At 28.0% G+C, this 119,765-nt stretch overlaps 2 protein-coding genes across 8 annotated transcripts in view; one reads left to right on the forward strand and one right to left on the reverse strand.

Moving 5' to 3' along the window:
- Nucleotides 1-616, reverse strand: part of LOC135925385 (ester hydrolase C11orf54 homolog) — a 14,497-nt gene extending 13,881 nt beyond the window's left edge. For all 3 annotated transcript variants that reach the window (XM_065460675.1, XM_065460674.1, XM_065460676.1), the window contains exons 1-4: nt 479-616; nt 343-441; nt 126-301; nt 1-82 (exon numbers count right to left, since the gene is read on the reverse strand). The exon at nt 1-82 is cut by the window's left edge and continues 2 nt beyond it. In XM_065460675.1, coding sequence (XP_065316747.1) covers nt 1-82; nt 126-301; nt 343-441; nt 479-533 — 412 coding nt within the window. In that variant the 5' untranslated portion in view covers nt 534-616. The remainder of the gene's footprint in view (nt 83-125; nt 302-342; nt 442-478) is intronic.
- Nucleotides 617-31,353: 30,737 nt separating this feature from the next.
- LOC135924818 (syntaxin-binding protein 5-like) lies at nt 31,354-117,945 on the forward strand. Of its 5 annotated transcripts, none has more exons than XM_065459939.1 (31): nt 31,354-31,505; nt 48,385-48,482; nt 49,241-49,322; nt 57,884-57,984; nt 58,331-58,465; nt 60,115-60,178; nt 68,941-69,024; nt 69,114-69,240; nt 69,358-69,430; nt 70,382-70,524; nt 71,508-71,577; nt 72,471-72,618; nt 72,914-72,981; nt 73,648-73,688; nt 80,625-80,956; nt 90,668-90,778; nt 91,509-91,705; nt 92,267-92,355; nt 95,488-95,609; nt 100,613-100,646; nt 103,238-103,837; nt 104,015-104,098; nt 104,494-104,718; nt 104,835-104,990; nt 106,426-106,611; nt 107,011-107,119; nt 107,338-107,370; nt 107,558-107,653; nt 115,816-115,943; nt 116,527-116,630; nt 116,734-117,945. In XM_065459939.1, exons 1-31 carry the CDS (start codon nt 31,386-31,388, stop codon nt 116,869-116,871), a joined length of 4,098 nt encoding a protein of 1,365 aa, XP_065316011.1. In that variant the 5' UTR covers nt 31,354-31,385; the 3' UTR covers nt 116,872-117,945. The 5 variants fall into 5 exon arrangements, with proteins under 5 accessions (XP_065316011.1, XP_065316012.1, XP_065316007.1 ...); XM_065459940.1 differs by having other exon boundaries at nt 95,488-95,603; XM_065459935.1 differs by lacking the exon at nt 100,613-100,646 and adding an exon at nt 98,093-98,534 and having other exon boundaries at nt 116,734-117,944.
- Nucleotides 117,946-119,765: the final 1,820 nt, after the last annotated feature.

Genomic DNA, 119,765 nt, shown 5'->3' on the forward strand with positions numbered 1-119,765 from the left:
CTACATCCTTAAGATTTTTTGCTGTATATGATAAATTTTTTTCTATAACATTATTTTTGCCAAATTTTAAGTTGGTTATGAGCTAAAGGATAGATATATTAACCATATATTCACATTTATTGTACTTCACCATTAGTCCCCATTTCTTGAAAAGGTCCAGCACCTGCCCCTATATAAAATGCTTCTGACATATCAATAAGGGTGGATATTACTCTTAAATCATATGTTTTATCTAAATGTGGAGTAGGTGTTAAATAATGCTGCCCTCCTACATCCAACAATTTAGGATAACCACATATACCTAAAAAATTAAATTCCCTTATTAGTTCTAAATTATCATACCTTGACAGGCAAGATGAAAAGGAGGTTTAGTTAGATCAGGAACATTATTAACACTTACATCACAGGTTTGAAAATATGCACCCATATTCTTTTTAATGACTAATAAAAAAAGTTATTAAGTTATAAAAATAAATACCATCCGCTATGTCCATCATATTAATATTGGGCACCATTTCTTGTTTAACTTTCATATTTATATGTTATTGATTGATAAAACCACAAAAAGTGCCAAACCAAAAAAAGGTCGGTCAAAACATATGATTTTTTATTAAGCGTTCACTAGGAAAAGTTATTTTTGATGTGAAATAATTTTCTGCGCTTTTTTAAATTTTAGTACCTTTTACCTGAAAAAATTCAAATTATTATTTTTGAATTGATTATTTAAATTTTGAATGGGTTCGGTTTTTCCGGTACGAGTGATGAATATGGATATTATCTTCAAGGATGGATATAAACTGATAAGTGATTGTATTTGTACTTTGAATTTAATTTAATCATATATTTATTTCTTATTTTAGGTTTTAAATTATATTTCTAGAGTACCTTCCCCGTCCCTTTTTTAAAAATAAATAGGGCCGTAGGTTTTGGGTGTGGGCTGTTCTCTTGGACCTCCCTATCTGTTCCAGCCCACAGACGTTTAAATAATAGTTTATGAACTATTATGCGTACAAGTACGTGCGGCTTGCCCACAAACGTGTGAAGGGCTCCTCATATTTTACTTTATACCTAACTTAAATCTTCCAATTAGATGAAAATGAGGAAAACCTAGCGTAGCTCTGTTGTACTTACAACGTTAAGAGGGCGTATGCGCTTTATTCCGTATTCCGTATTTTTGATATAAAACCATAAATATTGTATCTATTCCAATGTTATATATATCATTGATCTATTCTATAAATTATTTAATATTTAAATCATTCATCATTGTCTTAAATAGAGATAATAAAATATTATTCCATTCCATGATATATTAACAATATGTGATATGAACTTAAAATATAAAGATGCCTTACTGCAGATACAGGTATAGCCAAGTTATTTGAGAGTAATAGAGGGGGGGGGGGGGGGAGATGGCAAAAGAAAGCAAAAGTTCATAGAAACTTTCGTAATCCCTATAAAAAAATTTTAAAATATTTTAGGATATAGATTTGCTTTTTTTTCTACAAATTTTTGATAGATTTTCCTTTTTTTTAATTGAAAAAAATAAAAACTAGCAAGGCCACTGGATACTAGGATTTTCCTAGAGCAACTTTTGTATGACTTAACCCTCTTAAATTTAATTATATTATCTATTTCTTAGGTCTTTTATCAGGTTATATTTTTTTAAATGATGGTATAATTCACTTCCCTTTTTAAAAAAGAATTCAATCGTAGTCATTAATTTCTAAATGTAATAATTTTCATTAAAAATGTTAATTTATAATAACATATCATATTTATTTTTGGGTAAGAAGAGAGCAGGGATAGTTAAAAGAAAGGAATTGTTTTTATTAGCCTAAAACGGGTTTTGCTAAAATTTGAAAATTTCCTAAGTAGTGGGTTTTCTCATGCTTTTTTACTAATATACTTATGATTGTAGTAAATATGTGGCATACAATTTTGATTCTAATATAATCCGGTCGTGTATTAAGAGGGCTATGAACCCTCCTAAAAAAGGGGTTCAGATTTGGGTTCTGGTTCAGTTTTTATTTTCAGTATAAAGACATTTTTTGGTGAAAATTATTTTGCTTGGAATCCTTTTTTTAATTATTAGAGTAGTGTTGTTAAAAAGCCTGATTCGGGTCGATTTTTAAAAACGGCCTGATTAAGATTATAACAAAAATAATATTATGCAAATCTGAAGATTTAACCAATAGATGGTATCTATTTACCAAATCTTGAGGTTTATATTATTTTGGTTAAAATCTTAAGCCGTTAATAAAAATTGACCCATGTAAAAATTTTAAAATTTTATTAGCATATTTTGTAACCTTTCTTTTATAATAGATAATAATATACATTTTAGAAATATTTATTTCTGTTTATTATTGAATTATTAAATTAAAGGTAATACCAAAGAAAAGAACATAATTGTAAGGCAAAATAGCTTTTAATTGCACTTTGCAATGCACTGTCAAAGTTAGGCATAAAAAATCAATATTTTATTTTAACATCTCGATTTTGGAAGATATTATGATAATTTCAATGGATAATTTACTTATATTCTTTATGGTGATAAATTTTTTTTATGGTAATGCCCAAATATAGTAAAATAAGGTTTATAAAAACTAATGTTTCTCTTATTTTTACTAAATTTTATAAGTCTTTTTATTCTTGAACATGAACCCTGAACGCGAGCCTAGTTCAAAGATATTTCACTGAACCCAATCACAAAAATAAAAAAATATTTTAAAAAAATATAGAACGTTGAACCCTAAATTTTAAAAAAGCATCCTGGTTTGGTTTAGGTTCAGTAAAATATTTGAGGTTCAGAGGGTTATGTTCTGTTTCAGGATTCGCTGGTTCGCAGCCCTGATTTAGAGTGTGCTGTAACTGTGGGGTAAACACTTTTATGGTTTTGGTCACTATATTTTATATTTAAATAGTAGGAACACTTAAGTATATTTTAGAGAAATAATAAAATAGCAAATTAGAAAATAAAAATTATTTATCAAAATATAGTTTACATTTTTTTTGAATTAGCAAAATTTTGTTAATTTAATTTTTTAGATTAAATATTATACTCTAACATTAACCTAAAATAAAAGATGTATCAATCGGGAGAGACACATCAAAAAGAATATAATCTTTTTTTGCTTGTAATCAGTGGCATAGCTACGGGGGTGGTTTTCGGGTTTGGACCCCTCCCAGAGCAAATTTTTTTTTTAGATTATACGTTCAAAAGACTTAAAAGTGATTTTATATCAATTTTATTACTATTGAAATTATTCTGGATAGTATTATTATAAAGTCTGAGAATAATCTACTAAATTATAATAACATATTATTGATGCATTTAAAAAATATATTTATTATATATTATCGAAGATATGGTTATGATTTGTAAGATAAACCCGGCCGAAGGCCCGTTAAAGGGGTCTGGGGGTGAAGCCCCCCCCCAGCTTTTATATGTATGGACCCCCTCTAAGGAAAATTCCTAGCTACGCCACTGCTTGTAATAAATGTTTTATAAATTCACATTAAATGTTATTAATATATTTATTAATAACAAATTGTGTCTTTATTGTTCTATGAGTATTGTGAACTACTTGACTTAGCATTTCGGTAAAAAATTCACCATTTTTAAAATGTTCTATAGAATAATGTTGAATATATTTTCAGATTCAAATCGGTTAAATAAAAAATGTCAGATAAGTGAGAAATTTTATATGCTACATTTATATGCCAATAACGCTATTTTATCTGGATAAATATTTGTGAATTTAGTTTTCCCTCTGCCATTTAGACTATATTAAAGTTTAAATAAATTTTTTTAAATCAGCAATCTATTAATAGTAATTAGCACAAAAAATTAAATTTTTTGTAAAATAATTTCTAACAACTAACGTCTTTTAACAAAAAGCTAATTCTTATATGATATCAATTGAATTATTATGACAATGTAAATAATAGATGATCAATTATATCATTATGAAATCATATTTGCAATAAAGCTTTCGCATTATGATGACATATAATAGACTCATTTGAGAATAGAGGGTCAAAATTGTATTTACTTGATAATGGGATTAGTAGTAAAAACAATTACAATTTTAAAAAGATATCATTAGTAAAAAGATAATTAGATTTTAACAATAATGGTATTAGTTTTAATTCTAAACCAGACATAACTTACTCTTGCAAGATACACTCTGAATAGATTATATAACTCCATGTAAAGATATTTATTAGTAAATGGACTTTACCTTTCTTTCTTTCCGTATTTCTATATTTATTATTTCTTCCCTTTCTTTCTATATTTCTTTCTTTCTTTGTAACTGTCAGAATTTTAAGTTACAGTGTAAATATCAGCTAGATATAAATAGACTTCTAAAACGTTATTATGGGCAGATATTTAGCAATAAATGCAAATAAAAATGAATTTTAATAATAATGATAATAGTTTTGACTCAAAATTTGATAAAACTTCATTCTTATGAGATTATACCACCCCTTATGCAGGGATTTAAATATTTTTATTTTATTAGAGAATTCAACAATTAATAGGTCACTGTCAACATCAGAAAATATATCACGATCTAACTAAAAAAATTTAACTTTTCAGTGCAAAATCTAAACTCTGAAAAATATGATTTCTGTCAGTATTGCCCCCTCATAACATCATTTAATATAAAAATTAATATTTTTAAAAAAATATTTACCACCAACTGTTAATTTTAATAGATATTTTTAAAGTATCAAGAAAATAATAAATATATATATGCAATTTGTAATTCTGGAAGTTCTAATTAAAATAATAATTATATTGAAACCCCACAAATAAATAGTTAATTTGATATACCAATAACACATTTTGTATTAGCTTACCAGTCGGAACTGCATATACCAAATATAACTGTCCATTATCTAATAAACTAATAAAAGTCACGAAATGGGGGCTGCTGCCATCTCATCAGAACCAGAAAATTATGTATCCTCAATCTGGGCTACCATCTCATTCTTAGCCACCCTCGAACCCTTGATTCTCTTTATATTGCCCTTAATACAAATAAGCAACCTGTAGCTATTCCCAACCTATTAGCTGATGTGCATACTATAATAAATGGGATAATTATACATATCAAGGATAATTCATAACTATTTATTTATTTATGATCAATCATAGATATAAAAATAGAATTATAATATAAAGCGGATATACAAATATGATAGAAGTTTCTACATTCTAATGATGTTAGGCAGTTAAACATTACCACCCAATATTATGTATATATATATATAATCATTATAAAACATATATAACGAATATACTAATTCATAATATATAACTATATATGTATAATTTTCACATTACTGCATTTCCCTTTCATTAATTGAAAGGAAACTTTTATCCCTTAGATGCATCAACAACTTAAAGTTTCTCCTAAAAATCTTTATCTTTGGTCTCTATTTACCTTTACCATGTGGTGTTCTCTTTTCTAACACCAACTCTTCTCCCCCCAATCAAAATTTTGTTCTCTCAAAAGAGTATCAATATCAGCTGCCTTTGTACAAATGATCTCACCAAGAGTATAAATATCGTTTTCCTTGTTGATTGATCTCCCACCGGAGCATCAATATCGACAGATTCCCCCCCCCTCCAAAGTACCCATATCTATTCCATTGTTTTCTTGATCTCCCACCGGTGTATCTAATATATCTCCCACCGGAGTAACGTTATAGAGTCTATTGTATGCTTGTTCTCCCACTGGAGTATCGTTAAAGAGGCCATTGTATGCTTGACTCCCACAGGAGTATCTATCTCGATGTATCTCCCACCGGACTATCATTATCGAGTTCATTGTAAATTGGTCGACATTGTGCTTGAACGGCCCATGAGGCCACCGATATCCTAGAGCTAGCCAAGAGATCAATCCTTATGGCCCACGAGGGCACTTTTACCCGAGCTGGCCAAGAGATCGCTATTATCCTTGGGTGGCTCATGAGATAATCTATATCCCTATATCGCACGAGAAAACATCATTAGTCTTTTATCCAAATACAACAACAACTAGCTCAATTAAACCCCATTCGTTTTTGCATAAGTCACGTGATTTGAGAGCCCAACATCCTTATATTATTATGTCTAATTTAGGCAGGTTTCTTTATCAATATACATTTTGCAAATATCTATATTACCATAGTTCAATAATTATAATCATGAACCCAATCTCCATATAATTGTCACTTTATTATTAATAACCATGTTTTCCCATATTCAGTAAAATTTTGAAAATATCAATTTGTTTCAAGGTCACGTTTTTAAACAATTTCCAAAAATCATCATATTTCCATAAGTAATATATTATACCATATTCTTATAAACAATTTTTCTCTGTCAGCAATTATAATAATTCATCACTTTGTTCATGTTAAATCAGATATAATTGTTCTATTTCATAATTATCTCAATATTATAATATCAGTTTTCATAGTTATAAATCATTCATATATTATTAATATTATTTTACTCCTGTCGCTATCTTACTACTTTGCTCACTTATATTCTCGATTCTTTATAATAAGGTGGACACAATTGAAATCTATGAAATTTTTATTTATCAATTTTTCAGCAAGTCAAAAATGTTATTTATAAGAAAAATAAAACAAATTTTATCCGATAATTTAATAAATCCCCGAATTATTTATATCAACTAAAAAATTAGATATTTTCACAATCTTAATAATCATATTATTTATTATTATTTAATTCGACTAATCAACAATTTGATGGTTGTCTTATAATTAAAAATATGTACGGCTGCCTTATAATTAAAAATAGGTTTAAAAACAACATAAGACTGAGGCATGCCACCCCTTTATGGGCAAGAGGCATTCACCGAATATATTATACATAATATATATTACGTATTTAAACGATAGAGTCGAATGTTATACACTATATATTACAATATATTTTAAATAATTAAACCGAGGGGGGTTTTTATAGTTCATATTTTTTGTATTTATAGTGGGCAGTATTTATATTATTGGAGTAATTGCTACAGTATCTTCCTTCGGCGTCAATGAAATAATTGTTGCGCTATCATAAATGGAGTAGGATGGAGAGGTCGAGGATTCGTATGTTGTTCGCAAACTCTCTGGCTAAACGGTTATGCGAAATTTGAATATTCTTTGGCATGGCCAATGAATTATCAATTTGGTTATTCATTCACTCCTTGAAGGGACGGTCACATTGCCCCCTCATATATCCCCCGGACTGACATTGTAACTTTTTTTTCACTATCGACTGTTTATTTCTGGAATTGTTGAATTCCCATGCCAATATTCTTTGGGATCACGGTCAATGGTATATAATATTTATTAAAATTTACAAACTGAGATGGGGTTTGATGGTAGAATGATATAAAGAACCGAATTTAATTAAAGTTTATTATACAAAAAATACATTATAAAAATAACGAATTTAATTTATTTAAATTTCTGCTTACAAAAAAAAATTATACAAGCACATACTTATTAATATTATTATTTATTTTATTTTATTTTTTTCATGGTGTTAATCCTTGTGTAAAAAAAACTTTACTTACCAACTATTTATTTTTTTTCCTAAATAATATTATAACTGATATTTACATGGAAGGCAATGGATCAAAATGGATTAAATCTATTTGAAATCTTTTTATTTAACTTATCTTTATCTCTCTGAAAACATTATATCTTTTTACAACTATATGTATATTATTATTTTAATAATATTTACATATTTACAATTTGTTTTAAGGTTACTTTAAGAAAAGTTATTTAAACGTTTTTACATATATAAAAAGAAAAGTACGATAAGTTTTTAAAGGTCATACAAATATATTTCACAAAAAGAAAAAGAAAGATTTAGTACGAAAAGGTCGTATGAATAATTTTAACATTCGAAATATATTTAACAATAACTTCATGTAATTGTAATGGTGCATGTGTAAAAAAATGGGAGGAAAAAAACTTTTTTTCTTCCGACGTCATTCAGTGAACCTGCCATTATTATTTTAAACCAATTATTATTACCCTTTTTCATTTTCACCATAATTCAAAATGTTAACTATCGAAACTAACATCTTTATTAATTACCCTCAGGATTATATCATAAATCAATTAATTTCCTCATTTTTTTTTGTACTACACAGTACATCTTTATTACTCAACAATAATGTAAACTACACATTTTTCTCCTAATCGAACATGATCGTTATGCCTAATAATGGTATTCAAACTTAGATTAGCTAGTACCTTGCCCTTAGCCACTTAATTTATTTTATTATCAAATAAACGTGGCCAAACCATTTAGCCCACAATAAATTTGACCCTTTGATCTAACTGGATTGATTATATAATTATTTTTTTTAATCTTAACAAATCCAGAAACCTTGGTTCTTCGACCAAGAAACAACTCCGAAGGAGTGATACATTCATAGTTATGAGAATTAAGATAATATATTGAGACATATAAGCCTCACTTCTTTTCTAGTTTTTCTGAGCCAATTTTTTACAAGCGCCACCATCCTCTAAGCTTGTCCATTCAAGCTGGATATGGTGGAGCAAAAATGTGTTAGTGTTTGGTCTGTGACTCGGCACAAAATTGTTTAAAATCATCCCTCATAAAGGCTGGCCCTTCATCGGAAACAATAATATCCGATAAACCGAACCTAGCCCATAATTTCCTTATTTTTTAATAACAATTTTTGTTGTATAACTATGTACTTCTTCATATTCTATCCACTTTTAATACGTATCAACTACTAAAAAGTATGATTTTTTATTCAAATCAAAGAGTTCGACGTGGATACGGTCCCACGGTTCTTTCGATTTGTGCCAATTCTGCCTACCTCTTTACGGGGCATAGCACGCTAATTAAAGAGAATACATCTCCTTGTAATTTTTTCAATATCATTACCCATCCCAGGCCTCTATACATATTCACGAGTCTAAGATTTTATTATATCCCGACCCTGATGTCCGGCATGTAATAAATTTACAATTTTATTAAGCAATTTAAAATGAATTATGGCCCTATGTCCCCTCATTATACAATCATCCACAACTGATAATTTTTTTTCAATTTTTTTATAAACTTTACAATTATTTCTCTATGGTTTTTTTCCCGTCAAGAATAATTTAGACTCATTTCTTTATTTTTTAAAGTATTGAACTTAAGATCCACCCAATTATTAGGGCCACCTCTTAACATATATGAAAGAGGACAAACCAATGAATTCTCTTTCTCCATTACTTTATTTTTATTTAACTCGAGATCTTCTTCACTCGATCCCAACCTGGATAAAATATCAGGCAAACAATTTTCTTTGCCTCGGCGATATCTCAATTCCACATTAAAACCTCTCACTAATAACAACCAGCGTTGTAATCGTGGAGACAACATCAATTCTTGATTATCCTTTTTGAACAAATGAATTAATGGTTTATGATAGGTATAAATTACAAACTTTTACCGATTAAATATTCACGGCATTTGGTATAACTAAAAATGACCGCTAATGCTTCTTGTTCAATAACGGAATATCGTGTTTCCACTTCTCGGAACTCGAAAAAAATATAAATGGTGTTTCCAAACCATCAATTAAATGTAGTAATGCATCTTCAACACTAGATGCATCAATGGCTAATATTATCTCTATATCGTTGTTAAACATACCAAAATCGACTCTTCCACAATTTTCCGCTTTAACATTTTAAATGCGATTTGTTGTTTATTGGCCCATTCAAAATGAACTCCCTTATGTAATAATTTATATAAAGGTATTGCAATCCTTGCAAAATCATCCAAAATCTATGATAATAATTTACCTTACCCAAAAACGACTGCACTTTTGCTTTATTTGCTGGTAGCTTCATATTAGACATATTTCTCAAATTTCAGAGATTTTACCTCCATCCTATTAATTTGATGTCCCAAATAGATAACTTCTGTTACCCCAAAAACACTTTTTTCACTTCTGGCCCTCAGATCTTTGTCACGAATTATTTTGAAAACTTCTTCCAAGCATTGATTATGTTGCGTCGATGTTACACCCGTTATCAACACATCATCCATATAATAGAAAACTCTTTCTAGGCTCTGAAAAGCGGATGCCATTGTACGCTGAAAAATTGGCGCTGACATACTTAACCAAAAGTTAACCTACAAAAGACAAATAATTCTTTAGGAGTCGTTATCATAAACAATTTATGAATTTCCTCCTTTAAAAGTAACTGTAAATATGCAGAAGATAAATCAACTTTAAAAATATTTTGCACCCTTTAAATTGACCAAAATTTTCTCAATTCTAGGCAATGGATATATTACTTCCACAACCCCTGGATTAAAAGTAACACGGAAATCGGCACATAGCTTCAACTTTCCATTAGATTTTTTAACTGGAACCAATGGTGTGGCCCATTCACTATATTCAATTCGACTAATAATTCCATCATTTACCCATTCGTCTAATCCGTCTTCTATTTCTTTTTTCCATTTAAAAAGAACTCGACATCCTAACGTTTCCTCAAAAATTATACAATATTTTTTAACTAAAATCTGTAAAGCATTAGTAACTTTATTTAACTCATTAATTTCAAAATTTACCATTTGATCTTTATCAATTTCCATATTTATTTTGGAGCTACTTGGCTCTATCTTTACTTTTTCCGGATATGATTAACGACAGGACTCTTTCCTTCGTTTAATAAATTAGACATTTCTCTTTCTCTAATTTTATTTCCGATGCTATCCGCAATTAATTTTTATTCAGAATAGCAACTAATTTGCTATCCATGTTAAGAAAAGCTCATATTACGAGGTCCGTTTTAGTAATCCAATCCCACCCCATAATTGTTTCTACATTTTTTTCTACCACTCATAAATCCAAACTTATGGTAGTATCGTTGAAAACAGTATCCCATTTGGTTTTACCCAAAATTTTAATTTCGGAGTCATCAAATTGTTTAACACACATACTTTCTACTTAAATAATGCTATGCGGCCTATATTTGTAAAAATTTCCTCTAGGCATTATAGAAATGCTAGCATATCAAACAATATGTCAAAGTGCACATGATCTACCCTCAATTTTAACCGAGGACAAGAACATTCTTCATTCAATCTTTCAATCATTAAAATTTTATAGGTTTTAATCGGCTGATTTATGTTTATTCTATCTGAAATATTAATTTCATTAGAATCTGAATTCATGCATAAATTCAACTCGGAATTTAGAGGCTTTTTAAAATCATTAATATATTTTTTAACAATACCCATAGGATATTTTTCCCATTTAAAATTATTATAACCCCTTTCAATCGGATTATAATGATATTTAATATTTTTCATTTTATCTCCATGATAATAAAAATTTCTATCATAATCACTCCTCTTATGAGAGTTATATTTGGGTTTACAAATATCATACACTGAACAACGGTTCCCTTTATTTATTATACCGTCAGGATTTTTTACATTCTATTTATTGAAAAATTTATTATTATAATTCACCAGTTTCTCGACCTTTATATGATTTTACCCGCAACCATATAGTCAGTTTACCTTATTTGACATTTCTGCACAATACATGGCCACATGTCCAAATTTCTTACATTTTAAACAAAAGCGTTAATCATCATTATCTGATTCTAACACTTCAAATTTATTCGTGGTAATACCTGAAATTTTCCTTACATTGGTATTCCCCAATAACGCCTTTCATAAAGGAAAACCAACACAAAAATTTTGTTCTCTTACGATGCATGTTTCAGCTTTATTCCCCCTATAACCACACAGGCTGCATATAATATTATTTAAAGTATTTCTTTTATAATTAAAATTTGTACCTAATTTTTTATCCCTTGGAAAACCATTTGTTTCATTAAGACCATTCTTGCCACATATTTGACAATTACATTAATTATTATTCATATTAATCAATTTACATACATCCTGGTATATAACCTTGATTATATCTTTCAATTCTTTTAAATCTTTTAGGATACCCACTGATCTAGCCAAACATTCTGGTTGGTCATCAATAATTACGCTAAATTTTTTAACCACTTTTAGTTCATCATTCTTGATTTCATTTTAAATTACTTTCCAATTCCATTATTTTGTTCAAGTAATTATCCGATGCAACGGAATCTTTATTCAATTCATTGGATACCTTTTTCAATACATCGGTATTACCATTTTCCACCTGTTCCTTCAGTTTCTAGAACACTATATTTAATTCAAGATTAATATTGTCCATATTACTAGCAGATACAGTTTCAGATTATTTTCTACATTTCTTTATCAAATGTTTACTAATTACGAAGGATACATAGAAAATGAAAAACAAAAAAGCTATAATTAAATTGTTGATTATATTAAATTTCTTATTAAGAACTTTATAATACAAAACTTTATGGAGTGAAACCTTGCTAAACATATCAGCCCTATTATTATAATTAAAATTAAAAACCATCCCATATTTCTTAAATTGCCTTACAAATTTTTTTAGTAGCACTGAGTTATGTTTAATTTTTATTGTAAATACATATATAAATTTTTTTTTTACCTTTGGGCTTTGGTAAACCAAAATGACCTGGGCTAAGAATCCTAGTCAATCCGGTACCAATATATTGCACCTTGATATCTTGCAACTTTGCTCACTAATATTTTCGATTAAGCTTTATAATAAAGGACACAATTCAAATCTATTAAACTTTTATTTATCAATTTTTCAGTAGTCAAAAATAATGCTTTTGCAAGGATGCTAACCCGGCAAAATTTTTGCTCGAGTTCGGTTTGGGTTCGGTTTAAGGTAAAATAAAAATAGGTGGGTTCGGTTCAGGGAAATATTTTTGAACCCGGGTTTGGTTCAGGGTTCAGCTTGGGTTTAAGAATTTTTGAATTGATAAAAATTCTATATTTAAATCATAATTAAAAAACTAGACATAAATTTGGTATAAAAAATAAATTTTTTATTTTATTTATAGGTAAAATATAGTTAAAAATACAAAACACAGTCATGTATCAATTTTAAAATTTAATGACATATTTCTTTAAATTAACAATTCCAATATAATAATTTTTACTTTGACTTGTTCACTTTTATTTACCTCTAATTAATAATCATTGAGATAAGTTGAAAATTAAAAATAAATGGCGCAAATGAATTTAATTGTTTAAAATTTATAACACTCCAATAGGAATCTGAGAATAAATTTAAAAAATTTTAAGGCGTATAAGTTGTTTAAAATTTATTAACACTTCACTTAATTGGAAATTTGAAAATATTATAAAATCTCAAGTAAATTATTAATATTTGTATTTACAATTAATACAAATATCTTAATATATAATTTTAAACAATACAATGAACCCGGTTGAACCCGGGTTCAAATAAAATTCACAAGTTTCGGTTCGGGGTTTTGAAAATTTTATAAACGGGATTCAAGTTCGGTTTCATATTTTTGCCCCAAATACCCAGGTTTTCTTCTCCGGTTCGGTTCGAATTCCTAGTTTTTTATAAGAAAAATACAATAAATTTTATCCTATAATTTAATAAATCCCCGAAAAAATTGGTATATATCAAATTTATATTTTGTTTATATTTCATTTGGATAGGTACTACCAAATTTATTTATAATATATGTTGCACTATAAGAATTGCAATCGAATTAGAATTGGTATAAAAATCAATGTTGGTTTTTTATTCAATAAGTTAATAATGTTCTCTGTTTTTACAATTCATAAATAAATATGTATATGTTAAATTTAAAAAAATAAACTTATTTCAAATCAATTGAACATAACTAATGTCCAATTAACACATCACAATTGAACAAAATACCATATAAAAATAACGCCTTAAACAGCAATAACTAAACATTAAAATATATATTGACAATCACCAAATAACATAACATGCACCACTTCAAAAAAAAAAAATTTAATAAAAAAAAATCTCTAAAATCCAATACCATTTGAATCTATATAATATATGACAGTGATAACATAATTTATGATGGGGAAGTTAATTGAAATTAATGATAGAGGAGAAAGATCGCTTGGCATGAGAGAGAAAATAATTGTATCTTGGAGGGAAATAAATATAATGGGAAAGGGATTATAATTTGTTGTTTCCTTATTTGGAATCCAATCATTAAAATGGGGAGGGGAATCAATATAATGGAAAAGGGAATTATTGCAGTAATTTATAATAATTTGTTGTTTCCTTATTTGGAATACAATCAATACATTATAATGGGGAGGGAGGGGAATAAATGTATCTTTATAATATTTTTGTGTCCTTAATTTTGGAATACAATCAATGAATGCATAATAATGGGGAAGGGACTAAGGAATTTGTTGTTTCCTTGTTTGGAATATAAACATTATAATGTGGAGGGGAATAAATATAATGGAAAGGGAATCATTGCAATAATTTATAATTTGGATGTATCTTTATAATATTGTTGTTTCTTTATTTTAGAATACAATCAATCAGTACATTATAATGGGGAAAGGAGAGATTAAATAAAGTTAATAATAGTCCAATAAAAACTACGCATAATTTATAATATTTTTTAAATATTCTTTAGAAAAACAAAATGTTAAACGACAATTCATTGTTAAATAATTAATATATAATTACCAAATTTATCAAAGATCTATAATCTGATTAATGTGGGCAATATCTGTCTTTATTTCCCACAAGACATTGCTGATTCTACCAATGTACCCACTTGCCACTCTAGATTTGAGCCCACTGTCACAAACACTGAGTTACCTAAAGTTAATTCTCTACAATTTATTCTTTTAATATCCGGGGTAGTCACTACCTTAAGTTATTACCTATCAAATTTGTATTTTGTTTATTTTTCATTTGGATAGGCGCTACCATTTATTTATTATATATATTTGATAAATCGTGATTTTTGGAAAGCATCTGTTGCCTAGAGCGTCCCTTACTAATCCTATGGTCATGGGTTCGATGATCATATTTTTTTTCTTAATCTAACTTGGTGATTCCGTCCTTGGGGGGATGATATAAATGAAGCCGAACTTGACCACGTGATTCCGTTATAATATATGTTAAATAATAAGGGTCTTATTATATTTAAATAATTTGGTTGGTATTTAGAAAATTGCCATACGTTGACTTGGTAGTATCCATCATTAACCGAAAAAATTACACCATCGAAAAAATTATATATTCTCACATAACATAATAATCATATTATTTATTATTATTATTTAATTCCGATTGACGGTTGCTTATAATCAAAAATATGTATCTCAGAAACTACATAAGACTGGGATAAATATAATTTCCAAATTAAGTTCATTATCAACCATAATATTATCATATTTCCAATTAGCCATAATTTATTTCATAAAAAATTCAGTAGATTCATATTGTTCAAAGAATTATTACATTTACAAAATAGTTTATACTTACATTTAGATCCATAACTACGCTAATATAAAATGCGATAATTTAACATATCACATAGGATAATTCATAACTCATTCATTTATTTATACAACCATGATCATTCATAGATTTAACGATAAAACCATAATATAAATCGGATATACAAACATAATAGAAGTTTCTACATCTTAATAATAACGAACTATGGTGGTGGAATGAAGAGGTACAAACCACTATACAGGACAAAAAAGCCCTTTATAAAATATAATACAAATTCAAAAACCCAGATGACAAGACAAGATACAAAAAATCTAAGAGAATAGCTACAAAGGCGGTGGCTAGAGTCAAATCTATGGCATACGATTACATGTATGAAGAACTACATACCAAAGAAGGGCAAAATAAAATATACAGATTAGCCAAACAGCGAGAAAAGAATTCTAGGGATATAAACGGAGCTCCGAAAGTAATCAAGAATAAAGATGGGAAATTGATAATAAAGGAAAAAGAAATAATGAATAGATGGAAAGAATATTTTCAGGAGCTTCTCAACTATATTCCCCATATGCTACATTTAGATGAACACTCCCCATGTCAAAACCTTATACCACCAATAATAGAACAAGAGATAATCATATGTCAAGCATATGAAAAAAACAAAGCTAGGGGTCCAGATGATATTCCAATAGAAAGCCTTAAAGCACTGGGAGATGATGGAATACATTTCCTCAGAAATGTATACAATAAAATACTTGGAAATGAAGAGGTTCCTCAAAAATGGAGGCAGAGCTATCTAGTTCTTATCTTCAAAAATAAAGGGGACCCATACAATTGTCAAAATTACAGGGGCATAAAACTAATGTCACACATATATATTTACTATAAAACATATCTAATTAAAGAATATAGTAATTCATAATGTTTAACTATATGTATAATTTTCACATTACTACACATAGTAGCCCAACAGTCTGTACCTCCACTGGCGCATATAGTTAAACGTTTGGACCAACCGACTCTACACCACATCTAGAAATATTTTAACAAAGCAAGAACCATTCGTCATATCCCAAATACTTAAGAGGGAGGCAAGACTTTAGATTGCCTTACACCTATCCCAAAATTTGATTTTATTGCTAAATATTCATCAGTAAACCTCAGGCTAAACTTCCTATCATTTTCTCTTAGGACCTTGCAAATCCACGATCCTGCTAACAAAAAATCACTTACACAGTAAATTAAGGATGTCACTATCTATCCCTTAATCACATTTCCACATCCTTTAAGAGCGATGACATGGATAAAAGTAGAATCATAAAAATAACAACAATTTTGCAGATATAGCAGATCCATTTTATAAAATAGTTAACAAAGATAAATGAACAAGGGAAAATATATATCAGAATTTGACGAATTGAAAATGTTAATAAGCTCACCTAATATTTTATAACCCACATTGGTATAGACGCCGATGCTTTGAGAAAATGGTTAGAAGCCGTTTTATTTCAAATCGCAGGTGATGGTAAGGACATTGCTTTTGTATCAAAAGCCTCACTTAGATCGGAAGTAAACTATATAAACATTGTAAAGCTCTTGCGTTTATACGATGAAAAATATTTAAGAATATCTTATAGGAACTAAATTTACAATTATAACAGATTACAAACCACCGCTTGTTTACATATTTACTAAGTGACTTAAAGACAATACAACTATATCAATGAGATCACAAAAATGGAATTTAGCTATGGGAGTACATGATTTTACGATAAATCACAGAGCAGGAAAACATAACATTGTACCTGTTTACTTATTAAGATTACCACAGATAAATACAGAGCACATGATACAAAACTTGGAATTTGAAACCATTGCTAACAAGTTATGGGACATACCAATAAATTTTGAAATGATAATGAAAGAAACTGCTAATGATAAAGAAATGTGGAGATTATAAATAATATTAAAAATGGGGAACCGTTAGAAAACAAAATTAGAAAAGCATGGAGAGAGAATTAAGTTTGATAAAAGATTGTTTTTTTCAAAAAAGCAAAATTATAATTCCATTCAAAGTGAGAACAGGAATGTTACATAAATTACATAGGGGATATTTAGGTGCTGAAAAAAATAATCTGTTAGCCAGATATTACATATGGTGGTCAGGTATTATTACAGACATTGATCAAGGAATAGGAATATTAAATAAATAGACATATGATCCACATAATATAGAAAATCCATGGGTAACTTTAACAAGACCCTTCGAGCGAATATACTTAAATTATCCACAACATTCACAGACTAATTATTAACAATTAATATTCTTATATCAAATTATATATTATTAAAAATGTTAGAACCACCATAACTTCAAAATCTTCAAAGAGTTAATGAAAATCATAAGTTTATTTGGCATACCAGAGAAAATAGTAACTTTTGTAAAGATCATGGCATAAAACATGTACGTCTGCGTATCTTCAATAGTCTGTAGTAAGAATGGTAAGAACTTTTAAAATGATTATGAAAAGAAATATGGAAAATAACAATATAGATTTAGATTTAGCATTATAATTTTTTTTATTTAATTATCGTTACACACCAAATGCTACCAAGTATTGTTCCGAGTAAATTGATGTTTTTGAAAACAAAATGGGATTTAATTAAGCCATTGTAGAACAAAGAGATTAAATTAAATAGAAAAATCGAAGGTGATAAAATATGGTATAAGACTTTAAAAGAAAATATGTGGAACAAAGGTTATTGTAAAAAGAAAGCAATTAAATAGTAATGAAAATAACTTAATAAGGTTTAGAACAGCTTAAAAAAAAGATCATTGCGTGACAATACAAATAGTGAAAATATTGAAACTAACACAAAAATGTTTGAATACCCAAATTACAAACCGATTACAATTTTTTTTCAGAGGGGGAGGAGATGATCAAAATCTAACTATTCAAGATCAAGTTTAAAATCAAACTACTCATGTTTAAGAAAACTTAGACCTATAGAAATAAAAATTTACCTTAACATTTTGAAAATTTATTATGGAATATAAAAGATGACTGATTATATTATCGTAAATACAAGAAAATCAAGGGACTAAAAATATAAAAAGCTATGATTGAATCGACGGAAATATTCAACGAATATCATAAAATTAAATAGTAGAATTGATATAAAGTAAAAGTAATAAAAAAAATAAACAATCATTATTTGTATTTATTACATTATTTAATCTGACGAGAACGAAAACTACAAAATGAATTACATGCTAGACAAAGGTGACTATGATGGCAAACAATTTGAGATTGATGATTGTTGTGATTGCATTATTTTGATTTGAACTTATTTAAAATAAAATCTTGTGTATATAAATTTGAATATTTACGGAAAATAGTTTTTTTTATATATAAAATTGAATAAGAGTTCATGTAAAATTTGAATAGGTAGATTGTAAATAATACCAATATTATATTATAGAAAGAAAAGATATTTGGTTTATATAAATTTCTGAATAATGATTTAAAGTTGATTTTAATCAGAAGAAATTTATTATGTTATAATCGGATGATGTTAATTTTATATAATAGACACAATTTATATAATTTAAGGGACTTTTTTAATTTTTTTTACTTTCACTTAAATTTTCGCATATAATTTTTAGTAATTTATACTTTTACTTTTTTATTTTTTAATTTTTTTGGTTATGTTTTCCCTTTATATTAATTTATATAATTAATTTTTGGTATTAATATTTAATAAAGGATTCAAAACTATAATTTTAGTATATATTTTTATTTCTATTATATATTTAGGTTCCTAATCCCCCAATCTAAAAACTACCATCTGTGACAATGATAATCTTACGACAACATAAACTTTCAATATGGTGGAATGTTATGTATTCAAATGAATTTTATTTTATATAACTTAACTTATCCGGTACCTTAACATATATGTATTCAAATCGTTTTCATTTTTGTTTTATATAACTTAACTTATCTAGTTTATTTTTACTTTCCGTATATTTTATATTTTTAATAATCAAATTATATATTATTATATTATTTTCATTTCTGTATATAAAGTAAAGTAAATAAATAGAGATTTTTAGTTTTTCCCGATAACAAAATTATTTTATGATGTTCTCAGTTAGTTTGTAAAATATTTATATTAGTTCTACTTTAAACATGAGCTTAATTTTTTAAAAACCCAAGACTAAGGAAATGGTTTTTGGATTAATCTAGATTCAACGCTTTTTAGCGTAATAAATAATCACAGAAAAAGAGTAATTATTCAACTATTAGAATTAATTTTTACTCACTATATCATGGTAATAAAAAATGAAAATGTTAATTATTTTAGTATGATGTATCTATAAAATGCATATCTAAAATAATCCCGTTTTTAAATAGAATCTTTAAATTTATTCCAGTTTTAAGAAAATCATATATATATTAATCCCAAGGAAAATAAAGTGGTCATTATAAAATATCTTTTGATCAATTCAATAATATCACCTATATATTTAAAAAATAATGAAATTGAATATACATCGCGCAAACATTTTAAGATTAGGGGTGCTTGGATCCGAAATCACACCCCGTAGTTATAGCACTGCAGGTATAATTATATTATTTGAAACATACACAATTATCAAGTTATATATTCTGGACATCGCTCAATACATTCCTTATAGGTCCTAAATCTGTTCCTATTTCCTGTACATCCCCCATGATTAAATATTTGGCATTTTCTATTATTTGAGTTGTAATACCAATCCGTGCGACATTGCCAATAACAACGACAACCATTTACTGGCAAATCACAAATACCTTGATTTCGATTTTTAAAAGAATAAATATTTTATGTAAAATCAATATTTCAAAACTCCTATCTGAGATCTGCAAAGCCTGGCCATGGTTGTCCAAATGCGCGGCTACAATATAACGGGACGGGCAATTCTACACGTAAAAAATTAACGAGGGGGGGGGGTTTGATTTATACATAAAAAATTGGGCTAGACCTCACAAATTACTGATTTTGAATATGATTAATATTATTTGAAATAAGAATAAATAACAACAATTAGCTTATTTCCTTACATTTTATTTTAAGAACTGCATAACTAAATTAAAAATCTTATAAAGAAAATTATTCCTTATTTTTAGAAATTATAGCTGGTCCGAAATTTCAATGGGCTAGCCTGGGGCACTAAAATTTTGAAATATTATATTAATTACAAATCAATATATTGATTTTTATTACTATTTGAAAATAAATTAAAATATGCTCATTTATTAGTGTTTTAAGAAGTGTCACAAATTCTATAAATAAATAGTAAATTTACAAAATGTAAAAAGTTATTTATGATATGATCCCATTCCAATTACACATAACGCAAATATCAAAATAAAATAGATTAATAAAACGGTTTTATAAAAATAGATAGCCATAGAATAGAGATATAAAAGCCATAATTGACATTGTGATAAAAATAAATATAGATTAGAAAGATGTTAAAGTTGGTGAAAAATTCTTACAAAAAAAATAGACCGTACGTTTCGTAAAATTTTAAAGGGCCACGTATGATTTTCGTCAAATTTTAAATACCTAGTGCTGACTTTCAATAAAATTAAATGGGTCGGGCCCAGAAATTAATTTTAAAAAAATTATCGGGCTCGGATAAATATTTAAATAACGGACCGGGACCAGGTCGAATAGTTAGTGCAAAAGATCTTAACGGGTCAAAAGGGACCTGGTTTTTTAAAGGTTCAGAAAATATTTATAGAGCTATGTATATTTATATTGGAATTCTGCTTAAAAAGTAATTATTACTAAACCTATAAAAACCTTTATTTAAATTGAACCTGAACTTAAAAAGGTTCGACCTACGAAATGCATAGATGTTCCAAGTCCGCCCCTAGTTGTTGATTTCTCAAAGTCAGATTGGACAAGGTCTATTTAAACTTTATTTAATAACAACACTTACAGTTTTTTTAAATATATTAATGAGGTAATAGTTATACACCTTTTAAAAATTTATTAGTGTAGTATATTTAATTAATCCTATTAACTAAATCTTAGGACTGAACTGGGTGGATCTATTTTTTTAGAATCTGGCAGAATTTCTTTAAAAATTTTCAATTCAAACCTTAAAAATTTTCTAGGTCGGCCTGCAAAAATAGGCTAATGGCCAGATATGGATTTGTTATAAGAAGAATTATGAAGGTTAGATTTGTAAGTAGTTAATTAATACTAATTATTAGTGTTAACGGCTCGTTTTGAGCCTATTTTTAAAAACGGCTAACTCATTATTTCATCCAGAATAATATTACCCAAGCCTGAATATTTTGCTTGTAGAAGGAACAGAGGTTTGGGTATCTATTAGCAAAATTTCGAGGCTTAGGCATATTTTTCTGGCTAAAAAATTGAGTTAGCCATTTTTAAAAATCGGCTCTAAACGAGCCGTTTAGCAACACTATTAATTATAAAAGAAAAGAAAACACCAGTTAAAATATGAACATCTGTAAATCAAGAACTGATAAATAAGATTTATTTTAATAATGTAACAATACCCATATGACAACTTACCAGTTACCTATATATAAATAGATTTCAAATGAAAAAAAAAGGAAAGCTTTTTTGTAATTAATGTGATATGTTAAAAAGATAAATATAAAGAAAATAAAAGAAAAGAAGTAAAAAGGATATATTTAAAATGTGAATAAATTTACTTTGTTGTTTAACTATATTTTTAAAATCCACAATATCACCCTTTATCCATATAGCAGCTAATAAAATAACCATCTGTAAAGCTAGAATTCATAGATTTAAAGAGTTTAAAGATAATATTGCGTAAGTTCTTTTACTTAAAATTGCTAAAAAAATCTTGCAGAGATATTTCATATAGATGCTTAATTTTTAAAGAATATTTTATTCGAAATATTAAAAGTTTATTAGTAAATCTCAATTAATAAAATTTCCTGGCAGAATGCTAGATTCTAAGAAAATGATTTTTATAAATTTAGTACGAATCGTGGCGCCAATATTTATGTCAAAGTTGTTATAAAAGGATGATCAATATTTGAAATTGCCTTTTCATCAATTTTACCGTCCTATATACATGAGTATCGCCCTGATACTTTCGTGTAAATAATTATCGTGATGTCGACCAAGCGACGCTTAATTCCTCACCAAACGATAATATAGCTGTAGTTTAACACTATAATTTTTTTTTAAAAAACTGAATTAAATTAGCAAATATATTATAATTTATAATTTTGAAATTGCGAATTTTTATTCATAAAAAACAATTTTAAAAATTACAATTCGCGACATGGAAAATTTATGTTCATGCCCAATCACCGGCAAAAATTTTGGGAAGGCCACTATGTCCAGTCACCACTAATAATTTGATTTATTCACACTCACACCTTGACCCATCGTGTCATGCGTAATTTCAGGGCCCGCGCCCCCTCTATCTTCATTCTCCTCCATAAAGTCAATTTTATTTATTTTTTTTACAAATATTTTAAAGTTTGGGGGAGAAAATAATTATCGGTAACGCAGTGTTCACTTGCCTTGAATGTAAAAATTATAACACTTTATGATATACTATTTCAATTTAAATAAAATTTGGATATTGGTATATTTCAGCTAAAAAATGTATTATAATACATTTGAAATCGTACCAAATAATAACCTAAGCAGAAAAATAATTTTGATAATTAATAGGTTTTTAAATTTAAATATATATTATTAATAAATATATCAGACAAATTTTAAAATTTGTAACTTGAATGTATTTGAATGAAAATAATATTTTATGTCATATGTGATGGTAGGCGCAATCTTCCTTTAACGCTATATGAAAAGATGATCGACGCTTGGATTATCTCATCCCATCTAATTGGGCATAGCTGATAGTTTTGCATAATCAATATGATTTATATCTCCCATAATCTTTCCCTTTATAGGCCTGAAAGCCATATTATAGTTTGGTGTAAAATGGTTTAAGGTTTTTTTCAGCCCCCTTTCAATGAGGAAAGGTTGAGCTCCATAGCCAAATAAGTTTTAATAAATTTTTAAAAATGTAAATTTTGTATTCCCTTTCTAAGATCAATTGTTATATGGTAAGCAGAAAATAATTCCCCGGAAAAAAAACCGGAAAAAAAATCCCCGAAAACCCCGGAAATATATTCCCCAGGAAAATAATTCCCCGGAAAATAATTCCCCGGAAAAAAATCCCCTAGAAAATAATTTCCCAGAAAAAAAATCCCAGGAAAAATATTCCCTGGAAGATAATTCCCCGGAAAAAAAATCCTTGGAAAATAATTACCCGGAAAAATATTTTCCTGGAAAAAAATTCCCCGGAAAATATTTCCCCGGAAATAAATTCCCCATTTTTTAGATTTTAAATTAAATATGGTTTGAATCCCGGACAAAAATAACATAATGGAAATTTTTTATGTTTAATACTATTGATTTTAAAAATTGTATCTGATTATAAATTTTCAAAAAAAGTATTGATCCTAATCACTGATTACAAAAGCTTATTTAATTCAAAGACTATCTCAAGTAATTCAACGCTACCAAAAAATACTATTTATTCTAAATCATATTTGTTTATTTTTATATATATAATAATTTTTAATATATTTAATTCATCAAAAAAAAACACAGGAGGGACTATAATCTTAAAATAGAAACCTTTTTTATTTGAAAGTTTCCTCCGGAAATGTTATTACATAATCCCAGTTAGTTCCTTGATATTATTATTATTTATAATGTTGAAAGGAAAGTTATGCTCAAGAATAAATAAATTTATATATTTGGGTGGTATATTCTTTGTAATTTTGAAACAAACGATTTTCATTTAGTTTTTTTATTAATTTTTATAAAATTTTCTTTTACTATTTTAAACATTTTTGATAATTTTAATAAATTTTTTATGCTTATTCTTCCGTTAAATAAGCATGCTAAAAATTTTCATGAGGGCTATTCCTACAATTATCATAAAACTACGAAAAATTTTAAAAGATACAAATGTACATTATATAATGCTGAAAAATGCCCAGTTATTTTGAAATATTACAATGAAAATGACTATACATTGGAAAATACGCCTCATATTCATTCTATAAATCCACATGAATATCAAATTGAAAATGCTATAAGCACGATGAAAAGAAAAGCCTCTGAAACAAATCAAAATACTTGCCAAATATACGCAAAAGAAATGTCTAAATTGTCTCCCGAATTCAGAAAAAGACTTCCGAATGAAGATAGTATCAAGAGAACACTTAGAAATCACAAAATAAAAAGGTTTCCTCCTATTTCACATTGGAAGAATTAAGCATTTCAGGTTAAATCATATTTATGTCTATAAATAACTTTTTAATTGAAAATATCTTTTAATATTAGAGGATTGGGCTACAACCGGATCTCCCACGAATGAGAGATTTCTTTTGTATGATAATGGCGAAGATATTAATGAACGAATAATTATATTTGCCACCGATTATATGCCTAAAATGTTAGCCGAAACGAAAACTTCTGGAATTTTAAATTGGCTCCTCATTTATTTTTGCAGCTATATGTAATTAGAATACCCTTTAAAACATATTACAGCGGCATATTTTTTGTTACAAAGAAAAATGTATACAATGTATGAAGAAATTTTTAAGATTTTACTCGAAAAAGCCCAAGAACGGAATTTAGTCATAGATCCGATAACAATTTATATGGATTTTGAAAGGCCGCAATCAATGCCATCGAAAATACTCTAGGTTTCTTTTTACGATTAAATTACATCTATATACTATCGAGATATGTTAGGACCTTGATTTTAAAATGTATTTTGGACCGTGGACCTTTAAAGTATTTTTTAATTCTATTTTCCTTTTTCTGTTGTTTTTAGGAATATTTTAAACGGTTTTTTTATGAGTGTAAGATGAACGCACCCACCTCTAGTAATTAATGAAAATTGATAAAGACATAAATATTAAATAAAACCTATATAATAATTTTAATCTAAATTTTTTCAACTTTTAGGTAGAGATATCATCATTCAAGGATGTTTTTATCATCTAACTCAATCCACTCATAGGAAGATTCAAAAATTGGGGTTAGAATCATCATATCGGAATGATCCAACGTTATGTTTATTTGCAGCTATGATCGATGGATTAGCATTCTTACCTATACACGATGTCAAACGAGGTAAGGAGTATTTAAAAACCATTGTATCGGATGAAAACAAAGAATTATTGATTTATTTTGATAAAAATTATGTGAATGGAGAATTGAGATATGGGAGAAACTCTCAAAGGCAAGTAGAACCATTGTTCCCACCTGAAATATGGAATGTGTTCAACGTTACGATTGCTGGGGAAAATCGAACAAACAATGTATGTGAAGGATGGAAAAATCGATTTCAGCATATTTTAGGCCACAAAAAATCTAAGATGTGGGAACTAATCGAAAAAATGAGGATGGAAAAGCCGTCGACATGGGGAAAATTGGCCAATGGAGTATTGGGACATACACTTCCAAAAAAAATCGTCGTTATGCAACGAAACAAAATATTTTAAAAAAATTTTTGTATTGATTTTTTAGAAGAGAGAAGGGACTTGCCTAATTTTCTCTCTTCAATTGGAGAACATATACGTTCTAGAATTGTTTCATTTGAATAATATAATTTATTATTCCATATATCATTTAATAAAATTATAATTTCTGTAAATTTTAAAAAAAATTCATAAGCAAAATAATAATTGTTAGATTAAAAAAATATAATACTCACTGCTGATAATCACCTCTGGATGTACTTTGATTAAAATGGTCAGCATTTTTCATTACTTTTGGCAGTATTTAATTAAAATTGGGCAGTAAAAAATATAATTTTGCAAGTTTTATATTGATTTTTTATTCAGTCAGTTAAATTCTTAAAGTAGGTAAATACTTCAGTAATATAATTTTTATCAAATAGAGGGGATCAGATTGAATTGCAAATTTCCTATTTCGCCACAGAATTTATAATTATATTATTTAATAGCTTATCCTTATAAAAACAAAAAAGAGCGCTTATTAAGAGTTAGTAAATTGTGAAAAGCCTCTTATCTCCAACTGATATTTAAATTTTTAATATATTTCTAAAAAAAATGATTAAAATTTGTGTAAAAATAATTTTTTTTTAAAAGTAAAAATTTGATTTTCAATAAATAAAGTTAATGAAAATGTGTAAGGTGAACTAGATTTATTTAACTTTCGTTTTATTATTTAAAACCACAAATCCTCGAAGGAATTTGCTTTAAAAAACATCTCTATTTAATTAAATAGTGCAGAGCAGATCCGGGTCAAAAAATGATATGAATTTATGCCGGGCCAAAATAAAAAATCAGAGCTGGTCATTATCATTACTTAACTTATAATAATATTTAGCTTAATATTACAGAGACTAGGTAATTTTTGAATTTATAAATCCAGGCCAAAATAAAAAATCTGAGCTGGCCATAATATTTTGCATAATATCAGAGAGAATAGGTATCCAATTCGTTTATTTTATAAATATTGCTTTGTTTAATTTTCACTAAACCTGGGTTCGGGATAAGTCCATAACATTATACATTATATTTATTAGTATTAATTAATAATTTAAGTTTTTATCAGGTTTAATATTAATCACAAGTACTATTTTATTTTGAAAATTTTTATTTGGAAAAATTTTACAGGAATTTTTGACGATTTTCTCAAAAAATATTTTAGGATTTTTTTCCGGGGATATTTTTTCCTTGTTAATTTTATAAAAATAATTTAATATTTTATAGGATTTAAAAAATGTGGAATTTTTTTACGATGAAATTTTTTCCGGGGAATTATTTTCTATATGAATTTTTTTCCGAGGAATTATTTTCCGGGGAATTTTTTCCCATGTAATTTTTTTCCTGGGGATTTTTTTTCCGGGGAGTATTGTTCCGGGGAATTTTTTTCCCGGGGATTTTTTTTCCAGGGAATTTATTTTCCGGGGATTTTTTTCCTGGATTTTTTTCCGGGGAATTGTTTTCCTAGATTCATTGTTATATATATCTTATGGCGGCAGCTAGGCCTTTAAGATTCATGAAATACGATTTAATTATATTTTTATATTAAAATATTATTTTTTAATTTTGGATATCAATATATGATATAATTATATTATATATTTTTAGCACATAAAAACATAATGCATATTATTACTCTTATTTTTATTTTAATGGGCCTACACATCTTAAACCACTCTATATACAATATGCAACAACAACTACTCCATCCATAATCCACAAAACTTTTTCAATAACGAAGGATATATAGTTGACAAACTATTAGCATTACTAAATTGATTCAGAGGATGCAGAATTTCCTTTCTCTCAAAAGGGATCAAAAATTAATTTCGGTTTTATTATTTCACAGTCAAATAATATACAAATCAAAAATCTGATACCTCTGATATCATTTGTCCTGTATAAAATATTTCAAAAAGGCTTGACCATGGGTTTTCAATTACTGAACTGCGAGTAATTTATTTATAATAATTTTTATTTAATATTTTTATATAAATATTTTGAACAAATCTTAAAATTGTTTTGGAATATTTAATTTAGAATTATATTACATTTTTGCAGTGTTTAATTTAGCATTTAAAATTTTTAGAGCATGGTAGAAATGTAGAGAGTGAGATTCAGGTTGAAGATAAAGGGCAAACATACAATTCATATATACAGGTAAAATAGTTCATAACCATTCCTTTTCTTATAACGATTAATATAAAACTAGCAATAGCCCGAAGGTTATGTTTTACACGGCCAACATACTTTACCAGAAATAGACACATTAACCTCTTGGAAAAAACGACTAGAACTTCCTAGTCCCAATTTAGCTAGGAAAGTACTTTGCATACCTGCTACCAGTAGACCTATAGAGAAAATATTTTATGGATTAATACTCAATGTCAAAAGAACCTCTTTATGCCCCACTAATCTACAAAATAATATATACTCACGGCAATTATAATTTTACTAAATTTGATTTCTAACAGTTATATTTCTCACTTTATATTTTGTTGCATTCCATATTTATATATAAATAAATTTGTTTTAATAAAATTCGATAAAATATTACCTGATTAAAAAGGCAATTCCCTAGACTATTTCAAAGAAGAAGAAATACATATAAACATATGGGGGTAAGACAGGAAATGATTTAAGAACTAAACTTTAATAGCAATGTTGGAACTAAAGTGCCCAAATAAATTCTAAATAATGTAATACATTGAATTATATTAAATCCATCTCTAAAAAAGGGTAAAAATATTTGCACGACTGACGTCGTCCATTTATTAGGCGGCGGCTAATTCAGTGGGGTGATGACGATCGATAAAAATATTTTTAAAACCGCCACCGATTAAGACCATGCCCACAGATCTAAACATTAAAACAAATAACAATAAAAAGGTGCTGGTTGTTGGAGATGAAAAGACACCACGTGGACGGCGGGATTCTCGACCTATAAAATATTTTATGAAATAGATATTAAGGACCCAATAATATTTTAAACATCAAATTTTCTTTGAAAATATTTATAACCCTCATAGAAACTTTTATAAATCACCGCCACTTCTGCATTATTTAAAGCATAGAGGGAAATTCCAAGTGGTGGAGATAAGTGGCTCCATTTTTGGTAGGTTTATGGTTGAATCTAGAAAGATTTTAGTTCTTCGATGTCCCATTACCAATAAAACATTTTTTATTGATTGACCGATATTTAAAAAATGTAAATCTTTAGGAACATGTTGACAATATTATTTAAATAATATGTAGGTGAATATTTTCAAATGTTGCTCGATTCAGAAATTAAACTTTAATTTAAAAATATACTATTAAAAAAACCCAAAACTAGTAAAATTAAAAAAGAGACGAATTTACAATTCCCCTAAAAAATATGTCCGGTATAATGGATAGCTTCGAAACGAGATTAAACTAATTTGAATTAATTTTAACAAAATTATTTTTAATTTGGAAATTCTTTCCAATATATTCTTTATTTAAAAACAAAATTGTTGGCGAGAAGGAAATAAAAAGAATCTGCCAGAAATTAAAATTAATTAAATACGAAACGATTGTTGAGCTTTGGCAAAATATTGATGAAGATATTCCTAATAAAAAATTTAAAAAACTTCTTACTATCATCTAGTAATTACGAGTGTGAAAGGGACTTTCATCTTATGATGACCGTGGTAGATAATTGAGCGAGTTTAGGTGTAAATAATTTGTGCATAATGTTCATCAATGTTAATCAACCATCGTTAGCAGAATGGATTCCAGATTCATATATCAAAAGGTTAAATGTTATTTTTAAAAGATACAATCCAAAGAAAAAGAAGAAATGAAAAATTTATGGAATTTTTTTAAATTAATATTTATATATTTCTTAAATTTTTAATTTGTTTTGATATCAATTGTAATAAATTAGCAAAGTAATTTTAAAAAAATATAATTAAGGAATTTATTCATATTAGTGATAAAAAAAATTCGATTTATACATATATCATATTTTTAATAATATCTATTAAAAATTGTAGCTCCCTAAATTTTTAAGATATACACCACTGGTTTAAAGTTTTTTATAATGTGATCAAATAGTTGTATTATTCTCTTTTGTAAGGTTGTCTGGATCTGGATGTGTTTCAATATCTCAATAGACTGGTATTTGAGATTAATCTTAGATAGAAGATAACCTTAAGTTGGCGCAAACAGCGGTTAACGAGCACCTGCATCTTCTTGATCTGGGAATTTGTTTAAGTCCCAAGTTTCGCTGCCATAAAGGTATAGGGAGATAATTAGCCTTAAATGTTTGTAGTCTTGATTTTTGCGAAATCTTTGCTGTTTATAATTTTTAATATTTATTGAATGTGACCTTGGCTTCGTTCTCGCCATTAATACCCCCCCCCCCCCATATTTCCTATTAGTATCCCAAGATATTTGAAGCTGGTACTATTTCTAGCACGTTGTTTTCAAAGGCTAGGTTATTGATTAATACCTCGGGGATGTCGTTGTGATCATTTTGTTGCTGATGCTTAAACCAGCTTTTTTTTATGGAAGCATAAGCAGATTAGGAAGTCTATTGTATTTGATTTAGTAATCATAACTAGTTCATCTGTATAGGAAATAATTCTTAGGTTGAGGCTGGCAGTTATTCTGCGAAGCACATCCAATAATTTTATGGTGCTAGTGGTTTTTTTAATAATTTTATTGATAATTAAATTGAAAATGATGGGAGAGTGCACGTAGTCCTGCTTGACACCCCTTTTAATTCTGAAGTAGGGTGATAGGAGCTGCCATAATTGAAGCTTAACAAAAGCATTATTATAATAATATTTGAGGATATTTATATTGTTTTGATCTATACCGTTTTCTCCAAAATATCCATGAGATAATCATACCTGATATTGTCGAAGACTTCCCTGAATTATATGAAGAATGTGAAGATGAATGGTAATTTGTATTTAAAGTATTTTAGGAGATAGACTTTTTAAGGATAAATTAACTCCATATTTTCACATAGTCTTTAGGTGCAGATATTCTATTGCAGATCCTTAGTGGAAGCAAGGATTTGCTCTTTTAAAAGCACCATAGAAACTTTCGAAACCTTGGAAGTGGGGTCAATAGCTCTGTAACAAAGGTTGAAGGGTGGGGTTTCTTAGGGAAGTTACAGATTGTCGATTTATTTCAGACGTCAGGGTCTTGCCGGTAACCTTATTCTATTAAAGGTATTTTCCCAAAGTTATATAATAATTGCCGAAAGCTTTAGTATATTACATCTATTCTTACACAACTGTTTTTCCAAATTTTTTTCTTCTCATGATAAAAATTTTTTATAGAAATGAAACGATTCACATTCAAAGGTGTGTTGGAAAATTTTAAATCTTCTTTATCACAACAACAAAAACCAATTAATGAAGTTGAGGAATTCTTAAAAAAGGAAAATTTTACCTTTTCCTATGTAAAAATTTTTTATATCCCTATAATAAATCTTTTTAAAATATATTAAAAAGTCCTTAAGATATTAATAATAATATATTTTATTATTATTAATGTTTAAATGAGTGATCTATATAACCTTAAAGTTTTCTCCTTATAAGACAATTTAATTTTGAATATTTTATAGTCTGTCTAGTTCACTTTCTTGAATTTTCATATAAAAATGTACTATTAAACCTCAAAAATATTTAAAACTCAGCAAATAATATAATATTGAATATAAATCATACAGGTGCATAGCAAGCAGTGGGGTTTCCCCCATCACAAATTTGCCTGTATTTGTAAATAACATTTTAGGCTGATAAGTAATTTCCCCCTACATCCTCCTCTCACTCTAGAATGTATACAATATATCACTATAAGAAAAATTTGAAAGAAAAATTATTAAAAGTTAATAACTTTTTAAAATAATGGCTAAAATTCAAAATTTTTAGTAAAAAGCTATACCCAAAATTATTTTTATAAAAATCTAATATAGCCAAGGGCCTACAATAAAATTTATGAGCAAAAAACCCATCAGCCATGCCACCCCCCCCTCCCCCCACCCTTAGCAAAATCCTGAATAAACCTATGATGGTATACATGATATTTTTTTCTTTTCTGAAAACTTTTTATTATGCAAGTTAGTTATACCAACCTTCCAGAGGCCATGTATTTTATTTTTAATCCATATCCAGCCTAACTCATGAAATAAAATATAATTTTATAAAATATGTAAAAATTAAGTTAAAAATAGGTATATATTATATTAAAGGATCAAGTATAAACCAAATTATCTAAATATTTATTCTTCTTGTTGTTTAACCTAGGTAAGACTAATGTACCTTCTTCACAAAAAAATCATAAATTATATTGTCACTAAAAGCTATGATTACCTATAGAAAGACTTATGTTAAATTTTGCAAGTTTTATACAATTTTATAAGTGGCTAACACAACATTTTAAAATATTAATTTAAATTTAGGATAATTTTAATTCCATATTATTTATGTCAAATTAAAATCCTATCATTTAATTTGTTTGCCCAAGTTCTTCCTGATAATTTAACCTTATCATATTTTTGAGTTTAATCCCCTATAATTGTGGTGTATGAAAATTTATATATAAAACCAAAGACTAAAATCTTTAGCATCATCTTTGGTTCTAATAAGAAAAAAATACACATTTGTTCTCAAAGTTTCAATATATGGGAACTTGTTCTTCTTTAGTCAGCCAGATCTTTGGGAAACTAAAAATTTTTTTCTACTTTTTAAAATTAGGTTTAATGCTATTTATTTTATTTTGTTTTTTTGTTGAAAACAGAATTCCCAAATTAGTATTATTTCTTTATTGATTTTTTTGATATTAATGTTAAGATTAAAAAAAAAATTTTTTAAATTAAAAAAAAATTCTAAGATCTTTTAAGGATAATAAATAGTAAAATAAAATTAGAATTGACAACTGACTTTTTAATGACATGTTTTAATAATCATATTAATTTTTATTTTAATATATTTTATATTATAAGTTAAACTTATAATAACTATAACATTATCAAAACTATTTTTAAAGTTGTTTTTTTTTCAATTTTTTAACTTGAATAAGTATTTTCAATAAATTTCAAATTATTTTTCAATTTTTCATAGATCATATCAATTATTTTTACATTAGATTATAATAATAAAATTAAAATTTTTTATCTTTATATAAGTAAAAATTGTTGATTGCTTACTATTTCTTCTTGATAATAATCTCTTTTTTGAGAAAATTCATCTTTTTTTATCAAATTTACATTGCACTTATATAACTCACTTATAAAATTTCTCAAGGGACCTTAAAACTTGAAAAGTGTGAGAAATAATATAACTGATCGAAATTTTGTAGATTATAAAATTTACAGAACCCAAATCAAAACTTGAGTGAAAGGAGAGAAAAAAAAAAGAAGGAAGTAAGAAAAAAAAGAGTGAACATGCTCAGAAAATAATTCCGGCAAAATCAAGTCTTTAAAATTTATTAATGTGCGCTATTTCTTGACACCCTTAATTCCAATATACGTCTTATATAACCACCCTGCCTCAAGGAAACGAGATCACTTTGAATTTCATGCGACACAATATTTTTGAAATTTAAACACACGAATAACTTAAATTTTTTAAAATAAGATTTTTAGACATTATGGTACAATTCTCTGTTTAATATATATAAAAAGCTTTAAAATGTTGATTTTCTTTTAACCATATTAGAATTATTATAAATAATAATTGGGTCATGATTCAATTTACAAACTTTTATAAAGTTAAAAATTTAATTATGTCACAGTTTGCTTGAATAACCCCAATTATTCTAGTAAATTACTTATTTGTTGAAATTCTTTGATGCTACTTTAATGCTCAGCTGTTTTAACTTATCTGCAAATCTGCTTTTATCCAAGGACAATGTTTTCATAACTCTTCATAAATCCCCTTATATTTCCGATATTATATAGGTATAGAAGACTTATTGAAAACCATTCAACAATACCATTATATTTTATTAAAATGTTATCATTTACACTATTTTCTCAGTTTTAGCATTTTGAATTTGTATTCACATTATAACTCAAAGTAGAAATGTGTGGCCCATCTATCCTACCCGGATCTTCCATATATTTGGAGCCAGCCTGTTCTATTAAGTATGTCAGTTCTTAACTGGTTCTTTTTTTTGGATTAACGTATTTATTTTAAATTGTTTGAAATTTAATGTGAAATTATTTCTTTACAATCACAATACAAGTTACAACATAATAAAATGTATTTTTTTAAAATAAATCCTCAGAATCACGATTTTCATTTTTTATATGTAAGCATATTATCTTCTTTTTGTAAAAAATTAAATGATTTTGTTTTTTTATGATTGATAAATCCCTGATATAATTTACATTATGTGTATAAAAGACTTAATTAATCAGAAGTAGTAGAACAATGTTTCACCGTTTTTCTGTCATAAAAATATTTGAACCCTTCATTTCAAAATCCTGTTTCATTTTATCCCCATCTTCTACATTCGAAGACTACCTGCTCTTTAAAAATAATGATAAAATATATGATTGGAATTCTTGCATAGCAAAAACTTATACGAAACCTTTTAACTACAATTTAGAGTCACCCTAGGTTGTAAAAACGGCTGCGACATAGTCCAACCACATAGCTGCCTGAATTGCAACTTATCAATCAATGCTAAGGGCAGATATGGGTTAAATTTTATTAAAATTCAGGGTTGTCAACATCGTTATTCGTCAATAAATAAACTTTTCAGCCTACTACTATAAAAGGCTCGAAATCCTCAATATCTTAGAATTTCATAACCTTCATCAAATGGCGGGTTAAAATCGGAATACCTCGCAACTATTTTATGGGTTATGAATAAATCTCCCACCTGTGACTATTTGCGTTACCATATTTCATACAAATGTTAACAGTATCACACTTAGACTACTCTAGCATAAACAAAAAAATTTAATATAAATAAATGCAAATGCCTTTGTTTGTTGAACTGTACTGGAAAAAATTAGAAGAGGGACTTAATCGATGTGGTAGATCTGATCTATTCCATTTTGTCTATTATAAACCATTTTAATTATTTGATTATTATGTTCAGTGTGATATTTATCTAATGGTTTATAGGAAAGTGAATCTTTTCTCGTGGATAGCATATTAAAATTGAGAGTAGATTAGATTTTTAAGGTATTTTTATTTAGATTTTTATCATGAAAGATAAAAATTTAGTGTTTCATCAGATGTCTGATTAAGGTATTAGAATAAAATTAAATTATTTATACTTGTTGCATTAAATTTGGTATTGTGTTGAACATATATTTTGAGTTTTTCTTATTGGGATTATAAGTAAAATGCTTTTTTTCCAAACTTTCCGTTTTCATATATTTCAAAATATAAAAAAGAAGAATCAAAAACTAAATTCCTCAAGTGGAATAAAATATACACAAAAATTTGATAAAAATTTATATGGATTGAATAATAAGGCCACTAAATATTAATAAGTCCATCCTAGGTCTAAAACCGATAGGACCGGACCCTTGATCTTCATTACTTTAAACCAGCCTGGACCGAGCTATATTTAAATTTTTCTTAAAATCTGGACCCATACCGAATCCTATTTTTAAAATTCTGAACTTGGACCCATGCCGAACTCTGCGAAAATTTCGCTAAATCAAAACCCTTGACTTCTATTGTGGAGAGGAATGGAGGTGACTCAAAATTATCATTGAAATAGGGAGTAGTTTGGATTTCCTTTTTTGCTAATTTTGATTTGATAGAAGTGGGGTAGGGGAGGGGGATAAATCGTTACTAAAATGGGTGGGTATAGAAGGCCCTTCTTAAATTAAATATAAGCATAGCCTATTCGTATCGCTAATGTGCCCGATTAATGAATCTATAAGATAAAACTATTTAATATAAATAAAATCAAAAAGTTTTCTCATTTTTATAATATTAATAAGTAAATTTAATCAATTAAATATTTTCTTTTGTTAAAAAAATCAATAATTTCCTATAATAACAAAAATTTAAAATGGTCTTCCTTATTTGCCCTCCCCCAGTCTTTCCTAACATTTTTCTACCCCTCCCCACTCCGCTTTGGCCGAATTTTAAAAAATAATATCCAGGCTAGTTGCCGTCTGTTTGAACTAATTTTAGATAAAAAAATATTTTATAACTAATTTTATACATAAAAATATAATAACTAATTTATATATTATTATTATTATTAAACTTGTAAAAGCTTATTTATTTTACATTCAAGTTTAAACGATGTTTTACAAGTAAGTGTCCAAAGGGTAATCCAGAATGTTTAACAGTGGAATAAAATATTTTTTTCCCTAACCATTTGAAAATCCTAATATAATGATTTTTTTGGTCTATAGACTCATAGCCTCACTCTGAAAAAGAAAACCAAGAGTGATTTTTTCGCCATTGTCTCGGTCTTCGGCGTTTTAAAAGCAAAATATAATTTGCTTTTATTGGTAAATCAAGGCTAAAAAATAAATTTAGCATAATTTTTTTGAAAAAATACATTATCGATAAATAAATTAAAGTTATGAATTTGCTTATAATTTTTTTTTAGATCGGCTCTGAGTTGGGAAAAAAAGTAAATAAAAGAATGAATAAAGGATAAAATTATAAAATATGTGCATAAAAAATTATATAATTATTTTAAAGGAAGAGAAAATTAACAATATATTTTGTGAATTTGCAAGGCGCGGCAAAACTGGGCCAAATTCGACTCTAGTTTTAAATTAGAATGCTCATTTTAACATGGCGTCCAAGATTTTTTAAAGGAAGGAAGCTTTTGGGTAGTTTTATTAAACATAAATTTTATTGAATATTTTTGTGCCCTTCATTTTGAAAACTTTTGGTTGGATTACATTTTTTAAAAAAATATTCTTTGTTTTCCATTTTTTTTTCTTAAAAATGTTAATTAATTATAGATTATTTTTTAAATAAATTTTTTTATGTTGATAATGACATATACTAGAGGTTTACAATGGGATGAATTTGGCCCTAAGACTCACTCGCCATTCTTTTTAATTAAATTATGGCCGGTCCTCCCATAGCTTTTAAAAAAATTACCCGCCATCCAATTTATTTAAAAAATTTGCTTAATCCGCTCTCTCGTCTAATGTTTAATAATTATTATATTGATTGGTTAAGCTCTTTATTAATTTAATTTTGATATATTTTTACATAAAATATGTAATATATGAAATAAAAAATATTTTTAATAAATATATGCCCGTTATGCTCATTTCAAATTTTTTTGAAATTCTCCCTCCTGCCCATTGATTTAGGTATACTCCCACCTATCCGCCTATGTTAAATATCGGTGACTCGCCCATTGTAGATCTCTACGATTAAATTTTTGGAAGAAAAGGAGGGAAGAAATTTTTATAGTTAAAGTGATGTTCACGAAAACAGGCAAATTTGCTCAGGGGGAAATTTCTCAATCCCCTCTTCCACCTTTACACCAAGCAATGCCTATTACCCAAAATACAATAATAAATATAAGAAAGTCTTATATTGAATTAAGCATAATTTATTCAAATGGTAAGTTTATTAAATAGTCTTATTAAATTTTAGCCGATGCTTTATGATTCTAGCAGAATTATAAAATTATATACTGTATAATATAGTATACTGACTGGGAAATCGAAGCAAAAAATGCCTTTTATTTTGGGTTATAATTTTAAAATATTTTTTGTTTTTTTATATTTTTTTTAAATTGCCCTCACTTCGATATATTATTAGCCCAAATATTTCAAGAATGGCGTGGCGACACGTCGTGCTTGGTTTAACTTTTTCTAAAAAATTAGCTAGACATCTTTAATGCCTTATTGAAGGTATAATACCTATTTAGTCCTACTTTATTTTATTTAAGGTTCTATTCAGATGATATATTGTCTTCTGCTCACGAGTTAAGAGTTAAGTTAATATTTTATAACTGGTGGCCATTTTTTTTATTTAATTTAGCGGGTCCCGATATTTAATCTCAATCCTGACTAATGCATAAAAAAGAAAGAAAATCAAAAGCATTTTTTTACTAATTAATTATTTTATTTTCTTACACTTTTCTGCAAATGTTTTTTTGTAATTAAAATTTTTTGATGGCTATATAGCCATTTAGTCCGGTATCACAAGACTGTGACGATACCCTGGTTTGCAAATTTAAATTAAATAAGAAAATCCTTTATATAGTGTTGTAAAGTTACGTAAATTAATCATTTTATTAAAATAATGATTACAAACTTAAGTTTTTTTAATAAAGTAACGAGTAATCGCATCACGTTACTTTCTTTTTATAGATTAATTATAAAACGTTTCATTTAAAAATATTTACCAAAAAATTTCAATTACGTCGCAGGGATCGAACCTGTGAATATGATTGTATATTTAAATTTTAAAAAAATATCTATCTCCTTACATTAATTCAGTCATACTATATACTTTTTTCCTGATAATTATAAATAATTATCGATATTTAGTAAATAATATATTTTTATCACCGTTTTGTTAGTATAATATTAAATTATACTTTTTAATTTTAAATATATCTTTTTTATTTTTTATCGATTTCAAAAATAATATAATATTTATGAATAAAATAGTATATTTGATTTTTTTATTATAAAAAGGCTTTATAGAAGAAAAAAAATTGAATGAAATACACGTAAGAAAGAGAACGGTATTAAATTATATTGATTTTTCCTTACCCTCCCTTCCCCCCCTCCCCGCTTTCATTTTTTTCAATGTATTATATTAAAATATAATTAAAAAATTCCTTTTACCTTCTACAGTTAAATTAGGTAAGAGGTAGAATATCCTCGGAAGAAGATGCGGGAACATTGTTTCACTCTTGGAATTGTAATTTATAATTGCGATTTTTTTTAAGACCAAAATTTAATTTCCTTAATAAAATTTATAATTAGAGAAACAATGTCAGAGGTTAGAATCCACTAAATAAAAGGCGAGTAAATTGTTCTTCCCTCTTTGGAAAGAGAGAAAAAGAAAGAAATTAATGAGGTTTTTTTTTAAAAAAAAAGGTGATATCTTAGATATTTAGATAAGAGTCTGGACGAAATATTTTTTAAAAAAATGAAATTTAGAAGATAATAAGTTATTCTACGAAAATCAGAAATTTAAAATATAAATATGTTATGGATATTTAACTTTCCCAAAATATTTTATTTACTTCAGCAAGAATAAAGTATAGCTCACAATGTTGTTAACAAGTTCATTTTTTTATAAAACCATAACGCGCTGCTTTTTTGAAGAAAAATAGCTTTTACATTAGCGTGTTATGTGGGCAGATCATAAGTACATGTACCGAAAAATATTATTTAAACGTCTTTAGGCTGGGTACAAGAGAAGGAGGCCAATACAACAGCCTACACATGAGAATTACAATTAATTTAACTACTTTAAGGGGGGTGGGGTGGATATGAAAGATGTTAAGTTAAATTTTAATAGGTAAGTCGTACTGAAAAAAAATGTGAATCGTCCTTTAAGTATTTGTATTTCAAATAAAATCGAGAAAATTGGAGGTATTTAAAGTATCTCTTGAATCCTAAATTGAAAAGTTTTTTGGTTATTTTTTTTGCTATTTTTTTTGCTATTTTTTTTGCTATTTTTTATGTAGTAAATTGTTTCTTATACATATTTAGTTCAATTACATTTAATCGTTTTATAAAACCATAAAGATTTATATCTACTATATTGTTTCCATTTGACGAAGTATATAAGTAATCGAATCGTGAACTAAATTGTGGTTGGAATTTCTTATAATGTGGACTAATATCGAAGTATGCTTTGAGATCATCCATAGATTAACGTTAGAGGCGATTCTTGAGTAAAGAAATACCGTTAATAATTATAAGGCAGTTATTTGTGATGGATTGTAGCCTCCTATTTTTCGTTTTATTTATTTTTCAGATGTCACCACCATGAAGTAATATGAGGATGATGGCAAAATTAAAGATCCGTAATCTAATGAATACCGAGATTTTTTCCATAGTTTTAGTTATTTATAAAATTCACCTCTTGCGCTGTATCCTGATTTTGATTTCCTCTTTTCAGCTGCCCTTGTGTCAAATGTTACCCTCAAACTTCACTTTGTTAACTATCTTCGCTCTTTTGAAACGGTAAAATTTTCAGTAGTAGATGGAGGGGAGGATTACCATTTGGTTAAGGTTTAATCTAGGCCAACCCTACGACTTAGGGATTTGAAATATAAAATTTTAATTAATATTTTCTTCATCAATATATTTGCTTAAAAATTTATATATATTGGAAATAAACATATTTCAAGAGTTTCATCGTTTTAACTGGAGTACTTTTCATAATTTTTTTATGTTGAACGACATATTTTTTTAAAAATAATTTTTGCATTTTCTTAAGGAAAATTTTAAGGGCCACAAAATGATATATAATTTACTTTAGACCAAAAATATTTTGAACATTTTGAGATTCGTTAGATAAGGAAAAGGCTCTATCGAACTATGAAGGCCCATAATTTGGGAATTTGCTGCATAAGTAGAAAATGTTATATTCAGCATCCTGGTTTTCCAAATTTTATTAAAAAGCTAAAATGAGGATACAATGAAGGCTCCATTTGAAAATATTCTGCATAAATATAATCAAGGACTGGAGCCTTATTTCTCAGTTTTTTAATTACTCCGGAAATTTCCGCAATTGAGAAGCCTGGGGGAATTGGAGTAGGATGCGAATTCACCCTGTGAAGTAGGTTATCGAAGATATGCATATATAGTTGTCTAACCAAACCGCTTAAAGGAAAAGTAACTTTTTAAAACTATAATTTACAGAAAAATTTTAATTTATGCGTCGTATACCTTGTTCTCCTTCATATCTTTGTCCATTTTGAAGTCAATCTTGGCTATGTAAGTTCATCTGTCGTTTCATCATAGTCTGAATTTTTTTTCAGAGAACTTGAAACCTTTATTTTATCTAACTTAGTTTATCTTTTGAAGCGTCTCGATTAACATTTATGTTGAAATTTCTATTCGAAAATTATATCACCAATTGACTTCTCCTTAGGTTTGTACTGTAGAAAACCCCATAGATTTTTTCATGACAATATTTGCTATTATTATTTTTATGTCTGATATGTTAAAAATTGTAATGGCTTTAACATCGCTGACCACAAAAAACTATTGAAGAATGATGGGAACGTTTTAAAGATGATTTGTCGGTATCATGCTTAAGCCTACCCAACAATAATAGCTATTCGAGGAAAGAAAGGATGTCAATAGAGTAGCTTCCAAAGATAAACCAACTTAAATTTGCTCTCTGGAAAATCATTCAAAGACTATTGCAAAACAACAAACAAATTTACACTGCCAGTGCCAAATATAAACAGTGATATAAAGGAGACCAGGATATACGACGCATACACAAAATTAAAATTTTTCTGTAAATCTTACAATTTTAAAAATCTTTCATTTCTTGGATTACAGTTAGTTAATTATAGATCAAGATGAACTAATAGCGGTATGAAGGCCATTATATGCATATCTTCTTCAAGGGTAGTTAATATTACACCTCAATCCCCTCCCCCATTCCACCTCATTTTCATTTTTTTCTCCAATTTTATTTATCTCATTAATTCTCTACGCATAAACTATAAACCATCTTTAAAGACTCATATAATTCTTCTTTTTTTAACATTATTTTTTATGAAATATATTAGGCTTTCAAGCGAGAGTTTTGGGGACTATGTTTATTGAACCAGTGAGAATAATAAACATTTTTACGATAATTTTATATATGTATTTTTTTTAATATGACAGTCAACTCTCCTTAAACAAGAACTTTTTTTAGAACAACAAAATATTATTTGTGAAAATTTATCCTCATAAAAATATTATGTATATTTTTCCTAAATTAAACACATTAAAAAAAGACAAAGGGGAAAGGGGAGGATTGTCATTTTTTGGATTAATTTTTTTAAACCTTTTTCTAAGAAATAAATTATGTTCAATTTTCATTCTAATTTATTTGTCTTCCATGATTTCTGAACTTTTAATCAGATATCACTAATGTCCGAAAATGTAACACCATTAACGTCGTTATTTATGTATATTATTTATTTATTGGATAGGGGGAGGGGTGGCAGAGTTGTTAAACGCTACTTTTAAAAGTAGCGCGCTACCGCTATCGTTATTTGTCAAAAAAGTAGCGCGCTATTAGCTACTATTTTTTAAAAGTAGCTTAAGCTACTTTTTATAAAAAAATTTAGAAACAAATTTGTTTTATTTTTTGCTATAAAGTTATTGTATAGTAAATATATAAAATTCAACATTTATAAATATTAAAATATAGTTAGTTTTGATTATAAAAAAATTTTGTAATAAAAATAAATATTTATGGTAATTAGTTGCAATTTATAAGTTTTTACCTTCTATTATATGACCAACTATCTGCCGTGGTACATATATATGATATCTTTGATAAGAGCATCTTTCATCACTTTAAAGTTATCTGCTATTTTATTTATTAGTGTCTGGCGACATAAAATTGTTGTACCAGGTTTTTAATTATCATGGTAAATGATGGATTATCAACCAAGGACATTGGCTGAACTGTATCAATTATAAAATCAACAATAACTTTATCAGCCAATTTCTGAGAAATATTGGCATTTGTATTATTAATTAATTTGGTTTAAATTGAATTAGTCTTTTTGGATGTAGAGTCGCCTATACCAAAATTATTTAGATGTTTCTCCATTTCCTTAAAACTATTGGCATGAACATTCTTATAAAATAAATACTATTAGAATGTGAAAATGACAAACCTTTAAGTGTTTCTTGAGGTTATAGCTACTGGATTGATATGAGGAAATATTTTTTTTACATTTTAATTTAAACAAATAAATTTGAAGCCAGTTTTGATTTTTATATTTATTTTAAAATAATTTTAAATCTAGGGAAATTTGTATTATAGATATTAAGAACATTTTCTTCCCTGGTATCTTCCATTTGATTAATATCATTGTCTGAATCACTTTCAACGATTTGAATATCCATAGGCGATGACATTTTATTATTAATACGTTATTTAGGTTTACAATACAAATGAAAATATAAATTACAAATTGAAAATATATTTCAATTTCAAAATTAAATAATAAATCATAAGAATTATAATTAATTATGATATTATATTTAAATTTTAATGTTTATACGCTACTTAGCTACTTTCAAAAAAGTAGCGCGATAAAAAATTAAATAATTACAAAAAAAGTAGCCGCTATTAGCTATTTAACAACTCTGGGGGAGGGTGTAATTCCTTTTTAACACTTTTTATGCAAAATAACTTGTAACAGTAACGTTTTATGCAAAGTAACTCGTAACAGTAACTTAATATTTTCTTAAAAAAATATTTTGCAGCTCTTGGGAAAAATAACCTTTTCCCTAGAGTATATATCTAAATACAAGAACCGAAACTTTACAGTGTTCTAAAAAAAATTAAAGACTGACCCAATTCCTGCTTAATCAACATTTTATATTCATTTTGGTAAATTTTATTTATTAAGACGATCTTTATTTTTCCTGTTCTTTATTGGATTATTAAAAATCATGTCGATTTTATTTAAGATGATATGCCTTGCCCTATAATGGAGTCGAATCTTTTAAATGCAATCATTTAAATATTTGATTTATTATTGCCAGAACTTTAGTAAAATATATTATATTTAACGAAAGCCGTAAACAAAATAATTCGCCCTTCAAGTAATTCACAGAAACAGACTGAATCTACTACATTATTTGATATCTAGTTTTTTTTCTTTCACAACGCAATTTGTTCTATTTAAATTTGTTTATTCAGCGGTTTCGATGCAATATTATACAATTGGAAATTGTAGATATTATTTTATATCTGCAGGCTATAAAATTTTTTTTTATTGTTAACTTAAATACATAGATGTGAAAAATAAAGCTTATAAAAAGGAAGAAAGAAGTGAATAAAAAAAACTTGATCATATTATATCCTACACCAAACATTAATTAATTAATGTATATTCTTTAATATGCTACTTTCGACAAAATATATTGTAACTAGTTAATAACCTGCAAGAATGATGGGGCTGGGGGGTAATTAGTTTGTGTATATAGTATTAAATATATTTTATAAAAATTTTAATATTTAGGCGAAAAAGAGGTAAATTTGTGAATCACACTTCGTAAGATATATTAAATTTCTGATTCATCTATCATCGAATAAGGGAAAAAGGTATGATGACCCGTCTTTCTTGAAGGGCAAAATGAAAATAAGAGTACCAGAGCTCCCGTTAGTCAGCATTGCTGATCCCGTCAAATATAACGGGGAATGAGAATTTTTTCCTTACTCTTATGATAGTTGTTATCTCTTATTTGAAAATAATATCCAATTTTTATTCTTTATAACACCCTCCCACCTTCAGGCCAGGTCTAATTCATTAAATTTAAGTCTAAATGCTATGTTTTGAGTCAAAATATATTTAAAGCTTTTACTTGCATATCAATATTATTTGTTAAAATATTACTGATGATCCATGCCTAATATTTAATATTGAAAAAATTCCCAAGCAAGGTCCAAGGCTATAATAATTTTGAAAAAATTTCCGCCATCCTAACCAAAGATCATAATAATTTTGGTAGTTGAGAACTGAACTAAAATATTTAAAAAAATCATAATGAATTTAAAAATACAATCAAAATCAGATTTTATGGGCCTTGGTTTATATGTTTTAGGTCAATGTGATCCATAGTTAATAATAAAAAAATTCCCAAGCGTCCAAGCTGCTAATATTTTGAAAAATTTTTCCCAAGCGTAGCTCAATATAATTTATAAAAATATTTTCCACCAGCCCGACCCTTTATAATTAAATTTTTTCTCAAACCTGGCCAACCGATAATAATTTTGAATTTGTTTTCCCAAGCCTGGACCTTCCAATAAAAAAAATAAAAAGATATATTTAAATTACTTTATCATTATATAGTTAGATATATAAGAAGAATTGTATTACAAAATTTAATATCTGACTGGAAAGAACGTTTGCCTATCGAACTTTAAGTCAGTGGTTCGAATCTCGATGATGTATAAAAAATATTTAAAAAAAAAGCTTTCTTTTTAAAAAAATAAATAATTTAACATTAGAGGTATATAGTCTCCTTCGATTTATTTAACATTAAGATGATAGGAAAGTTGATAGAAAAAATAAAAATTATTATAAAGATTATACGAAAACGTTAATTTCTTGATTACGGCGATTATATATTAGATTGTAATAACATTGATGGCTTTTTGAATTTTTTTTTAAAATATAATTTCATTAATAATTTATGAAATCTTTGTTTAACCTCAGTAACTATACAATTTATAATCAGCAATACTCGCACTTAGAGTATAGGGGGTATAAAAATTCAATTTTTTTTATTTATTTAAGCATATAACTAAAAAAACGTTTAATGTTTTTACCTCCATAAAGATTGTAGTGTACTAGTAATTCTCAATTTTAATGTGTTTCCTACGGCACTATATTATTCTTTCATTCCTAATTTTCGATCCTTTTATTATTCTACTTGCAAAGCATTCCAGAGTGCTGAGATTTTATAATATAATGAGAAAATAATAAATATGAAGGCAATGAATGTGCACCATTCAATCATATTTGATTTTTAAGTAACAGAATCGATGACATTAATATTTAAAATGAATATAAGTCTCAAAGTATATATATTTTTTTTATAATTTTATGGTTCCAACGAGAGGGCCTTTTTTAATTATTTCGAAAAAATTTTTATTTATAAAAGAGAAAAAAAAAATTCAATTTTTTAAAATTTGTTCGTTTATTATTTTTAAGTTCTTCTTCTTTTTGATAAAAAAATGTTGGAGTTTAGAGGAGTGAAAGAATATTCAATTAAAAAAATTGTAAAAATTAAATATTTAATTTGTTTAAAGTTCAAGAGGCAAAGGGCACAAATAAGTAAAAGAATTTTTTTTAAAAAATATTTTAGGAGAAAGATTGATAAAGTTTTGATGATGATTTAATATTTACTATGGATATATATTTTTTAATAAGAATGACATGCAACCATTTAGGTTCAAAATAGATCAATATTTCCTTCTATGGCTTATTTTATAAATGGAAAAAGTTGGTAGGGACACCAAAAAACATTGCTTGGTATTTGTAAGTTTGCATAGAGTTCTCTTTTGAATCTTCGACTATCGACGAAACATTTCGTAAGTATACTAGCTTCTATAATACAAATTAAACGACCTTGAATAAGAATTTTTTTTTAAAAAAAAAGGTTTTATTTTTAAAAAAATCGGATTTAATATTATTTATTATAAGTAAATGTTAACCGGTCATAATGTATAAAAAAAATTTTTTTGAATATCATTTCCATACAAATATGTAATTTTTATATAACAATTACAATATTTTTGTTAAATTCATTAATATTTAATTTGCATAAAATTTATTACAATGTTATTTTAAAAATCCCCTCAATATCCTTATTTAATTTACCTTATTTGGCTCAATATTTTACAGGGACCCGAACCGTTATTTATAACGGTTCAGTTTGGTTACGGTGATGGTTTAACAACACTACCCTATTTTAGTATTTTCCTACTTTGGGAATTTTGATGGGCTTCCCCTAGAAATCTTTTTTCTTTTCTCTTTTATAACATTTTCCACTCTTACTATATCATTATGAAGCAGGTTGCTTATATTGTATACTACAAAACAAAAGATCTATTTATAATGTTGACCCTTAAATTTATTGCCATAGGTGCTTAACCCGCGCACAAGGAATTATGAATATATGATTCATATTTTAATTTTATATTATTAATAATCATAGACTTCTATAATATCTATATTGGTAAATTAATTTTTTTTGTCAAAAAAAAATTTCATGATATTTAAAAAAAAATGGCATTCAATGATGAATTTGAATTGATTTGGTTGACATTGAAATGGTTTAGATTTACTGAAAAAAATATTTTGCTAAAATTGAAAATATATTTTCCCCCCGACAACTATTCTTTCTTGTCTGATGAAAAATATAAATTATTTTACTTCCACTGATAAGCATATCCAGGATTTTTTTTTGGGGGGGGGGCACTATCAGATGTATTTTTTTCCCATAAATTTTATAGGCCTTTGGCTATATTTGATTTTTATAAAAATAATTTTTGGTTTTCGCTTTTTTTATATTAAAATCCCTTTTTTAAAAAAATTTGAATTATAGTCGTTATTTTAAAAATTTATTAACTTTTACTAATTTTCTTTCAAATTCTTGATATATTGTATTCGTTGGATATGGTAGTATTATAGGGGGAAATTTTTAATTATATGAAAATGATATTTACGAGAACAGATAAAATTTGTGAGGGCCTCCCTTGGTTACGCGCCTGGCTTACTCAACCCTTCAATACTAAAAATAATAACGTAAATGCTCTAATGGGGTTTGATAAATCCCAATTTAAAATGAATATATCTTTATTTCTATTCATTACTTTGAAAGATAGTAGAAATAACCTTAAACAATAAAAAAATATTTATTTTAATTTATTAGGATTAGATAAAAAAAAAATGTTGAAGGTAATTATAACATAGAATATATTTTCTTTAAAAAAGTTAAAGTTTCACAGACTCTGATCAGTCACGAAATGATTATCACTGTTTAACGAAAATATATCAAATTTGGAATATAAAGTCCAAAATGAATTACTGAAAATTCTGGATCATAATAATTAACTTATTTTTAAGTAAAAATTATTCTTGCATTCCTAGGGTTCTATAAACCCCACTGGAATATTGAAATGTATAAAGGGTTATCTTTACAACATTGATAACATTTAGACTTATCTTGCTGTATGTCCTATGCTGTTTTTATTTTATTGTAAAGCGATATTGAATTAAGTGTTCTGAAAAAATTATTTTAGAAATTTAACAGAGTTGCATTTTAATACATTATCACATCGCAAAAATTTTAAAAGACTCACATACTGTAAGATAGGGTATAATCAGATATAATAATTCTAAGTGTAACTCAATTTTTATCAATTTTACATTTTTTTAAATAAATGTCAATGATATCAGGGGGCTAACATTATTTAAGAAATATGTATTTTAACATAAAAATTTTTTTTAATTATTTTGAGGGTAAGGCAGTTATTTCAAAGATAGGAGAGTATCATTTAGGATAAGCCCTAAAATCCTAAATACCTCTGAAATTCATTATAAATACATTTAAAGTTTATTCCAAAATGTTATATAAAAATAATTTTAAATGTGTATAGACGATAAAGCACGGTTTCCCGTATTCTGCCACATCTTTAGCCTATGATCCGGTTCAAAATTTATTAGCCATAGGCACTTCAAACGGTTGCGTACGCATGTAAGATTTTTTACAATTCTTTTCCTACCAATTAAATATAAAAATTTGAAGCCCATGCGCCTATTTTCTCAACCTTTTTAAAGGTTCACCCGATTTACTTCAATTCTTATTGGGCTTTATTTTTTTTTAATATACCTTTAAAATATACTGAATATTTTCTAGTTATTGTTTATAAAGCATTATTCATTTGTTTTTTAGCTATCTTTTCTCAAATCTTAAAGGCGTTTATTTTTTATTATTTAATTCGTTATCTCTTAAATTCTCAAGTTACTACCATTTTATAGAATTAGATCGATATATATATATATATTTAATCATTTTTGTTGCTCACTTTAATTGAAAAGAATATTCAACTCTCACGTTATATACTGAAACATAATATTTTTTTGTAAACAAAATTTTGATAAGGCGCAACACCTTTTTATTAGTTATTTATTAATTGACTACTTAGCTATAATTCTGTGCTAAATAATTGTTATTTTACTTTGGACCTACCTATTACATGAGTGATGCACTAGTACTAGCATTCCAAAATAGGGACCTCCCCATCCCAGTGTTATTTAAAATCTAAGACCACGAAGAGCAAAGGTTTAAAAGTAAGTTAAATACAGTTAGAATAACTTCGGGCTTAGCAGAATGACTTAATCTTTTAGTATGTTCTTGTGAAATATAACAATGACAATTAATATTGATAAATAATATTACATTCATTTATTATTTTTTATATAAACATAAAATACATTTTTTTATGTTTGCAGTTTGGGGAAACCCGGTGTTGATATCGATGTCAAACATGACCCTCCTGCCATTGTTCAACAACTAATATTTATAATCAATGAGGTATAATTTTATATGAAAACGTATGCATGTAACCAATAATATATTTAATTGTTAAAATTAGAACACGCTTTAAGCGAATTTAAGTGCCCTATAAATCACAAACATCATCCTCGGAAATAACGAAAAGGTCTAAATTTTAGGCATGGGCCGATTTACCTTGCATTTACAATTAGCACGAATTCTCTGCGAAGTGTACAAAATATGCTTTTTTTATATACTTCGCCGCGGATTTGCGCTAACTCTGAATGCAGGGTTAAACGGCTAAGGAGTTTTTAAACCAATATATAGTAACTATCTCTGATTACGAAAAATTACATATTATAATAAGTTATTCCCAATTTCGATTGTAAACTGTATCATAATCATGATAACTTATGCAATTAAAACCAAATGTTATTACATCAATATTATCTTATAAAAATAAATGTATGTGCATGGCATATGAAGACAAAGCGAATTTTATTATCAGAGTTGAGAAACGTAATAACTATTCTATCCACTTTTCCATGTAATTTAGGAGGCTCATGGGAAAAATCACCTGCCAGAACATGCCATTTTTTAATTAAAATTTATTTTCAGATATTTTCTTATCGAGAAAAGGTAAGATTTATAATTATAAGTAAATAAATATGTATATGCACCCTTTTATAAAAAAAAATAAAACTAAACTTTTTTTTCCAAACATTATTTATGTTAAAAAAAAAGCAGAAGACAAAAGATGTAGTAGGATTAATAAAAATATTGTTTATCAATTCTCTTGAATTATGGATATGTCTTTAGTTTAAAAAAAAACATTTTATCATTAAGTAGTATATAAATGAAACACAAAAAGTATTCCATTAAAAACATATTGTTAACCCAAACTTATAGTGGCCAGGATACTTAACATTTTATTTTTTAACTATTTTTTTTTTGAAAACAAGGTATATGGAGATTGGTTTACGGGTTAACAAAATAATTATTTGCCAATCCTCTAAAACATATGAGACCCGGGGTATCCTGAGTCGAAGGCCGGATTAGGTGGAAATGCCTCTTAACGATAAAATGAATATAATTAATAACAAACATATTAATAATAAGTTATATATAATTAATATATATCTTGCTAAGAATGTCTTAGACTGGAATGGTGCAAATGATTTATTATATTATATGATTTTTATGGTATGTTTTGTAAAAATAATAATACTTTCTTCTATATCCAACAATTTTTTAGAAAATTCAATAAAGTTTTGAGTATCAATTAATATATCTAAATTACCCTACTAATTTATTATTAAAGTATATAATTCTAAAATTATAATATAATTTGCCTATTTAATATATAATTTTAAATCGGTCCTATCTTAGAACATGAAGGATGAACTGGTACGGGACCGAATTCTGGGCATACTTTGCCTATTTTCTTCCTGTTTAATATTTTAAACATTATTCATAAATATTTTTAAAATGTATTCTTTTTTTTACTGAATTATAAGATTGGTTTGTATAATGCAATGCCACACCTAAAAAAAAGCCATGGTGCGCTCATTCTCTTCCCCATAGCCTAAGCCATTATTTATATATATTTTATAATTAGCTAATTATTTTTATATCTTCTTAAAAGTTATTAAATAACGATTATAATTTTAAGTGCAGAATTCAATCCAATTTACAAAAAAAGAAACTATTTAAAAAAATTAATTATAGGATAATGGATACGATTCCAAATTGTCATAATAAAAAAAATTTTTTAAAACTTTTATATATATTAAAAAATTTATTATAAGGAAAGATAGAACGAAACTAATTTATTTTTCCAATTTTGATCCTATTTCATAATAAATTTTAAAAAAATATCGAAATAATTATAGAATATAGTATATAGATTATATTTTAACCACACCAACGCATAATAATTATTATTGAGACATAATTGCTTACAAATTATTAGTATTACTTATTTTTTTTGGACATTGTACATATGAGTTATTTATTAAGTCCATTAACATCTCGAAAATTCTATTTTATCTTTTTTAGAGAAAAAAAAAATACATTTATATATTATTTTGTCACACCCCCCCCCCCCCTTTCCCCACTTCATTACAAACAAATCTTAGCCACTTTATTCAGCGAACCAATAAAAATTTTTAATATCGATAGCTAAAATATTTTATCCTTTTCTTTCAATTTATAAACTTTGAAATCAACATAAAACATTGATAATATATTTTTTATATGATCCTCATTCATAACCAATTTATGAGAAGGAAAAAAAATTAATTAAATATCACTCCAAGTTCCCATCAATTCATCCATAATATTATTTTTTTTAGATAATTTTAATGCTGATTGTTTTTCTCCCTCTCTCTCTAATATATCGGATGTTGTTAATATTAATATAAATTCTTTCATTACTCCCTGGGACCTTAATCTATTAATACTTAGGGTTGTGAACCAATATTAGAAACCCAAGATTAACAAAATATTATATTGGTGTTGGATCTAAAATATTGGTATTGATTTAAACAATATTTTCTATTTCTTGTATTGGTATTGGTTTAAATTCAAAACATTATTAATATAATAGAAGTAGTTATTTAAAAACCCGTAATTTGTAGTTTTAAATAAACACGAAAAAAAGATTATGAATTATTACTATTAAAAACAGGACTTTAAAAATTTTACTAAATCTATATTCTTTTTTTGAACTAGGAATTTATGAAGTGACATGAATATAAAATTTTTTAATTTAATAAATATTTTGTATTAACAAACCTAACCAAACTAATCAAATAAAAATAAACCCATTGATTTTGAAACTTTTTATTTTGAGTAAACTAAAATATCATAATTTCTTATTTGGCATAAATAACAAGACTGGCTTTAAATGACAAGATTATCTTGGTTCTAAATGGCAAGACTATTTTGGCTTTTAATGCTTATATAGATTTGACTATAAATGCCTAGACTGATTTCGCTCTAAATAACTCTACTGGTTTGGCTCTAAAGGCCTAGACTGATTTGATTCCAAATGCTTAAGCAATTTTGCTAAATGGCAAGACTATTTTTAGCTCTAAATGATAAGACTAAAATTTTATGCAAAAGATTGATAGAAATTTAATATAATGGAAAATAATTATTTATATCTTTAAGAAGGATTCTGCATCCGCATCCAACTTTTTAGGCATGGTCATTCTTAGTATGTTCATTTAGTGAACAACGTTGGCCAATTATAACATACCGTCCTTCTGAAAATGCCCTTTCAGAGGTAGCTGGAATTGTAAGATAATCTCTGAAATTTTCGATGGATATCTTTTTCGATTTCGTTTTCAATAGTCCAGTGGATTTGTATCATTAGAAATTGTGGCATCACCCATATACTTGCTTATTTCTACGCTATTAATACTATGACTATTTTACTTGTTATATTTTATCATAAAAAGACAATCTCTTGGATTTATTTTGTGCTTCATTTTCATGTTCAACTGAATTGAAATTATTATTTATTTTATATATATTATATTCTTCCGTTAGATATCTATGAGGATGTTTATACTAGTAATCTTCATCAGGCCTAATTTTCCTGCCTGGCCCGATCTCGAACAAATTTTTTTTATTTGTCCCTAAAAGCCCCACCCGAAATAAAAAATATCTGTCAGCCCAGTCCGAATTTATTTTAAAGATATAAAAATTATTTTTTTTTTATCGTATAAAAAATATTCTACATATAAAGAATATTAGCGCCTTGTTTCTTGATAGAATTTAAAAATATGTCAGTTTATTTAAAAAACTGTAATGATATCTTATTTAAAAATTTAAGCCTGACTCAGCCCAGCCCAAAAGTATTTAAAAAATATTACGGCCCGACCCAGCCCGAACCGAATGTTTTTTTAAAATAGATCCGGCCCAGCCCGTGATTTGCAGATCTCCAGTCTATGCTATTATCTTTTAACAAGTGGCTTGATATTTTAAAGCGTGGGTCAATCACTGTTGATATTATATACGCGGTTTATTAAAATTATAATATTATTGAAATTATAATATTTATCAAGTTTAGCTAAGGCAGTTATTGTAAAATAGTATTAGGACTATTATTACAACTCTGAAGATGTTCAAAATGCTTGAATATAAAGAAATAATGGTTGAAACTATTGAATCATGCAAATGATGTCATCTCTATATCGAAATTAAATGGGTCTATAAACTCGATAAATTTCTATATTATTGCAGGCTAAGGCACTAATATAATTTTCTTCATTTGTAATTTATAAATGATTAGTGTATGTTGTAAAATAGGGTTTGAGCAATATCGCCCTTTTTAGCATTTGGTATGTTGAATACCAATGTGTTAATTTCTCCAAAATTGAGGAAATTTTAAGGTTACATTTTTTTCAAGTAATATATTTTAGAGTTTATTTTTAGATATAGATAATTTAAATTTTTTTAAAGTTTCATTTATATAACATTGCAATAGCATTCACACACATTATTTAAATTAAAATGATCTTTTTATTTAAAATTTTTACAAATGCTAGATTATTACTTGCATTGTCTAATGTAAATGTAATACAAAAAAGTCCATTTCAAATTTTACTTCTTTTAATACAGAATTAAAAATACTATAAATATTATTAGAATTATGTGCTGATTTAAAAGGTATAAATCTAATAAATCATTATTTAATTTATAGTCATTATCAATATAATAAATTGTTATGCCCATAAAGGGTATTTTTTGGAGAGGACCATATGCCCATTGTGTAAAATTTAGTTGTAATGTTAAAAAGTAAAGATTTTAGATTATTTAACGAGCCATGATATTGTTTCTTTTTATTTTAGCGTTTTTCTAGAATAAAAAATAAATGAAGGGTTAAAATATGCTATTAAATTTTTAAATCTCCCCAACCATTGAAAAGGCTAAATTATTTTGAATAAAAAAGTATAATTAAATGATTTAGATTAGATTTATTATTTATATTATTAACTAAAAATGATTTTATTATGATAATTTTTTTAACTGCATTTTTTTATTTGTTTGTTCACATTTAATGTTGGGTGGATGGATTTAAGATGTGTCCATAAGGCCCCATTTATGGTAAATGCGTTATGTTAAAACGTTGCGTTATTTTACTCTATCGATATCACATCCAATCTTTCACAATGATAATTCAACTGATAATACTAAAATAGAGATAATTATTTTACATTATATTTTTATTGAATTCGCTATTATTTTTATAATCGTATCCCATATTTTTTATCATCGCATCCATATATATGTTTTTCAAATGTTATAGCATTATCATCATAACGCTCCATATTTATAAATTTACCTATTTATTGGCTTGGTTTTGTAAATAACGCACTGTTTGTACATCACGCGTTTACTATAAATGAAGCATAACCCTGTGGTTTCAAAATTGGGAAAATATTTTTTTGCATTATATATAGCCATCTTTTTATTATCACAACTCATAAGATTCTCATATTTTTACTGTATTTCATCTTTTATTAGATATAGATGATAGTTCTTGTTCATTATCGTTTCCAGTATCATCATCTATAAACACTATTTGATTTTCATTTATATTATCCTAAATGAATAGATAAAAATTGATATCATGTAAAAATTTTATCTACATAATAATCTACTAAATAACAATATTGATATCACACAGTACAATAAAGTAAGTATTTGCATTAAGGAAATATTGGATGTAATAAATTTAGACGGGAAATCTAAAAAAACTAAGAAATATACGATATATTATTCTACGATAAAAATCAAATAATTATTCTTAATCTGGCACAATATAGGTTTGCTTTCCTACTATCTTCTCCGTTGGTGAGTTTCAGATTTACCCAGGTTGGCAAATTTTTCCTTTAATTTTTCTTCTCCTTTTTTGACTTTTTGAGCATAAATATTTGTAAGATTCATTTTTCTCATATCCGCCGCTATCACCTTTATCCACGTCATCTTGGGTCTTCCTCTATGTCTTGATCCTCCTACTTCCATCAAGATGCATTTCTTTCTCAATCATCTTTTGTCTTACGTTCCACATGCCCAAACCATCTTAATTTATTTCTTCGCATTACCCCTCCAATCACTTCTATACCCATTCTTGCTCGCAATTCCTTGCTAGTTTTTTCTCTCTCAGAGATACACCACTCATCCATCTTATCATCCTCATCTCTGTTCTTTCTAAATTGGCTTCGTGGACCCCTTTCATTGCTGATGTTACAACGTCATAAACTAAGCAACTCCTCACACAGCTTACGTCAACTTTTCCCTTTAACTTTAGAGAAACGTTTTTATTTGTTAGAATAAACATCTCTCTGAACTTCTTACATGCCTGTCTGACCCTTGCAACAACAGCAGAATCTACACCACCATCTGCGTTTAACATATCATCCAAATAGCAAAACTTTTACACTTTTCCCAGGGTTAACCCATTGCCAATATTTAAACCACCATTTTCTACGTTATCAGTATTATGTACCACTTCTGTGCACACTCTACAAATAAAGGTCATTCTTTCTAACATCAGCCTTTTTCCCGCTAAATCTTTTATACACCCATTTCTGGCATCTGGTGCATTGAATTGAATTTCTAGCAACTCTTTTTCCATATACACCACAAGGCCAGTTGTCAGATTCCTCGATCTTCAGATTATCCTCACCAATCATCACCTTTGACTTTACTTCATACATTTTCAGGCCCTTTGCTTTCATAGCCATCTTCCATCTGCTAATTTTATCCCTCAATTCTTCCCCAATTCTTCCTCACTGTTTACCATTAATACAAAGTTATTTGCATATAGCTCCCAGGGAATCCTTCACACATCTCTCTAGTCACAATATCCATTATTAAAATAAATAATAATGCAGCACGGATTTTTGATGAAGTTCTTATGAAGGGTAGAAATTTACCTTTTGATTTTGAAAGTTCTAGATTGCAAACATTCAAATCCAAAAGGGAGAGGTATATATATTTTCATTGTTAAATATAATATTTTATTTTAGTTATAAAACCAATTTATGCTGCACTTGATTTAACATCAATAATTAAAGATTCAATGACGAATCGATGAAATTTTTAAATACCACTATTTACAATCACCATTTTTCCTTCCATATTTTTCAAACATTTAACACCTATCACATTCTACCTCTTTTTTGCCATCCTGACCACATTTCCCATTTCTTCTGCGCATTCCATTTTTTAGCAAACTCTTTCCTTTGTTCTTCATGCGCTATCGCTATTAACTTCTTTGCATTTCTTTTTGTCACCTTGTAAATATCGTTATCATTATTTTCTTTACTATTATACCATTCTTTGAAACACCTCCATTTCTCGTCCACAGCTTTCGCTACCTCCGTAATGTCATATTGAATTTATATCTAACACTCTCCTCCTTCAATTTCCAAACCTTCAGCCTTGGCTGAAACTTTCTTTTAGTGATCCTGGCTCAAGTGAGATCTCCTATAACTAGTCGGTGCTGATCAATACATTACTCTCCCGGTATCACTCGCATTTTTTACTATGCTCCTATCACATCTCTTTACTAACAAATAATCCACACTACCCGACTTGTAAGTTACCAGCTTCTCTGATTCTTCCTTAAACATTGTATTAAATCACTTAGCATCAAAATCCAAAATCTCTCCCCTTACGAATTTCTCATGCCGTAAATAAATCCTCCATGTACTCCCTCATAAACTTCACTACTCTCTCCCACACGTCCATTCAGATCACCAGCCAGGATAATCCCTCTTCATTGCCAGTCTCAATGTCACCTTCAATAAACTGTCCCAAAATGTATCTTTCTCTTATTCAATTCTTTCAACCTGAGGAACATATGCCGAAATAGTATTGCATAGCTTTCTACCAAAAATCATCTTGATAATCATTATCCTTCTTACTTCGATTACTTAGTCCACTCATTTCTCTATAACCAATATGCCAACACCAGCCTTACCATCATTACTTCCTTGTCAGAAAATGTATACTTTTCACTTGTCCTACCAATCATTTTTGCGCCATTACCTTTCCATCTGGTCTCTTATATGCAACACACATCTATATGCCGCAGTGCATCGATCACTTCTTCTCCTCCTCCCATCATGCTCCAAAGTTTACATGTCGCGACTCTTACTCTATCCCCCGTAAACTGGTTTCTCCACTTATTATCGGTCATATGACCGTCATATGTTTCATTTTCGCGAATCGTGGTTCCACCAGGTTTCCCATCCTTCTTTTTATCGCAGGCGGATGAGGAGGCCCACAGAGTACTTTGGATTGTACCCCGCCCATGCTTTGTTATAAAACTAGGAAATTTTGGAGCAAGGTTTTTACAATCGGATGCCCTTCCTGGCATACACCCCTTTAGGTTATTTTTACACCCAATCGAGGAGACGGTGATCCTATTCTGGACCCAGACCACAGGGAACCTTTTAAACCTTCATTAGCCGCCAAAGACCTAGCTACTTCCCCGCTACGATGAGGCTGATAGGATTTTGGGAAAGCTTTCCAACTTTACAAATTATATATATATAAAAATTTTGTTATAAATTTTACAGGGTTATTTAATATCCGCCTGTTCGGACGATATTCTCCATCTATGGGATCTCAAACAAAATATCCCCATTATAACGCACTCGCTAAAATTTCAACGCGAAAAGTATATTTTATTTTTTTTGAATATTTTATCATTCTTCCCTAAAAAAACGAACCAACTAATGAAAGAAAGATTTTATGAAATACATTTAATTTAAATATTCTTTAAAATCCTCATTAATTCAAAATCCACTTTATTATTAACAAGATTAATCAAACTAATGATTATATAACTTAAAACAAATAATCTATTCTGAATTATAAGTAGGGGAAAAAATTGATTAAATAACGTCATCCTATCCTATCCACCAGTTTTTCTATTAATAAAGAAAGTTGATATTATATAATATTTTTTGAGATATTAAATTAAAAGCTGCTAAAATAATTTTAAATAAACATAATTTTTTTAGAATAACATTCGTCCATCTGTCATTTCAAAGTAAATGGCTCTACGTAGGCACTTTAAAGGGAAACATACACGTAGTCAATATCGAAACCTTCAAGCTATCCGGCTACCTTATCAATTGGAACAAAACAATCGAACTGTAAAACATCTAAAATTCAAGAATAATTAGTAGAATATCATTATCATTAGTTTTAGCTAGTTCGATATTTGATAAGCTAAAAATGGGAGTGCATCAGTCAACTATGCAATATATTATTTTTTATATGGCGTGTTGTAAGATTAATAATCGAAATCTCGATAAGGCTATCGGATTATTTTGTTTTTTTATTTAATAAATATATATTTGATTTTAAATATTATCCGTCATCTTTTTTGTGATTTTGACATGAGATGAGCTTGGTTTATCATTTTTTTTGATAAGACAATATTACAAATACAACCAGGGACCCGGAATAAAGCCATATTTGCGTTCCTGTTCTGTTCCCGTTATGACCAAAAAAATATATTTCGTTTCATTCCAAGTTTCAGAACTTTCTGGAACGCGTTCACAAATATATATAATTTTATTTCTAATATATTATATATTATACCAAATTTTTATACTATATAGTATTGATTAAGATATTTTCTAAAATATTTTCATTTATATTTGTGCGGTGACCTTAATATAAATTTGAATATCGAAATACACCTCTTAACACTAACTTGGTGACAAAATATCTATTGAATAGTTTACACTATACAATATTAATTTTATGATAAAAATAAAATTATTTTAAATAAATAAAAAAAATCTTGTTATTATATTAATTCATAAAATCATATAATAATACTCAGAGACCCACAGAGGTACCATTTGCACGGCCCGGCCCGGATTCTTTTTTAAAAAATTTTTTAGGCCCGGTTCGGAATTTTTTAAATTATATTCGACCTGATATATACAAAAAATTTATCTATTCGGTATTTTATCATATTTTTCAGCGAGTATTATCATTTAATAAGCAAGCATATTATATATATTATCTTTTTTTATTCTAACAGATATTTAGTATATTATAAATTGATATTATAAAAAAATTTGTGTAAATAATATTTTGAGAATATAATATATTATATTGTATTTATAAAAAAATGGAACTAAATAAAATTTTGAGAATATACTATATTATATATTGCATTTATAAAAATAAAACTAATATTGAAAATGGAAGTAAATTATAAAATCATTATAACCATATCTAATTGACGATTATAATAACTCATGATGTATAAATTTTTAAAAAAATTTTACGGCCCGGCCCGGGTATTTAAAAAAAATTTTTCAGACCCGGGTATATTTTAAAAATTTAAAATACGGCCCGGCCCGTGTATTCGGGCCGGGCTTAGGGCAGGGCCTGCAGGTCTGATAATACTAAATAATGGGTAATAATATTGATATGAAACAAATTGGAATTAAGAAAATAAAAAAAGAATATTTATGAATGGGCCATTATATATAATTTTGTAATAAATTAAATTTCCAAAACTATTCCGTGAACGTTCCATGGATTTTCGTTCTATTCCACAATTTTCACCAAGTTCCGTTCCCAGAGCATATTGAGAACGTTCTGTTCCATGTCAAGAATAACAACTATTAATTGATCCCTTCCCCACCCTAGCATATTTCTGATATTATTTTTTTTAGATACTAAGGCCAAAACCAAAATTCGGTTTAAATATTCAAACAGGCCGGAAAAATTATAATTTCAATTTTTTCCTTTTTTTTGCAAAAAAAAAAAATTAAAAAAGTTTAAGCAAAAATCACCCCGGTGCTGTGATTCACGTGAGTGATAATCCGGTTGACCCAAATAAAGTAAACTAAAAAATATAAATTTTACAGAAATGTTATTTATAGTATATATTATGATATTTGCTTTTGTTTTTTAAAAAATTCCATGTGATATTATGAACCTAAAAACTTTATGCCGTTGGTAGAATAATTTAGGATGATCAATGAATGATAGGACTGAGACACGTAAGTCTAAAATTGCGGCACTTAAACGGATATCATTATTTATTTAAAATATCCTAAAGATTCCTTTTAGTCTTTTGCAGATATATTATTATCTCTCTATAATGCATAATTTATTTATCGCTTATTATTATTTTTTTATTACAAAAATGATAAAAAAATTTAGGAATAAATGTTATTTTTTAATTTAAAAAAACATACTATAAAAGATAAATATGGTAGAAATATCCATATTATATCAGTTTGCTTGATTATTTAAGAATTGGATTATAATTTTAAAGCTTTAGCTTGTATCTAAATTTACGATAAATTATGATTTTATATGGAAATAAAATTTGTAAAATCGATTTTTTATTGTTAATGATAAGCTGTAAAAAAAAATTTTTTAAAAATAAAAATATATTCTTGTAAATATTTGAAAAGTTTTTTTTTATAATATCACTTCTTATTGTTTGGGTATGCTAAAATAGAATGGCTGAATTAACTAGAGAGAGAAACGAAAGGAGACGCAGATCCCCATCTCCGCATACGTCAACCCCGCTGAGCCAAGGACGAGCGCCCCCCCCCCGCTGCCACTACAGTTCCAGCCGCACCCATTGTTCCGCTCACCCCTCTTGAAAAATACGAGAAAATGCGCAAAGTCTGGGCTGGACTCCAGCAAGACCTCGTGGAACCAAAATGCAAAGCTAGTATTAGGGACCGCCATGAAATAAAGCACATAGCCAATGTGCATTCTTAACGAAACTTCCGACCCTAGGCTTATGGACGAGATGACTAAACGGATAAGAGTATTAGCCCTCGCCATACACTGTAACTGGCAAACAGCGATAAATAACGATGCCTCGTACCAAGAAAAATTCCTCGGCGGAGAGGAAATCAAAGTTTTCCGTGAAAATCGGCCCTTTCGGGACAGGGGCTACGGCCCCTCCACATTCTACCTCCTCACTTCTACCGCTACCTTCTATACTATATCTTCCTTCTACTTCTCACGCAACCCTTCCGGGGGAGGTTGCTACGGACAACGGATCACTGGCCCCTCCGAGGGGAGCAGTTCAGCAGCCACCATGGCTAGCCTAAGTTAACGAATTTCTCAGGCTGCTGAGGCACAAACTGTTCTCACCGGACGATACGATTCGGACTCGGGCACTGACGTAGTGTCAGAAGACGATCAACCTCCCCCGTTGATACGTCCGACGGCTAGCGCTGCTGACGAATCGGACACGCCGTCCTTTTTGTCCGAGGATTCCGGGATACCTGAATGGTGGAACCCTAGTCCGCTCTCTGTTTCCCTACCCTCAAGCAGCTCGGGGAGTGACTCCGCTGAGTCTATCATCGCGGAATTAGATGATTCAATCTATAGTACGGATGATCCTGGTATGCCCCAGGTGGGTTCCGTTTCCGCTCCAGATCTACCCGGTATTCTCGCCGTCATCAATCGATCTGGAGGGCGCGGCATCTTCACAGACGAACAGCTTGAGGCCCTCCCCACGCTGAACATCAGCACCGCTCGGCTCTCCGTTGGACAGCTTATGTCTAACTTCACCAGGAGAGTGGCCACACGTGGATTCCAACCATGACTGGACCATCTCAAAATCAGCAATAATATTTTCCGTCATAATGGTCCAGTCAGAGTCCACAACAAATACCGCGACATCATTCGCCAGCTCGTAGCCGCCAATATAATCGAGCCATCATACAACCCCGCACAAATATGCTCGCACTGTATGTTATTCCCAAATCAGATGGATCACCCAGAGTCTTTAGAGACTTTTCTCAAGTATCCAAGAACTTTTTGCACTATCCATTCAGGCTCAAATCCATCCCCCTAATGTCCACAAAATTGGACCAAGCTAGATTTGCCTGTAAAATAGACATAAGATCGGCATTCTTTTCCATACCTTTGGCCGAAAGTGTCCGCCCCTTTTTCGGGGTCAGATTCGATAAGACGAATTACGCCTATAAAGTTCTTCCTATGGGAGCCTCATTTAGCCCGTATTGTTTACAATCAATTATTCTTGACGAAAGCTTTTTACAATGTTTATCTGGACGACATCCTAATCTACAGGGATAACGAGTTTGACGTCAAGTGGTCCACCAGATCACTTCGATGTACCCTCGAAGTATGGGGGCTCCAGATAGCCGCGGAGAAATCTGTTTTAGATCCTACTGACAAGATCACCTACTTAGGAGTTCCTATCGACCTGACAAATAAAACAATAACAGCTGATACGGCGTGTCCGATTCGTCAGCAGCGCTAGCCGTCGGACGTATCAACGGGGGAGGTTGATCATTGTCTTCTGACACTACGTCAGTGCCCGAGTCCGAATCGTATCGTCCGGTGAGAACAGTTTGTGCCTCAGCAGCCTGAGAAATTCGTTAACTTTGGCTAGCCATGGTGGCTGCTGAACAGCTCCCCTCGAAGGGGCTTGTGATCCGTTGCCCGTCGCAACCTCCTCCGGAAGGGTTGCGTGAGAAGTAGAAGGAAGAGATAGTATAGAAGGTAGCGGTAGAAGTGAGGAGGTAGAATGTGGAGGGGCCGTAGCCCCTGTCCCGAAAGGGCCGATTTTCACCGAACACTTTGATTTCCTCTCCGCCGAGGAATTTTTCTTGGTACGAGGCATCGTTATTTATCGCTGTCTGCCAGTTCCAGTGTATGGCGAGGGCTAATACTCTTATCCGTTTAGTCATCTCGTCCATAAGCCTAGGGTCGGAAGTTTCGTTAAAAATGCACATTGGCTATGTGCTTTATTTCATGGAGGTCCCTAACACTAGCTTTACATTTTGGTTCCACGAGGTCTTGCTGGAGTCCAGCCCAGACTTTGTGCATTTTCTCGTATTTTTCGAGAAGGGTGAGCGGAACAATGGGTGCGGCTGGAACTGTAGTGGCAGCGGGGGGGGTGGGGCGCTCCACCTTGGCCCAGTGGGGTTGACGTATGCGGAGATGGGGATCTGCGTCTCCTTTCGTTTCTCTCTCTAGTTAATTCAGCCATTTGGCTAGTGATTTATTACATCGTACATATTGTGGCTAAATGGCTCCATTTTTAAAAAACGGCTAACCCAATTTTTTTGATATATAATGTTTGCAAGTCTGAAGATATTGCTCATAAATGGCAGAAAGGGTTTGGACATTTAATAACAAAATCTCCAGGCTTTGCGTAATATTTTTTGTTAAAATATTGGGTGCCGTTTTTATAAAATCAAAATCGTTTAACAACATTACCTACGACCAAATACCAACAATTCAGCTTGCCAATTTTTTAAATATAATTTTCCCTTATTGATACTTTTATGATAACAAAATATATCTAAAATTTTAGCTTCTTAAATTCTTGAATTATGGGCCGCCAGAGTGAAATATTTTTACAAAGATTAAATATTTGAATTGCAAATTGATGTATATAAAGCGAAAATATTCATACTTAAAAATTAAAAACGTGAGGTTGAACTCGGAAATAATTATTTTGATTTTTTTATATTATAAGTGGGGTTAAGCAAAGCTTATTTTGTAAATTATTAGATTTGGCACTCAGCTAGTTTTTGTGTTATGACGATTACCCATATAAGCTTCGAAGCTAAATACTTCGAATTTGATAGGATTATGCGTTGCTATATAATGAATATTTGGACCAATAATTATTAAATAAAAATAAACGCTTATTGTTATAGATGTTTATGCTTAAATAAATAATTATCATACTACATACTTCACATATGGAATAGCTTACAAATTTTTAACAATTGTATTTTACAAGGCTTTTATAACCTTCCATATCTTAATTGTTTTTAACACATTCCTAGGTTTCATTTTTTAAAGTAAATTGTATTTATATGCTTAATAAGCTATGCTAACTTAAAGCTAATATTTTCACAACATCTTAAGAGCTATTCTGAAATAAAATTCGAAATTTTTCATAGGATAATAAAAATTATAATTTTTTTGTAAAATCGGGATTTCTAAAGAAAGATTTGCTAAATAAAATTATTTTAAAAAAAGTTAATAATAAGGAGAAAATTGTTGGGCATTAACATGAGGTTATTTTGCTCTAAAGACTTTAAAAGGATCAATAACTCAAATTATAAGGGATAAAACCCAATGATATTTTGCACATAATAACTTTAGGCTGTCATATCATAACCATGCTGAAATATCTACTTATTTAATTCAATATTGATTTTAAAAATCTTGGGAGATTTTTAATTTATAAATGAAAACGGTTTGCTCAGAACCACGATAAATGCCTAACTTTATAGGAAAAAATGACTACATGAGCTTATGACATACGTTTAAGTATAATACTTATCTAGCCTTTATACCATAAGCTTCTTTATTTGTCTCGTCTTTTTTACAAATATATATATAATCTTTTTTCTTTATATTAATCTGAACTTCCTCTTTCCTCTACCTTGTTTTCCTCTCCATTATTAACAGGGTTTACTTTTTGCGGGAATTTTATTTTCCGCTTTTCTCGTCTCAACCGTAGTCAAATTCTCGTTTGGATTACCGTTTAAATAATTTTACTTTCCTATATCAACGGAATATGCCCTCTTTTCTTAGTTCCAGGTTTACATTACAATCTAATTAAGTTTTTTTAAAAAAAATTTTCTATTATTATATAATCTATCATACTTCTTATTATTACTCTTATATAATGTAATGAGGTGTTCGCCCTTTATTAAAGAAGGTATTTTATCTGAGTAACCTGCAATATATCCTTATCTCCTTCCTCGGTTATATCTCTAATTTCAAAATCCTTCTCTATTATTATCTATTATTTATCAATTTAAATCTGTCATCAACTCTATGATATTTTTTAAGTGCTTAGACATCAATAACTCCTCAACCTTCTATTCCAATATAATTACAATCCATAATGATAAATATTAAGCATGCTTTAGATCATTTCCATTTCTTTTCTTTTACACATGTGCAATGCCCAACTTCATTTACAATAGATTAAAGCAGGATTTTTTTAGATGTTTAAATAATGTTATTTATTGATCTTGAAATATTGTGTGAAGAATTGTGATCTTTTTTATTCTACATATCATTACAATTACAATTTAATTATTCATGTTAAAATAAATTACATTTTTCTTTTTATTATTATTATGAATTACATTTTATTATCATCCTTTAAACCAAAAAAAAATGTTCCTTTTATATCTTTTTTAAACAATAAATAAATCATCAAATAACCAATTATATAGGAAATGTTCGTTTAAATTTGAATTTAAATTGATATCAAAAAAATATATCAATTGTCAAAATAAATTGATTTTAAAATAATGTTAATACGATAAAATAAAACGTTAATATAAAATAATCTTGATCACATATTTAACAGGACTGTATGAACAAAATCTTATTATAAATAATAAAATAACATGGCCAATTATAGTTAGTTTCTCAAAGGGAGGCATATATTTGAACATATCAATTTGAAGTTCATGCAATTCGGCCGACCATCTCAAAAATGAATGAAACTTGGCATGTTAGTTATTTATGTTGCAAATGTTAATAAAATCAAAATTTTAAATTGCTAGCTCAACCAGATCCAAAGATATACGCCTATCGAAAATCGCGAAGTGCGTGATTTTATTAAATCTTGTTATTTTAAAAAATACTTAAGATAGAGTTACATATTATGTATCATTTTATAGCCCTTAAAATTTTACATTGGAAAATATAAAAAAAACAATTAAAAAAATTTAAGTGTTTTTTATTTCCGGTATAAATAAAAAATTAACATTGTTAGGAAGGGATTTTTTTGGGTGTTAATATTCACTAAAAATGTTTATTACCTTTATATTAAACGATTTAAAAAAAATCTCAATAACCATTTTTGTTTTTTTAATTTTATAGATGGCGTTATAATAAATATTTTTTATAATATATAATTTTTAATAAAAATATGAATAGTGTTGTGATTAAAATTAAAAAATCAATTAAGTATAACCAAAAATGATGTCCTGGGGCAATATCTAAGCAGGCAGCCCATACAGATATTATTTTATTGCGTATCACGTCAATATCGCGAAACTTAATGCATTATCGCGAATATATCACCGAGAAAAGATATTATAGCGAATGCATTATCGCGAATGCATCATAGCGAAAACAATATCACGAATGCATTATCGCGAATGCATTACAGCGAATGTATGAACGCGAATGCATTATCGCGAAAACAGTATCGCGAATGCATTATCGCGAAAACAGTATCGCGAATGCATTACAGCAAATATATGACTGCGAATGCATTATCGCGAATGCATCATAACGAATGTATTAGAGCGAAGACATTATTGTGAATGCATTATGCGAATGTATTAGCGCGATTGCATTAGAGCGAATACAATACCGCGAAATTATTATCGCAAATGCATTACAGCATATTATCGCGAATGCAATATCTCGAATGCATTATCGCGAATGCATTACAGCGAATTCATTATCGCGAATGTAATATCATGAATTAATTATCACGTATGCAATACTGATTTATACTTGACAAATGATCGATATAATTACAAAGTATTAAAATTCTTTACTACTTATCCACTTACTTCTTAATAAATAGTTCATCTTTATTATGTTTTTATATTTTAAATATATTGGGAACAATAAATTTGTCACCTTTTGGAAATTCCTAGCTGATAATATTTTTCCCGATCTCTATTTTTCTAAAGAAATTCTTTAAACTCACTAATTATATTGTAACTCATTTAGCAAGTTGAGACCTTTTTCAAAAAAATAAGAAAACCAACCTAATTGACGTTTCTATATTTATTTAACGTAACGTTTTTAAATTTTTGTAACTCTAAAACACGTCACTTGCTATTTATGAAGTTTCTTATCCTCAATTTTTTTAATAATTAGATTAAATCGTTTTTTAAAAAATTTGAAATACTAATATTGGACAAAAAATAAGTTAAGACCCTCATTTATTTTTATTTATTTAAAAATAGGCTAGACATGTTCCCATTATAGTGATCTATAGCCGGACGCTCGCCTTTTTTTCAAATTTTTTTCGTAATTATAAATTATAATGGAAAACAAACACAAAGCATATTTTGAGATTCGTAAAATTATTAAAATAATAAAAATTTATGTAATTAATCTATCCTTGTTTTTCTTGCATGAACCTGACAATAAACGCCAATTTGATATTAAGGGCCATATTTTACCAATTTTTTTTTCAAGTTTGTATGATTCAAAAGGCCCATTGCCTATTATTTGATAGTTTTTCGATATATGGAACCCGTATCTTGAGGTTTCTTTAAAGCTGTTGAACTGGACTAATATTCCATTTTATTCTAGAAAATTCAGGAATTAAACTTCTTTCCAACTTTTCTTCTCATGGCATAATTTTATCATTATCAGATCTTCTCTTGATAAAATAATTAATTTACAAAATCATTTAATAATGAGATTTCATTTCTTTGATAATACCGAAATATTTTTAGAGAAATTTTTAGAGAAATTTTTAGAGAAATTTTTAGAGAAATTTTAGAGAAATTTAGAGAAATTTTAAAAAAGATGAGTGGGACACTCATCTTTTTTAAAATTTAAAATATTTTGAGATGATTAAAATACACAATAAAATAGATTTCATAAAAAGAACGATGACGCGTTTCAGAGTTATAAAGATTTAAAAAAGTAACGCTTTTTAGTCATTCGGTAAATAATCTAAATTTTTGATCTCATGATCAACTTTCTTCCAATAGTAGGGACTAGGACTATTTGGCTTTTTTGTCAAAATCATCATAAGCCTGAAAATAATTGTTGTATTTGAATTTATAAAATACTATGAGATAGCCCAACAAACATTTACCTAAAGTTATACATTAATAAATATTTTTCCCCAACAAGCCCCAAACCCGGGGCTTGTAGATTCCATTGGTTTATTAAGTACATAGATGATTATAATTATTATTCTTTTATTTTTTTGGACTATGTTTTATTAATATAATACATCATTTGCATCTAAATAATTCATATAAAAATGTCAAAATATGACATTTTATTAATTTTAAAAAATGTTTAAGTTTTTAATTATTTTTTAAATTTTTTTTCTAATTATAATAATTACCATATAAAATTAATTTAAAGCTATAATAGTAGCCAATGAATACTTATTATATCATATTTTTAAGCATAATTTAATTGATTCAGCTAGCCTTGATTCTAATAGCCTCTAGTTATTCATATGATTAACCCTATCCAACGCGAAAAAATCATGTTGATAATTTTTTCTTTCTATTATAGTAAAAAGTTTTTTTTATCTATAAATATAATATAATTTAAATTTTTCAAAAATATTTTTGAGCATAAAAGTTTTATTTATTTGTCAAGAGGGAAAAATTTGTTTAATTAATGTGCAATGTTTATTGACCCAAATTTTATTTATTAATAAATATATTTCTTATTTTATAGAAATATTTTAATCAAATTATTAAAATTTTATTTTATATATTTTTATATGATTATTCATAACTTAAATTCTCTAAATTAAATCTACATTTAAACAAAGATAAAAATGTCAAATAAAAATAATTTCGTTATTTATACAAAAAAATATATACATTATCGAAATATATAGCTATTAATCGGTTTCGAAACTGGGAGCATAGTTATGTGGGATCTCAAGAATAAATGCGTAGATTGTAGATTCACTCATAATGTGGTAAGAAGTATCTTTTTTCTTTTTTTTTGTCTCCCCTTAAAATTCTACTATGTCTTTATTTTGTTACATTTTAAATTAATTTTTTAAAGCCCCTGAAAAGTGTATCATGGAATTACGAGGGAAAGGCATTTATGTCTAGCCACATAGATGGCAGTTTAGTTACTTGGTTCCTCAAAATTCCTGGAAATAAGCCTGCGTCTATCGTATTTCCTCACGGTTACACATTGTGTTGTCATACGTTTTATTTTATATTTTGATACATAGAATAATCACGAAAGAAAGAAAGAAAGATTTTAATGTATATTTAAACTTTAATTTTGCCTTTATTTATAGCCCGAAATTCTAACGAAAAATTGGAAAAATGCTATTCCATTGATAAAATTGACTGGAAGACATCTAAATCTGGGTATATAACTAAATTAATTTAATTATCCCTTAAATATTTAAGAATACCTGATAAGATATTCATTTTATAATTTTCAACCCAATGCACCCATACAGAGTTGTTAAAATAGTACTCTTATAGAACGCTTAAAATTTTATATCATAAAGATAAATATATAATTATTGAAAAAATTTACTTATAATTTATTAATTAATTTTAATATTATAATCTTTAAAAAAATCTTTAAATTTTATTTTAAAATTTATAAGAAATTAGCTTTATAAATCTAATTTATCAAATATAAAATATAAAATGCCACCAATAGAGATAGACATGGAAGAGATTTGAGATAGATGATAACTACGAAATTTCACAATAAAATGATATTCTGAAATTACCTTACCCAAAATTTGCAAAATATTTTGAACTTAATAAAAAAAAATAGGATTTAAATATAGATGCATAAAATAGCGAAGAACAATATAGTTCGATGAATCAAGGAAACCTAAAAAAACATCTAAAGATATTATTCATAAATTTAATAAAATTATTAACTACTGTTTTAAATTTAGAGTGTCCACACCTTTGAAAAATATCTATAATTTTAGTGTAATAGAAGAGGCTACATCCGATGAATGAAATTTAATACAAATTAAATTGATTTATCATACAACATCAGAACTAGGTGTTTCTCAAAAATTAGCTGATAAAGACATAATTAATTTTATAATTGGTACTTAAATTTTTTTTTTATGAAGTTGCTTAAAAAATTAGAAAAGCGGTAGCGATTATAAGCCTTATTTTTTTAAAAATGTGGCTTCGTTACTCTAGATGCTGAGCGCACCCTTTTGCCCCGTCCTATAAATTTCACTGTTTTATTTTAATTTTTACACTTTTAAGTATATTTTTCTAATTACTAAATTTATATAATATTCATACGATGTTTTGAATATCTATTTTTTTAAATATAAGCGAAAATTTGCTCTTATTTTCTGGCGGCTTGACTGAAAATATTCCCACAATAACCATAATGCATGGTAAATCAACGACCGTTTTGGAAATGGAACACAACATTATTGATTTTTTGTCCCTTTGCAAATCTCCTTATGCCATGGGTAATATTTATTTTTTAGGCTATTTAAACCTTTTTAAATCCCAAGGTCAGTAGTTAAATGATTAAATTAAAAGGAGACATGATTATTAGTTAATTATGAAAATGGCGGCGTTTATACACACGTAACTCTTTTTAACTAACCCTAACTCGCAGGTTTATGATAATATGAGTTCCTTTTTACCAAATGCTACTATGCCTCAAAAATATTAAAGAAACATGTAAAAAGTATGATGATTTGATATTAGTCAATCAAGCAGAGGCATAACTGGCATCCCGCGGCACGGGAGGGCCCAAGCTAATTTTTACATGGATCTCAAATTATGCGTAAGAGACACCATAAGAATTTTTTTTGCGTAGGGCACCAGAATTTGTCTTATGATAGTTAAAGAGAAAATATTTTTTGATCTACCTTTTATTATTCGAAAATTGGATTTGGATTATCTTTTTAAAATATCAGTTGTCATTTTAAATTAGTATGGAGTCTCATTTTTATATTACGTTTTTAAAATTTCCCCTTATTTTAAGCCCTTGCATTAATAATTAATTTTATACATCATTCGATTGTGTCTTATAAAATCTTTAGTATCCTCAATATTAAAATTATTATTCCGTGTCAAAGGCCTTTAAACCCCTAAGCCAGTAACGCTTAGTCCCCCCTCCCCAATTTCATTAACTAAACGATAAAACGGTTACTGATTGTGTATGTTGATTTAGAGGATATTCCCCAGCCCCTGAGCCCACCCCACCTTAAAATTTCAAACGCAATTATATCGTACCTCCCCCCAACCCTTCCATGTTAGAGAGCCTTGTCATGTATCGTCTTTCCGACTTCTTATTATGTTATATATTGACATTGAACTATTCTTATCTCATAAGGCTTGCCAATCACCACACATGGACGTGATAGAAAGAAAGAAAGAAAAATGTTTTAAAATGATTTCTTTATTTTTTATATAATGTGTAATGCGTGCTAATCTATGATAGAAAGCGAACCAACATCGATAGCCGTATTATTCCCCAACGATTTGGTCATAATAGATTTATCAACTCAGGGGTATAAATATTATTATTTTTTAAATGCATTTTCTAAATATTTTCTTTTCAAATTTTATTTGATCAATGCTCCTCTTGCGAAATTTACAAAATATTTTTCCTGAAAATATTATTTTGATGAATTATTCATCTCTTGATTATTATATTTAACTATACCTATGATCTAAATTTAGTATTTTATGCATGATAAAATACAGTCCTTAACATGATATATTTTTTAAACCATCTTCTTTTAATAATGGTTGAAATGTAGTTAAAATCCTATAATAATTAAGCTATTTATTTCAGGCGTTTTTTTATATTTAAAATTGAAAATAATTACTTGTATTAATAATCATTATTGCTATTTTAACCTGTTAAAATATAATAAAATAATTAGGCCTATCAAAAAATCATTATTTAAAGTTTAAAAAAATCTTTTATATGTTTGAATAATAGAATCGAAACAAAGTAGAAAATGAAATAAAGAATTAATATATTAACAATATCCAATTATTGGGAAAACTTATAAATATTTAGTAATTAATTTATTTTACTCAAGTTCAATCAACGAAATGTAGTTTTTTAAAAAAAATATTCTTATCACATATTGTGTTGGTTGGTAAGATTTTTTTAAAATCGAATTATGAACAATATTAAATTATTCAATTCATAAATGTATACTACATTATTTGATTCGTACGAATTCGAATGCTAAATTATTCAATTTGAAATAAATAAGATACAAATACCTCTTTATTCAATAATTTTTTTGTAGGCCTAGTTTAACCTTTATCAATCATATTCTTAGATATATAATATTATAATCCTAACAATTAATGGGAAAATATAATATTTTGCAATTGATCACCATTCTTTTCAAGTTTTATCTCATTATATTATTTATACAAATAGTTACCCCTGTTTCGAAAATCCCTTCGCTTTAGATTTACACGAGAGCCTTATAACGCTTGTTCAATATTATTCTGATTGCCCGGATCAACTTGTTCCATTGCTTTATTCCGTGGGAATGAGGCAAAAGAAAATTGGATTCAGTGATAAGGTTTTTTTTTAAAGATATGAATAGAGGGAAAAAATAGCCAGGTTACAATACAAGGCTACAATAGAACTTTTTTAATGTAAAGTTACAATGAAGAGAGTAGATGGCTGAAAAGAAAGAACCCAATTATTTTATTCAAATTTTTTAAAATGCGGTAGAAGTGGTAGATAAAGAAATGGGGGTTGACGATTTTGTTCTATTTGGGCAAATAAGATATCCAGAAGATTAAAATAAAAGATAACAAAGGGGGGAATAAATGTTTGATATTGAAATAATATTTTAAAAACATATTAAACAGAATTGGCCTTTAACCGGAGGGGAATGCGGCAAATTTTCTAGCAGCTATCCAGAACTTTTATTAACTGGGTAAGCCTAAGGGGTAAAATAAAGGGGCATGTGACTATCATTATTAAAATAGAATTACGCATATTTTATAAAAAAAATTAATTAAATTGAAAAAAATAATGTATAAGAGTCACGTTTCCTTTCATTTTACCTATCAAGTCTAACATGAATAATTTTGATAAATAAATTATTTCGATGGTTAATGATAGATACTGCCAAATAAACAGTAATTTTCTTAACATCTTAATTTGCTAAATACCGACCAAAATTTACTAAAATACAATAAGACCCACTTATTTTTTTAATATAATTAGACTGCAGAGGCACCATTTGCACTGCCCCGCTCGGCCCGGATTTGTTTTTTAAATTTTTTGCCCCAGGCCAGCTCGGGTTTTATATTTTCAGGCCTGGCTCGTATTAACGGAATCCCAAGGATGGAACTAACTACAAGTTGGCTTTAGGAAAAACCTAATCCTTACTGGATTCGAACTCAGAACCATCGGATTGGTAAGTGACGCTCTTATCGATTGAGTAACAGACGCCGAAAATCACAATTTTTAAATATATATTATAACCAAATTTGGCAGTATCTATCCAAATGAAACATAAACAAAATACCAATTTAAATAAACCTTATTTCGATATCTATTGTTATTTAAACATTTTTTTTATACATGGAACTTTTAGACACATCGACGGAACTATAAAATTTTGGGATGCCTCAGCAAGTATATATTAATATATAACATTTACAAGCTTGTTAACCGATCTTTTTAAAACGATCGAATCCCGATCACAATCTTTTCAAAAAAAGAGGATCAAAATCCAGGATCGACCTTTTTTTAAAAAAAAGATCGCGATCACGATCTTTTTTTCTATTTAAATTTCTGAAGGAAATTTCTGACCGATGCAAAATTAACTAATATATGTTATAAATTTATTGTAATTGAATAATAATATAATATAACCGATGCAAAATTAACTAATATAAAAATAAATTAAATATGGTAGAAATTTATTGTAATTGAATAATAAATATAACAATTATAATATATTTATTTATAATTAAAATTAGCTTTTAATAATAAAATTTTTTCTAAATTATCATCATTTAAACATCCGCGTCTTTCATTTAAAACATGTTTAGCTTTACTAAACATGTATTATATTCAATAAATATTTTTTTAAATTAATATAAGTATTAAAAATATTCATGGAATCATCATTTGAATAAAAATTTTATTTAACGGAACAAGCATTTTGTACAGTATTTTTCCCAAAAAAAGCATTAATGTCATCCATACATTCATTTGAGGTATCCGCATATGGTTGTTCCTGCATATTTTCCAAATGGGCAACTAATCTTTCTTTTACCATCATATTTTGTGGCAGATTAATATAAGGCCAATTAAGTTTAAATTTAGGGTGAATCATGGCTGCCAAAATGTTACTGTCTTGAAGGAAATCTATATTATGAAATGATAATTAATTTATTATTAAATAAGTGTTCATTTTATTCATATAAATCAAATCAAGTATCTGCAAAACTTAACCCTTTTAAATTTTACAGTCAAGTCTGGCACATCATCTGTATGGTATTTATTTATATTTGGGTCATATCATAAATATTGATTAAATGTAAACAATACTTAATATACTAAGAAATTAACATTGTAATTTATATACAACGAATATTACTCAAAATATTAACTTAAAATTCAAATAATCTAATAAATTTTTAATGTCTTCAAAGGCCCATTAATATTTTACTAGATATCAGAGGTTTAGTAGAACTGGCCTGTTAAAAATATTTTACTGAATTTGCCAGATCTTTGCAATTTTTTAATATATTTTGCAGATATCTGATAATATAAAATAATTGCATAAAAAAATATTACCTTTTATCAATACCTCTAAGAACACTATCTACAAGGGGCTGACAATACCACAGGCAGCTAAATTTCGTTAATTTATCTATTAATATCGATAGAACGGGAGTTAGATATCCCTGCTCCATATTATCCTCCCGTTCCAAGATTTTTAACGAGATCGCCAAAGGTGCAATAACCTATAAAATTTAAATTTATTTAGAGAATATCATTGTATTACTGTTGCATACTCTTTAACAAAAAAACATTCCTCTTGCCTAAACATTGCAAATTCAATTTGATCACATACTTGTTCTACTTCTGAAAACTTTTCAGAAAGCATCTTATCTATTAATTTCATGGATTGGTAATAAGAATTCCATCTTGTCTCGTTGGGAGCTATTAAATATCTTCCCAATTTCTCCAATAAAATATCCGCCATTTTTGACGACATATTTTGTTTATTAACTAAAGCAAAACATTTTGCAAAAGTGGATCTAGATATTCGTTTATAATTGAGATCACTATCTGCCATCTCCGCATCTGTTGTTGCAATAAGGTTAAGATTATGGCAACAAAGTTGATGTTTTGGTAGGCTGATAGTAGGAATAATTGGGTCATCAAAGGATAATATGTCATCCAAATTTATCAATTCCATATCCTAACTAATATCTTCTTCATTTTCTCCAAAAACTCTAGAAAAAATAAATTTATTTAAATATTTTTTGCTAAATATAAATATTACTTAAATGCCTTGACAAAGTTGGTTCCATTGTCAGTCACCATCTTCACCACCTTTTTATGAATTTTATAGAACTTGTGGATACCCATGATTTCGTTGGCCAAAACATCATATGTTTGCCTCCCAATTATCCTCCTCAGTGCCAAAGCGGCTGACCTTCTCTTGAGGGTTAACGGATCCAGCCAATGTGCAGTAAGTCCAATAAAAGCCCTAATAAAATAAACATTATAAAATTTATATAAATATAATATACCTTCGATGACCACTCCAACAATCAGCAATGGTGCATACATAAGAAACTTCAGACAAATCTCTTATAAGATTTGTCGTCATATAAGAGAAGGAAGTAGATATCCTGTTGCCCAGTGTTTGGCGATAAATAATTTTTGTCGCAGGAGAAAAAGTTTTAATCATTTTTTCAAATGAAGGATCATCAACCAGAGACAGTGGTTGGAAGGTGTCAATAATAAAATCCATGATAACCTTGTCTGCTGTTTTTTGCAATACAGCTGGAATATTTAGATTGTTAAAATTTAATTTAGATTGTCTGGATTTGCAACCAGAACCACTTTGGTTTTGCAGTGATATATTTTTTTGTGTAGAGAATTCGTTGATGTGTTTGGTAATCCCATTTTTAAATTCACTGTGCTTTTTCTTTATAAAAGATGAAAATAACTTCTCCTGAATCAAATTTCAATTTTAAAATTTTATATGGAAATTTAAAGTTAAAAAAAACAATGTACAGGCTGAATGTAAAACCTATATAAACAAAAAAATGATAAAGGGTTTAACACAAATTTTGTTAAACATATTAAAGTATATTATTAAATTTATATATGGTTAAAAAAGGTTCATATAGGTTATTTTAAATTTTAAGTTTACAATATTGTCTTTGTCTATCATTATTAAAAGTTGCCCAAGATGATATGGGCTAAAGATTTTGATAAAATATTTTCCTATATATGAATATAATTAGCCTTTTTGGCATTTAAGAACTATGGATTAAGGGTTCAACAAATTTTGTTAAACATATTAAAGTATGTTTTATTAGTAGCTAAAAGGGGGATCTTAAAAATTTAAGTTTACAATATTGTCTATCATTATTAAAAGTTGCCCAAGATGATATGGGCCGATTTTAATAAAGTATTTTCCTATTATGAATATAATGAGGCTTTTTGGCATTAAGAACTTATGGATTGAGTCAAATGATACAAAAAATACTTTCAATTCAAAATATATTATTAAAAAAAGCCCTAAAAATGTTGTCAAGAGGATTATATAATCAAGCTCAAACTGAAACTATAATACTAATTGATTAGATTTAATATATTATAATAAAGAAATAATAGAATAGATATTTATTTTTATTTTGGTGAAACATTGCTAAGTTCAATACAAATAACATTGAACTGGATGTTTTAATTATATTAAAGAAAGTCAAAATACATTATAAAGGCTTAATTATTAGTTATTACACTTCCATTTATTATAAATACTCTTCTTTTGAAAATTAAACTAATATAAAAGTAATATTAAAAAATAAATGCCTAATTATTATATATAAATAACAAAACCAAGATTAACTCTTCATCAAATATTTTATTAATTATACTGTATCTAATAATTCATTTTTTTTATAAAGAATCTGTATCTAGATTCCATTTCTGTAGGACCTGCTCAACTCAGGAATGTAATAAATTAAATTTAAACATGTTGACATTAAGATTATCAAATAAAAAAAATTTAAAAGAATTACTTGTAAATGTCTCTTTAAGTTCGAGGATGATATTTTGGAAGATGATATTATCTTCTTACAGAGACGGCATTTGGTGCTGATCATATTATAAGAGTTGCTTTCATCCATTTCATATAAAGTAAAATATTTACGTAATTTCAAAAATGGTAAAAGATTCTCATTCTCACTTATATCTGCTGTTACATCAATAGTAGAAGCAATAGAATCTTCTAAATCTATAATGGACATTTACATTTACCTATTAAAATAAATATTAATATATTATTATAAATTTATATTAAATAACTTGTAAGAGCTCTAAATCTCGTAAAATTTAGGAAATGAATAAATATATCTATAAAATAAATGGTGGAATGGAAGTTGATAATGAAAGTTGATAAAATATGAAGATAGATATTTTTTTAAAAAATTATATTTTAATTTAATTTTCAAAATTTTTATTTTATTTATTGCTTTTTAAATAAAAAATTAATTTTTAAAAAGATCGAGATCGAATTTTAAACAAAATGATCTCGATCCTCAATTTAGGTCAGAATCATAAATCTCGTAAAATTGACAAATTTGCGATCGCCAGGATCGTCGATCTTTTGATTCGATCTTTTAACAACTCTGAACATTTAACAGCGTTAGGTATATTACACAAAATTTGCACATATGTTTTGTATATAAATAAAATTATTCTTCAATCTCTAACTCACGAGAGCCAATAATTTGTTTAATAGTCTATCATATGGAAGCTTGTAAAATATTTCAAATGATTTAATAATAAATGAGATTTATCAAAACTCAAGGGTTTGGTCATATGTTTCAACATTTTTACAATAAATGATATAATCTGGCAGCCCTAATCGCTCTGAACCCTGAAATGCTAACATGTGTATATCTTACCGCAATGTGAAACAAGTAATAGTGTTAGAGATCTGTAAAAGTAGGCCCGGCCCGAAGCCTATTTTTTAAAAAAAATCGGGTTCGGTCTGGGTCGGGCCTAATATATTTAAAAAAATTAAGTTCGAGTCGGATCGGGCCTTGGGAATTTTTTTAAATATATCTAAATTTATCAATTTTATGTTGGATTATTTATGTAAAATAAAAATATTTGATTTTATTTATAGAAACTAGATGCCATATAACATATATCTTTTATTTTGATTAATTATAGATGCAGATCATTAATAAATGTATGCCAGATTAATATCCAGTGGCCTAGCCAGGATTTTCTCATGAGGTGGGGGGGGGGGTATAGCCCTCCAATTCTCCCATTTTTTATGAACACTCAATGGCTTATATCTCAGGCTATGTTAAAATTATTTTATATATTTGCATATAACAAATTTTAGAGAGTATTTCATTATAGATTTTATATATTATATAAAAATACTTTAGCATAAATTACATTCCTTATTATTTAAAATAAATTTCAAAATTTTGATATATTATACAGATTATAATATTAAAAATTTTATTGTATAAAAACTCTATTTAAAAACAAATGTAATTTAACAATTACATAAAATATAAGTAATTCTTATGCAAATAATGGTATTTAAAAAAATATGAAGATATTTTCAAAATATAAATAATAGACAGTACTTTGATTAAAAATAGTATTAATTGCATAAATTTTAAGAGTTAATGCAAAAATTAATAAATGTTATAACTAAAAATCCATTTTATGAAAAAATTTGATTATTATATATTAAATAATTTGAATTTTTAAATGTCTACTTTTCTCTGAGATTTTGCTAATTCATCTAGAATCAAATTTTTTTCTAGAATAATCTCCTTATAAATATTTAATAGGGCTAATTCATTTAAACGTTTTTCATCGGTGCTATATCTTAAATAGGTTTTAAACATTTTTAAAGTTGAAAAAAACCTTTCATTAGTGCAGGACAGGTACTAATTGGTGAGGTAGCTAAAATAATTAATAATGTTTTGATATTAGGCAGGATCTAAATGCAGTTACACATGGAAAGGGCCTGCAGAGCATTTTTGGTCTCAAGGAATATTCTATTCTTATACCAAAATCCGACATCACAAAGTAACTTATCATATGAGCCTCCTACTAAATCATTAGCGTAAAACTGAGATTTTCTTAATATCCTCTCGTGTTTCAAGTATAATCAACAGTTTAGACTCAACCAGCAAAATAAAATAAAAGCTTTTTAAAATAAAATTATGACCAATAAATTTTTACTTTAATTGAAATAAAAATATATCAATAAGGGGAATAAAAGTGTTTATATTATAAAAATCCTCAATTGTAGATGCATCAATATTTGAGCGATTGGATTGTCTAAGACTACTCTTAACCCTAACCCAAGTTCAAAAATTTTAATCCCAAACATTTTAGCAATCTCTTTTACTTTCTCATATTTCATGAAATTTTTCATTCACATTCTCTGATATTTGTTAAATATCAACAATATCCTTTGCTCTATTCATAATCTCCAATAAATCCTACATTTTGCTAAACTCATAAATTAAATAAAATATAAACATGAATTGATATTAAAAATTGTAGTTTAATAATAGCCTGTAAAAGATTCCCAGCATCTGCTGAATCTTTTTCCTTGCTTGATATATAAAATTCCAGTGCTGCAAATACAACATCGTATAATTTATTTAAAAACCACAATTTTATCCCGAATAAAATTTCATTTGCGGCATAAAATTTTGCTAATTGTTTCTTATAATCAAATACTATAGATCAATTATTATTTATAATAAATTAAAAACATAAAAATAGTTGTTTTTTTTAAAAAAACATTTCATTGCATGCCTACGCCACTGCTAATATCCTAATTTTAGTATATAATCCTCATTAAAAAATGCGCTCAACAAATTATTTGGCAATTTTCCACCTTTAAATCATTTATTCCGTTTTTTTAAATATAAAAAATCAAATTTTGTTGGAAATGGATTTAAGTAATGTGTAAAATTACATTTTCAAACTATTCTATAAGGTATTACATATATTGTCTGTTTACCATTTGCAGATTATATAATGTTTTAATTTGAGGATATAATATATATCAAAGACTGGCATGCCCGGATCAAATACACTCGGGTCGGGTCTAAAAAAAATTTTTCGAAACTCGGTCCGAACCGATTTAAAGTATTTAATATTCATTTATAGCTCATATTTTTAATTTCCCTTAGTAACAATTTGCAAAAATTTTGACTTTTCAGATCTAAGCTATATATTAGATATGATTATACATTTTAATTATGTAAGGATTAATTATATACACATTTTATCAATAGTCCTAAAATATATACTAAAAAAACGTTTCAGTGAACTTGCAAATCTTATACAGACTCAAGACCAACAAAATTTTTGAAAGAACCTCCACAGATGATTCATCCATCTCGGCGAACACTCAAGAAATTCTTACTAACTCGCTTACCGAAGACGGTAAAATCAACACTTCTCAACCAGTAGCAACGGCGTATAACGAGAAAGATGAAATTTTGCACAATAAAATGAAGAAAAAATTTAGCCTCCAAGTTGTAAGCTTAGAATTCGCTCTTCACGCGAAAATTTTGGTCGTTGCGTTGAAAAAAAAACGGTATTCTTTTGTAATACTCTACCATTTTGACAAACAGGAAATATTCCAAACAATACCAGTATGTAACATCTTATTCCTTATATAAAAAATAGTATCTTTTTATATAAAAAAGGCTATAAATTTTTTTGCTAAAGAGTGTTGTTATTCATATTTTAGTTTAAAATTTTATTAATTTATTGACTTATTTAATCTATAACATTATATACCATTTAAAAGACAGTTTTAAAATTTTTAATATTAGTCAGACACTATCAAATACGCGGAAAGTTTTGGGCATATATTTTTTTATATATTTTTCTATATTTATTTTGATACTATCAGAGGAATGCTGATATTAGCTAGTGGAGTCAGTATTATAGGATATTAGGGGGGGGGGGTGGATTTAGTATTTTTAAGATTCATGTGGGTGGTGAGGGCTAGAGTTTATACTACATATAAACAATTAATCTTGCTTAAAAACTTATAAAACTATCATTTTATATTCAAATTTGGCAAGGTAAATGTTTTCTAAATTTTTAATTTTAAGCAGAGTTTGAAATGCCTTTCAAAATAAAAAGGATCTCTAAAAAAAATTTTATGAATGCTCAATATGATTTTTGATAAAACTTTACCTAAAATTCTAAATCTTTTTTTTTAAAAAACTTTTGTAAGTCTGTGTATGCATAAAAAAATTTTCGTCATGAAATCCAATCTTTTAAAAAAATATTTGATCTTAAAAAACTTCAATTATGATCTTCAAAGATTTTTTGCTCAAAATTTTGGGCAAAAAAAATTATTTTTCAAACTCTGTTTTTAAGGGACTATAAAAGGGAATCAAAATACTCGGGCCGGGCTTAAATTTTATATTTAAAATACCTTTACCGAATATTTTTAGTCGCCACTATTATAATATAAAAATTAAAAATGAATAATAAAATACATTTAATTGTTGTGTCATATAATTAGACCTGTGCGCCGATGTCTCAATTGACACGTTATTTTTTTATTTTTTCATCGGCGTTCGACGGCGCGACATTTATTTAAAATTTTTTTTAATGAATTTAATTTATAATTCAATTTCTTTTTTAATGAATTTAATTTATAAATCAAAGTATTACATTTTTTTATAATTTATTTGGGCGCTCTTTTCTAACACATTGTTAACATAGTTTAATTCATTTCTTAAATTATTTCCTGTCTCACTCCAATTTAAATTTATGTATTTTCTCATTCTCAGAAATATACTATGACATTTTTACTTAGATCAGAGTCACATAAACAACACATATTAATGATATTCTATTGATTTTTATTATAACAAATTAAAATATATATTTGGAATGCAAGCAAAATATAAAGTATGAAATGTAATAAATCCGAATTCAGATTCAGCAAAATTATAATTGTCATAAATAAATAGTATTTTATTAAGATTTATGGGTCATAAAGAAGTCCTTTTTGCATTGAGTATTAATCCAGCAATGGAAAAAAATGTTTCGCTTACTGGTTGCAGGTATACAAAGAACCTTTTTAGCTAAATTAGCAAGCCTAGGAAGTTCCTGTCGCTTTTTCTTTCAAAAGGTTAATGTTCATCCTCTTGGGAGATTATTTTGGCTGAGCATAATATGACATTCTTGTTCTAGATTACTAATGTTATAATCGTTGCTTGGAAGGGAATGTATACGAGCTATTTTAACAATATAAGAACTTAATGCTTGCCGATTATCTTCATCTTGAATCTCATTTTGTGCATTCCTATCATGCTCTAAAAGTTTTAAATGTCTAATTAAAAATTGCAATGATGTCTTAAAATTCAAATTTAAATATTCTGAAACAATTGATTTTGAAATCTGGGATCGCTAATATCTAATGTTTAAAATATAATTTTATTAATAAAAATTAAAATAACTTGAATGGGAAACCTATGGTCAAGCATTTTTTAAATATTTTCTTTTAAGCAAAGAATATCTGAGCAATCAGATTTATTGCTTTGTAGGGTTTCTATTTTACTGCGAAATAATAAATCTAAGTTTATTGTCGATCCCTTTTAGGAGGAAAGAAATTCCACCAACTCTCGGGTATTTCATACTGCGTAAAGCTCATCAATCATATCCCATTCATTATTAAATAGGTTTAAAGATTGTTTTCCTATTTTATTTAGAACATTATTTATAGGAATTTTGTTACACTGCGAACACTTTCTAGCATAATTAATATGCTGTGCCAGCGGGTAGGGCAATTTAATTCTAAAGTTTTGTATTAATTAGATTGGTTGATGCAATACCATTTCTATTATCCTATTCATCAGAAATAGCAAAATGGTCATCAAAGTATGAATTAGAATCAACAATATGCAAGATATGACCTGTCTCGTAGATTGACTGCAGACATTTACGATGCTCATCCTCAATTTCACATTCCAAATCAGCTACTCGATATCTGAGGGCTGAAATAATTTCTCTAATTTTTTTACGGAGAAGATCATGTGGATTACGTTTATCCGAATTTTCTTCATCTTCCCAATTTTAAGCAAGTTCATAATAAATATAATCAGGCATTATTGTGCTTTTTTTTATTTTCATTCTTCAAAATAAGATTTCAAAATTACCCTCAGACATGACTTGATTTATGATTAGTAGAGATAGTTATTATTTCAGAATTGTATTTAAAACGTGAAAGTCTATAAAAATAATTAATATGTATTGTTTGTGTAAATAAAATACGATGTATGAATATTTATAAATGATATACACTATTCTATTATATATAGCAATAGAATACAATTTATGTTAATTTTATTAATGTTAATATTCAAATTTAAATAATAATATTCCTTACGTCTCTTTTGAATAATTTAAACTCATATTTCTCCTCAACACCCTTGTGGTTAGATCTAATTACTTTTTGCTTTCGAGTTTTAGTTAAGCCCAAGAATAGAATAAATAGCTTATCTGCCTCAATCAAGGAGAAAGTGTCCAATTTTGGCAATAATATTATTGATAAATTTTCTCCATCTAACTCTTTAAATCCTAACTCTCTCCGTTGTTAATTGATCTCTTAAAAATTAGATCTTAGAGATATTAACGGCGCTGCCCAAATATTGACTTCTAATGATACTATTTCCCCTACGTTACTATTTTTCAATAACTTCTCGAGAAACATCCACTTGCTTCCCCTTTTAACATTCACCCGCATGTCTCTTCCCCGATGAAGTACTTAAGTGTTTGAAGTCCTTTAAAAAAAGGGACGACAGGTAGGTTGGACGGTTTCAGACCTGTTTTTTTTTGTTGATTTAATTCAGTGCTCTGATAATGGTTTTATTTACCCTCTGCTGAAATCATTAACTGAACTTTGCACTAATATCCTCTTATGCGAAGTTACTCTTTGTATTCGTCCTATTCATTTTGGCACACGTCTTGTTTTTTTAACCAAACCGGATGGTGGCATTAGACCCATAGCCATAGGGTCATTCTTTCGTCGATTAATCGCCAAGGCTATTGTAAATAGGATCCGGCCTAAGGCCAGTTCCCTCCTATTTCCCTCACAGTTAGGATTTAGAGTGAAAGGTGGTTGCTAAATGGCCTCGCCTGTAACCCGTATTTTTATAAATACTGAGGCGGATAAGGTTTTCTGCAAGTTAGACTTCAGAAATGCCTTCAACAGCATCCATAAGAGCGCATACTTACCCTCTTTTCTACATCATCTTCCAAAATACTGGAATTTCCTTAATTCCTGTTGTGGATTTCCTTCGTTACTCAAATTCGTGGAATTTTTCATATCCTCTGAAGAGGGATTCAGCAAGGTGATCCACTAGGTCCCTTGCTCTTTACCTATAGGGATTCAGGATTTGATTAAAAATTTAAAGCCTGGTTTCAAATTAGTCCTTAATTTATGGTATCTCGACCATGGCTTTTTGGTGGGTCTTTACCCAATGTTTTGTCGGCCATCGAGTACGTTGAAATGGAAGCCTTGAAAATCGGTCTTTCCCTAAATAGAAAAAAGTGTGAAATTTCTTCTCTCAACAATAAGGATTTTATCCCTCCCCAAGATTTTATAATCATTCCGCACGAGAAACGCTGTCTAGGTTCCTATCGGTCTTTCAACTTCTGTCAAAATTTTTTTGACGATTTGATTTAATCCCTTTTCAATTCACTCACTCATTAAAAAATGTCTTTTCCTTCCTAATTCTTACACATATAAATCTTCCCCAGTTTGTATAATATTCTCCTTAAGGCCTTCGAATTAAAATTTAAACATTTTTTCTAATCCCTTTTAGTCTTGCCCGCTTACCTTTAAAATAATTTCGGGCCGGGTCGAGTCGGACCTTGGAAATTTTATTAAATATATCTAAATTTATCAATTTTATATTGAATTTTTTATTATGTCTTTTATTTTAAGTAATTATAAAAATTAATTTCTATATTTAAATATATTCGGGCCTGGCCGGGCCAGTAAATTTTTTTAAAATAAATTTTGTGTTCGGGCCGGACCGGCAAAACTTTTTAAAAAAATTCGGGTTAGGGCCGGGCTAGCTAAACTTTTTAAAAAATATTCGGGCCGGAATTAGGCCCGATGCAGATTACTACTTCCTGGTCCCTATGCTTCAATGCGCATTTGAAAAATTTGGTCTGTGTCCCGATCTAATTAACCTTCAACTGCTCAGAAATGCAAAAAAAAATTCTAACGGCCATGAATGGCTAGACGCGATTCCGAGTGGTAAAAAGGAAACGTTACTCACAGACGATGAGTTCCAAACTGCCATTGGCCATAGGCTTAGTTGCCTTATTCTGTGGATACCTATGCTGCCTGTTGTAAACAGATTGATCCCTTCTCTAGACATTGTTTTTCTTGTCTCAAAGTCAGTGGCCGTTTTCTGAGACACGTTAACCTTAATAGGTTAATCGGCAAAGCCATGATTTCGGCCGGTTTTCCCAATAGTTTGGAGCTGTTAGGTCTCCCAAATGCGGACGGTAAGCGTCCCGACGGCATATTTTCGACATCTTGGCACGGCTAAAAAAGACTTGTCTGAGATGTCTCGTGTGTTACCTCCTTTCCGGCTAACGGAAATACCGACCCCTTGGAACTCCAAGAAATCAATAAGTTTAATAAATATAGATCCCTCCGTAATTCTTTTATTTTTATTCCCCTAATTTTGAAACCCAGGTCCCCAATCCCTAAAGTTCTTAAATCAATTGGGTAGAAGAATTTCATTAAGGACAAGGGTCAAAAACTGTATTTCTTTAACAAAAAATCCAATTCGAAATCTTAAAGGGGAACTACAAGTATTTCTTTGAAACACTCCCTTTTCCCTCCTAGTTCAGCGCGCATGGTGTTCCTATTTTATAAAATTACAAAATAAAAATATATATTATTTTCCTTATTCTTCTTCTCCATTTTATGGCGATTTCCAGGTTTACCCGGGTAGGTCAGTTTTCCCTCTGATTTTTCTTTTCCATTTTTGACGGTCCTGAGCATCAATACTTGTAAGATTCATGCTTCTCATATCCGCCGCTATCACATTTGTCTACGTCATCTTGGGTCTTCCTCTAGGTCTTGATCCTCCTACTTCCATCATTGTGCATCTCTTTACCCAGTCATCTCTTGTCATACGTTCCACATGCCTAAACCATCTTAGTCTATTTCGTCGCATTACCATAACAATCATTTCTATACATAATCTTGCTCGCAATTCCTAGCTAGTATTTCTATCTCTCAGAGATACCCCACACATCCATCTAACCATCCTCATCTCTGTTCTTTCTAATTTGGCTTCGTGAGTCGCTTTCATTGCCCATGTTTCACCGCCATAAACTAAACAACTCCTCACACAGCTTACGTAAACTTTCCCCTTTAACTTCAGAGAAACTTTTTTATTTGTAAGAATAGACGACATCTCTCTGAACTTCTGCCAAGCTTGTCTGATCCTTGCAACAACGGCAGAATCTACACCACCATCTGCGTTTAGCATATCACCTAAATAACAAAACGTATTCACTTTTTCTAGGGTTAACCCATTGCCAATATCCAGACCACCATTTTTTAGGTTATCATTATTATGTATCCCTTTCATGCATGTTCTACAAATAAAGGTCATTCTTTCTAACATCAAACTGCCTTTTTTCCCGCTACATCTTTTATGTACCCATTTCTGGCATCTGGTGCATTGGATAGAATTTCTAGCAACTCCTTTCCCACATACACTACAAGGCCACTTACCGGATTCCTCCATCTTTAGATTTTCCCCACCAATCATCACCTTTGTTCTTGATGCAGTCATTTTCAGGCCCTTTGCTTCCATAGTCATCTTCCATTTACTAACTTTATCCCTCAATTCTCCCTCACTGTTTGCCATTAATACAAGGTCATCTGCATATAATATCTCCCATGCAAGTCCTTCACGCATTTCTCTAACCACCACATCCATTACTAAGATAAATAATAATGGACTCAGCACGGATCCTTGATGAAGTCCTACCTTCACCTCAAAGCTGTCACTATCACCATAATCCGTCCGTACTGCTGTTTGTGCTTCCAACATACATTGCCATCACTGCGGTAACCAACCATTCCTCCACACCTGATTTTCTCAAGGCCCATCTAGTAATCTCACGCGGCACCCTATTAAATGCTTTCTCCAAATCAACAAACGCATAATAGAGTTTCTTATCCTTCGCAAGATACTTCTCCTGAATTTGTCTCACCACAATAATTGCATCTGTCATGCCTTTTCCCGATGTAAAACCAAACTGCATTTCATCAATTTTAATTTGTTCCCTTAACCGCTTCTCTAACACTCTCTCAAATACTTTCATTGCATGTTCCAAGAGTTTAATAGCTCTGAAAGACCCTCAATCTAAAGGATCACCTTTCCCTTTGTATACTGGGATAATTATACTTCTTCGCCAGTCCTCAGGAATAGTACCTTCTGTGACAATTTGATTTGCTAAATTCATTAACCATTCAATCCCTAAATCATCAGAACCTTTAAACATCTCTGATACCACCATCGTTAAACCCGATGCCTTCCCTTTCTTCATCTTTTTCACTGCTCTCTTTATCTCGTCCTTGCCAAATTTACACCCTGGACCTTCTACCTTTGCACAACTAATATTATTATACCATTTATTTTCTTTATTCAAAAGTCCTTTCATGTAAATCTTCCAGGTGTTGTTAATACCACTACCATCAATAGCCATTTTTCCTTCCATATTTTTCAAACATTTTACACCTATCACATCCTGCCTCTTTTTTGACATCTGTTTTGCCATTCGAACCATATTTCCAATTCCATTTCTTTAGCAAACTCGTGTCTTTTTTCTTCTTCCTTCGCTATTAATTATTTCTTTTAGCCATCTTGTAAATATCATTATCACTATTTTCTTTGCTATTATGCCATATTTTGAAACACCTCCGTTTCTCTTCCACGGCTTTCGCTACCTCCGGGTTCCACCACCAAGTCTCCTTATGTCTAGGCGGCCCTTTTGTCCATCCACATACCTCATCAGTTGTCATTACTCAGGCTTTCTTCATGGCTTCCCACTTGTCATTCACCCCAGATGCTTGTGCCACCTCCGCCTCCCTAATCGCCAATGCCATATTGAATTGACGTCTAGCACTCTTTTCCTTCAATTTCCAAACCTTCAGCCTAGGGACAAACTTTCTTTTAGTGACCCTGGCACCTTTAAGAGTGAGATCTCCTACAACTAGTCGATGCTGATTTATACATTCCTCTCCCGGTATCACTTTCAAATTTTTTACTATACATCGATCAAATCTCCTTAATAACAAGTAATCCACTGTACTTTTGGTACTAACCGACTTATAAGTCACCAGCTTCTCTGATTCTTTCTTAAACATTGTATTACAGACAATCATATCCATAGCATCACTAAAATCTAAAATACTCTCTCCTTCTAAATTTCTCATGCCGTAACTGAACCCTCCATGTACTCCTTCATAACCCTCACTACTCGCTCCCACATGTCCATTCAGATCACCAGCCAGGATAATCTCCTCTTCATTTGCCAGTCTCGATGTCACCCCCAATAGACTGTCCCAAAATATATCTTTCTCTTCTTCACTTCTTCCAACCTGAGGAACATATGCGGAGATAATATTATATAGCTTTCTACCAAAAATCATCTTGATAACCATTATCTGGTTGTCTAGCCTTCTTACTTCGACTACTTTGTCTACCAATTTCTCCGCAACCAATACCCCAACTCCAGCCTTACCATCATTACCTCCTTGCCAAAAGAATTTATACTTTTCGCTAGTCTTGCCAATCATTCTAGTCCCATTTCCTTTCCATCTAGTCTCCTGTATGCAGCACACTTCTAGATGTCTTCTGTGCAATACATCGACGACTTCTCCCGCTCTTCCCGTCATACTCCCAACATTCTATGTCGCGACCCTAACTCGATCACCCGTAAACTGGTTTCTCTACTTTTTATCAGGTCGTTTATGGCCGTCATAAGTTTCATTTTCATGAATAGTTGTTCCACCAGGTTTCCCATCCTTCTTTTTGTCGTAGGCGGATGAGGAGGCCCACTGGGTACTTTGGGCTATACCCCACCCATGCTTTGTTGTAACCATAGGGAAATTTTGTAGCAAGGTTTTTACAATCGGATGCCCTTCCTGACATCAACCTCTTTAAATGGTTTTTACACCCCGTCGAGGAGACGGTGATCCTATTCTAGACCCAGATCACAGGGAACCTTTTAGACCTCCATTAGCCGCCAAAAGACGTTGCCACTCCCCCGCCACGATGAGGCTGAAGGTAGGATTTTGGGAGATAATAATTGTTTCCTATGAATATTTGAATGTAATATTATTATAATATAGTTTTATACATTTTTAAGTAGTTTGAAAAAAATAATAAAGATAGTATTTTAAAAAAAATAATAATAATTTAATGTATAAATATAATTAAACAGCATTCTAAAAATTATGCAGGCCGCGCCGCCGCCATAAAAAAATTAACGGCGAGATGGCTCACGCCGATTCTCTCAATCGGCGGCTGTTCCGGCGTGAATACAATTGCCGGCGTGAGCTTGCGGCGCACAGCTCTACATATAATAATAAATCATATTTATTCCTTTTCATATTTCCTATTTCCATTTTAAAACCCTTTTATCGATCGTAAGAAAATACCTAAGTTTATAAAATATAGGCAAAATATTTTTTACTAATTATAATAATTTCGAGGTGAAATTATACTACACCTAATTATTTCACAACTTTTTTGGTATTAAACGAAAAATAATCTTCATCTATCATTTCAAAATAAAGAAGATAGTTTTAAAAGTTATTAGATATTATATGATTTTGATTTCATATTTGCTGAAATACGAACCGTAAAATGCCGAATGTATATTTTTTAGTATCCAAACCTAATATATTTTTTTAATAACGCGAGCTGTTAAAAGTTTTTTATGCCGGGCCGTAAATTTTTTTTAAAGATAAACCAGGGCTATCCAAACATTTATTTTAAAAATATCCAAACAGGCCTTAAAATTTAAAATTTGGGTTGGCTGAATTTTATATCAATTCTGACCGGACCGAGCCTTACAAACTCCTGTAGGCCACTTGCTTTGCATGGTAAAATGCTTTTGTAAGGCGATTAAAAATATTTCTCAAGATTTTTTTTATTCTAAATAATATTAGATAGGGAATTCGTAGGAGACCCGGAGCGCAAAATAAAGTTTTTTAGTTTAAATAAATCCTCTTCAAACTTTTTTAATTAATTCATAAATCGCATAATTTATTTCATGATTTCTTTTTGAAACAGGTATTAAATATAAAGGATCCAAATCAAATTATCAAACATAACAACGATAATCAATACTCGAATAATCAGGGTACTGCAAACGAAACCACTCACAATCAAACTAAAATTATAGTAATTTCTATTTCCCAATATGGAACCCCCATTTATGACATCCACTTTTATATCTTCATTATTTGGCTAAATTGGGTTCCAGAAATGGTATAATTTACAAAGATTTATACGTTATAATGCTTCCCTCGTTTTTGCATTTATAATTTATGGTCCTTGCGGATTATACTGTTTGTACTACATGTACATTTTATTTTTTATATTTAAGAATTATAAATATTGGTTTATATTAAAAATCAATTCATCTATTGTTATGAAATAAATAAAAAATATCATTACTTTTCTAAATAATATTCATTATTTTTTTGATTTGATGTCTGTCTATTACTAAGAAATTGTCTTTATAATCAGCTGATTTTATCTGAATTCTTGGATCCTTTTTATATTAATATAACATTACCCATATCATTTATATTTATTTACCCTAAGAAAATTTCAATTTCCTACCTATTCATGAACATTTCTGATATTTTAAATAAAATTTAACTCAATATTTTTCTGAAATTACTCGTTTCATTGTGTATTAATTAAATAACCTGGCGCGTTAAAAGCAAAATAATACTAATTTATATCTCAGACTTGTGAATAATTTGAGAAGATATTTTATATTTGAGAACAGTTTTTTTAGCACGGCTGGCAAATTTTTTTATCTTTGAAGCATCCTTTAAAAAATGTTATATATATTCTTCTCCAATAAAATCACTATAAACAAAATTTTTTTATTTTCATTAAGGTTAAACCCGGTTTCGTCAAGCAATTATCCGGGTTTCAAGCCGATTTGGTACTTAATTTTACACCCTCATCTCCACCCTATAATAATAGTAATATTCCTTCGAGTAGCAACTATCAAAGCTCTGCACCCTGTGATGCTTCGGAGAATTTGAATTATCAGAACGTGACGTGCCTCAAAATCCAGCCCTTATATGGATTGTTAGTTGATTTTTTTAAAAAAGGAATTGATTAATTATTAATAGACCCCATCCTGTCCTGAAATTTGATTGTTCTGGGTCGGGTCTTATTTAGAAATCTCAATTTTTGGAACCATTCGTCTGACGGGGACGGACAAAAGTAGTGGCTTTTTATCCGACCTACTGGGTCTGCAAAATTGTTATGATATATAACTCTAATTAATTAATAATTGATAGTTCAAAATTCGCTAAGTTAAATTTGAAGGTTATCAATATAATCTTAATAATTTTCCTTTATGTTTTTTTTTCAGGGGGCCATTTTTGGGGGAAATAAGTAAAAATGTATTATAATAATAACTAACAAATAAATCAACAAATAGTTATATGTTATTAGTAATATAAGCATATTTTTTATTTTACAATGTTTTTATAAAATCAATACTTTTATACCTCATTCCATATTTTTATCAGAAATATTAATGAATTTCTATAATGATTTATAAATATATATACCAAACCTTAAAATGATTCATGGAAATAGAATACACCCTATATCTTATTTTGTTTTTTAAACTATGTTAAGATTAGTTGTTGGAACCACCCAAGGTCTGTGCATAGTCGACTATATCAACAAAACCTTGTTGATCAATATGAATACTCAAGATCTTTACGGTTTGTAGTTTATATATATTCTCTTTTATCAACACAATGTAAATATCAGAGTTGTTAACCCTACTTTTAAAAGTAGCGCGCTATTAGCTACTATTTTTAAAAGTAGCTGGCTACTTTCTTTTTGTAAAGAAAAATTTAGAAATAAATTTGTTTTATATTTTGCTTATAATGTAATAGTATAGTATATAATACATAAAATCAGCATTTAATTTAAATATAGTTAAGTTTTGATTAGGCCTACAAAAAACGAATCGTCTATTCGTATTCGTACGAATAATAAAATCCTTATTCGTTTCGATTCGTCGAATATTCGATTCGATTCGAAAATTTTTCTAAAGCATATAAAATATTTTGCAAAAAATTTTTTACAGATGTTTAAAGATGACACTTTTAAGGATTCTCTAAACTAATTGTCATTACAATATAAAAATTTATAGAAAATAAACAAAATAAAACCCAATGATTTCATATAACGTTATCCAAACAAATTGACCAAAATATCCAATTTTTAGAATCAGAATTGCTTATAAAAAAATATTTAATGAAGGTAATTATGACAAAATAAAATTTTTAAAATTATAATCTATTTAAAATATCTACATTTTAAATATTTGCATATAAAATATAACAAAATTTTAGAAAGTATTTCATTATAGATTTTATTTATTAAAAATACTTTAGTAGCATAAATTTCCTTTATTTAATCATGTATTTATTTTTATTATTAATATCATTTTATTAGTTAGAGGTGAAGGTGATTATGACAAAATAAAATTTTTAAAATTATAATCTATTTAAAATATCTACATTTTAAATATTTGCATATAAAATATAACAAAATTTTAGAAAGTATTTCATTATGATTTTATTTAATATATAAAAATACTTTAGTAGCATAAATTTCCTTTATTTAATTATTAATATAATTTTTAGAGGTGATTATGACAATGTAATAGGGGATGAAGATATTATAATGCACTATCTGAATTAGATTGTCTTTAAAATTTGCCAAAAATAAGGTTACTAAATGGGAAAAGGATTTTCCTAATCAAATAATAAGAACTAGTCAAAAAAATTAGTTATTTATCTGTCAGGAGCTCGAGAATATGGGAAAGAGGCACATTCTATAAAAATGTTTTGACTTGTTCAATAACATCAAAAATGATTAAAGAGAAACAATCAAAATAAAATAATTATATTTTACTTTGAAGCTTTCCCTTTTCTTCCATTAAACTTTTTCAGCAAATATAACTTGTTATGATTTGATATTTGATAATAGGAAATAAAATAAAACGAAATGATATACACTAGGAAAATTTAATTACTTCTTTTTATTTTACTTGCAATAAAATATTTGCGAATAATTACGAATATTTATATATAAATAATTTCGAATAATTTTCCTCATTATTCATATTCGATTATTTTTAATTTTTGGAAGGCAATTACGCCAGGCCTTAAAGGAAGGGGAAACTATTTTATTTAATAAAAATATCTATTTATGATATTATTTATTTTGTTGCATTTTATTAATAAAATCATTTCTATACATACTATCATTCCCAAGTCTAGAGCGACGATCAGAAAATATAAGTTTCCTATAACTAAATAATCCCTCAACACTAGCACTTGAGGGCAAGGCAGTCTTTAATTTTATATTTTTTTTTTAATATAAAAAAATTATCAAAAATACTCATTTGAGTATCTTTAGATTTAAAAAACGCGTCGAAAGGATTTTCTATTATATTAGTATCCTTTATTTCAAAAAAAATAACAGTGAAAGTTGTTTTTGTGGTTGTAACTAGGGCATCTTTGTTTGGTATGAGACTATTCAGCTCTACTGTGTCCCTATCACATTGATCTTTAGCATCATCGGAATTATATAGCCAGTTAAGTTTAAATTGGGATGTAAATTTTATTTGCAAGTACATCATATGTCTGGTATCCTATTATCCTTTTGAGGCTAATGCTACAGATCTTCTTTTTAAACTCTTAGGGTCTAGCCAATGACTGTGATTTTCAAATAAGCTCTAAAAATATTAATATCAGATTAATTTATAAATATAAATAAGTTTTTACCTTCTGTTATGTGTGTACAAATATCTGCCGTGGTACATATATAGGATATCTCTCACAACTCTGCTATTAGAGCATCTTTCATCACTTCAAAGTTATCTACTAAATCATTAGTGTCTGGTGACATAATATAGGGGATAGAGTTTTAATCATCATGATAAATGATGGATTATCAACCAGACATTGGCTGTGTTGTATAAAATTGACAATGACTTCAGCCAATATCTGAGAAATATTGGCATGTATTATTAATCAATCTAGCTTGAATTGAATTGATTTTTTTGGATGTAGTCTCCTCTATATTAAAATTATTACGATGTTTTTTTTATCTCTTTAAAACTGTTGATATGAACATTCTTATAAAAATAAATACTATTAGAATTAAAAATGACAATTACCTTTAGGTGTTTTTTGAGTATAGCTACTAGATTTATTTGAGGATATTTTTTTACAGATAGAACAAATAAATTTGTAGCCGGCTTTTGTTTTTACATTAATTTGAAAATATTTTAAAATCTTGGAAATGGAAAATGTGTATTATTGTTATCAAGAACATTTTCTTCCAGGGTACCTTCCATTTCATTAATATCATAATTGTCTGACTCACTTACATCGATTTGGATATCCATTTACGATAACATTTTAAATAATTTACATTAGTTTATTTAGGTTATAATACAAATTGAAAATAAAATTCAATTTCAAAATTAAATAATAAATCATAAAAATTATAATTAAATATGATATTATATTTAAATTTTCATGTTTGTAGTTTTAATAATTGGAAAAAAAGTAGCTCGCTATTAGCTATCACTACCAAAAAAGATAGCATGCTACAATAGCGCGTTACTAACAACTGGTAAATCTGATATCTTCCGAACTACGCCGATTTTGATTCCTTAAAAACATTTTTGTTCGTTTCCCATAAGAAAAGGAAAAAAATAAGAATGAAAGAAAGAGATCAATTTACTTACAACTGGTCTAGAAGATTTTTTGTTTAAGATTAATTATTTACTTAATATAATAATTATTATTTTCTTTGAATATATGTTTTAGGGTCAAGTGATCCTTTTGTCAGATCCACACCCAACAAAACGTTTCCTCTGTTTCGCAATAAAAACATTGTTGACAATGAAACACACCCAGATCGGTGTAAATCACCTTCCATAGAAGTTTCCGTATATTCAAAAAACATAATTTTTTAAATATAATTTTTGACTTATATACAGAGCTTAAATTTTAAGCCTATTTCTATTTTTTTAAAAATACACATCCTGTCATTATCATTGATGAATTTCCATATTACATTAATGATATATTTTTATTTTGAGATACTTCATTAGATGATACCATTTAAATACATTGATACTGAAAAAAACACGAATAAAATAGCTCATTTTAGAAGTGCTATATTCTGATTTTATAACTAAAAAGAATTTTTCGATTTCAATCTTATTTTACGAATAAGAATAATATATTATTCGTATAAAATTATATTATAATATTGGTAAATAATAATGTTGCATTTGGAAATTATTCATAAAAAATTATATTCCTAATGGAAAAACGTGGAACTTTTTACTTTTATTTCCTACTTCAGCATGTTGCAAAACGTGATAAATCATAGCTATAATCGTAATAAATCATAGCTGTAATAATACTTCACCAATTTATTTATTATGGATTTGGATATAAGGCGCAAAATTTGGATAATATTTCCAGTGGAATTTATTCTATAATATCATAATTATTTTTAAGTTGATTTTAGTTATTATATTAATTTTTCTATAAATTTATAATGTTTTTTTTTTAATTTTGGAAGAGAAATATCAAATTATCGAATTATGATTTTATTATCTATACGAATAATAAATTATTGGTGCCAGCTACTAATAATATATTATTATTTATTAATGGAGCGAGCTATATACATGATATTTGAAATGGAGAGATCGGGGCTAAAGGACAACTATTTTACTCTTTTGCTATTAAATGTTATTCTTTAGCTACAAAATAAAATATATCTCTATAGTTTTTAGGATTAACCTAACTTTAATCAATAATAGTAAAATAATTATTTTACCATATTACCGGAGTAAAACTTCTCAGATCCGGAGTACATAAAATATGACAAAATTCAAATGTTTTATTAAACTTTTTTAAAAAAATTGTTCTCTTATCTCATCCCGTCAGTTGCTAGGCATATTATACAGGAACAAGTATCACCTTTCCTCTGCTACTTTACCACAAGTCCTCTAAGTTAATTAAATAACTATAGAAGCCTTGGACAACTTTTTGATATAGACATCATTTCAGAACATACTCAAAAGTTATGAGAAACTACCTTTTTACTCTATTCCCTTTTGGCCCCGATCTCCCTTACTAGCCAATTTAAGCTTAACTAACACCCGGTAAAAAATACATTGTAGTAAAATAAATAATTTTGATCCTAATCAAAGTATATATTTAATTTAATATATTTTTTTTATTAAGTCATAATAATATTATTATGAATGCGTTGCATGCTCTCATAATTTTATCTAATTTTTTTATAGAAAGTATTTTTTAGTCTTAGTATTCTCAACTCTCACATAAAGAAATGTTTTTATTCAAAGGTTCAATACGAATAATAAAAAAAACAAATTATATTTATAATTAATCAAAATATCTCACAATTTTTAGATAATTCTGTTTATTTTTCCCTGCTTTATATTATAAGTTAATTCCAAACCCTTCTCTCTCCTTTACGACATCTTGTAGCATTAGAATATTATACGCTCATCATGATCATAAAACTCTCGGAATACTGCAAAAAAATAACATGAAAGATAGCTTCACGAAGTATTCTCATCCGAAACATTCTCTGTTGACCACCACACTTGAATACCCTTTCATATTCAAGGATAAAAACACGAGTGATAAAGTTAATAGGAAAAGACGTTCCACATTCGCTTGGATATTTCCCACGGGTCCAGGAATGACCGAAGAAAAAGGAATGGGTAAAATCGATTCAAAATTTTCCACGAAGTTTGACAAAAGTATTAGTAGCTACTTCACCAATCTGTCTAAAAGCAAAAGAAATAATGAAGTCGAATTAGGAAATGGGCCAGAACCTAACATAGATTATAGTTATAGTAAATGATTCCATATTTAATTCCGGGGACTTGAATTGTTTAAATATTATAGGAATTTTTAAAGCATAAAGCAGCAATTTTCTGAAATTTTACAGAAATATCTGCTATTTAAAAATTATGAAACGTGGCTTAATTGTATGCGTGGATCATTTTATATATATAAATACTGTGGAAATTGCGGAATAATTATTTTTGAATATGGGTGCTGTTGCATGTTAAATTTATATTTCATTTATTTGAATATCTAATTAGATATTACATATTAAATTATGTAAAATGCCAATATTATTAATTATTTTATTAAAACAACTCTAAAACATTATGGCTTTAATAACATTTACTTCTTGTACATTTTAAACCACTAATAATTTTGGGTTTAAAAAAATGAATTAGACCTCTTAAAAAAATTACTTTCTAAAGACTATAAATATAATATATCCTTAAAACTTTCTATTACCCAATTTAAATATCATCCTACCTTGTACAATACAATATTTAAAAAAATATATAAATGCCTTCAAACATAGAACTCTACGCCATTACACAGCAACGTTCCTTCTCACGTGACTCAACCACCCCCCTTACCCCCACCACCTTATACATCATCTCACCCGCCCAATATTAATACTCATAACACAACTACCACCTCCAGTGTAAATAATGCAATTGCATCGACTTCTTCTTCCCAAAATACAAATGCGCCGTCTACTACATTTGTGAATCCCCATTTTACTTCCCTGGCCAAATCCCGGATCCAAAAGGCTCACAGCTTCATATCTTTCAGTACGTTTTCTCCTTCTGCTAATAGCTCACCGCCCCTTTTTTTCCTTCCCTCATCTAATGCTAGCAGCAGCAACATCTCAAATTCCACGAACACATCAACCCTGCTAAATAACTTTGGATTTAATAACTCGGAGAAAAACACTCTTCCCGGCGGTTTTAGGGCCGGATATTGTAGTGCTGCCGATGGTTAGTTTAAAGATATTAGGAAATAATTGGATAGAAAACATTTTATTCATTGTAAATTCGTGGTCAACATCATAAATGGCATATCGTTTGATCGTTTTAGTCCTTAATTGATATATTATTGCTTCTTTGTCTAGTATATTACATCGCACGCTTTTCTCAATAGTCATTAAGGAATTCACGAAAGGCTAATCACATTTAAATACCAATTTATACTAATATTGACTTGTTTTACCACTATCATTTTGTATAAATATTATATATGTACTTACGCTTTGTCTTTGTAGCAACTTCCCAATTTTTTTACCAAATGCTTAGCTCTAAGTTTTACATGATTTAAAAAAATTTACAGTATATAACGTGTTCTCGCTTTTAATCTCTTTTACACTTCATGTCCCTTACTGTTATAAGCAGATACTACATTATTATGCAAAAAAATTATACATAATAATATTCTACATCTTGTATAATGTTTTCTAGGGCTTTCCCGATCCACATGTTCTTCACCGATCCGATCCGATATTACTAAAAAACCGATCCAATTTCAATACCGATTCGATATTTATATTAATTTTTTTTTTGTATCAATGTCATAAAAATATCAATATTTTCAATTTTAATAAAAACAAACTAACTTTCACGAATGATTAAGTGTATTTTATTTTTTTATTCTCTAAAGTTAATAATCTCATTTAAAATATTTGCAAAGTTTATGGATGAATGTATTGTTGTTAAAAAATCATCAAAATTTTAACCAAAATATTATTACTTAAGCCTCGATATTTCGCTAATATAAGTCCAAAACTTTCTGCTATCTGTGGGCAAAATCAATAAACTTGAGTAATTTACTTTTGACCAAAATCTTGAGTCAACCGTTTTTAAAATTGGCCGAATCGAGCCGTTTAGCAACACTATCTGAAAGTGACTCGTTAGATATTTTTAAAATCCTTTTCTTGTTGCAAATAATATAACAAAAAATAGTGTAAAGTAAGCAATTTTTTGAAACATCACAACAATATGAATTTTTTTTAATTATATGATTATATTTACTATCATAAAATAACTAAAAACAATAAAAAAATATCGGATCGGTTCTTTAAAAAAAATCGGCCCGATCCTATATTTTTTGAAACGCTAAATATCAGTGCCGATCCAATGTTTAATATCGGCACAGCCCTAATATTTTCTATATATCAGAGGCTTGCATGCCCGGACAAATTTTTTTTTGAAATAAACCCTAGTCTGGTTTTAAAATATTTTTTTATACAAAAATTAAAAGATATCAATTAATCTGAAAAATTATATAATAGAACGTTTACGTTTTATATTTATTTATTAGTCATATTTTCAATTTCTGAAACAATTTACAAAATACATCCAAAATAATAACGAAGTTTTAAAAAATTCTGGGTCATGCCATAAAACAATTTTTAAAAATTATGCAGGGAAAAAAATTTTCAAGAAATAGAATTCGGATAAAAATTTAAGTCCGGCTCCGGCCTAGAATTTTGATTTCTGCGGGTCTCTACTATCTATAAATAACATTTTCTAAACTTGATGTTGATGTAATATCAATCTGCGAAGTATAATGTTAAGCTTAACTTGTGTCATGTTCTTCGAGCTCATAAATGATGCTTTACGTTTATAAGGTTTAAGGTCTAATGTCTACCATAAGTCGTGTCCTAATATTATGTATTAAGAAAACTACAATGAATGAAACTTCCCATAAACACTCACCAAGGGCTGTTACGTTTTTACTTAAAGAGGTGGTCAACATTTATAACATTTAAAAAAAATAAAAATATTTATGATTAAGAATTAAGAAAGCGAGCTATTGGGATCGAAGATGATTACTTATCGATGTTTCGATATATATTTTATACTTATTTTCGTTGTAGTATTTTACAAACACTTTTATTATAAACCTGGCCATTTATATTTTATATTTCATGCCACGCTTAATATAAATATTTATGATGGCTTTGCATGCGGAGGGATGGCTTTCTAATTTTATTTTTTAATTGCATGAAGACTTGCTGCATGCTTATATACATTTTTTTTTATCAATATATACTTTTTAGCCAGCTTGCTGTCCCAAATTAACCAGCTGTTTAGGTAAAAAAAAATTAGAAGCAAATTATGCATTTTTTAATATTAAATTCTTATTAATTTGAATATTTAAAAAAAATCTAATCTAATTAATCAGTTAACTTTGTCTTATGTAAGATATATCGTTGAAATCAGAGGTGCAACAATATCAAGTATCGACTGATACCGATAATTTTTATACTTATTGCTAATGAACGTTACCTCATTTTTTATGCGTCCATTTATTTTGAGAAACACACTAAGAAAGGAAGCTTCCTTGTTGATATTATTAAAAAATTAATTTTTATTAGAAAAATATACTATACTTGTCTTAAAGTTTCATATATTAATTAATTATAATTTATAAATATAACATTTATAATTGAGTAAATAATTTTTTATATAATATGTCTTATATAAATTTTTCAATTTTTATTATTAATTGATATAATTATTCATTCTTCTTCTTATTCTCCGTTTTATGGCGATTTCCAGGTTTACCCGGGTAGGCCAGTTTTCCCTCTAATTTTTCTTTTCCATTTTTGACGGTCCTAAGCATCAATACTTGTAAGATTCATGTTTCTCATATCCGCCGCTATCACATTTGTCCACGTCATCTTGGGTCTTCCTCTAGGTCTTGATCCTCCTACTTCCATCATTGTGCATCTCTTTACCCAGTCATCTCTTGTCATACGTTCCACATGCCTAAACCATCTTAGTCTATTTCGTCGCATTACCATAACAATCATTTCTATACATAATCTTGCTCGCAATTCCTAGCTAGTATTTCTATCTCTCAGAGATACCCCACACATCCATCTAACCATCCTCATCTCTGTTCTTTCTAATTTGGCTTCGTGAGTCGCTTTCATTGCCCATGTTTCACCGCCATAAACTAAACAACTCCTCACACAGCTTACGTAAACTTTCCCCTTTAACTTCAGAGAAACTTTTTTATTTGTAAGAATAGACGACATCTCTCTGAACTTCTGCCAAGCTTGTCTGATCCTTGCAACAACGGCAGAATCTACACCACCATCTGCGTTTAGCATATCACCTAAATAACAAAACGTTTTCACTTTTTCTAGGGTTAACCCATTGCCAATATCCAGATTACCATTTTTTAGGTTATCATTATTATGTATCCCTTTCATGCATGTTCTACAAATAAAGGTCATTCTTTCTAACATCAAACTGCCTTTTTTCCCGCTACATCTTTTATGTACCCATTTCTGGCATCTGGTGCATTGGATAGAATTTCTAGCAACTACTTTCCCACATACACCGCAAGGCCAATTACCGGATTCTTCCATCTTTAGATTTTCCCCACCAAACATCACCTTTGTTTTTTATGCATTCATTTTCAGGCCCTTTGCTTCCATAGTCATCTTCCATTTACTAACTTTATCCCTCAATTCTCCCTCACTGTTTGCCATTAATACAAGGTCATCTGCATATAATATCTCCCAGGGAAGTCCTTCACGCATTTCTCTAGCCACCACATACATTACTAAGATAAATAATAATGGACTCAGCACGGATCCTTGATGAAGTCCTACCTTCACCTCAAAGCTGTCACTATCACCATAATCCGTCCGTACTGCTGTTTGTGCTTCAACACATTGCCATCACTGCGGTAACCAACCATTCCTCCACACCTGATTTTCTCAAGGCCCATCTTGTAATCTCACGCGGCACCCTATCAAATGCTTTCTCCAAATCAACAAACGCATAATAGAGTTTCTTTTCCTTCGCAAGATACTTCTCCTGTATTTGTCTCACCACAAAAATTGCATCTGTCGTGCCTTTTCCCGATGTAAAACCAAACTGCATTTCATCAATTTTAATTTGTTCCCTTAACCGCTTCTCTAACACTCTCTCAAATACTTTCATTGCATGTTCCAAGAGTTTAATAGCTCTGTAAGACCCGCAATCTAAAGGATCACCTTTCCCCTTGTATACTGGGATAATTATACTTCTTCGCCAGTCCTCGGGAATAGTACCTTCTGTGACAATCTGATTTGCTAAATTCATTAACCATTCAATCCCTAAATCATCAGAACCTTTAAACATCTCTGATACCACCATCGTTAAACCCGATGCCTTCCCTTTCTTCATCTTTTTCACTGCTCTTTTTATCTTGTCCTTGCCAAATTTACACCCTGGACCTTCTACCTTTGCACAACTAATATTATTATTCCATTCATTTTCTTCATTCAAAAGTCCTTTCATGTAAATCTTCCAGGTGTTCTTAATACCACTACTATCAATCGTCATTTTTCCATCCATATTTTTTAAACACTTTACACCTATCACATCCTGCCTCTTTTTTGACATCTGTGATATAATTATTCATTGAAATAAATTATTATGTAACAAAAAATTTAGACTCTGCTTGATTTTTATTTTTATAACGTTGTAGGTCTGTGTTAATTTCGAAATTATTTAAAACAATAAAAAAAAATTTTAGTATCGGTTGTATCAAGTCGATACTTAGCCTTGATATCGGCCAAAAATGGCATTGGCGCATTTCTGGTTGAAATGCATAAATACATTTCATCGGTCTTTTATTGCATTCTTGCTTAGTCTATGTTCATAATTTTAAATTATATAAAAAGCAAATCAAACAAAAAACAGCAACCCGAACATTATCAACGCATCAGGCCCTAGTATCCCGTCTTCTAATACTCATAGTACAACATCTTCTCAGACTTCTTCTATTGCCACTGCTCCTCAACCTACGACTAATTACAACAATTTTAAAGAATTTGATGTGACTATATTATCTAACGCCCACAATGCTAATTTTTACATGGCCCCCGGACCAAATAACCAAATACCGGTAAATAATTTGCAATCCCCTTCCACCAGCCCTAAATCGATTCTGCCAAATTTCAACCCCAATAACAATCTTCACGAATATTCGAACTATACCAATAATAATTCTGTGTTCGAACGGGTAACCGCCCTCTCATTTTATAATGGCAGTGTAGTGAATAATCTTGTGAACGATTGCAGCGGAGCTGTTGAAGAAAATGTGATATCTTTAGATAGCGGTTGTAGCGGTGGCAATGAAAATTGTAAGGAGGTAGTTAAAGAAGGGAAGGAGAATACCAAAGACTCCGGTAAGGAAGAAGTTGGGAGTGGAGCGGAAAATATAGAAGGCGGAACTGGGGCAGGGAATTCAAACAATTTAGGACCACTGTGGTTATGGATGGGTAAGTGGTTTTTTTTACATTTATGAAAAAGTTGGCTCTGTTTGACTGGCGCTTAAAAAATTATATTATGCTACAAAAATATATCTAACAATTTTATAATAATATTGTCAAAATTAATTTTGCATTATATTAAAAACTGATTCTCATAATTTATGATATTTCTTGAAAAATAAATAGGCACTTCTTTTGGATCGGTGTTAGTTCTGACATTTTCTCCCATTTTACCAAGCGCGCAAAAACCAGTCGTTATATCTCCCACAGGTTATTTTTTTCTTATTACAAGAAATCTTTTAATTATATTTATCTATGGATGTTATTAATGAAGCCACTCACTAAATTTAGTTGTTCTGATTTAAACTCAGCTTTAAAAAAACTAAATATTTTCTTGTTAATGGAGCATCGAAGCTGGGGCTTACAAATGAGAGGTCACCATTTAGACGTTCTATAATTCATCTTGATTGAAAATGATCACAATAATTTTAAAAGGAAGAAAGAAAAAAGTAAAAAAAGGACCTAAATATATATTTCGACTATCATGTTTTAAATTGTTATTTTATATTGCTTAAATAATAATGACTGATATTTTATACTATAATATTAAAAAAGTTTCCTTGCTACAAACACATATTTTCTTTTTGAAAAATCTTCAACCACAGGCACAATATTCAGACTAAAGGGTCAAATACTGAACATTTATTTCGTTGGTAGTCTTTCAACTTTAAATAACCAAAGTTTTGATAATCCACTTTCAGCATCATCGATTCAGACCCCTACTGGCGTAAATAAATTTTCGCCTCCCATCATTTCCAAAAAAGAGATCGGGGTAGCTAAAAACGTTTATAAAAAACGAGGAGGTTCTTGTTTGTCTAACGCCTCATCTGGTAAATTTTATTCAAAATAATTATATGATTTATTTTTTCTTGAGCTAAGAAAGCGCTCTCCCTAATTGGCATATATCCTCCTAATTAATATTATATAAATAAATATTTTAATGCAGCCGATTCCATATCCCATTCAATTCCATCCCAACCATCAACTTCTCAACCAACTGATTCCATAACTCCTCTAACAAACCCTTATCCAAATACATCATCTATTCCAACAAATACTCAAACTCCCCCACCTAGCAGTATGGATAGCAGGAATATTAATGGTTTTTAATTCGCTCTATTAATTATATATATTTGAAACTTTAAAAAATAATATATGTTGAACTTTAAGAAAAGATTGGGAAAAATTAGTAGAATTAGTTTTGAACAAGACCTAATTCAGAGTTATATATTTTATCTTTTTACTCAGAAAATGTTTCTATTAGTGTTATAGAATGCAATCATCCCTATTTTTAAAACCATACATATTTTTATATAAAAAAGTAAATTTTTGCACTATCTCTTATATTTTGATACATCAATCTTGTAAAATTTATAGCAAGGCACAGAACGATAATGAGTTTTATAGTAATGCGAATTGTTAATTTCTTTCTCGACTTTTCGTTAAGATGAAAAAAACCCGTTTTTTTCTGAAAAAAAAAACAAACGTTGCCTTTTTAATTTTTTTTTATTATATGAAAAATATAATGTACCAATATTTTATTGCCTAATTTTTAATATCAGAATCATCTTAAATATAATCTATCAATTAGTATTGTTAAACGGTTCGATTTGAGCAGATTTTTAAAAATGACTAACTCAATATTTTAGCCAGAAAAATATTGCCTATACCTTGAGATTTCACTAATAGATGCCAAAACCTTTGTGCCATCTATGACTAAAATCAGGCTTGCGTAATATTTTCCTATATAAAATATTGAGCTAGTCGTCTTTAAAAACCGGCTCAAATCGAGCCGTTTAACAACACTACCAATATTTTGATTTTTCATTATCACAAGCATTTTAAAACTCCCTTATTCTGTTAAATTGAGTTTATTTTTTTTTAAAAAAGTTATTTTTAAGTTATTTTTTTTTATGAGAAATTTAATTTTTAAGCGTTTTGAAATTTCATTAACGTGATATTTAATTGTTTTTTTTACATCCTTAACGTTTCATTATCAAATTCAATGATTATTTCCACATTATACTATACTTTACAAAATATAGAGCCCCTTTTCGAGACCTGTCCACTAGAGTCAGACTAAACCGACTTTTAGTGATGTAAAAATCATCGTTCCATTTGAGCCGATTTTTAAAAACGGCTATCTCAATATTTTAGCCAGAATAATATTGCCTAAGCCTAGATATTTCGCTTAATAGGTGCCCAAAACTTTGTGTCATCTATGAGCAAAATCTTCAGGCAGTAATATTTTTGGTATAAAATACTGAGTTAGCCGTTTTTAAAAATCGGCTCAAATGGAGAGATTTTGCAACACTCCAGGCTTGAATCAGTTTATCTTTCTGACAGGTCTAAACTAGGACGGACTTCTTAAAAAACAAAATTATAGGTGCAAGTCTCATAAAAATCTAAATATCTCTCAAAATAAAGAACAAAGAAAAAAACACAATGAATCAATGTGTTGTTATAATTAGTATTATTTTATTTTTGTTTATGATTAGATTTTCATTTAAAATATAATTAAATTTAAAAAAACTCAGATCAAAATACAAACAATCAAGAAAATTTTGGGAAGAATTTCAATAAAGATTTTGCTGTGCTTATATCTGAATGTCAGGCCTGCTCCGTTTCACTAAGGGCTCAATCATACATGTCAGTTATCTACAAGGTCAAAATGGCTAATGAACATAGGAAGATATTGGTAGCGCGAGTTGTCGAATTTAAAGGTAAAAAAAACCTTTAAATTTTGATTCGAAGTGAATGTAGTAAATAATATAGTTGATATGACACCTAGATTTTTATGAAATTTTTGGAAATATGTACCATTCAAATTATGAATCCTGGTCCACCTAAAAAATATCTTAATAGTTTTTATTTGTAGTAACTAATGCTAATACATGGAATCATTCTTGAGTTATTTAAATGATTTATATTTTGAATATTTTTCCCAAAAATTAAACTAGCTAAACCTTACATAAGAATGATTTCCGTGAACAGGAAAAATTCCACTATTTTTTTAGATAATATATTATACCTCGCCCTCTGAATGTTATAGTTGAAAACAGAAAGGAGTATAATGAATGATTCAATATGATATCCTTTTTTAAAATTAATATGGTTATTAGATCAAGAATGTATGACTTGCTATGCTTCAAATGGCAATATCTTAATATACAGCGTTCCCAGTTTTCGGATCCTGATTGATATATTCCTCGTTTCGCCGCTTAACTTGAGGTAGTTTCGTTTTATACTTTAAATATGACGCCTATTTATACAGTTGAAGCGTTTTATGATTTGTTAGAGCCTATCTGCTTTACATTCCTTCCTTTAGTTTGTAATATATTTGGCCAAGCAATTATAAGAATAGTTGGGATCGACTAATAAAATTATAACCATGACTTTCAAATTGTTTTTTTACCGATTAATTGAAATATTATAATTATATTTTATAGATTGCCATCTCAAGATGCCGATCGAATATCTGAGTAAGCGTAACTAATTAAAATTAGCATTTTTTATAACTGACTCACCCTTAACAAATAATTCAAATAGAAAGAAAGAAAGAAAGAAAAAAGAATGTATTTAACCGACTTACTACCGAAAAAAATCATCATATAATGGTCATCCTTAACACCTTTTCTATATAGGATTTATTAAATTTCTTTTATTTAGCTTCAAAAGATGCATTTGCTTCAGCAACAATGGAAATGGGCTCTACTTATGTTCCCCAAGCGAAATACAAAAATTTACTTATTCTACTGATATGTGGTGAGTTTCAGAATTAATTTTCAATCAATTAATTTTCAATCTTTCATAATAACATCACTGGGGACGGGAAAAGGGTATTCAGCACGCCCTAATATAATTTTACTAAATCGACTGCGTTTTTCTAAAGCATGCCTAAAATATAATAAATAAAATTTTACTTGAATAAATTAGAAATGATAATTCAATTAATTGTTACCTAAATTTTAATAATTGTAGAAATAAAATAAGAGTTATTAGATCGGACTTTATAATAGAGCGATTCCATCAGAACACAAACAATTTTTCTTTTCAAAAATATAATAAAAATTACTATTTTAATTATATTATCCTTGTTTTTGGGAAGAACTTGTCCTATTTCCTATTTTTATAGGTTGGATATTTTTTTTAAAATATCATAATGTAATAGAAGTGTTCTTTTGATATAATAATAACTACAATAAAAAAATTAATTAGACAACTTTTTTGTACCCAATATAAAATTACTTGCTAATAACCCGTCAAGAATGACGGGGTTGAGGGGTAATAGTTTGTGTATATGGTACTAAATATGCTTTATATTAAAATTTAGGAGAAAAAGAGGAGATAAAATTGTTGCAATGTAACCCGTGAGCATTAAGGGTATTAGAAATATCAAATTTTAAATTTGTGATAGGAATTATATTGGGTAAAATTAAAAATAGAGATGCTTCAAAATTTTTTAATTTTAAATATGGGCTAGACATTGGTCTCAAAATATTGTTTTGCAGACACAGCTAGGCCTGATCTAAAAACCACGTCCCATGCAACTTTCCCAAAATTTTGCCATTTATTTCTATTGTAATTTAATAATAATGTCTTAAATTTAATTTTATATTTAGAATAAAATTTAAATTGATAGAAATCATATTGAATAAAATTTAAAAAAGAGATGCTTGGAAATTTTTTAAATTTAAATATTGGGTAGACATTAGCCTGAAAATTTTTTTTGCAGACATAGCCAGGCCTGATCAAAAAACCAAGTCCCATGCAACTTTCATAAAATTTTGCCATTTATTTCCATTGTAATTTAATAACAATATCTTAAATTTAATTTTATATTAGAATAAATTAAAATTTGTGATAGAAATCATATTGGGTAAAATTTAAAATAGATATTTGAAAATTTTTTAATTTTAAATATGGACCAGACATTGGCCTGAAATTTTTTTACTCAAACCTGGCCAACCCATAATAATTTTGTAATTTTTTCCCAAGCCTGGAGATAGGTAAATCTCTGAAAACCATATTGGTGGGAAAATTTTCTCAAGCTCACTAAACACCATAATAATTTTGTTAGTTGAGAACTGAAATAAAATATATAGAAGTCATAATTCATTTTAATATAAAATCAGAATATGAAAGTTGCATGGGCTTGGTTTTTTAGTCAGGCCTGGCGATTTCTGCAAAAAAAAAATTTCAGGCCAATGTCTAGCCCATATTTAAAATTAAAAAATTTTCAAGCATTTGTATTTTATATTTTACCCATTATGATTTCTATCACAAATCTAAATTTTATTCTAAATATAAAATTAAATTTAAGACATTTTTATTAAATTACAATAAAAATAAATGGCAAAATTTTATGAAAGTTGCATGGGACTTGGTTTTTTGATACAGCCTGGCTATGTCTGCAAAAAAAAATTTTCAGGCCAATGTATAACCCATATTTAAAATTCAAAAATCTTAAAGCATCTCTATTTTAAATATTATCCAATTTAAATTTTGATATTTCTAATACATGCTCACGGTATACATTGCAACAATTTTACCTCTTTTTCTCCTAAATTTTAATATTTATATAAAATTTATTAATAAAGTATATTTATTAGTATCATGCACACAAACTAAATAATTACCCTTCAACTAGTATGGAAATAAACGGCAAAATTTTAAAAATCTCAGCTATTAATTAATATATATATATAATTAATATTTTAAATTTAATTATATTCAAGTTGGTGCATGCTTAAATCATACGCCTTTGAAACGGGAGGTTTGTGAAAAAAATTACATTACACTATGTAGTCTCCTTAAATTTTAAATACAGTAGATACGAAAACGATCATGTTTTGATTATGGAGATTATATCTATTAGATGAATATTTAAAAGGTTCCTCATTTTTTATATAGAATTATGTATAAATCAAATTTTGACAAACAAAATATAAGGTATTAAGATGATAACAATTTTGCTTTTTATCTGCAAGAATTGATGATATTTTTCAACCTTAAAACTCAATGATGTGTTAGATAAATAATGACATGTGATTCTTGACATTTCGATGAAATCAAAATAAAATTTCATTGAAAAAAATATCAATTTATTTCAAAAATATATATAAATAACTCAATATATTTATTTTTCATAAAAATCAGGGCTTAGTAAATTTTATTAACAATAGACTATTTTTCAAAGTTGATGTCCAAAAGATGTGCTTTTCCCCAAATAGGCTTCCCTCTATACCTATTTCTACATGAGCGCCTGACATAAATGCGACATTATATTTAATAAACAGTAATTTTAAACTTAACAAATCATCATATAAAATTAATAAATGATGTATATAAATATTAAACATATTTTAAAAGCGAAACTTGAAAAGTAGTTATTTTTCTCTTATATTTCCAACTATTTAGAGAAACTTAGTTTTTCTGTAGTAACCAATTGTAGTAATTTTTTATTATAAAACTATTAGTTATATATAAATGCAAAATTAAATAAATTTTGATAATCTGGAAGTAATCAGTTGACAAATAATATATCACACTTCAATAATATTCGGCTGCTAATGTCAAAAATGTTTGACCACTTTAAATCTTTTCATGTTTTTAAATGATATTATCTGCTTTTTTATTTCAGCCATATACTTAAATAGAATATTTTTCAACATTTCCAATATAATTTATAATCTCCAGAAATACAACATCTGATGTAATATGACTTCTTATTGTTCAACATCATATGAAAAGTATATCTGGAAGAAAAATTTCTAAAGCTTTAAATATTAGTTATCCAACTGTCATAGACATCATAGAAAATTAATTATAATATAAAGGTAACTAAAAATTGTCCCAAATTAGCCGCAATGAATAGAATGTTAAAAAAAATTTTACTGGTTCATCAGCATTTCAATTTGATAAAAATTTAATACTTAGTTCAAATATTTCTATAAATCTAAAATTGATTCAATAGACTATTATTTCCATAAAATAAAATAATTTGATTAAATTTTTATTAATCAGAAGCTTTCCATCCTCATTGTCTTCAAAGGATAATTAAATTTCCATAAAATATGATGATGTGGAGCTATATAAGATGAAAAGGTTCAGGAATGCTACTTTGTAAGTGAAACCTTCAATGTCATGCATCAATCAATTTTAGCTTAATTGGTTTAATTGATACTTAAACAATACTTTAAATTAAACGTTTGTTTAAAGATTAATTTAAAAGTTGGGTCAGAGGATATACGTTGGTTTAGGTTGGTCCAAAGTATACTTATATTTCAGCAGGTCATCTCCACCAAATGGTTATGAGATAACAACATTATCAATTACGATCTTTAATTTATATCTTTTCTGATAAAATTAGCAATATTTTAAGTTATGTTAAAAAATAAAAAAAGTGTCGAACCGAACCGCGAAACCGAAATGAACAGTTATAAGAATATTTTAAAAGGAGATAACATATCCGTTATAAACACTGTATAGCGAGTTCATAACGATTTTTAAAATTTCATTTATTTTAAATAAATGGCATAGTTTAATTTTTTTAAATTGTGCAAATTTATATGTGGTTATATTCAGGCGCATATGCAGGGGTGGGGGGCAGGAGGCAAATCCCCCCCCCCCCCATACAAGCTAAAAAATGCAGATGCCGGATATATTTTTCAAAATATTGTTTATATTTTATAATATTTATTACTATCTCTTTCTTTTTAAATATCTATTTAATTACATTTATTTATCACATTCATTTTCTAAGTTATTTTATCAATTAATTTCGATTTCAAGTTTTCCTTGGCGTTATATTTATCTATTATTTTCAAATTTGTAATGGCGTAATATTTATCTATCATTTTCAATTTCTAGTCATATAATAATAATGGACATAGGAAATTTTTTTAAACATTTGATGATGATGAAAACCCTACTCATCCTACAAAAAAAGCAAAAAGTTACAAATAATTTTATAACATTTTATAGAGCCTAGAAGAAAGACATATACTTCTTAAAAAGGTAATAAAAATACCTATGATAAATATTTTATTTAATAATAGATATGTATTCCACCCCTCAATTTTCAATATCTACAAACCTTATGTGTTAATCGAAAGTTAAAATTTTAAAACAGCTATTTTACTAATTTGCTAGCATACTCTATCCGAGATAATGGAGCTTATTGCAAGATATGTGTCCTGTTTGGCTCAAGATATGCTGGAAGAAATTTAGTTAAGCTGAACAGTTTTAAGACTCCATTCAACAAGTACAAAGATGGAGCAATCTTTGATAATCATCAAAAAATAAATTATCACAAAAGCTGTTTCTTCAAATTAATTCAAAGTGGGGATATGATTCCCATTTCATCACATATTGACAAAAATAGGATTAAAATAGCAAAAGAAAGAGATGTAAGATCAAACTTACTATTGAGGTCATTTTATATTGTGGAGTAGGCTAGCATTACGTGGCCATTTGGATTTGGGAAGCTTGAATTTCAATAATAATAATAATGAAGGTAATTTTCATGATTAGCTGAATGCCAACTATGGTATAAAAGATTAACTATGGTTGATATGGTCTCAAAAAATGCAATGGATGCTTTGCATCTTTTCAAACATCTTTTAGATTATTCCAATGTATTAAAATTATTATACATATTAGCAACTCTTCCCATTAGTACTGCAACTAATGAGAGAACATTCTTTAAGAAAGTAGATGGCCCTTGAATATTCATAGGCATTTGACGCCAAGCACGGATGAGATGAATGAAAAATTAGCTCAATCCCAACGAAGATTGGATTTTACATTTTAAATATATAATATGCATCTAATATTTTTTGTGCAATTTCATTTTTACATGAATACTTTATAAGTTATTACATACAAAATTCAATTATTCCTAAGAAACTGGCAAAAATTTTATCAAAGTTTATTTTAATTGAGTTTGGTTTATTATGGTCTTCAATTTTATTAATTTTCAAAAAAAATTTGGAGTTTTATAGGTTCAAAAAATTAAATTTCTTTATTGGATCATTTATTTTATAGTGATTCATATGCTGGTTATTTTCACTTAATATTTTATAATTCACATTTATTTTAAGTTTTTCATATGCAGCTTGTTATATCCGTCTAATATTTTTTTAATTCACATTTATTTTATAGTTTTTCATATGCGGCCTGTTATATCCGTCTAATATTTTTTTAATTCACATTTATTTTATAGTTTTTTATATGCAGGTTTATATATTTAATTTTTTATAATTCACATTAATTTAAAATTGTGTATTAGAAATAGTTATTAGTCCTAATAAATATGCTTGATATTTTAAAATAACAATAATTTTATCTTAAAAAATTTAATTATCCCCCCCCCTTCCCCACATCAAATTCCTGAATACGCGCCTGGTTTATATTATGTTTATATTGCTTAATTTTTTTATTTCTTGTATCGTGTTTTATAATAAAATTAAGTTTTTAAAATATTTTTGTTTGGTTTATATATAGAAGATAAATATTTTTATCATTTTGGGTTATTGCTTGAACTTAAAAATATTCAAAACTTAAAATATCTTAACAAACCGATATGAATCTCTTAACCTAGAGGAATCGATATAAATTTGTTCAAAATAATTGAAATGGAACTAACTTGTTTTAAAATTTAAAACTAAAAACTGGAATGGAACTGAACCGTTATAATTACCCGTTCGACACCTAGTGTTGTTAAAACGTCGCGACCCCGACCCAAAGTTCGGGTCGTTTTTTGACTCCGACTCAAAGTTTGGGTCGTTTTTTCGACTTCGACTCAGAATTTGTATCGTTTTTTTTTGACCTCGACCCGAGTTCAAGCTAAAAAAAAGGCCTCGACCCAAAATATGGGTCCTTTTTTTCGACTCCGACTCAAAGTTTGGGTCGTTTTTTAGACTAAGACTTGAAGTTTGGGCGTTTTTTCGACTCAGACTTGAAGTTTGGGTTGTTTTTTCAACTCAGACCTGAAGTTAGGTCGTTTTTTCGACTCACATTCAAACATCGGGTCGTTTTTCACGACTCCAACTTATTTGAATTTTTTTAAAGCAAGTGATTAAAAATAGATATTGTAAAATGTTAAATTAAAATTTCAGTGAAGATGTACCATAGGAAAGTGACAATTGTCATAATCGTTATTTTTGAACTTTTTCAATTTTTTTTAGACAAATGAGTAAAAATATATTTTGCAAACATGTTAAATTAAAATTTCATTGAAGATGTACCATAGAAAGTGACAAATGTCATAATCGTTATTTTTGATTTTTTTAAGGCAAATGTGTAAAAATATATTTTGTAAACATGTTAAATTAAATTTCATTGAAGATATACCATAGGAAAGTGACAATTGTCATAATCGTCATTTTTGAACTTTTTTCAATTTTTTTAAGGCAAATGGGTAAAAATATAATTTGCAAACATGTTAAATTAAAATTTCATTGAAGATGTACCATAAGAAAGTGACAATTGTCATAATCGTTATTTTTGAACTTATTTGAATTTTTTTAAAGCAAATGGGTAAAAATAAGATTAAAAAAATTAAGAGTGTATTAATGACGTTGGGCTGTATATATTTATTTAATATCAATAATATCTCATTGGTTTTCATATTTTGTTATAAACATATCAGGGTTGGCAAGTTGGCCAATTGACCAAAGGAGTATTTGACCTGGTCAAATACGGTCAATTAAAGCATCTTTATCAATATAATTTCCAATTTATATTAAATTAAATACAATTATGGCATCGTTGATAAAATGCAAGGAGTAAATACACATATGTGAGAAAGCTCTGAAAGCAGCTGTTAAAGATGTTAGATAGTTGTCTGAAAGATTTGGAAGAAATTTGGGCGAAAAATTTAAAATTTTAAACTATTCTTTAATATTTAGCTATCTTATTGTTGTAAATACAAAGGGATAAATATATTTTAGCTTACGCAGAAAAAACGAGATACTTAATTTGGAAAAACATTCAATCATGACATGATTTTATAATTTCTCCATCTAAGGAAAAAAAATTAAAGATATGATGAAAAAGAAAAAACAATCCAAATACATGTGCTTACACTGCTGATTATTTATTGGATCCCCAATATAAGGGGATCATCTTACTAATAGTTAGTTTGATAAAGCAAGTGATATAATACAAGAATTAGGCATTTTATAAGGTCATGATAATCAAAATATTTTAAGCGATATCATAAATTTCAGAAGTAAAAGCGACGGTATGTTTTTTTGCCAAAATATGTGGAAAGCAGCATCGTTCACAAAAAATAATCAGATTTCGGCCTCTCACCTTGAATTCAGTGAAATGTATAATATACTAACATTTCCTAGTTTTACTTCTTTTTAAGAAATAAATTTGTCGGTTTGGGGTAATATTCATACGAATAAAAGAAAACGATTGGAAATCTCGACAACCAGAAAATTGGTAAGAGTATAACATAACCTAAGATTGATTAAAAATATTAAGGAAGAATAATATTAAATATAAATCAGAACAAGAGTCTGCCATGGAGAACGAAACTTTAATTATATAATTTTAAAAAATATAATTTAATAATACACAGATTCATTTTTTTACTATTAAATATAAAATAAAGTTATTATCTTAAAAAACATTTATTTAAATTTGACCGGTCAAATATCTGTCAATTGACCTAATAATATTTGACCGGTCAAAGCACAACCGTGAAATATATAATATAAATATCTTCTAAATTCGCAAACCTCAAAACACAATAATTAATCGCTTATTTTTTCTTGCTTGATTATTTTAGGGTTCTATTGGTAGAAATTATGGTAATCTAAAATCTTGTATACCACTAACCTTATAATATGCAATATTTTTATTGACAATCCATTATTTCAAATAAATTCGAATTTTATTTTAAAAATTGAAAGTAAAAATTTGAAGGACATGACAAGCAAAATATTTCGACTAAAGGAAACTCCCGAACCACCAAGATCCAGTTTCTTTAGCACTCTATTTAATTCACCCAGAACAACGGCTTTGGATAGAGAAGAATTATGTACATAAAAAAATATATATATAACTCATAATACCCTCCCCCCCTTCTCTCTTTATTCTATTCTTATTTAATAAGCTAAAATTTTACAATCTCCTTGAATGATAATATTTTGTCTCGGTATTCTTAATTGTTCCGACTTATTAATTACTTAAAAATGGTATAGAAATTTCGGGTCTATATTTATTGAGATGAATAAAATAAGTTAAAGGGATAATTTTTTAAAAAATATAAACTTAAGGGTAATTCAAAAAAAAGGAAAGGGTTTAATTTATAATATTAATAAGGTTAATAATTTCAATATCACTTTTAAAGCAATTGAAAAAATAGTGTTAACTATTTTCCTTTTTTTTAAATTGGATGTATGTTGATGAATTGAATTGGTACCGCTCAATTTTGTTATTAATATATTTAAGGTTTCTTATTAAATTTAAACAACAATCTCAAAAAAGTACAACGCCCATTTATATAAAGAAAGATAGAAATCTTATTTGCTTATTAATTTTTTGCTCGTTCATCTGTATAATATTATGATAAAATAACTTTGAAATCTAAAACTCATCAATAAAATTATACATTCTCAAAGTTGGAGAAGCAAGTGGGAAAGCTAGAACGGCAGCCGTATTACTTCAAGATGCTAATCAAAATGTCCAGGCGGTTGCGTCGGGACCCGTACACAGAGCGAGACAAGTTTTATCTTTTTTCATTTACTTAAACGGTAGGATATAAAATTAGACAAAGAAAACCTAGAAAAAGAAATTAATGCATCAATTTTAAAAATAAAACATTAAAGGCTGTCAGTGAAAGGGGTGAGAAATTATATGATTTGGATGAAAAAACGGCTCAAATGCTCCTTCAATCCGAAAATTATTCTAAAAATGCTCATAATATCTTATTAAAATACAAAGAGAAAAAATGGTATCAGTTTTAAGAACAATTCTTTTAAATATGAAACCCAACTTTAAAAAATTTTATAATTTCGACAACTCATTATAAATGCAAAAATCATATATATTTTTTATTTAATACAAATTTTATAAAAACGATTTTGAAAGATGGCGTTTTTTTGTTGATGATTATTATGGAATGCGCCCGTATTACATACTACATTATAATAACCTGCTTATAACATTTCTGTGGAGATCAAATGAGATTTCTGTGACCAAAAATATAAATGCTAAAGATGCGAGAATTTTGTGAATGAATTATAGGTTATGTCCTAGTATCACGTCGTCAAAATTTGAATTTTTAAATGATTGGATGTCCCAAGTTAAAAGATATTTAAAAAAAATGGTTAAGTTATTAATTTAAAAATGTAAATATATACTTAGGGTTTTAGAAAATTCAGGGTAAGCTTCATAGGCTCGAGTTTTTAGCAAATTTAAAAAGCTTAAATCTATTTATAGAACATTATTTTTTAATTTTGAATGTTCCAGCTCGTATTTTAGCATTAAATATAAAAAATGGCACCATGAATAAAATTTAAATATTTGATAAAAACAACCCCTACGATATATTATATATAGGACTCTGCTATTATGTATTAATATTATATTGATGTTTAGTAAAATAATTTATATAATTATATTAAAAATTATAATATAAATTACTATTTTATTATTTTAACGGCCTCTATAATGTTATTCCGCTAAATATATTTTTTTAGAATATTTAATAAATTTATATAAATAAAACAAAATCCATGTTAACTAAATTTAATACGTGCAATAAATTAATGAGTGAGACTAATAATTGTATTGGATAGCGATTTATATATTTATTATCTAGTTTATACTATTTATTGGCAATTTGACAACCAGCATTCCCCATAAAAATAAATTCTTTTTTTTAAAAAAACTTGTTTTTACTTTTATTAATATATGATTAATTTTATTGTAATTTAATGTTACAAATAACAAAAATATTATATTAAGTGCAAGAGCTAAAGAAAGAAGTGTATTTATAGATAATATTGATTTGTGGACCATCTCACCTAAATATTAAGTAGCGAATATAATATATTATTCATGTGATAAAAAAAAATTTAATTGATATTTTTTTAAACTCTTTTTATTTTATTACTATTACATTTAACACTCTAATTCAAATATTTAATGAATTAATAATAAATTTTAGAAAATATATGTTTGGCTTTATTTCCAATTAACCTCATCCTCATTCAAAAATCCATATTTTAATATAATCATCAGTGTCATTACTCGTTAGGATGGAAAATACATGCTTAACACGCCTACATTTTCTTTTAACATAAAATATTTCCCGTAAAATTAGAACGCCTACTTTTGTTTAACTATATAATTTGTATTTAAACAAATATTCTATGGATTTAATTTACACAATTTAGAAAGTAAATATTATACTTTCCTTTATATTCTGAGCAAAAAAAAATCCCATTTTTCATTGTTAATTTAAAAATTGTAATAATCCAAGATATAATAAGGTCTATAGACTTTACAAGACTATGACTGAATGGCTTCTTTTGTTTTAAATTTTAATTTAGCTTTAATTCATTAGAATGGTCATAAAAACCCGAATTATTTCCTATCTCTAATATAATTCCAGGTTAACCCTCTACTCAATTCTTCTCTAAAAAAATGACGTTATTTCTTTAAAGTGGATTCGATTTACTTCAACCATTAATGCGCATTCACCTTTGTCCCAAGTAAAATGAAGGCAATCACACTTAGCCTTATATTGTAAATAAATAAATTCCCAACTTGTCTTTCAGAATAATATAATATACAAGATATATTTTTTTTAAAACAGTATATTATGTTTTTACTCATAATTGTTTTAAAATTTGGAGTAGATGGGAGATGGCCATATTATGATTATTTTTTTCATAAAGACTCATTCATGTTTATGAAAAATTTGCTAAATTTATTTTTTGTAATAAACACTCATCTTAAGAATTTCAAATAATAAAATCCATGAGGATTTCTCTCCTAAGGAAATAATTTAAAGGCTCAAAAATGATTTTTTTTTCTTCTCCCCATTAGTTTAAAAATATATTTTTAAATTTAAATTTTTATTGAAAATAGAATAATTCTTTTGTTTTTATATTTTTCAAATAAGACATTTACAGGGTTTGCCCTTGTTTTCAAACACAAATTCTTAATAACAGAAAATACGTAAAACAACATATTTTGCATTCAATTCTAACATAAAAAAATGTCATTACACCTATGGTTATTAAAAAACACGTTTCGGGTTGATTTTGAAAAACGACCCGATTAAGATTTTAACCAAACTAATATTATTTATGCCTGGAGATTTTCCTTAGCAGAAAGGCTTGAATCTCTATTTGCCAATCTCGAGGCGTACACGAAATTATTTTGTCTAAATCTTAATCGGGTCGTTTTTAAAAATCGACCCGATTCAGGCTTTTTAACAACCCTTTAATTACCCCTATTTCATAATTCTTTCGAAAAAATTCCTATTTAAAACTATATATTTTTAACACTAAACTTATAATATTTAATAAAAATTAGCTAAATATCTATAAAATTATTTTAAAAATTTCTAAATAAATTCGTTTGCTATAATATTATGCATAATTTTAGGTATTCAGCTAATTTTTATTGATAATTTTAGTGTAAAATATTATATATTTTTTTAATAAAAATGGCTCGAGCCATCTCAAAATTTCGAATCTTTTTTAAAACAAAATATAATTTTATATTAGCAAAAAAAAAGTAGGTAATTTTGGATAATACTAGCTACAAAAAAAAGAAATTTTAGATGTTTGATAAAAATAAAAAAAGGTTATTTTGAAAATTTGAGCCCCACCCTTTCGCGCCCATG

This window comes from Gordionus sp. m RMFG-2023, chromosome 2 (genome assembly GCF_954871325.1).
Source record: "Gordionus sp. m RMFG-2023 chromosome 2, tfGorSpeb1-WG-v2, whole genome shotgun sequence".
In the NCBI taxonomy this organism is placed as follows: Eukaryota; Metazoa; Nematomorpha; class Gordioida; order Chordodea; family Parachordodidae; genus Gordionus; species Gordionus sp. m RMFG-2023.

What these genes read in the sequence shown, in the direction of transcription:
- LOC135924818 (XM_065459935.1), top strand. Translation starts at nt 31,386, where the DNA reads ATGAAACGATTCACATTCAAAGGTGTGTTGGAAAATTTTAAATCTTCT. An exon ending in ATCCGGTTGACCCAAATAAA is followed by an intron (nt 60,179 to 68,940) that starts GTAAACTAAAAA and finishes CGAAATATATAG; the next exon opens with CTATTAATCGGTTTCGAAAC. An exon ending in AAATATTCCAAACAATACCA is followed by an intron (nt 80,957 to 90,667) that starts GTATGTAACATC and finishes TTTTTGAAACAG; the next exon opens with GTATTAAATATAAAGGATCC.